General features: G+C 38.7%; 1 protein-coding gene, 1 non-coding gene and 1 pseudogene across 8 annotated transcripts; all 3 read right to left on the reverse strand.

Moving 5' to 3' along the window:
- Window positions 1-8052: 8052 nt before the first annotated feature.
- Window positions 8053-47416, reverse strand: Blvra (biliverdin reductase A). 7 transcript variants are annotated; one of them, XM_078039827.1, is made up of 10 exons: window positions 47174-47263; window positions 38282-38358; window positions 38067-38133; window positions 36812-36844; window positions 25339-25460; window positions 21951-22070; window positions 20209-20306; window positions 14515-14622; window positions 12429-12600; window positions 8053-8706 (listed from the first exon to the last, which is right to left on the reverse strand). In XM_078039827.1, the coding sequence occupies exons 4-10, from the start codon at window positions 36821-36823 to the stop codon at window positions 8448-8450; spliced, it is 891 nt and encodes a 296-aa protein (XP_077895953.1). In that variant the 5' UTR covers window positions 36824-36844; window positions 38067-38133; window positions 38282-38358; window positions 47174-47263; the 3' UTR covers window positions 8053-8447. The 7 variants fall into 7 exon arrangements, with proteins under 7 accessions (XP_077895953.1, XP_021577976.2, XP_005319281.3 ...); XM_021722301.3 differs by lacking the exon at window positions 38067-38133; XM_005319224.5 differs by lacking the exons at window positions 38067-38133; window positions 38282-38358 and having other exon boundaries at window positions 47174-47416.
- A 36945-nt stretch (window positions 47417-84361) lies between these two features.
- Window positions 84362-84436, reverse strand: LOC120892090 (small nucleolar RNA SNORD28). The gene has a single exon (XR_005736752.2). It is a non-coding gene; the product is annotated as a small nucleolar RNA SNORD28 (small nucleolar RNA).
- Window positions 84437-105302: 20866 nt separating this feature from the next.
- Window positions 105303-105833, reverse strand: LOC101957201 (protein mono-ADP-ribosyltransferase PARP11 pseudogene; annotated as a pseudogene).
- Between the last annotated feature and the right edge of the window lie 38346 nt (window positions 105834-144179).

A 144179-nucleotide genomic window follows, 5' to 3' on the forward strand; every position in this document is an offset into this window, starting at 1 on the left:
CAATGGCATTCTTCACAGAACAAGAAGAAACAGCCCTAAAATTTATATGGAAGAATAAAAGATTCAGAATAACAAAAAGCAATTCAGAGCAGTAAGAGCAATGCTGGAGATGTCACAATTCAAATACAATGATATTGGCCATAAAAACAACATGGAAACAAATGGAACACAATAGAAGATAGAGAGACAAACCCATATAAATGCTTGACAAAGTTGCTCAAACATATCATAGGGAAAAGATAAGTCTTTTCAAAAACTAATCTTGGGCCAAGCACAGTGGTACACATCTGTAATCCCAGAGGCTCAGAAGGCTTAGGCAGGAGGATCGTGAGTTCAAAGCCAGCCTCAGCAAAAGCAGGGCACTAAGCAACTCGGTGAGACCCTATCTCTAAATTAAATACAAAATAGGGGATGTGGCTCAGTTGTCGTGTGCCCTGAGTTCAATCCATGGTACCCCCCTCCCCCCAAAAAAAAGGATGCTAGGAAAACTGGTTATCCATATGTAGAAGAATGAAAGTTGATCCCTATCTCTTAACCTGCACAAAAGTCAAACAGAAGATCAAAGGCCAGAATCACTGCAACTGCTACAAGAAAATGTGTTGGAGTGTTAACACTCCAATATATGTGTGTAGGCACCAACTTCCTCAAAAGACACCTAAAGTTCAAGAAATAAAGCCAAGAATCAATAAGTTTGATAGCATCAAACTAAAAAGCCTCTGTATAGCAAAGGAAACAAAAGAGTGTGAAGAGAGAGCCTCCCATAGATTGGGAGGAAATCTTTTTTAGCTACAATTCTGACAGTTGATTAATATCCAGAATATATAATGAACTCAAAAAACGTCAACAAAACACAATAACCCAGTTTTAAAAAATGGGCAAATGAACTAAACAAACAATTCTCTTGGAAATACAAAAGGTCAACGAATATAAGAAAAAATGTTCAACACCCTTACTAATCAGGGAAATGCATCTCACTCCAATTACAGTGCAATCATCAAGAATATGAAGAACAATAAATACTGGTAAGGATTCAGGGGAAAACAAACTGTTACATTGTTGGTGGGACTGAAAATTAGTACAATCACTATGGAAATCGGTATGGATTCCTCAAATGTCTAAGAATGGAACCACCATCTGACCCGGATATTCCACTACTTGGTATTTATTCAAAAGAACTAAAATAGAGATGGGCAAGGTGACACACGCTTGTAATCCCAGCAGCTCTGGAAGCTGTAGCAGGAGTATAGCACGTTCAATGTTAGCCTCAGCAATTTATCAAGGCCCTTAGCAACTCAATGAGACCTTGTCTATAAATAAAATCCGAAAAAGGACTGGGGATGTGACTTAGTGTTTAAGTGCCCCCTGGATTCAATCCCCTGTATCAAAAAATAGATAAAGAAATAAGCTTACCATATTGATACGTACACACCTATGTTTATAGCAGCACAACTTACAATAACCAAGTTATGGAACCAGTGTAGGTGATGATGAACAGATGAATGCATACACATATATACATTGTGGTACACACACATATACACACACACAATACATACTATAAAGTTTCATTAAGCCATAGAGAACAATGAATCATGTCATTTTCTCGTGAAATAAGCTAGCTTCAGAAAGTCAAAAGTCAAATGTCAAATATTTTCTCTCATATATGGAAGCTAGAGGGGAAAAAAGGAATAAAAAAGGTCACTACAAAAATAGAAGGGAGACCAATAGAGTAGAGGAAGGACATCAAGGGGGAAGGCAATGAAAGATATGGGGGTAATTATATCAAATTATGTGTATGTATGAATATATAACAATAAATGGAACAAATTATGCTATGTCCATATGAATCCCACTTTCATGTATACTTGTACTAATTTTTAAAATTATAAAAAGAAAAGTGGTAGAATAGAGGAAGGAAATCATGGGGACGGAGAAGGAGAGGGAAAGGGCAGGTGCTGGGTAATGAGATAGATCAAATTATGTGCATATATGAATATGTAACAATCCCACAATTGAGTATTATAATGTACCAATAAAAAGATAAAGAAGACTGTTTTTAGAAAAATAAAATGAACAAAGATATGCCAGTATGTCAGATAATTCACACGAATGGACCAATTACTAGAAACAAACTACCAAAACTAACTCAAGAAAATAATCTGAACACACTTGGGAATTGATGCGAGTGCAAGAATAATAAAACAACTGCACAGCAAGAAAAACTCTCATCCAGAAATGTTACTGGTGAATTCTACTAAACATTTGGAGGACAGTTCATATCAGTTTTCCCCAAATTCTTCCATGACATAGAAGTCTTATTTGCCACTGAAGGACCCTGTTACTTTCCCACATGACCTCACTCTTTCAGGTGAGAGTATGAGGAATACCAGCGAAATGACCCCAATCCAAGAGAAATAGTTGTGACGTCTGTGCAGACCAAGTCTTGCTATGTGGCAATAGTATACATTGGTGTTATAGTGTGGGTCTGGAATATCCACTAGAGGCTCATGTGTTGAAAGCTTGGTCCCTAGCTGGTGGCACTATTTGGAGGTGGTAGAAACTTTAGGAGGTGAGACTTGGTTGAAAGTGGTGTTCATTGGGGGAGTGCCTTTGAGGGGTTTATTTTGTCTCCAGTCCCTTTCTGTATGTCTCTGCTTCCAGATTTCTATGAGGTGAACATCTTTGTTCAGCTCTGGCTTCTGCCATGGTGTTCTGCCTCATCTCAGGCTCATACCATTCATGCCACCTGCCTATGGACTAAAACCTCTGAAACCGTGAGCCAAAATAAATCTTCCCTCCTTTAAGTTGTTCTTCTCATGTATTATGTCACAGTGACCAACAGTGAATTGGTTACATTTCGTCACTGAATCTGTGGGCCCCATCAATCTTTGGTCCTAGGCCTCCTGATTACCTGGGACTATAGATGTGCCCCAATGCACCCAACTTCTTGTTAATCTCTCTCACAGAGTCTCTGATGCTTTCACTTTTTCCTTCATTATTTTACTTTCTTCTGTCCCATACCACAGTTTATCCAAATGTCCCATTTGTGGCCCTGGCTGTCCTTGAGCAATTTGGCTCTGGTTTTGCACTTCTATTTATTTCAGGATTGGATCTGTACCCCAAAATTGACCATAGGTTCAGTTCCCTGTTGAATGTTTCTTCTTAGCTATCCAAAAGATACCTTATGGGCTGGGGTTGTGGCTCAGTGGTAGAGTGCTCACCTAACATGTGTGAGGCACTGGGTTTAATCCTCAGCACCACATAAAAATAAATAAAAGGTATTGTGTCCAAACTTTTTTTTTTGAAGGTACAGTTTTATTTTTTTTCCAGCTTTTATTCCTTTAACATCTTAACAAAAGAAGATTTCCCAAAGTTTAAAAAAAAATCTTTGAAAAATATACAGTTTCATATTATTTACACAATATATGAGTACAGATTCCAATATCATACAAATATTGTAATGTTAGAAACACAGTTGGAAGGCATGATGTAATGTACTGCTTTTAGATGAAAGACTAATGGACAAGTTCTCTTATTTCAACTATCTTTGTTACTTGTTATACTGATGTATGAACTATTAGGCACCTGAGAGGCTGGAAGACTACTGAACATGAGATGAGCTTCAATACCTTCTATTTTGTCTGATTTTTATTTATTTTTAAAACTTACCACACTTATCTCTTTACAACTTTGCTTCATTCACAGCTAACTTTATTATCACTACCCTAAATGACCAAATAATAACCACATGAACTGTTAATGTATACATGAATCTAAAAATCAAACATAAAAATGAATAGCCAAGTTATATAAGATATATATTTAATCCCAGGCAAGTCCCTATGGCTTCATGAGCAACTTAGATTCTAGAGACAGGGGTCAACACTTCAGTTTCCATGCTCTGAACTATATTTTTAAAAAACATAAAAAAGGACTGACAATAATTGGAATAATTCATCTCTTTATATTCAAGAAACCTAAAAATTCTAAATTATAGTTTTATTTATACTTAAAAATACATTGGAAATTCTGCATATGCCCATGATCAAGCTTATTTTCAATGCACATTACTTCAATTTTGATGACATGGTTTGTTCTGACAAGTCCTTTTACAAGCTAAACACCAAAATAGGGAAACTCCTGTAATCCCAGCCACTCAGAAGGCTGAGGTAGGAGAAATGCAAATTTAAGACCAACCTCAGCAATTTAGCAAGGCCCTAAGGACAGCAATTTAGTGAGAACTTGTCTCAAAATAAAACATAAAAGGGGGCCTGGAGATGTGGCTCAGTGGTTAAGTGACCCTGGGTTTAATTCCCCAGTACCAAAAAATAAAAATAGTCAACTAGAATCCATCAAAGGAATTGAGTTTCTGTGTTACCTCCAGGGGTAGTTGCTGGCCTTGTATCTGGCCATTAAAAGGGCTTGGTATAGACTGTTCCTTCTGCCAGGAATGTTTACTCAGTACCTTGTCCATCTCTATGTGCTGAGACAACTCCTCAACCTTCAAGTTTCAGCATATTTCACATTCTTTAGGGAATCCTTCCTGACTCCTTGTCCAACTTATCCTCTCCCTAGGGTAAGGTGTGTTTTTGTTGTTGTTCTTGTTTGTTTGTTTGTTTTTAAATACTGGGAATGGGAATTGAACCAAGGGTGCTCTAACCACTGAGATACACCCCTAGTTTTTCCAATTTTTTGTTCTGAGACCATCTCACTGAGTTGCTGAGGCTGGCCTCCAACATGCAATCCTCCTGCCTCAGCCTACTAAGTAGCTTGAAATGCCATACATGTTTAAAATCTTTATAGCCCTATTCCCCACTATGCTTGGGTATTTATTATTTAATAAGTATCATTATTTATTTATTTATTTATTTATTTTTTTTTTTTAAAGAGAGAGTGACAGAGGGGAGAGAGAGAGAGAGAGAGAGAGAGAGAGAGAGAGAGAGAGAGAGAGAGAGAGAGAGTTTTTAATATTTATTTTTTAGTTCTCGGCGGACACAACATCTTTGTTGGTATGTGGTGCTGAGGATCGAACCCGGGTCGCACGCATGGCAGGCGAGCGCGCTACCGCTTGAGCCACATCCCCAGCCCAGTATCATTATTTATTTAATAAAAATTCCTTACTAGTCTATAAGCTTCAAGAGACTTTGATGTGCACACAGTCACCATAAGATCTATTAAAATGCAGATTCTGATTAAGTATGTCTGAGATAGGCCTGAGAATTTCCATTGCTGATAGCATCCTTACCTCACCAATGCCAAATTAAAGTGTAGTCAGCATCCCACACTTCCAGAATCAAAGGTTCAGCTCTCTTGGGCCTCTTGTTCCCTACCCTTCTCCAGTGTCACAACCATTGGGCAAGTTTATCAAAGGGTTTTCCAAAAATCAGCCTTATGATGTGCTCTAGTGTCACTAGCTAATGTATCTTCTCTCTTTCCTTTAATCTGATTTTTTAAAAATACTTCTTTTAGTTGTATATGGACACAATACCTTTATTTTGTTTATTTATATTTTTTATGTGGTGCTGGGATTGAACCCAGTGCCCCATGCTTGGCAAGTGCTCTACCACTGAGCCACAACCCTGGCCCCTTAATCTGATTTCTTATCAGGATTCTCAGGGTCCCACAAAGAATTCCCTCCAATTCTGGGGAACAATTAAGGTAAAAAGAAAGAGGTAAAATCTTAAAGATTTAGTTTTAATATAAAGCTGACTGAGGAATGCTTAATACGTTTGCTAATCTGCCCTGCCTTTGAGGAATCAGCAACTTTATTCTTTTTTTTTTTTTTTTAGTTGTAGATGGACACAATACCTTTATTGTATTTATTTATTTTTATGTGGTGCTGAGGATGGAACCCAGTGCCTCAAACAGGTGAGAGGGGCGCTCTATCACTGAGCCACAACCCCAGCTCAGCAACTTTATTGCAGCTGTCAGTTACACTCCTGGTCAATATGTCCTGGTCACAAACCACATAAACAAGTGGAGAACTCTCATGTATCTTAAAGATGTCAGTTCAGAGAGAGAGGGTGCTGGGTTTCATGGGATAACTTCTTTTCTTATCTTTACAAGAAGGACCCTCATAGAGAGAGGGTCCAAGGGACAGAGGGAGTCAAGGGCACTATTGCAGTGACTCTCACCTGGAGACATCAGGCCCTCCTAGAGAGCCCCCAGTACTTATGGGTAGTATAAAGTAAGACAAAAGGTTTTTTCTTTACATTGAATTGAGAAAATGGGTACTTGTAGATTTTTTCTTGACACTCTGGGAGAGAAATTATGATGGGGATGGGGTGCCACCTTCCGAAGAAAGAGTACTTGGGAAATACTGCAGTAGCATGGAGCCAGGTGTGGTTACTAGGCAGAACTGGCCCAGCAACCTCACAGAATACTTAGGGAATTGTAAAGAGCAAAGTAAGGCTGTTTCTCCATCATTTTGGTTGTTTTCTTCCATTTCTTCTTTCTTCTGCCTCTGCAGTTCTCATCAATGAGTAAAATAAATGGATGTTTTACTTTGAATCTTCTGACCAAAGCAATGATGAGTAGTCATCAATACCAATTAGTATTCACGTGGCCCATGACAGACTCTCTGCTACCAGACTTTAGTCAGGCTCCTCTGAACTCTCTTTTCAGGTATCCTGAGCCTTGGGACTTCTCTATCTTGCCATGGCCCAGGTTCAGCAAAGTTCCTACTAAATTTACTTGGTAAGAGTCCCCACTCTTGGTGTCTGACCACTCAACACCTGATCAAATTTCTCCTCTACCACCACTGGAATCAAGTCACCCCAGTCACCCAGCCTGCCTTCAGTTACAATTCTGTCAATTTGGCTTAGCTAGAATTCCTCTTAGTCATGATCATTTTTAAAAAATTTTCTACCCAATGGCCCCTATCCTGCTTATGGGCTATGAAAACAGCACTGACCCATGCTGTATGTGAAATTGAGCCGAGTTTTAGACTTGAGTTCACATTCCCTATTGTAATAATGCCTGTATTAAATCTGTTTTCACTATGTTAATCTCTGTCTAGCTCTTGTTTTGACATCTACTCCCAAAATCATAAAAGGTCACTATTTTTTTTTTTGAGATAGCAGAATTACCAAAGTCAAATGGGAAAGGTGGATTCATTACATTTTAATCATCAAATATGTTTGATATTTACCGCATGCTAGATGCTACACAGGGTATCAGACACACACTATCCCTCCCCTCTTGGGACATTTGATGTAGGCAATAAAACAAAAGAACCAACTGATCAATGTTTATTACAAACCTTTTGCATATGATAATAACTTTAAGGACCTTTAAAATCACAAATTAATACATTTGACTGCTTTACCTTGAGGGACTATGGTGATGGAATAAAAGCAGAGTAGCAAATAGAGGTGGACTCCATCACTGCCCTCATAGCTCCTTAAACGTCATGTTTAACGTCATGTTGGCCAGTGGGGAGTGGATATGAGTTTCAGAGAAAATGGAACAGGATCAACAATGAAATGGAAAGAGCAGCTTCCTGACACAGGGCAGCAGAGCCTGACCTGGCATGAGCAGCCAAGGCTGTACACAAGTTGTGGATGCAACTTGATGCCTCTTCTTTATCTTAATCTTACCTCCTCCAGACCGCCATCTCACTTCAACTGAAACCAGTGATTCCACTCCTCTATTAAATGACATCTTCAGTGCATTTGTGCTAACAAATGAAACCCCAGGTTTCATTTACAGGTTCCCTCCAATCAGATTTCCCTCTTCAAGACCCTTATGTTCCAGCAACACTGTTCCTGGGGGCTCTCCAGGCTGCTTCTTGCTCCCATTCCTTCGCTTAGGCCAACCCTCCACCAGGAATGTCCTTTCCCCTAGCTGAGCCATTTGTCAGCAAGAACATTTTTGGAAGTCTGAATGCTTCTCCAGGTCCACTGTGCATATCTTTTACTGACACCACTATGTCATAATGACCTGTTTGTGTGGCTGGTTCCCTTTTGACACTGTGAGTTGATGAATGCAATGGCTACATTTTATTAATTTTAGAATTCCCAAGCACCCAACAGAGAGTCACCCAGTGAATACTTATGGAGGACAATAAAAATCTTTAATGCAGGAAAGAGTTTAAGGCAGCATTTGGTAGTGGTTCAGATCACAGGTAGGCTTAAAAGTCCAGTTCTGCTATTTACTATCTGGTCGACTTCAAACAAGGTTTTCTGGTTCATTAATGAGAGGCATGCCCACGCCCTTCTCATAGGGCTGTGGGGAGGAGTAAATGAAAACAGCATACAGAGCATTTGGCTGAGCTCAACCAAGGTAAGTTCTTTCCTCATCCAAACTGCATAGTCCCAATCCAAAATATCACCCCAAAGCAACTACTACAGTAAGATAATCCTGTTTTTAGCTAATGTTTAATTATAAGAATAAAGGTCAATTCTTGATAAACATCAAACTCTGATCCGATCTGGGTCACTTCCTCCTCACTTCTTTGGAAGGCAATATTTCTGGATTTCTTCTGCAAGAGACAGGCAGTGCAGGATGCGCTTCTTTTCAGCCGCCAGTTCCTTCTCAGAGAACTGGCCTAAGAGTTTCTGGACAAATATATTTTGATCTTTTAGGAAAATGTTCTTATTGACACCTACATTTGGCACATTCTCCAGGGACCCAGATTTGAAATGGAAGCTTAAATATCTGTTTCGTTTTAGACCAGGTCCTTTCTCTTCAATCCATGACAGTGGACTGCAAAGACAAGAGAATCTTATTGTTAAAGGTTACACGGGAATGGAAATAGGTGTTTTTTGGCACCTGACCTCCTGGTATGGGTCTGCATTTGGTACCCACCTTCCCTGCTGCTGTGGCTCAGTATGGTGGCTCAGTGGCATCCTGATCTCCACCACTTCTCTTGGGTGGCTGTTTTTCCAACTTTACTGCCAAATAGTTATTTATGCATGTTTGCTACTGGGCAGGTGGATTTTTTGAAAGACTTTTGTGTAAATGTCAATTTGTTCTTATAGATCCTTTAAGGGGATCCTGATATGGACCAGATGACAGCTACCTGGATTGTGTGCAAAGTGTTTGTTTCCTTGGTATATGTATTATTGATAAGGACAAATTCTTAGACTTCTGTCATCAGAAACTCAAAAGAAGTCTCTGAACTCAAACGTATGCCAAACAATACCCACCACTAGTTAACAAAGAACCTCCATTTCTGTTTCATATTTCTGGTTGGGGTTCACATCAACACTCATAAAAATCTACAATCAAGTAGGATAAACTTGCCCAGTCTCTCTCCTTTCCCTGAGTTGTTTCTCTCTTTAGGGAAGATAAGAATTATGCTTATAGAACACTGAGCTATCTCTTAAGTAGAATTGACTTATAAGTAAATAGCTTCATTGAATATTATGATAGAAATCTACTTTTGTAATTTTTTTTTGTTTTTACAGTGCTGGGGATTGAACCTAGGGCCTTGCACATACCACTGACTTCTACTCTCAGCCCTGCTCTTTCAAATATACTATAAAAAACTATAAAACAATAATTTAAGTATTTTTAAAATGGAAAAAGATTTTCACAAATTCTTGTACCTAAGTAAACACATCTTCAGTTTAACAATATTTTCAAATATTTATCAATATACATAAGGTGTGTATATGGCACATAAACCCTAAAACAATAAGATTCCCCCTCTTTGGTACTGGGGATTGAACCCAGGGCCTTGGGCATGCGAGGTAAGCACTCTAATACAAAATTACACCCCCAGCCCCTTTTAAAATTTTATTTTGAGACAAGGTCTCATTAAATTGCCCTAGGCTGGCTTCAAATTTCATGATCTGCTTCATCCTCCCAAGTAGCTAAGATGACAGGCATGGGCCACTGTACCTGGTAACAATGTTTGATCATTTCTTTTGCTTATTTAAAAATAATTTAATGATCATGTATATTCTGCCATTGTTTTTTTCTACATATATGATTGATTATATAATTTTTTACTATTGCTAAATATATGCACCCTTTCCAATTTTAAATTTTGGATACCCAAATTCAACATCTTCACATATGTCAATGTGTGGGTACATTTATATGTCAATTTGGTACACATATATATCTTTCCCTTCTCTTTTTTTGTTAACAAAGTCCCAAGAGTGAAATGAAAGGTGTTGGTCATTGTTAACACTCTTTGCTTTCTCTTTTCTTTCACTCCTGGGATGAGCCAGGGTCAAGGACAAGGTAATTTTGTTGGACTGTTGAATTCATTGATAGAGCTGGCAGTGTGAACAGGAATGGTGTTAATCCTAAACATACATCACATGGGGCCTGGGATTTCTACTCCTTCCTATTTGTCTGCAGGATGTCAAGCCTGGGGTGAGCAGGTGGATGAGCCATGGTAAAGAATACAGGGAAATCACCATCATCCTTTTTTTGTTATTTGCTTCCAGAATGGTGTGCCATAATAATGCAGCAGGATTTAGCAAAAGGATTGCAAAATTGCAAAATTGAAGATTGTTTTGGGTGTTGTAGGAAGCACAAGGCTGCCTCCAACTTGAGTGGATAATTCCCTTTTGTGTTGACCTGATTAAAGAACAGCTAAAAACCTGGAAAAGCATTACTTTCGAGTGTGTCTGTGAGGGTGTTTCCAGAGGAAGTTAGCATGTGAGTTTGGGTGGACTCATTGGGAAAGATCTGCTCTCAATGTGGGTGGGTAACATTCAATCAGTCAGGACCCTGGAGTGCACACAAAAGGCTAATTGGATTCTTCCCCTGAGAGCGGGGGCATGCTTATCTCCTGCTTTGTACTTTCTAAGTCCACGTTCTCTGGTCATTGAACATAACACCAATGGACCCTTCCTAGTTTCTCAGGCTTTCAGCCCTGAACCAAGAGTTACACTCTGGGGTTCCCTGATTCTGAGGCCTTTGGACTTGTACTGAGCCATGGTTACCAGATCCTGGGATCTCCAATCTGTAGACAGTTTATCATGGGACTTCTTTACATGAGCCAATTATTTAATAAATACCCTCTAATCTATTTATATACAAATCATATTGGTTTTGTCTTTGGAGAACCTTGATATACTGGGGGAAGGTTAGCCCTCTCCTGGGTTAACCTTACCAAGACCAACACTGGAGTGTAGGACAATGCTTAAGAGGAAGAGATCTGAAGTGCATAAAATGGGGGCCACAGTGTAGCCACACATGCAGGAAGATACCAGGAGAGAAGATTATAGAACAACTTCCACATTTTGTGGCCCTGTCTTCTAAAAATCTGGAAAGTTTTACTCTTTTCTACTTGAAGGTTTAAGTGAGGACCCTGGCTATGGGCACTTCCACTTGGTGGAGTGGAGCTAACGAGAGGGCCTGCTCCATGCACATGCTGGGCTGGGACAGCAACTGATTCCAGGCATTCCAACAAAAACACAGGCCTAAGTTCACAGGCAGTTTCTCTGGAACTCCCCTCTCTCTCTGATAACCTTCATTTGCAAATATTTGCAGGATAAGATGGTTTCTTTCCCACCAGAAACAACATGCTGTATCAAGAGAACATAAACCCAGCAGGGTCCAACCTGCTCTGAAGAACTAAGTTCAGCTAGTTTTCTGTGCTGAAAGTGATTAAATGTTTCCTGTGTGCTTAGTACTAGCCCACAAATCAAAAATTCCTATTCAGGTCTGACAAAGATTCCAGGAAACAGCCATTATATTGATCAAGTAAGTAAAACTATAGGGATCAAGCCATCATAAAAATTAATGACAGTTACAAACTCCACCAAAAAGTTGGTCTCACTTCATCTAAAATTAACTCTCCTGGCTAGTTTTGAAAGTTCACAGTGCAGCCTTGCAAATGTTCCAGAATGTGATAACAAAGATTAACTTTAATATAACTTATTCCTTTATTTTGACAGTGGATAAAAATAAATCTGGTGTATTCCAAACTGCTTTATCTTCCTAAGAAAATTTTTCATGTCTTTCCAAATAACATGGAGTCTTGAGGTTTGAGTGATAGAATATGTCAAGATGTTTCTGTTCCTCTATTCCCGTCTCAGTAAAAATGAAGTAATCTTAGATGGGTACAGTAGCGCACACCTGTTGTCCCAGTACTTGGGAGGCTGAAGGAGGAGGATCACTTGAACCCAGAAGTTCAGGGCCAGCCTGGGCAACAAAGTCGGACTCAATCTCTTAAGTAAATTAATAAATAATAAAGCTGGTATTAATTACATGAGTGTCTTAAGACAATCTGCTTGAATTTTGAAAGCTGCTCTTCACTTACTGGCAAATGAGTTTTTGTTGGTCTTTGCCTCAATTGCTGCTGTGAGGATGAAAAGAGGTAACATGAGTGAAATCACAGTTTGTTACCTGCAGTAGCAGACAGATCTGGAGTTGAAAGACAGTGAGAGTTCTCAGGGCTCCCTCTCTTTTGGACAACTGAGGAGATCCTGAAGTTTGCTTCTCCTCAGTTTCTCAGGACTTACCATTTGTTTTCAGTCTCCAAGTGCACAGTCATTTTCATATACTGATCTTCTTTTCTCTCTTCCAAAGTGGCAGACACAAGGGAGAGCTCCCCAAAGAGAGAGACCAGCCAGGTCAGGCGAGAGATGCCACTGAATGCAGGGAAGCCAAACCGTTCTTTTTCCAAAGGGCCAGCTGTAGGGAATCACAGACACCATGGGAACTGGGAATAAAGGGCTGCTAGATGAAAAACAAAACCCAGAACACAGCGGGGAGTAAAAAAAAACAGGGCCAGGTGATCAGGACAAGAGACCAGGCCTTATGGGGTGGGCGTGCACAAAGATCAACAGGTGGGTAAATGTAAACTCTTTCACAAAAGGATCTCCTTTTTTTTTTTTTTTAAATGAAATTCAGTCTTGTTAGTAAAGTAAGAAATTCTACTGACAACAGCAGTCACTCCAGACAAAGAGAACAATAAAAAAGTTTTGGGTTTCTAATATATTCAATGCACTTACATACATATACATAGATATGTATATGTATATAAGTGCATTGTATGTATATGTATATAATTGCATATCCATACCTACATTTCCTCTTCTATTAGTGATTACAAGTCATCTGGTAAAAGTTGAAGAACAGGGGTATTCTATCCCTGAAATCCAGGTTCATATCAATACCATATATGTAAATGGCAATGGGGCAAAGGTCACGATAGCTTGAAAGGCTGAGAGAATAGTAACTTTAATAACTTTAAGCTAGTTTAACATCAATAAAGTTGGTCTAGTGTGAAATATTTTCTTGGTCTTTATAATCTTTAAAAAGCACACCTAATATCTGTGTGTAAATTGTTTGGTCACAAACAATACTGCTTCACTCTGCCCAAGCCCAAATATTAAAACATGACCTAAATTTAAAAGTCTTCATATCTGAGTCCTTATATATTATAAACCAACATGTCTTGAGACTTTGAAATTCACCTAACATAATGGGTATGTTTTAAAAATAGTATAAATAAAAGCAAACAAACATTAGTGAAATCTTTAGGATTGAAGTATCAGTTTTAGAAAGGAAAAAAGCTTCCTCTGTACAGATCACCAATTTCTCTAGTCCTGAGTCCTGAGCAGCCGCTAGAAGCTTGAGCCACACAAAGTCCACCTGTCTCTATCAAATGACCGGTGTCTGAACATGGTGAAGCTATTCCTCTCTGAGCTAACATTTCTTCACCTATATTATGAGGATAATAAATACCCACTTTATGGGACTCTCACGAATTAAGAATGCTTGTCACATTCTTAGCATAGTTCCATATACAAGTCAATGGTTATCCCTGGTTGCCACAACTTTCATGTCATTTTCAAGAAGGAAGATAGATTTCAAAAAGAGGTTCCATTGTACAGTCTGGAAATTCATGCAGGGATAATTGGTCTTACAATTAAACAATACCTGGCCATGAAGGGGTCTGCTTTTTCTAATGAAAGCCCTCAGGCAAGATGGCCCTGATATCCCAGAGTATAGCCAGATAAGGAGTCCATCCAAAGTGCCACAAGAGCAGGTGGCTACATTATACTCACTTCCTATTGCTAACAGCTGCTCAAAGAATGACCAACATAAAGTCAATATTCCAATATATAGTAGACAAAATGCTGTGGTTGCAGGCCAATGTACCTGTAACTTGCTGGAGGAAGAAAGGGGCCATGCATATTCTCTTTTCTCTGCAAGGAGAAGTATAAAAATATTCTTCATTCCAAGCACCCATCTCCCAGTCTTTTTTAAAAGAGTTTTCATGTACAACCTCCTCTAGAAACATAATCTCCAACCAAAGACTTCTGAAGGGAAAATTTTGCTAAATAAATTGAAATGAAAGTATAAATTTGCATAAGATTTCTAATATACTTTTTGAAGCCCATGAAGCAATGAAATCTTTATAAGAAAATGAATAAAAATAGGTATTTTATTGCTCATGGAAGCATAGGGAAATTATATTAAATTGGCCTATGGTCAGAAAGTCTTTAGCAGAAATCAATCCTAGCTCACATCCTAGAGAGATAGTAAGGAACCCAGCTGGCCTTCTGACCTCTTTGACCTGTGATCCTTCCAAAAACTGACCTGTGAAGAGGAGAGACCCTTTCAGCAGTTCTTTTCCCACCACTTCTTTTTTCAGGAAAGCAAATTCCTCCATCAACAGTTCAATATGCTCCTCATGCAAAACTTTTCCTGTTTTGACAAAAATAGAATATGAAAGGCTGTCACTAACAGTTCTGTATAATCCTGGGATTATGTCTATTTTTCTTCAGAGGACACACAGAATTTAAAATAACTCCCTGGGCATATGGATGGCTACACCACGTACTACACACTTACACACCCTAGATGAAGTAGGTTCTAAGCGAAAGCTTACAGCAGAAATGAAAATTAAGGGAGCAGAATTGTATCCACCTGTCCTCAAAGGCAAAATAAGACCAGGGAAGTGTTTGAGAGCCAGCAGGGTGCTAGCTCATGTTCTAGACAGTAGGGGGCAGTGCAGCATAAAAAGCTAAGGCAGAAGAAAATGAACTATGAAGATTGAAGGGCGTTAACATGACTGTTCAAAGAATTGGAAGAACTAGATGATTTTTAAAAAATGATCCTTCCTCCAAGGAAGGAGAAAGTCTTACTTAATTAAAATAAAGCCATTAAATTTTTTTTTGCCCTGGTGGACTTTTTGTATCTGGGTCAGAAGTTTTGTAAAATATTAAAACTATTTTGTGATTAAGGGCAAAGTATAGTTGTGATCGACAATTTCACTGAAGCAGAATCTGGGCCACTAGAAGTTGCTCCTGGGACACCTGTCTTTGCCCAACCCAGCATCACAGGAAACACTACCAATGTTCTCAGCTTATCTGTACCCCAGGAGTGAGCAGGTATGAATCCCTCTCAGTTGGCCTCCTAGCACATTTCCATGGCAACATGAGTATTTCAGATACGCAGAGGCTTTCTAGCACAAAATGGCTTAGTTTGTAGAAACTAAATGGCACAACCCTGTCTGCAATAAATAGAAGCTTCTCTACTTGTGGGTAGTTCTGTCTATACTCTGAGGGGTCCCTGGGCAGCAGGGAAATTGGACTGTATTTGGAAGCATGCTGTGTTTCCATATCTGTGGCTATTAAAGAAGCTTTACATCTTCTTTTTTTTTATTTTTTAGAGAGAGAGAGAGAGAGAGAGAGAGAGAGAGAATTTTTTAATATTTATTTTTAGTTATTGGCGGACACAACATCTTTGTTTGTATGTGGTGCCGAGGATTGAACCTGGGCCCTCACGCATGCCAGGTAAGCGCGCTACCACTTGAGCCACATCCCCAGCCCCAAGCTTTACAACTTCTAACTGCATCTTTTTTTTCCCCATTCACTCCATGCTTTATTGTGATAAAACACAGTAACCATAGGGTGTATGTGTGTATGCACACGCACATACTCATTTACATATACTCTACATTTTAAAACTGAAAGGGCCTAAAAGCAGAGACATCTGAAAACAATAAACATACTTAGCATCTAAATTTTAGCATCTATATATCATTGGCCATTGGAGAAACAGCTAATTCCAGGGCTGAGGCAGAGTACAAGAGTAGCCTAAATCATTTTGTGCGGAAAGCAGGAAAATACTCAAAGAATAATGGAAACATAACAACCTTCACCAAGCAGCATCATCAGTAATGGAACATATTGAATTGGGTGCCACCTGATAGAATGCAATGTGAAAAGCACATTACTATTACTATGCAAGAAAGAAGTAGAGAGTAGAATGATGATTACCAGAGGTGGAAAGGGTAGGGGGAGTAGAGATGGGGAGAGGTTGGTCAAAAGGTAAAAAGTTACAGTAAGATATGAGGAATAAGTCCATGACACAGTAGGGCAACTATAGTCAATAAAAATGTATTATACATTTCAAGATAGCTAGAAGAAAGGATTTTAAAATATTTTAACACAAAAAAACATGTTTGAGGGCTGGGGATGTGACTCAAGTGGTAGCGCGCTCGCCTGGCATGTGTGCGGCCCGGGGTTCGATCCTCAGCACCACATACAAACAAAGATGTTGTGTCCGCCGAAAAACCGAAAAATAAATATTGAAATTCTCTCACTCTCTCGCTAAATAAATAAATAAATAAATAAATAAAAGGAAATGCTAGTAAATTATCTTTAAAAAAAAAAAAACATGTTTGAGGTGATGGGTATACTAATTACCCTTATTTGATCACTGTACAATATATAAATGTATCAAAATAACCCTGTTCCCATAACTTTGTAAATTATCAATTAAAAATAAAATAAAACCACTTCCTCAAATTAAATAAAGGTCAAACTTTATTCAGATTTTTAGTTTTTACCTAACATGCCTCTTCTGTTTCAGAATCCCACATTACATTTAGTTGTCATGTCTCCTGGTACTCTTCTTGGGTTGCCAAGTTTCTCAGGCTTTCCTTGTTTCTTAATGACCTTGACAGTTCTGAAGAGGATTGATCAATATTTTGTAAAATTTCCCTCAACTGAGAGTTGTCTGGTATTTTTCTCATGATTAGATTGGGTTATGTGTTTTAGGGAGGAAGACTACAGAGGCGAAAGGCCATTTTCATCTTTCACATCAAGCGTACATGCTATTCATATGACTCATGTTGACACTGACCTTGCTCATCTGGTGAGGTAGTGTTTGGCTTCTTCAGTGTAAAAATACTCCTATCCCCTCCTTTCTATACTGTAGTCTTTGGAAGAACACTACTATATACAAGGCATTATCTTTTTTGAAGAAAATTTAACCTATTATACTGTCTAGTGTTGGCTATACTTTGGCTCTGAAATGCCTGCCAAAGCCCTGTGTTAAAGGCTGCATTGCAGCCATAGTGCTACTAAGAGGTGATGGGATCATGGAGGTGGGGTAGTGGAAGGAAGGTAGGTCATTGTGTAAAGGGGATAGAGAGACCTTCTCCATTTCCCATCTGTCTTTGCTTCCTGGCTGGTAAAGGGAACAGGCTTCCTCTGTCATGCATTCCTGCCACGATGTACCACCACACACCCAAAGCAATACAGCCAAGTGACCATGGACTTGAAACCTCTGAAACTGTGAGCTAAAATAAAGCTTTCCTCCTTGTAAGTTGATTGCCTCAGGTATTCTGCCATGCTAACATACTATTGTTCCACATTCTACTTTGCTCATATTTTTTTAATGTTTAACTTGTTCCTCTATCCCTATATTTTCTGTTAACTAAAAGTTTGATTTAAATGTCATTATGTCTAGATAAACATTTTGCAAGAATACCAGATGGCTGGTGATGTCAGATTGATTCATACTGGCTATCATTTTGGTTAATATAAAGCTCCTTATAATAATAGTACACTTTCTTCCCTTTGCAATTAGCAAGAAACCTGTGAGACATATTGTGGCACCTTGTACTTTCTCTATAGACATCTGTATCCTAAGAAATCACACAAGATGCGATGACCATAAAGCTCCCCCTACTTTCATTCACCTCTGTATTCATTCATCTGTTTGTTCATTCCACAGACACCTACTAAAGGCCTACTGAGTTCCAGGCACTGTTTAGCTGCTGGGGCTATAGAAGTTGAAGATGGGCCCTGGCCTAGAGGAGTATATCCCAGTGTTTGAAAATGACAATCAAAAGTTTCAATAGGGCTGGGGCTGTAGCTCAGTGGCAGAGTGCTTGCGTAGCATGCATGAAGCACTGGGTGCACTTCTTAGCAACACATAAAAATCAACAAATAAAATAAAGGCATTCTGTCCCATCTACAACTATAAAAACATTTTAAAAAATTTCAGTAAAGTATGGTCTGTCTACAATGGTGTAAGCAAATACTTGTTGCTACATAGGTTTGAATATGGTTTGTCCTAACCAAACTCATGTTGAGGCTTGGGTCCCAATGTAGCAGTGTTGAGAGGAGGGACCTATAGCAAGGCATCTGCACCTCTGTGAATGGATGAATGCTTTTCTCATGTGTGTTCTTGCTCTTTTGGGAAATGAACTGGCTAAATGAAGAAGCCCCATTCTTTCTTTGTACATGCCAGTTTGTCTTTCTACTTTCCCCCATGTATGCAGCTGCAGGAGAGCCTCACCAGAAGCCAAACAGATGCAAACACCTGATGTTGGACTTCTGGCCTCCACCACTATAAAGTAAAAACAAAGTTCTCTTCTTTATAAATTATCTAGTCTCAAGTGTTCTATTATAGCAACAGAAAGTAGATTAAAACACCTATCTCCAAGGGTTTCTAGGAGAATTAAGCATATGAAATACTTCAAAGTTTCCAAGCTCCTGGCATGTAACATTACAGTTGCTCCTTTTGTGAAACAATAAAGACAAGTATACAAATAAAATATTTTCGTATTTTCCATTAACAATGTAAGTATCACGTACGTAAGACGAAAATAATGTCATGATACTAGCATAGTAGGAGCCAATTTATCTTTCTTCATTAGAGTAAAAGTTTGCAAATACCCTTCCCTCTGGCCTCCGAGTACTGCCCTCTGTGTGCCTACAGTGTGGGAGTAGGAAGGATCTTGGGAGCCCATAATACCAATATGGCCTGGAAAATATATCTGAGCTGGGCACGATGGTGCATACCTGTAATCCCAGCAAGTTGGGAGGCTGAGGCAAAAGGACCACAAGTTGAAGACCAGCCTCAGCAATTTAGCAAGGCCTTAAGCAACTTAATGAGCTCCTCAAAATAAAAAATAAAAAGGGTCAGGGCTGCTGAGCACAGTGGCACACGTCTGTAATCCAGCAGCTTCAGAGGCTGAGGCAGAAGGATCGCAAGTTCAAAGCCAGCTTCAGCAAAAACGAGGTGCTAAGCAACTCAATGAGACCCTGTCTCTAAATAAAAATATAAAATAGGCCTGGGGATATAGCTTAGTGGCCAAGTACCCCTAAATTCAATCCCCAATACTAAAAAAGAAAGGGTGAGGGCTATGTGCCGTCGTGCATACCTGTAATCCCAACAGCTCTGGAGATTGAGGCAGAAGGATCAAGAGTTCAAAGCCAGCCTCAGTAACAATGGGGCCCCAAGTAACTCAGTGAGGCCCTGTCTCTAAATAAATACAAAATAGGGCTGGGGATGTGGCTCAGTGGTTAAGTGTTCCTGGTATGCAAAAAAAAAAAAAAAAAAGGTTAGGGACATAGGGATATGGATTGGTGGTAGAGTACCCTTGGGCTCAATCCCCAGTATCAAAAGAAATATATATATCTGAGATTGATTAAATTTGAAAGGAGTAATGATTGACGATGGAACGATTTTGGTTTGGATCTCAAATGTCCTTCAAAGGCTGTGTCCTTCAAAGGTTTGATGTACAATGTAGCAATGTGCAGAAATGGGGCTTTTGAGAAGTGATTGGATCATGAGGGCTGTGACCTCATCAATGGATCACTCCATTGATGGGTTAATGAATGACTGGACTATTGAGAGGTGGCTAAAAACTGTAGGAGGTAGGCCCTGCTAGAGGAGGATCACTGGAGATGTGCCCTGAAAAGATATATCTTGTCCCCAGCCCCACCTCACTTGCTCTTTTTGCTTCCCAGATCCCAGGAGGTAAGCAGATGCTCCCTACTATGATGCTGTTTAATAGTCTCAGAAACAACAGAGCCTAGTGACTATGGATTGAAACCTCTGAAACTGTGAGCCACAGTAAACCTTTCCTTCCTTGAGTTCATTTTTTAAGATATTTTGTCACAACCATGGAATACTGACTAACACAGGTACCACAGGTATTCTGGAGGCAGAAGCTCTTACTAAGTGTATTCAAGACAACGCATACATCACCTTTCTGCTCGGCCAGCTCCCACAATTCCTGAGCTGTTGCTAAAGACAGCGTCATGGGATATTCCACAAGGACATGCTTGCCAGCATTCAGGAACTTCCTTTGGGAAAGGAGAAATAACGGGGGAAAAAACATTCAAATAAGCTTCACTGAAATGCTCTGCATGAGAGAGAACAGAATGCTGTAAATGCAAGAGAGTCTCTGTAACTATATCATGATGGGGCCAAGAGTCAGTGTCAGAGAATATGGAGGAAGAATTATATCTAATATATGGTTTTTTCCTAGTACTGAAGATTCAACCCAGATTCTTGCACATGCTAGGGAAGCATTCTACCACTGAGGTACATCCCCAGCCCTTTTTAAAAATTTTATTTTGAGACAAAGTCTTACTAAGTTACAAAGTTATCCAGGCTGGCCTAGAACGAGTTGAATCCTTCTGCCTCAGTCTATGGTGTATCTGGGATTATAGGTGTATACTACCACACCTGGCTGGATATTATTATCTTGATAGTAGGGTATAAGTATTTACAAGCACAAAGTTATATGATCACTTTTTAAAGAAAATAAACTCTGGTGCCAGGGAACTTTAAGGGAACCCATGGAACGGCACAGTAGTAGCAGCTGGAGTTCTGTGTAAGAATCTACTCAGGAATTCAGCTGGACTTTCCTGTTGGCTGCCAAGTTCTTTCTGGGATTCCTTCTTCTGCATTGGGTCACACCAAATGCTTAAAATGCTCTAGGCTAAGCATTCACACATTTCATTTCTCTCCTTCCCTACAAACAATGCATTTCCCCTATTCAATGACACTACTATCTCCTTACTCATTTGTCTTATAGCAAAAACATTTCATGGTAAAGGAACTTAGGAGATATTTCACAACACTGAAAATGCGAAGGATAAAATGTTGAAAGTTGGCTGGGTGTGGTGGCACATGCTTGTACTCCCAGTGATTTAGGAAGTTGAGGCAGGAGGATTGCAAGTTCAAGGGCAGCCTCAGCAAGTGAGGCCCTGTCTAAAACTAAAATAAAAAGGCCTGGGGGGCTGGGGTAGTACCTCAGTTGTAGAGCTCTTGCCTAGCAAATGAGAGGCACTGGGTTCAATCCCCAGAACCACATAAAAATAAATAAAAAATAAAGGTACTGTGTCTACAACTAAAAAGAATACTAGGGGAAAAAAAAAAGGCTTGGGGCTGTAGCTCAGTGATAAAGCAACCCTGGGTTCAATCCCCTGTACCTAAATAAATAAATAAATAAATAAATAAAAGTTGAAAGCTGATCTGAACTTAGAAAGGAGTATAACAATTTACCAAGGATGTTGGCTCTGTATCCTAACCTGTGTAATAAGGAGGCAAGCTCTGTTCAAACCACTTTCAATGGGGTTTCTCACAAAGAAATAAACACTTGAATTCTTAATGTTTCAAATTACATGTACTAAGTTAATATTAGTTTTACTATTTTTTCATTTCTTATACATTTATAACTGAAAACAAGAATTTTTTTTTAACATTTTCACAATTATTTTTAAAGATTACAGACAATTTCCCCCATTGATTATTAAGACTCATGTGCAGGGCTTTATTTTTTCCACATTTTTAATGTAAAGCAAAGACTACCTGCATTAAAAAAAAAAACCTACCTGAAGCTGGGGTACAGCTCAGTGGTAGAGCACTTGCTAGCACATATGAGGTTCTGGGTTCCAGCCTCGGCACTGCAAACAAGCAGACAATAACAACCAAACCCCTACCTGATGTAGTCCTCATGACTGGTGTTTTCGCTGCAGATGTAGGCAACCTCCACTTCTTGGCTGGAAAGAGCATCTTCCAAAGATATCTGCTGCACTTCATCAATGCTCCCAAGGTCCCGTCTATTTCAGAACAACCAAGAAATAGAACTCAAAAGTAGGCAGGATGTCAGCTTAAAATAAATGAGTGCCATCCTTCTTTCCTCTTCTCAACAAAGTCCCAGTGATTGGCTTTTGGAAAAGAAGAGGCTAATCTCCATCCCTCCCATTTCCGTTGTGGAGCCTCAGGGTTGAAGTCAGGGGTCTTGGCACAGAGTGCCAATACTACCAGTAACAGTGTGCAAGACCTGGAAAAGTCTGAATTACTTCTCTGAAGTTTAAAGGAGGAGAGAAATCCCTGAAAGGTTGCTGTCACAGAGCAATATGGGGCAGCCAGCAGGAAGCTCCAACCAATAGCCACCGCAGCAGACAGAGGGAATTCAGGCAAATTCCACTCCCAAGGGATAGTCTGCTAGATTTCTCCCACAGGGTCACCCAACCTACACTGCTCCATCCGATCAATATTTATTGTTTGTCTACTGTGTGCTGGGCACTGTAGGAGAGATCATGGAAAATAAAGCAAAATTCTCATCTTCCAATTAGCTAATAATTCTAGTAGAGGGAAGAAAACAAACACACATACACACTCACCACACACCACCACTACCACCACTAACATGAGAAATGCTCTCGGGAGCAGGGGTGGTAAACTCAGGGAAGGCAAGGAACACTGCTAATTTAGGGTTTCAGAACAGGCTTTCTGGATAGGCAGTAGAGCTTAGCAAGTAGGTGATGGGGAGCAGTAAGTAGGTGATGGGGAACAGCAGGGGTACAGTATAGCACAGGTGTGAGCTAGCTATCTTCCTACATGACTTGGATAGTTGAGGAGTTTCCACTCTCTCCCTCATAACAACCAAGTGGTAAGGAATTAAGGGGAAAGGAGAATTTCCATTTCTGTCTTGAGCCCAAGTGTCATGTTCAAATCCCAGCTTCAGGTAGGAGTGTAGTAGAGTGTGCTATAACTTTGATCTCCCCACTGTGTGCAGCTCCCTTGGACTCTGAGAGGAAAAGCTTGGTTAAGAGCAGATTCAAGAACTTCTAGGGCTCCCTTGTGTCTTAAAGTCCACTCTAAATCCTTAGTATAGTTTTTAAAAAATTTATATATAACAGTGGAATGCATTACATTTCTTATTACACATATAGAGCACAATATTTCATATCTCTGGTTGGATACAAAGTATATTCACACCAATTCGTGTCTTCATACCTGTTCTTTGAATAATAATGATCATCACATTCCACCATCATTTCTAACCCCATGCCCCCTCCCTTCCCCTCCAACCCCTCTGCCCTATCTAGAATTCCTTTATTCCCCCCATGCTCCCTCTCCCTACCCTGTTACAAATCAGCCTCCTTATATTAAAGAAAACATTTGGTATTTGGTTTTTTGGGATTGGCTAACTTCACTTAGCATTATCGTCTCTTACTCCATTCATTTACCTGCAAATGTCATGATTTTATTCTCTTTTATTGATGAATAATATTTCATTGTGTATATATGCCATATTTTTTATCCATTCATCCACTGAAGGGCATCTAGGTTGGTTCCACAGTTTAGCTATTGTGAATTGTGCTGCTATAAACATTGATGTGGGTGTGTCCCTGTAGTATGCTGTTTTTAAGTCATTTGGTATAGACTGAGGAAAGGGATAGCTAGGCAAATAGTGATTCTATTCCCAATTTTCCAAGAAATCTCCATACTGCTTTCCATATTGGTTGCACCAATTTGCAGTCCCACCAGCAGGGTATGAGTGTATCCTTTTACCCCACATCCTCGGAGACCCTGCGTCTAACAAAAGAAAAAGTAGGCCCTAATCTCCTTCATGTGGGATTAGGCCCCAACTTCCTTAATAAGACTTCTTTGGCACAATAATTAAAATCAAGAATCAATAAATGGGGTGGACTCAAACTAAAAAGTTTCTTCTCAGCAAAAGAAACAATCCATGAGATGAATAGAGAGCCTACATCTTGGGAGCAAATCTTTACCTCTCACACATCAGATAGAGCACTAATTTCTAGGGTATATAAAGAACTCAAAAAGCTAAGCACCAGGGCTGGGATTGTGGCTTAGTGGTAGAGTGCTTGTCTAGCATGTGCGAGGCACGAAAATGGGTTCAATTCTAGAACCTCAAACCAATAAATAAATAAAATTTAAAACTTCATCAACAACTAATATATATATATAAAGCTAAGCACCAAAAAACAAATAATCCAATCAATAAATGGGCCAAGGACCTGAACAGACACTTCTCAGAAGATCATATACAATCAATTAACAAATATATGAAAAAATGTTCATCATCGCTAGCAATTAGAGAAATGCAAATCAAAACCACTCTAAAACTTCATCTCACTCCAGTCAGAATGGCAGCTATTTTAATATAGTTTTAAGACAGGCAGACTGGAAGAAAATGGTCCCATGAATTAAAATGAGAAAATCTCTGCATGGACCCACCCCCCACCACAATAATTACTTATGCTTCTAAAGCACTAGAAATAGAGATTTGCATAAATTGTTGCCATGTCTCCTTGCTTAGCCCAGTGCCTGGATCTAATTTAAAATTGTATTGATAAATGATGTTACACAGGATTATCTTGCTGAGTAGTATGTGTGTAGGGGGAAGATTTGAGAAGAAACTTCCCCGACCCACACTCAAAACGTGATAAATGTTAAGTATGCTTTCCACTGTGTTATAGGAAATAAATGAATCCTTAAGAAAAGTGGGCCTCCAAATTATCCATGGGAAAAGAACACACAGTGTTTAGAAGATGGGCTTTGGAATCAATCAGACTTGCATTCAAATCTAGATCTTAAGATTTTCTAGCTGTGATCTCAGGCAAATTACTCAGACTTTCTGGGACTCAGTTTCCTTATCTGTAAACTGAGATTGAATTGTACTTAGAATAAAATAATGTAAGAAAAGCTCAGGGCCACCATCTGATGACTGATGTAATGATCAATTAGCAAACACCTAAAGCCTTTTTGGGACAAACCTACCATGTGTTCACTGTGCCCCTTCAGTAATGGAGACCTGTGCTCATATTCTCTGTCTTTGCAGTCCTCCATGAGGCACCTACTCACCGCATGTCCCAACTGCAAACCCAGCACTCTTCGGTTCTCTACCCACCCAAACTCTAGACCCTGTGGAGCTGACATGGTTCTCTTGGTTGGGGGTGGGGGCTGGCTCTCCCTTCCCTTCTTTTCCTTCTGGGAAATCTGCAGCACATGCTGTGGCCTCATCTCTCACTGTGCTTTCTACAAATTATGAGGCACAGAGCAAGCGTGAGTCACCTGGACACGAAACCGATCAAGTTCAGAAACGCTGAGGAAGGATGTGGATTCCGCAAGTCCCTCATCCTGACAGAGCCAGCTCTGCCAACACCAACCACCACCACGCCAAATTTCTTCTCGGGCTGAAACACAAGGGATCGAGGTAGAGTTTGAAGACATTCCAGGCATCTATCAGAGAACAGCAAAATAAAGGACCAGTCAGGGTCCTGACAAGCAAGTAAAGCTGCCAACCCCGGAAACCTAAGAAGCCACCACTCTCAGGGTGGGATAAGACACTCCTGGAAATGTGGGTTCGGTGATAAGTCAGCTCCACCCAAAACATTTTTTCTGAGGTGGCTTCAACTATGTGTTGAAAACTTTGTGAACACCCAACAGAAAGGCTTCCATTTGGCTCTGCCTTCTTACTGCCACCTCTTCAACGAGGAGGCAGTTTTCCACTTTAAGTCACTAAGTCTCTGTCCTCCCTGAATATGAGAACCTGATTATCTGGAAGTCACTCAGAGGCTGCAGATGCTTAGTAAGACACTGGGAGATGGGGGCAAAAGGGCAAGACGTGACTTGTCACCTGACTTAGATTCAGGTCCCATAGGGTTTAACCCCTCATCGTCCCCTGAGTTCCAACCAACTCTACTGTAGATTTTTAAGACCTACTTTAAGATCTCTTAGGTATACTGCTGGAAGCTGTATGTAGATATATTATTGAAAAGTGTCAAGTCCACTTTTTAATATTATAGAGCAAATTAATATAATACAAACTGATTAAAAAGGATCTCTAATAAAAATACACATTCCTAGAACCCATTTCTTGAATGTCTGAGCATGGACCACATGGATGTCACTTCAGACCGGCCCCTTTCCTCACCTTTGAGATCCACAGGTCACCACTCTCCACTCCTTCTTCTCCTCTTCCTGTGCCTACTGCTTTAGTCTTAGTTCAAGAGTCCTTCTGAATGTCTGGAGTTTTTCTAGATGTTGTCCTATTGTTTTTTATTTAATTCCATTGTGGTCAGAGACCATTCTTTAAATGATTTGAATCCTTTTAAATTTACTGAGATATTTTTTAGGATCCAGGAGATGGTCTTTCTTGGTGCTGGAGTGTGGCTCTAGAATGTCTCTCAAAAGGCCATGTGTTAAACTCTTAGTTCCCAGTTTGGTCTTCACTACTGGGAGGTGCTGAAAACTGTAAGTGACGGGGCCTAGCGGGAGCTCTTCCCTGGGGGTGGTCCCTTAAGGGACCCTTGTCTCTTCCTCTCTCTCTCTTCACATCCTGGCTGGGAAGTGAAGAGCTCTGCTCTGCCCTGTGCTCCCTGCCGTGGTGTGAGGCCTTGCCACAGACCCAGAGGCAACAGGGCCAACTGATCATGGACTGAAGCTCCAACACTGCGAACCCAAATAACCCTTTTCTCTTTGTTGTAGTTTGAATCTGGAACGTGCCCCAAAGGCTTATATGTTGAAGAATTGGTCCCCAGCTGGTGACATTATTGAGAAGTGGTGGAAACTTTAGGAAGTGGGGCCTGGTTGGAGAAAGGAGGTCACTGAAGGTATACCTTTGAAGGGTATAGCTTGTCCCTGGCCCATTGCTTTCCCTTTTTTTCTTTCTGATTCCTGGCCACCATAGGTAAGGATCTTTGCTCTGCCACATGCTCCCCATGGGATGTTCTGCCTTGCCACAGGCTCAGAAACAATGGAGCCAAGGGAACATGGATTGAACTCTCTGAAACCATGAGCTAAAATAAACCTTTCCTCCTTTGTTTTTCTAAGGTACTGTGTCACAGTGATGGAGAGCTGACTAACTCTATGAGATGATTTCTTTATTCTGGGTATATTATAGTAACGGAAAGCTTAACTAACACACTTGGTAATGTTTAGGGCACACTTGAAAAGAACATTCTTTTTCTGCTAATGTTTGGAGGAGTGTTCTGTAAGCCTGTTGGATCAAGCTGGCTAACTGCATTGTTCAGGTCTTCTATATTCCTGATTCTCTACTTGTTCTATCAATGATTGAGGGGCAGCAAAACCTATGAAAATAATTGTCTTGTAGATCTGTGTAGTTATTCTTTCAGTTCTATCAGTTTTCACCCACATATTTTGAAGCTCTATTATTAGATATTTATTTGTTTAGGATGGTTGCTATATCTCTTGATTAACTGACTCTATCATTCTATAATGACTATTTTTATTCTTGATAATTTTTATATTATCATATCCTGATAATTTTTTGTCTGATATTAACAATCATTCCCATGTTAATCATTAACATGGTACATTTCCCCCATCCTTTTACTTTTAAAATGTATTTTTACATCTAAAGTGGGTTTATTATAGGTAGCATATATTCAGGTCTTGCATTTTAATTCACTATAACAATCTCCACCTTTTAGCTAAGGTGTTTTGACAATTAAATTTGGATCATTGATATGGTTGGGTTTCAATCTAAATCCAATCCAAATCTTGCTAATTTGTCAAATTGCCAATCTGTTCCTTCCTCCCCCTTCTTCCTTTTTTAGATTAACAGAGTACTTCTTATGATTCTATTATATCTCATTTTTTGGTTACTTACAAAAAAAGAACTGTAATTTTTTTAAGAGGCCACTTAAAGGATTTTTTATTGTATAAACTTTACTCTTTACTTATCACAGTCCTCCTTAAAGTAATATTACAACACAACATACGTAAGAACCTTGCAATAGTATTCTTGGATTTCCTCTTTCATGAACTTTGTATTGTTATTACACAATTAACTTTGACATTTGTTATAAACCCCACAAGATACCAGACAGGGTTTTATCTGGAAAAGAGAAAAGATTTTATATGTAGTCATGTGTCACTAATAATAGGGATCTGCTGAGCAATGCACTGATGGGTGATTTCATCGTGGTACAAATACCAGAGTGCACCTAAACACACCTAGATGGTATTGCCTATCGCACACTTAGGCTCTATGACATAGGCACCATCATATATGCAGCCCATGGTGAAAGTGAATGCCATTATGCAGTACATGAATGTATTCCAAGCTAAAGATTAAAGGCTTACATAACCCTTGCATTTCCTGGGATGTTAAAGCTAGAGAAGCCAACACTATCTTCCTGCCATATGGAAACAAACCAAGTGAAACTCCAGAGTCTACCCAGAAGCAAAGATATCTGGAAGGCACATGTAGCCTCTCTGGGCCTATAGCTTGGGAGAGAATGATTCCTGAGCTTGAGGGCCAGTGGACACTAAGCCACATGCTGGCTTTGGCTCACACACTGACTGGCACTGATCCTGGCTGTGAGTAATAGTGTCTCTGTTTTCAGTTTTCCAAGTCTTCCGGGGAAGGCTTCCACCTGGTCAACTTCACATATAAAAAGGGGACTCTGGGAAACATAAGTCCAGGCTTGTCTTCTGTCATAATACCCAAATGACAATAGGCAATTTAACCCAGTAAATCCCTTTTGAGTTCAGTCTAGTTGTTTTTTGATAGTTTCATTACCAAAAAAACAGTGAGACAGTCTCCGAGAAACATGTCAGCCAAAATACATTTCCCTGATTAAACATTTATTTCCTTTTCAACAAAGAAAAGGAGACAAACAATTCTCTTTATAGGTTAAATATTTATGGCATTCCTAAGATTAACTACTGAATTACTATATTCCAGGATAATGAGTTTCTGCTAGCTAAAAACAAAACAAAACAACAACAACAAAAAAAAACAAAAAAAAAACCTACAAGGTTAATAAACAGTTTCATTATCAATGAGTAAACTAAACTGCTTTCTTCATCTTATTAACTAACTTGTACACAGAACCTGGCTTGTATAGTGTGCCAGATTGCACTATGAACTGCTTCTGGGTTTGGTTTAGGTATTGTTCTCCAAGACAAGATATGAGAACAAGATGTGGAAAATATTGGTTTCTTAACAGTTGAGTTCTTCATGGGGCTGGGGATGTGGCTCAAGCGGTAGGGAGCTCGCCTGGCATGCGAGCAGCCCGGGTTCGATCCTCAGCACCACATACAAACAAGGATGTTGTGTCCACCGATAACTAAAAAAATAAAATATTAAAAATTCTCTCTCTCTCTCCTTCTCACTCTCTCTTAAAAAAAAAAAACAGTTGAGTTCTTCTTAAGGAAAGAACTTTATTTTTGAGGAAAATCACTGCCAGAGCCTCTTCATCTTATGTAAGGCCTCTTTAAAGCAAAGGAAACTGCAAATCAAAGACCTGGGAAGGACTGGAGGTGTAGCTCTGTAGCAGTCACTAAAACTTTGAGGCTAGAAACCAGAGGCAAAGAAAAGGGGAGGAGAGACAAGTGTCAGGAGGGGAAATGCACACAAGTTGTCAGGAGGCTAAAGTTTGTAGAGAAAGGAACCAGTAAAAATGCCCCACAGAGGAGAGAGCAATGGACTTCCAGAGAGCAGAATGTCTAAAATTCCATTTGTAGTTGTCTTCTGCTGTCTTAATCATCTTGTAAAACACCACTATGGAGGTGGTATTTTAAGAAATAAAGAAACAGGGGTAGTTTTGAGATAGGGACACATCTAAGGGTCAGTAAAGTGACTAAAAAAAAAAAAATGAATTCAGGATCAAATCATATTCACAGAGTGAACTTGTTCCCTTATCCTAGGACAGAGAAACTGGTGTTTGGCACTTCCAGACCTGAAAATAGAATTCACAGAAAAGTTAGGATTCAGAGAGTGCATTCTGCCAACTTAGAAAGATTTTTGAGGTGAAAAGTTTAGAAGAAAATAAAAAATCATGTAGAAGAAATTTTAAGGTGTGAGACATGAAGGCCGGTACTAGACCACTATTCTGGGAAGGGGAAAGGCAATTTGAAACAAGGAAAGAAAAAAAAAAAAAGCTAGTAGTTTTTCATCCATTGTTTTCAAAGATGAAAAAGCATCTGGTTGGGCGAGGGGAAACAAGCACAGTCACAGGTTGCAGAAGGGAGAGTGCTACGCTTTGGATCTGAAACATCATCCAAATGCCCATGTGCTAAAGGTGTGGTCCAGCCTCTGGTGCTATTAGCAAGAGGTGGAACTTTTAAAGGTGGTACCTAGTTGAAGGAAGCTAGGGCCCTGGGGAAATACCCTTGAAATGATTATTGGGCCCTCTGCCCCTTTGGGTCTCTCTGATTCCTGGCTACCATGAGGTGAATAGGCTTCCTCTGCCACATGTTCCTGCAATGGTGTACTATGCTGCCATAGGCCCCAAACAATAAGGCCAAGCAAACATGGACCGAAACTTCTAAAACTGTGAGCCAGAATAAACCTTTTCCTTTAATTAGCTTGCTTTTTTTTTCAGGTATTTAGTCATAGCAACTAAAACTAGAAGAGAGAGAGAAACAAGCAACCGAATTTATAGAGACCAACTTGGGAAAATTCATCACAGCCTAAAATGCAAATACCGTTCACTCTGGTAAGTCCATCTGTGAGAATGTAGCCTATAGAACTTATTGCAGCCTTGCTTATAACAAGCAAATGATCAAAACAACTTATCTGTCATTACAGGAGGCTGGTTGCATAAGTTGTGGTATACCTGTAAAATGAAATATTACACAGCTATAAAAAAGAAAATGAAAGTTCTTTAAGTATGGAAAAGGATTGCTCTCAGCTGCCTAATACACCAAAGAATAAAGAGTTTGCTTGACATGCTGCAGCAGCTAGGAAGACTTGATTTTTTAAATCCAGTTCCACCCTTAACTATCTGTGTGGCCTTTAATCTGCAGAGACTCAGGTTCTTCCCCTACTATCTCTCTCTTCTTATAATGTTTATTTGGGAGATAAACATCTGGTTGGGCTCAAGAATCATGGGATCACTCTAGCCAATGGTTACTTACACCTTTAAGCTCAGCTAAGACCCACATCTGTTAATGCTCCAGCAAGCAACTGGTAGGTAAGGACTGTTAAGGAATTATAAGCCCTTCAGAGCATCTGTTCGTGGAGCTGTTAAAATCATGTTTAGATTTTCTACCATGTGTAATGCTAAACAGAGATCCTCTATTTTGAACTTAATACCATACAGAGTGTTTTTGAAAAGAAATAACAAGAACTGCCCACCAAGATTTATTGCCAGGTATAAAAGCGAAGAATAGTTTTGTACTATAATTGTTGTTTTTTAAAAAGGGGAGAAGTTAAAGGAAAAAAAAATGTGTGTTGTATTTGTTTAGAATCTCTCTTAAAGGACAGTCAAGAAAACAGTAACACTGCAAGTGGTGACACGTTCTCACTGGGAGCATAAGACCCAGGGCACCTGGGCAGTGGGTAGGCGGGATGAGGATTTCTCATAGTTTTTTTCTTTATCCTCTAAAATTTTGAAGTATGTGATCATATTGTTTACCAAAAATATAAGCAACCACTTAAAATAAATACAAACACCAAAGGTATGTTCTCTGCAGCTGGCAGCACCTTCGGCTCACTCTCCTCTGTCTTCCTGAAGCTCCCTCAATAGTGCTTGATGTCCTCTGCTGTCCCAGCTCTGGGGCTCTCTGCCCCTGACCAGGGACCCCAGATCACCTTCCTCACACCTGTGGGCTACAACTGCCTCTCATCCCTCCTGGCTCCACCGCAATCTGAGTTTCACTCCCACACCTCTGTTTCACCAGGACACGATCCACACACAGGTCATCTAAAACCTTCTCGCTGCTACGTTCAAGAGCTTCTCAGCCACACTCTCCTGGACCTCACACACACTGGTCCTTTTTTAAACTTACTCCTTCTTCATCTTCTGTTTCACAGTCCTGGAGTTTTCGTTTATACTTCACCACTTTCCTTCTTCATCCTGCCCCCTAGGTACACATATCTTCCAAAGCTCAAGCCTCATTCCTCTCTCCTTTTCTTTCCTCCATATTCCCAGAGTAAGGGCTCCCTCATTTTTAAAGCCCCTGAGCATCTCTATGATGAAAGACTCCAACACCTTGAGCTGTAGGCCAACCTCCTCTACCAGCTCCAGTTCTCTTCCTGGCTGTCTCATCCTGACCTGGCCTCTCCCTGCTCTGATGAACTCCCATCATCCAGCCCCTCTGACTGCCTGTCCTCTGAACTTGTGTACAAAGGCCAGAGGCCCCATGATCCTATCAGGCACCCGGCCTGAAATGTTTGTGATTCCTGCCATAGACAGGAATCTGAGCTCACAGGGTGGACTGGGGCTGAGGATCTTCCTGTCCTTGCCCCCTCCAGCTAGCCTCTGAATCACAGCAAGTCTTCCCTGGAAATTCTGCTGTATGATTTCCTTCCTCTACATTTTCACTGACCACCCAACCTCTGGACTGCGTTATAAGATTACTCCACCGCTTCTGAATCATCCTGCTGTTTAGTCAACTAACATTCAATGATGATATATGACAATACTAAGATGAATCAGGCATGCAGACAGGTATATCTGAAGTCAAGAGAACAGAAAGAAATTTGAGAAGAGATAAAGGGCAATGGGAGTTCATGAGATGGAGGTGTCCCTCCCAGAGAGCGGGCTTCAAGAAAATTTTTCATGCAGCAGAAATGACGTGAGAACTGGATAGACAGGATTAGCCGAATCTAGACATGAATAAAGGTATTCATAGAGTCATATCAGGACTTAATTGCCGTCCTGCCTCTTAATACCCTGTTTCTTAGACCAATTTACATGATGCTTATTTTCCTCAATCATAAAACATAGGTAATAATATATTTTGCTCAAAAGCTTTCTGTTAGGCTTAAATGGATGTGTAATGTTGTATCTCGGAATACAATATGGAGTGGGAAAATAAGAAAGGAGGATGAGATATAAACTGTAACAATATACAATGATAAATTAAAGGTATATCACACAATGGTTGCCACGGGTTTCGAAGAGGGGGAGTTGTGACCACAAAGCGGCAACAGAAAGGAAACTCTGGAGTGAGCTTCTGCGCTCTGACTGTAATGCTTACACAAATTTAAGCATGAATTTTAACTGATGGACCAGTGTGACCCGAAAAAAGTCAGTTTTACCATATATAAATTTATAAGGTATTTACACAAAAACAAAAATGTTTTCATGAACACACACAAACACAAAGCTGTCTTTGGCAGGGTGAAAACTGGGATGGATTAAAAACAATGCAGTGAGGGCCTCGCACAGATTAGTAAAGACAATGTGCCATGCACAGGGGAGGAGGACTGTCCTTTGTGTCTGGGACAGGAGAGAGAAAGACCCACAGGAGGGTAAGTAAGTGAGGAAGTGATGACGAGGCAGAAAAAAAGAGACAGTTTTGAAAAATGTTATCAGCAAGTCCCATGACTTTTTTCTTTTTTTTTTTTTTTTAACCATTATAGCCATCAAGCCAAGTTTGGCACAGTGTGCTGTGACATAATTTGGGGACTGACTTAATTAAGGAAAGAATTTACAGCATTTGGAAACTGGCTGTTGGAGTGCAGTCCCCAGAGGGACCCCACAAGGAGAAGTAGATTTGGGATGGAAGAAAGGCAGCAAGCACAGCTTGGGCTAAAACGAGTTTGGGGTCCCTGTGGAACTTATAAATCAAGATGAGTAACTGGCTGCTGGCTGTGTCGATCTGGAGTTGAGGCAAAAGACCTGCTTGAACAGTTCCACTTGGACTTTCCTAACCATACAACTGAAAAGGAAAGCTGTGGGAACTGATGAGTATCTCCCCACCCCTGGGGCCACAGGTAGGGTGAGAAGTACTCTGGGAATCACAGACTCTTAAAGAGTACGCAAAAGAGGAGCCTAGGAAAGAGTGTGAGAATAAGTAACCAGAGATACAGGCAGAAACTCTGGAGTATCAAGGGGACATCTGAAGAAGAATGTGGTCAATAGTTGTACTAGGTAGCTTTCTGGCACTATAACAAACACCTGAGATAATCATCTTCTAAAGAGAAAACGTGTATTTGGCTCATGACTTGGGGGTCTCTCTACTCTATGATCAGTTGGCCTCATTGCTTTGGGTCTGTGGCAAGGCAGCATCATGGAAGGAATAAGTAGTGAAGCAAAACCACCCACCTCATGGCTAGAAAGCAAAAGAGAGAGAGAAAGAGACGAGGGTCTCACTCTCCTCTCTAAGGGCATGCCCCCAGTGACCTGAAGACCTCCTACTATACCCTATCTACCAACAGTGCCTTGCTGGGGTGCTACTGGGGGACAAAGCTTTCAACACATAGGCCTTCGGAGGACATTTAAGATTGAAACTATAGCACTAATGCCAAATGCTTTCAGAAAGGTTGCCACCAAATTTGGTGATATGGAGCCCAGGGGCAACCTTACTTACCCTCAGACCCAGAGCTGTGAGAACAAAGTTAGACGATGGAAGGATTGTATATAAAAGGGAAGCAAGAAGCTCCTTTTTACTTAGAGGAGGACCCAAGCCTAGGGATGTTTTAAAAAGTTTTAAGAGGTTTAAAAAAGTTATTAAAGAAGAAAAAGTTGTAATTTAGGACAGAAGAGATGAGTGACAGAACCAATACTAGGCTAGGGTATATGAGCTTAATAATGCAGAATTTTTGCTGTTTCTTCAGAACTTTAAAGACCATGATAATCAGAGTCAGTCCCATGGAGAACCATAGGAACCTTCAGAGAAGGTCAGGGGCATAAGAGTATGGTCAACAGAAGTCAGCCCCAGCCAGAGGAGGGCTGGTCAGGATAAGGTAGTGGTAGGACTTACTTCTGACTTTTGAGTTCTGCACTAGATATATGTACTTAAATTATTATAAAAGTAAATTTTTATACAACTTAAAGAGATCATCAGTGACCCTGACAAGCCTCATTCAGCCTAACAGTAGGAAAAGAAGCCAAACTATAATATGAGAATGACTCAAGGATGAGAAACTAGGGACATTATCTATGGTGATCTTGTTCAAGAAGCCTGCCTCCAAGGGGAGAAAAGCAGAGTGACAGATGTTTGTTTTGCTTTGAAGACAGCAAAAACTAAAGCATTTTGAATTACTGATGAGAAAGACCTAGTAGAGGAGAGGTGAACAATGCAACAAGATACAGGAAATGATTAGGAGGCAGTGGAAGGTCTGCAGTCTCAGAGGAACGGAGAAGGGTGTTCCTTTGTCAGAAATGTCGTAGATGCTGATGGAGGCTACTCAACATTCAGTCACTCTTCTTAGACCCTCTGGCCTAGGTGAAGCTGCTCTAGGGTAGACCTGTCCAGTCTAAGCCAATCAGTAAAATCCCTAGTCCTCAGATACAGTAATTGTTCCCAGAATGGACATGTGGCCTTGATGCTGGCCAACAAGACTTAAGGAGGCATTTGGTGGGGATAACAACTTAAAAAAAAAAAAAAATGTGGTTTCCTCTTTTCTGAAAGAGCTGCAGGAAGCCACTTCTTTCTTTTGCTGAAAGGGAATGAGAACGTGTGTAGCCCCAATTGCAGCGGGCAGCCATCCGATAACCACAAGGGGGAAATGCCTCTAGGATGAAGACAACACTTGGAGGGAAAGCAGAAAGCTGAAAAGATCCTGTATCCTTCCTAATGAGCCACTGGATCAATGGGCCCTAGAGCCTGACCTTCAACTGGACTTCTAGGAAAAGAGCCACATTGGTTGGGGTGTCCAGTATTCACACACTCTCTCTCTGATAAACATCTTTTCCTCTGTGACTAAAGAACAAGACACTTAGCTGGGGTTGTAACTCAGTGGAAGAGTGCTTGCCTCGCATGTGTGAGGCACCGGGTTTGATTCTCGGCATGCATATAAATAAATAAAAAGATAGAGGTCCATTGAGAACTAAAAAATATTAAAAGAAAAAAAAAGAATAAGACACTTGAAGAGGCAGGAATGAAGAGAGATGATGTCACATGGAATGTTTACATTTTTGTTTGTATGTAAGGTAAAAAGTGATGTAAATGCCAAGAATGGGAGGGATCTGTAAGGAGTATAGAGCTTAGGGGGAAAGATGAAAACCAGACCAAATTGCCCGGAGAAATAGATCACCACTCCATGGAGACAATCTCTGGGCTTGCCTAAGTAGATGAGCAGGACAGGGGGGAAAAAAAGTTGGGGGCATCAGTGAAATAGTAGGGATGAACTGCAGGCTAGACTAGGGTGGGAGTGAAAGCAGGAAGGAGCAAGAATGAGTAGAAGAATAAAACAAAGGGGTAAAGATGTCAGATACCTTCTTGGATCAAAGAACAGGAAATGAGAGCACCAAGAAGACAATGCAAAGACAGGTCCTAGTAAGCAAAATCAAGAGTCCCCAGAATAACATAAAGCAGGACTGTGAGTGCAGCACCCTCCCCACCCCACTGCCACCCTGGCTCCTGAGTACTATTCCAGAATTAGATGTAGTGAAAAATTTAACTCTAACTGAAGGTGGATGGACATGGATAAGAACTCCAGAGGGGCCTCGTTCTTCCTACATCACCCAGAACCAGGTGCACATCAGTAGGCTGGAGGAGAAATGTTTGCAAGTTTGTGTTTCTGAAAGCTCTGTGGGGGAGAAAGGATATCCTGCGGAGGAAAAATAAGGAACATTGCAATAAAAAGCATCTCTTAAAATGGTTTTGGTAAAGGACTCACCTCTGCATTCATCTTGGTCTCTTCCTTCAGTGGCTGTGAAAACAAAAGCAGAGGTTCAGGACCCTAATGGTATCACCCGAACTCCATTCTCCTTCATGCTAGCCCACGTCCTCCTCCACTACTTCTTCCTGTCCCAACAGTCCCATCTTCCCCTCCTTGTGCCCACCCACTGGGTATCCAGGTCAGTGTCTTCTGTACTGAGGCTGGTGGTGGCCAACTTCCCTGGGACATCATAACAGCGATGTTTCTTACAGAAGGGCATTTCCAAACACCAGGTCCCTCTCGTACACTGGAAGAACAGCTGGAAACATGATGCCTCCATGAAAACCATGCATTTCCCAAAGTTGATGCTTGGAGAAGACAGTTTTTTATTTGGCTTTCTTTTATGAATACAAGCAAGGTAATAAAATGTACTTCTTTTTTTCTGTCCTAGTGAGTTTCCATAGGACTTAAATATATTATGTTAAAAGAACAGCTTGGAGGCTACTCTGAACCCTTAGCATTAAGAAGGAACAAGGGAGCAAACAGGTGAGCAGGAATCAGAGGTGCAAGGAAAGAAAAGGGACAATAAAGGGAGATAGAAGAGAGAAAGAAAAGAAATAAAAGAGGAAATGTTGGGCTGGGTTGTGGTTCAGTGGTAGAGCACTTGCCTAGTATGTGTAAAGCCCTGGGTGTGATTCTCAGCATGACAGAAAAGTAAACAAACAAACAAACAAGCAAATAAATAAATAAAGTCCATCAACAACTAAAAAAATACTTTAAAAATAATGTGACGGGCTGGGGTTGTAGCTCAGTGGCAGAGTGCTCGCCTAGCACGTGCGAGGCCTTGGGTTCAATCCTCAGCACCACATAAAAATAAATAAATAAAGGTGTATATATGTATATATGTATATATATATATAAAACAATGTGACATGGCATAACAGTGGTAGCAAATTTCAATGTATTTCTGGGACTGTTTATTGAAAATGTCTATTTTGGGCTCCACCCCAGGTCTGGCCCAGAAAGCCTGGAGGAGAGGGGAGGCTGACAATTTGCATTTTCATCAGGCATCCAGAAGACCATGTACAGAAAGTCAAAAGTCACTCTTGAATAAACACTAGAATTTTAAGTATAACAGAGACAGATAAAAAATTAACTTCTCATTCATTTTTTTCAGAGCTGCTAGGTTTGCTACTTTATTTTAACTAAGACTTGGCAGGTAAGGGCAGGGCAAGTGGATAACCAGAGGTGATGGAGAAAGGACTAAACATACCTCTCTGGCCCCTCCACCTGGGTGTGATTTCCAGGAGGTCAATGGGGAGAAAAGGGACTTCTATGGCCTGTGCAAAAGGAAGGCTGAGGTAACCCTATCCTTGGCCTAGCCCTGCATGTGATCTTGCTTTGGTTTGGTTTGGCTAAGCACAGGGATGATAATAATCAAATAACAGTGAAATGGGATAGATAGCATCCATAAAACCACACTACCACCTTGTTGGAGTTGGGGATGCAATCAGTGGTGAAGCGCTTGCCTAGCTAGTCCTGGGCTCTGGGTTTGATCTCCAGCACTACAAGAAAAGAAAAAAACAAAACAAAACAACCTTGACTCTGGGAAACTCACCCTAAGACCACCTGGGGAAGGCTTTATGTTGAGAGGAACATGTTTCTAGCCTTCTCCTCTCTTCTCTTTTCCCACTTCTCCTTCCTGCTTTGAGAGTAGGTCTCATGACCTGGTCAGCACACGTGCTGTCTTTTCTTCTGCAGCCTGGTGCCTTTTCCTATCTCCTAGCAAATATTTAACACGGGATCTTGCTAGAAGAAAACCTCAAAAAGCAGAATGTGACAAAACGAGCAGATTTTCTTCTCAGATCCCAGGAAGTCAGAGTAAATGTGTTGTCTTCTTATGCATAAAATACCTCAGAATGATGACTAACACTGAGAGCTGGGGGCATGGGAGGAGCCAGGACTACATGAAGGGTGTATGTGGGACAACAGTCTGGACCATTGAGGCCCTTGGAAAGCATGCTGTTTGCCCTCCCAACACTCTGCTATGCTTCACTTCAAGAACTTAAAAGTTCCACTGGGCATGGGGATGCATGCCTGGAATCCCAGAGATCAGGAAGGCTGAGGCAGGAGGATAGAAAGTTCCAGACCAGCCTCAACAACTTAGTGAGGGCATAAGGACTTAGTTAAGACCTTATCTCAGAATAAAAAATAAAAAGGGCTGAAAACGTAGCCCAAAGCAATCCCCAGAACTGGAAAAAAAAAAAAAAAAAAAAAAAAAAAGAACTTTAAGTTCCCTTGAAGCTTATATGTGAGTGAGGTGTCAGATAAGAAAATACACAAAATATGTAGAGGCTGATAACAGCTGTGTGCCTATTCATGTCAGCTGCTTTATATCTAATCCTCACAGCCTTGGCAAAAAAAAAAAAAAAGGAAAGAAAAGAAAAAAGAAACTAATTCCATTTTACAAAAGAGGTACCTGAAGTTCACAGAAAGTAAAAGCACTAGTAATTCCACTGCTTCCCATTCTGTCTCCAGCCCACAAACCATACTTGAGAGGAAATGACTAAATTACCAGGCATCCTCTGTCCTCCTGAAAATATGAATACCATTTGCTTTCCCTTTTTAATAAGAACTTATAAGTAAAGCTTCTCCTTTACTTATGAACTTTACTGTTCTCCATAGAACCCGAGGAAAACAAAACAAAAGGAAAAAAAGATAGAGGTTTAGAGAAATGCAGATGCATGAGAAAGAATCCTACCTAGAAATTCTACCACATTTAGGCATCGAGGGGTGCCACCTGAGATGAACTGCACTACTAGGGCATCCTCTCTGGTGCTCAGAGAGCCTTGAGTGACTGGAGACCTGCCAGGGTCACATAACTACAAAGACCAGCCAGATCTTTCCTATGTCCTTTCCTCTCCAGTTTTCAGCTCCCGCTATGATAACACAACACTTTCAGGACGGACAGCAACCCCAGGCCAGGCTCCACCCTTCAACATCAGCTGTATTGGGATGTGAAAAGTCCCCAGAGGCCCATGTGTAAATGGTGTGGTCCCAGTCTGTGGTGCTCTGGGGAGGTGATGGGACCTTGAGGAGGTGGGGCCTAATGGTAGAAGTTAGGTCAGTGGAAGGGGATACTGGGACCCTGGCTCTTCTGTTCTCCCTTTGCTTCCCAGGTCTGCCATGTGCTCCCACCAAGATATACTGCTTGCCACAGGCCCAAAAGCAACAGGCCAATCAACCATGGACTGAAACCTCTGAAACTGTGAGCTTTGTAAGTTGCTTATCTCAGGTATTTTGAACAATGGGAAAACTGACTTGAACACCATACTCTACCTGCCCATCACACACCTCTCTTTCCTTTCTTCCCCAGTGTCCTTCTGAGACCCATTCAAGTTAAACAGAATCCAGGAAAATTTTTATTCTATATTTTAATAGATCCTAAATCATTTAAGACCTAATCCTATAACAAGAAGTTTTAGGCTTGTATAGGTCTTTTTTAATTTCAATGGTTTAATATTTATATGGTCAAACATGAAAACATTTTAAGTTGTCTGACTTTTAATATTTTTTTAAGAATGATTTTCCCAAGAGACTGTGTAAACAACTTCTTTATTTTCCCTTAGATTTTTAACTTTCCTTTTTCAGGGTAACAGGAATGCATTTATTAAAAAGGATAGGAAAGGAGAAACGGGACACTCACGGTGGAGAGAGGGATGTCCTTTCATAGAGGATAGGAATCTAGCTTTAATTCTTTTTTGAATTTCTTTTTTTTTTTTTTAAAGAGAGAGTGAGAGAGGAGAGAGAGAGAGAGAAAGAGAAATTTCTTTTTTTTTTTTAATATTTATTTTTTAGTTCTCGGCGGATACAACATCTTTGTTGGTATGTGGTGCTGAGGATCGAACCCGGGCCGCACGCATGCCAGGCGAGCGCGCTACCGCTTGAGCCACATCCCCAGCCCTAATTCTTTTTTAAATTTCATCATCATCATCATCATTTTATTATTTTCAGACAGGGTCTCACAGTTGCTCAGGCTGGCCTCAAATTTAAGATACTCCTGCCTCAACCTCCCTAGTAATTGAATTACAGGCCAGTCCAGTTTGTGTGTTTATGTGTGTGTGTGTGTGTGTGTGTGTGTGTGTGTGTGTGTGTGCACGCACGCCACTATGGATTGAATCCAGGGCCTTAGGTGAGTGTTCTACTACTAGCTATATCCTCAGATCACATTTTAAATTTTTAAATCAATCTGAATTGTATTTTGACTTTTGGCATGAGACTCTACTCTTACCAAATACTGTTAATTGAATTATTAATGGAATATTCCATTTTTTCTCCCAGTGACTCTATACTTAAATTCTTATTAGTAGTTATTCTTTCTTTCACTGCATCTGCTATGCCATGAGGTATATTCCCATGCCTATAATTCATAAATTAATCCCTAAGACTGTGGCTATACAATGTGTTATACCTGGTCATTCAAGTTCTCTCATTAGTCTTATTCAGTATTCTTATCTCTTTTTGCTTGCTTAGATCTCTGGATGAATTTTACAACATCTCTGTCAAATTAAAAAAAAATCCATTGGGACAATAACTATAATTACACCAAAACTATAAATTATATTAGGGTGAAATAAGCCTTCCCATCCAGAAACATGATATAACTTTATTAATTAAGAAAACTGGGGCTGGGATTATGGTTCAGTGGTTAAAGTGCTCGCCTGGCATGCATGAGGCATTGGGTTCAAACCTCAGCACCACATAAATGTAAAGTAAAGATATTGTGTCCACTAAAACTAAAAAAAAAAAAAAAATTGAAAAAAAAGAAAATTAATAAAAAGGGAGGAGGAGAAGGCAGAGGAAAAGGAAAAGGAGAAAGAGAAAGGGGGAGGAGGGGAAGGAGCAAGGGAAGGAGGGGGAAGGAGCAAGGGAAGGAGGGGGAAGGGGCAAAGTGGGAGGAGAAGGAGGAAAAGGAGAAGAATAATCTTGAGTTAGTTCCTGAATTATTACATAGTGACACATGACAGCTGAGGCTACACTAGTTCACTTGAAAGTTAAAAGAAAAGCAATGTAAAGCAGGCTTCTCCCCCTGCCCCACATTCTGCCATCTTCTGCACCATGTCTGTTAAACAACCTTAGAGTTTGAGCCTTTATTTGCTCTGACCCCAAAACAAAACACACTCAGGTACAGAAAGTCCAGCTGTATCTCTGGGGAATGAAGAGCCTGCCTGTGACTCGGGAGACCAGAATTCTAGGCCTGGTCTAGTCACCCACCAACTGTGCAATCAAGGCTTGGGTATGTGGTCTCCTGTTGGAGACCTGTACCTAAAAAAAGGAGAGGGCAGAGGAACTTAGATGAGCTTACATGACCCTATACTCTCTTTCAGTGCTGACATATTATTTTGTGGTTGTTCTCTTTTGGTTTAATTTTCTTGGGTGTTTAGCTTGGTTAACTGAAGGGTCTTTGCCTCTCTCTGATTCCAAGGGACGGACAGACACAAGGAAACTAGGTCAAGCTCAGAATATCAGAATTATGAAACTGCTGCCATCCAGGCTCCAGGTGGAAAAGAGCTTGGAACTTGTCCTCGGCTTTACCTGCCACTCATCCAAACAAAAGCCACCCCTTCCCCAGTCCTTCCTAGCCGCCCCCTCCAATCTATTCCACAATCTCCTATTCTTTCCCCTCACCATTTCAAAAGCTTCTACCTTTAGTAAAAGTGATCTTGATATAATTGGAGGGAAATAAGGTAACATGTGGCAAAGTACTCTTATTAAGGAATAAATTGACATAATAATGAAACAAAGCCAGAGGCCTTAAGCAGTACTGGATGACTATATGTATATTTGCATAAGAAGGGGAGCCAGAGAAGACTCAGAGTAGAGGAAGGGGATCAAGAGAGAGAGGGAAGATAGAAGGGGTGTTACTGGGGAAGGACATCTACCAAATTATGCTGTGTCCATATATGAATATAGTACAAAGAATCCTGTCTATATACATATAATTATGATGCAGTAATTGATATAATAATAATAACAATCATAAAAGAGATAAAAATAATTTAAAAAAGAGAGTAAAGAAGAATAAGTGATCAAGGTGAGGGAGAAATGGAGAGAAATAGAGGAAGGGGGAATGACACTGATCAGATTATGTTGTATCATGTACAAATATGGCAAAATTAATCCCACTACTATGTGTAATTATAATGCACCAATTTAAAAACAGAGAGAGAAGTGGAGTTTGAGAACCTTCATTCTGCAGAGGCACAAAGACCCTGGGGTGTTAAGGCTAGATGATAGTTCTGCTGGCCCCTGTGCTGTCCCGTGCTCTAGGAAGCTGGCTGTCTGCCATCCTTCACCCTTCAGTTTCCAGTTGGGTTTGGCCAATGAAGAAACAGAGGGTGGGGAACAGAAAGAGAAAGACTTGTATCCCACGTGTCTGGCCCCACAGGGGGCTGCTCTGGCAGTGGCTGCATTCTCTCATGGCCACTGCAGCCCTGGAGAAGGCAGTTTCTTTTCTAGTGCTTCAGTTTCCTCCACCCCATCCCAGCTCAGTACCACAGCCCTCCCTGTCCCTTTAGACAAGAGTAGGGAGCATGGTCCACTGAGGGTGGTCTACCCTCTTCCCTGGGTACCTCACCATCATGTGTTGGTTCCCCTCATCCTGCCCATTTTTTTTGTGAAGAAGAGACCTCTAAAAAGTTGCTTTCATTTTATGCTTTTTCCTGTTAGGATCCTAACTGATACACTTTCCCACCAAAATCTCACAGCAAATTAATAGTACATCCAGGACAAAATAGCTTCCTTAATTTCTGATTTGTCTTTTGATGCCAGACTCTCTCACATGTACAAATAAGAATTTGAAACTCTTTAGAGCATGTCAGCAATAATTTAGTGCTTTCCATTTGACCCAGTGGTTCTCACTGACATTTCTGATTGTCAGGCTAGGGGTGGCGGGTGTAAGTGTGCTACTGGCATCTAGTAGTTAGAAGCCACTAAACATTTCCCACCCCCAACACACACACAACCAACAAAGAGTTATCTAGCTGCAAATGTCAGTAATGTCAAGGATGGGTAGCTTATCATGGAGAACTGACTACAGTTGTAATATTTCTCCTCTTTCCCCTGGAAAGACCCTCTCAAGCACTTATAGTCATTGTCCCAAAGCCAGGCCACTGGCAGGAGCTATAATGAAACATCAAGGAGAGGGTGACCTTAGGTGATGCCAGGTGCTTGCCTGAGAGTTCAAGGTGAGTGACTCTCACATTCCAAATGAAGGTCTCTTTCATGGAGGAAACTGGATATTTCAAGACCTATCAAGGAAAATATGGGACAAAGACTGGAAATGCACAGATGAAATATTAGTAGTAATTATGTCTTTGAGTGGTACAGTTTTTATGATGCTGCTTCTTTTCTTTTTTTTTTAATTGTAGATGGACACAATATCTTTATTTTATTTATTTATTGTATGTGGTGCTGAAGATTGAACCCAGCGCCTCACATTTGCTAGGCAAATGCTCTACCACTGAGCCACAACCCCAGCCCCTATGATGTAGTTGCTTAATTGCTTACCTATATACTTTAAATTTTTCTATAAAGTTTAGTATAATTACTCAAAATTCTGAAAAGAGAAAGGATGCCATATTCACTGACTCTATCTCTTGCAGCCCTAATTCCTTAATTGAATAGAGTTTGGCAGGGCAATATATCAAGGTACCCTGATAATAAAGTCCCCAGCAAATTATCATACAGCTAAGTATCAGGAAATGCTCTGCTTCCTTTCAATGTCATTTATATTTGGGTAATAAATGAATGAATGACTTAAGTTGCTAAGCATAGTCTACTTCTAAATGACAAGAACCATATTACATACTAAGTTTACTTTTCCAGAGACAAATTTGAGATGTAATTACAAAAACCAATTTAGACCTGCACTGTCCTGTGTGGTAGCCACCAGATAGACACAGATGTCTATTTAAATGTAAATTAATTAAATATAGTACATTTCTTTTTTAATATTTAATTTTTAGTTGTAGTTGGACAAGATACCTTTATTTTATTTATTTTTATGTGGTGCCGAGGCATTTCTATCATCACAGAAAGTGCTATTGGATAGCACTGGCACACTTTGCTCTTTTTTCCCCCATATACTCATTTCCTGTTTTTACATTTTTTCTCTGCTTCCAATTTCTGGTTATATTTATAGTTATCCGTTACCAACTTTGTTGTAAACTGCCTTAATTCACTTGTGAAATAATTCAGGGTATTAATACTTTTGAAATATCTACGTGTATATAACCCTATTGCTGGGAGGTCACCCTCAATTTTCACCATAAGGCAGAGCCAATAACTCATAATTTGAAGAAGTTTTCAGGAATGTAGTTCCTTGTCACAGAAACAATCTTCAGGATTTTTATGCTTGTTTTTGTTTTTGTTTGTTTGTTTTCAGTTTTTTCATAAATGAAAAAGTATACACTGTGCATTAATGAAAAGTTTTCAAACAGACACTATTGTTAAGACCTAATTTGAAGGAACAATAAGACATTTTCTTTGCAGAAAAATGTCTTTTTCAAATTCCAGAATATATGTCTAAAGATGAGCTTTTTTTTTTTTTTTTTTTTTTTAGAATCCTAAATATACTACTATGGTACATACAAATGGCCCCACATGGTATTAGTGATGTATATGATCATGTAAACGGACTCCTGGATATGCCAGTGAGAATCAGGAATGAAAGTTCTGCCACAGTTTCTGCACAAGTCCCCTATCAGCCCCCAGTTCTGGTGTAGTGCTGCCTCTAGACAGAAGACCATTACAATTTGAGTATTTTATCAGATTTTACCCTTATTTTATTTAAAAAAAAAGATTAGGAGTGATAGTAAATATAGATGAAAAACTAAATACAATTAAAATAAAGTGATTATTAGATTTGACTCAGCTGGTCATGGTGGTACATACCTGTAATCCTATCTATTTGGGAGACTGGAGCAGGAGGATGGAAAGTTCAAGGACAGCCTAGGTAATTTATTGAGATCTTGTCTCAGAGAATAAGAGAGGGGAGTGGGGGGGGGGCGGGAGACATGTGGCCAAGTGTGACAAATCTTTGTTAAGCAAATGCTAATTGCATGGGCAAGGGAGTAAAAAGAATTTTTTAAAAAAGAAAATAAATAAAGAACATGTATGAAAAACTGGAAAAACATTGACAATTACTCCTAAAAGTTCAAGTACAGTTAGAGAACCTTTCATGCCAAACATCTCTTATAATACTTTGACTACCATTTCACATCAGTGTTTTTTTTTTTTTCTGGAATGCATAATGTAAGGAAAAGATTTATATATTATCAATATAATCTTTTGGGAAAAATGAGTTATATCAATAACCTCTATTTCAGTATTTTCAAAAAAATCTTGGAAATAATGCCACAGAAATTATAGTAATGATGGGGAGGGAGTTCCTTCAGGACTGTATTGCTTGCTTTATAGATAATGATGAGCTAATATTTGTTGAATCTTTACCACGATGAAAGTCCTGCTGTAAGTTACTTAGGTTTACTAAGTCATTTATTCTGCATAACCATCCAACCAAGCATTACGATTACCCATAATATTTCTGATAAGTAAACTGAGGCACCAAGAGATTACCTTAATATGCCCAAGATCTCACAGTAGTGTATGATGGAAAATTCATATGACATAATGTTAAGTGAAAAAATATCAGGGTCCAGAACAGTATATAAAGGATGCCTCAAATTTTTAAAAGTAGGATATGAACTCATTAGCAATATTCCTGAGCACTTCATGTCTAGAATGCATTTTGCAGAATATTAATTCATTTACCCCCTCACAACAATGCCTATGAAACACACTTCACAGTTTCCAAAGAGGAAAGTGTGGCTAGTAGAGGCTAAGACGCTTTCCGGGAGCGGACACCCTCCTGGCATTTCAGAGTCCCGGGGTCGAGTCCCAAGTCCCCACGCTGGAGGCCCCCAGTAGAACCACTCGCTCAACCCAGCCGCCTAGACCGCAGGGAACACATACACTGCACCGGCCCCGCCTAAGGTCTACCTAAAAACCGAAACCATAACATTTAAAAATGAAATACAGATTTTTTAAAGTGTCTTGTTTATTTGAAAGAGCCCCTCGTAGGCCCGCGGAGACTCTGGGCAGGGCAGGGCAGGGCAGGGCTGGGTAGGCGGCGCCACTGCATCCCGCTCCAGCAGCCCTGGCCCAGGCCGGCGATTGGTGCTGGGCCTCCTCTAGTCTTTAAGGCCCTTTAAGCGCCTGCCCGAACGCTTTAGGAAAGTCGTGTCGTTCCCCGTTCTCCGTCACGCACCCTGGTTCCCCCACGCGTGCCCGCCTGCTGTCCCCCGGTGCGCACCTTACCTGATGCCAGTGGCACCGAGCTCGAGCCTCCGCGTAGCCTCCCGGCGCCGCCGCCGCTGCAGCCAGGTCTGCGGAGCGGAAGGTTGCCCGGCTCCGATTGGCTGCCCCGCCGCGGGGGCGGGAGCGCCCGGGGAGGAGGTAAAGGGAGGGGTCTCCGCCGGGCTTGTTCCTCTGGCTGTGCTGGATCAGCTGCTGAGCTATCTCCGTGCCCTGGCCTGCTCCCTGCATCATCCACTTGGGCCACGAGAGATTAGGGTCGCCTGACCCCTAACGGTGTGTCTTACCCTAGTGTGGAGGGCTTCGCAGCCTTTTTGTCCACCCCGATTCCACCAGTGGAGCCGGCTGGGACTTTTCTGGGTTAGTGACCCAGGCTCAACGGAACAGGCTTATTTTTGCCCTTTGTGTAAATGTGAGAAGTGTGGATTCTGGAGGCTAGCGATTCCCTGTCTGTGGGCGACTAGGAAATGAACACTTTCCTAGGGAACGTCCTGTCTTTTATCCAACAGGTAATGGCCTAAGAATAGGGACCTGGAGGGGAAGAAGCAGAGAGCAACTGGGCAGAATGTGGGGTCTAGCCTAAAGGGACTGGGGGAGACCAGGGAGAAACCAGAGAGTGGGTAAGATGAAGGAATGAAGTCTCTTTGATCTCAAAGACAGGAGTCTGACTGGTAAAGTGGACTGGCGTTTTCCCCCACAAAAAGTTCTCTTCCTTTATCCTGTTAAACCCCAGGTGAAGCTTTGTTGGTTGCAGAGAGAGAAGGCAAGTCTTTGTATCTTGGCTTTTATCCCCAGGTTGGATCTGTCTCATGAACCCCTACTCCTCTGCTCAGCTGCATCCTTGAGAATATATTTCAGTCTTACCATGTCCAAACCTGTGTCCCTAATCTTACTTTTCTCATTCCTTCACATTCTCAGTGACAATTCTCTCCTTCCAGTTGTTCAGGCCTAAAACCTTTCAGTTATCCTTGACTCATGGTTGCTTTCCAGCGGCCAGGAAATTGTCTTGGCTGGACTCTCCTCACATACCCATAGTCTGACCATTTCTTACATATGCTTCCACCATCTCCCACCTGGGTCATTACAGCAATGTCCTCCATGGTTTCCCTACTGTTTCATCGAAAGTGATCTTGAAAAATATCAAGTCAGATCAAATCCATTTTCTGCTTAAAACTTTCCTGGCAGTTTCCCACTTGGAGTAAAAACCAAAGCCCAACATGAGCTGATCTTCCATTACCCTTATAACCTCACCTACTGCTACCTCTGGTATGACTCCCTTTGCTCCATTCACTTTGGCCTCCTTGCTATTCCTTATTTATTTATTTCACTTACTGATTATGATCCATCTCTTCTATCTACCCTCCCTTGCTCTGGCCTCTTGGGCCATGATATGTCTTTTCTTGCCACAAGAAGCATGTCATAGTTTCACTGGCAAGGCCTAGGTCATAAACCAAAATTTGTGTTCTGAATGTACCATCATTTTTAAATAAACCAAAAGGGGAAGGAGTGATTCCACAAAATGAAATACTGAATTCTGTTACTAGAAGACATGCTGGGTAGATAAAAAAAGAAAAGAAAAAAAAAATAACTTGCTGAGTGAGATTGACTCAAAGGAGTTTTCTGAAAGCCTGTGAAAGAGAATCTACACATCCTTGAAGGCACTTTAAAAGATGTGAACTCCAAAACTTTCTTGTAATATCATGTTATCAAGGTATTAGCACATTTTATGTTCAGTTTCAGTCCCTTTTTTGAATAGAAATTTCCCATTGAAACTGTCTAACTTTCTCCAACTCAGTAGGACAGAGAGAGAGTAATAGGCTGTCTTAGTCCACAATAACAGAAAATACTCACTTAAACAGGAAATATAATAGGGCTCCAGCTCCACTTCTGTCATTCTCTTTGCTCTTTCCCCACTTTGTGAAATAGGATATTATTGACTCCTTTTATTGACCCACATATTATTATAAATATTCACCACTTTTATATGGCACCCCTGCTTTTTTTTTCCCCTACCATCTGGGCAACAAAAAGTCAGTGTAGTAGGTGGTTGAATTCTGACCCTGAGAAAGATATACTGTGATCCTAACCTTTAGGTCTTCAGAATGTGATCTTCTTTGGAGATAAAATCTTTATAGAGGCAATCAAGTTAAAATGAAGTTATTAGTGTGGGCTCTAATCCAGTATGACTGGTGTTCTTAATGAAAAGGGGAAATTTGGACACAGACCTAGAAGATGGCTAGGTTAAGATAGAGAACTGGAGGGATACATCTGCAAGCCAAGGAATGCCAAAGATTGTCAGGAAAACTACCTGAAGCTAAAAAGAGGCATGGAACAAGCCATCTCTTAATAGATAGCATGACCCTACTGATACCTTTATTTCAGACTTTAAGACTCCAAAACTATGAGACAATGAATTTGTCTCATTTTAAACCACCCGTTTCTGACAATTGGTTATGGCAGTCCTATAAAACTAATAGAGTCTTATGTATGCCAATGCCAGTTATACCTTTTATTGTAATTATGCAATTTAAGTAAATGTAGAAACCCATGAATTAATGCAAAAATAAGTTGTTTATAAGAAAATTAAGTAAGACATTTTAGAAAGACTTAATAGAAGTGGGTCATTGAAGAATTTGCTTTTGGATTAGATGTGGACAAGCAATTGTGACCTGTTGGAAGAAAAAAATGTACGGTTCTGCACTCAAAATTACTCAGAAAGTAAAATATCTTAAAGTTCTCCAATAAAGAAATAAAAACTACAAATCTTTGATGAACCTTGGTATAGTTCCTGCAAGGAAGATTATATGAAACTGTAATCCATAGTTACAGTCTCAAATTCATCCATTGATGAACACCTATGTTGATTCCATGTCTTGACTATTGTGAATAGTGTTACAATAAATTTGTAAGTACAGATGTCTCATCATCATACTGTTTTAATTTTCTTTGGATGTACACCCATGAGTGGGATTGCTGGATCATATGGTAATTCTATTTTTAGTTTTCTGAGAAATAGCCATACTGTTTTTTAACATGGTTGTACATGCCCAAGAGGGCATAAAAATTCTCCTTTCTCCACATCTTCTCCAACATATGTTATTGTTTGTCTTTTTGATGACAGCCATTATAACTGGACTAAGATGATATCTCATTATGATTTTGATTTGCATTTCCTGGATGATTAGTGGATGTTGAGCATTTTTTTCATGTATCCATTTGCCATTCATATATCCATCTTTGAGAGATGTCTATGCAGATAATTTGCTCATTTATAACAAAGATACTAAATTTTAAATTTGAGTTACTTCATGTGTACAAAATAGTAATAATACCCATGTCACACAAGTGTTATGAAATTAAATGACATGAGTATTTAAAGGGTCTACTAGTATTATATCTTTTTCTGTTGAAAGTGAGAGAAAACTCAATCTACCAAAGCTTATGCAAGAAGAGAATGTATTGACTTGTGACAGTAACAAAATTCTAAGGGTAGCATTTACTCCAGGCACAGTTGGACTCAATTTTGCAGCAAGGTCCTAGAGCCCCCCACTCCCTTTTTTTGTCTATCAGTTACTTCTTGTTGTTGCAATCCTTTGACAGAATATCTCTGGGAAAACGGGAAAAGCAAATAGTTTTATATTCTCTTAAATTTAAGACCAGTGGCAAGAAGAACCTGCCTTATTCTCAGAGCCCCATAAAATAATTTATTGCACCTCCTTGACTGCAATTAAGCTACATAACTATCCCTTTGGGGTTGATCACTGTCCCAATGGAAAGCAATGATTTTCTTTGGAAGGAATAGGTCCAATGTGCCACATGAGGCAGGTTCACTGAATAGCAGGAGGGAGTTCTATTGAGAGAACCTGGTACAGTATCAAGAGCAGGGGACATGGATTTGGGGCAACTAAAAACACTAAACATTCATACACTGGCTCTAAGGGTAAGGCCCAGTAAGAAATCAGCATTAGCTATCTCCTTTTAGTGTCTTGCACACTTCCCTTCTGGCCCCTGTAAGAATGCTGACTTTCTCAGTGCAGATGTTCCTGGCATTCCCCCCACTCTGCTCTTCCCTCTGCTTTCAAATATTCAGCTATTAACCCAACCAATCTGCCAGATCAGGAAGTGGCAAATGTCCTCAGGCCCAGTTCTGCTTTTCCAACTGCCTAGAATATGCTTAGTAGTCATTAGGGCCAATATCAGACCATCATTCCCACCTATCACCGCAATTCAGGCTAGTGCCTCCTTAGTAATAGTGCATCATGTTGTGGCAAAATATTAACTTCTTCATAACTTTCGTGACTTCATACATTTAACTCGTATCCTTAATCTTTGTCTTTCCAAACTTAAATCTTAGTTTTTATTTAAGACTCCTGAGTAATTTATCCATCTTCTATCACTTGCATTGAAAAATTGAACTTTGTTCACTTCTTTTACTCTGAGAGTTTGGAGTAGATATCCATTTACTAATCCACAGTTGGCCATTAAACACAGAAGAATTAGTGATAGAAACTGCAAATCAGCTCCAATGTGCATTCTCTTGCTTTTGGTCCGGCACATTTTAGCTGGACACATACTGCCCAGAATAAACAACATTACCTAGCCTCTTATGTAGCAAAGTGTGGTCATGAGCTTAAGTTCTAACTGGGAGTATGTCAACTGATATGATTTGTACATTTTCAAGTCATTGTCCTTTAGAGGACAAGAGTGTGGCCTAAACTGCTCATTTCCCCCTCCTTTTTGACTAAAATTCAAATCCAGTGAATATACTGACTTGCTCATTTGACTACATGGAAGACAGTAACATTTTAGAATAGGAAATGGCACATTTCTTCCATAAACAGCTATATAGGAAACGTTTTCATTTATCTCTGTTATTACTACTCAACTCTGCCATTGCAGAAGGTATACAACCATGAACAATATGTAAACCAATGGGCTGGGTTGTGTTTTAATAAAATTTTATTTCTAATCAGTGGTGAGTTGAATTTGGTCTGCAGGCCATAGTTTATGACTCCTAATCTAGGACTTAGTGAAGCAGCAATATAAAAAAAATCCCTGTGTCCTTAACACGGTTAAGGTACAAGAGGTAGTGGACCATGAACTGGACTTCTACAAAGAGTTTTTTTTTTTAAGCCATTGTATTTTGGGAAATTGTTTTTCAGGAACTATATCTTAATAATTTTTATTTTTAATCTATAAAACCAGTATCTTTTAATTTTTTGGAACACACATCTTAATCTTTCTCTTTCATTCTGTTTCTCTCTCTCCTCAAAGACTTCTTCATCTCTGGTTATAGACTGGGTTAAACCCTAAAAATTCTTATGGAATCAGATAACTCTCAGACCACTCTCCCATTTTTACCAGCAAACTTCCTTCTTACTTACACATATTTCTTAATGTACAGAAGTTTGGCTCCTATTTCTGTCCTCCATTGCAACTGAAGATCCCTGTTGCCAATAAAAATGTTTCTCATGCTTCACTCCACTTATCCTTTCTACTGCATTTACTATGTTGGCCAGACTCTGCAGCCCTTCCTCTAAGACGTTTCCTTCTCTCTCATGCTTTCATAAAATTGTCACCCTACAGATTTCTGCAACACTACTTCATTCTTGAATGTTTCCCCTCACACGTCTCTGACTGATTCAGCTTAGCGACTCTCGTTAGTTATTCCTTCTTCGCCTGTTGCTTATGTTGATAATATGGCCAGTTGCATCCCTTGTTCTCTTTCAATCCCTTCCTGGGTTCCCACAAATTCCCAAGGCCTCTATAATGCATTGTTGAGAGCCACAGCCAAAGGGGCCCCAGCAAACTTCCAGCTGCCAGCAAACTTCCAGCTGCTGGCTGATGATTGGCTCACAGCGGCCCCAGCAACATCTAGCTGATTGGCTCCTCTGCGGTGATGCTCACTGGGCTGTTTCCTTGCCCTTTCAGACCACGGAGCTGCTCATTGGGGGACTTCTTTGGCTCCGCCCACGCGACCCAGCTAATCGGCCTCAAGAGCAGGAGGATTGGGGGAGGTGGTGAGGCTTGTGTGGGTGAGAGGCTTGTGGAAGCCCGTGGTGGCAGTTGGGCTCTGAAGGTTTTTTCCCTGAGGAGCTGTTTTGTTTGGCGTTTGTAGTTCTAAAAATAAAGTTAGTTTTTTTTGACAAGTGGCTCCTGAATTGTGCCCAGCCAGACTGCGGCATCGGCTTCTATAATGCATCATATTTTAAAGACTTACAAATATACACCTCCAGGCCAGATTGCTCTCTGAAGCTCCAAATCTATATGCCTAACTACATATCTTACTCCAGATGATTTCTGAATCTGTCACTCTCTTTGTGTTTATTAGTTGGGAGTTATATTCTGTGAATTTTTTCTCATCAGCTCTTTGGTTACCCTGAAATAGAATATATTCAGAAAAGGCAGGTAAATGCTTATTTATTTATTCCTTATTTAACTGTTTTCAGAAAACTTTATCAGTGCTCTCACAACCACCAAAAGGAATCATGAAATTTGTTTTCTTTATGCATCACTATAAACTCATAGATTTTCATATATTTAATGAATTTTGATTCAACATATTAATTATTTCTTTTGTTGTTCAAATTTAACCAGGTCATATTGATGTTGGTGTCTATTAACATGACTCTGCTAGTGTTTGATATTTCCTTGCTTTCAAATACAATAAGATATCCCAGGTACATTTTTCATGTTTCCTACCACATATCTGGAGTCAGCCATTTTTTTTAAAAGTCCTCTTATCTTTGTTTTGTGTTGCTATGAAAAAATACCTGAAGCTGGGTACTTCACAAAGAAAGGAGATTTTCATATTTCTGGAGATTCAAGAGCGAGGTACAGGCCTCAACTCAGCTTTGGTTAATGCCACAGGATAGACAGCATCACAATGGTAGGAGCATATACAGAAGACCAATTTGGGGAAGGATCCAGGCTCACTTACAACAATCCATTCTTCTGGAAACTAATCCAGTTCCATAAGGCATAACTTACTCCTGTGAGCATTAATCCACTTATAGATTAATGACCTTATTACCTTCCACTAGGCCCCACCTCTTAAAAGTTCCAATTCAATACTGCTGCACTAGGAATCTAGGTTCTGGCATATACACCCTTTGGGGGCACAAATCGTAGCCACACCATATTAGTTTGCAATAGGCTCAGGCTGCTCTGCAAGCTTGCTGTGCCACTTGGGCCATGTGATCCAGAAGATCCAAAAGTATTCAAGGTCTCAATGGCGGATGGAGATATTGTTTGGAGCCTCATGATGTGCCTAAGAGAGGTTTGCTAAGTCCTTGGGGGATCATAATCATCATCACTGTCACCATCACCATCATTATCATTATCTGTAGGTTATTATTTTAGTCAGTTTTGCATTGCTGTGACCAAAAGACCTGGCAAGAACAGCTTAGAGGAAGAAAGGCTTGTTTTGCCTCATTATCTCAGAGGCTCAGTCCATGGTCAGCCAGCTTCATAGCTCTGGGCTTGAGATGAATCAGAACATCACGACAGAAGGACACAGCGGAGGAAAGCAATTCGGAACCGTTATTATTGCTATTTTACATCAAAATTAGAAAGCTTTTGGCTGATACTTCATTTGGGGGTTTATTTTTAAATATAAAGTTATTATTTCTCTTTCTTTGGGCATTATCATTGTCTAGTGATGTTACTCTGCTCCTGACTCTTTTTTTCTCACAGTATCTTTATAGGAAATTCAACTGTGTGACCTGTTTTTTTGCTCTTGTTTAGGTGAGATGAGGCGTGTGCTTGAGTGTATGTGTGTGTATGAGTACACGTGTTTTGCTGGGGTGGAACCTAGGGCTTTGTGCATGCTAAACCCTCGCTGTACTACCTAGCTATGTTCCAACCCTGAGATAAATATTTCTGTACTAGTGGAGGAGGGAGGGCAAAGACAGCTTGCCTCACTGCATAGCTCTAGTGCTCCCCCTTCTGTTGTTTTTATGAAATGTTCCCCCTTCCCTTTGGATTGCCCCTGGTTTCCTTTGCCCTTTCTGTTCCTGACCGGCTCAGTTAGGATTCTACTATTAGCAGCTTCTCCTTAATGTGGGGCTTTATCGTCTATGAAAATTTTGGTCACAAAAATTGGGTTCATAGGGCTTAGACCGCTCCGGTCCTTCTACTCTTAATTAGGACTTGGAGTCTTGAAAGCTCTTTCCAAACTCGGTGGCTGTTGTCACATGGGCCTTGTGAGCATTTCTGAGGGGATCTGTGGTAACTGGAGGGTTATGCATCTCTCTCCACCCCTCCTTGCATAAATGTTGAGTTTTGTTGCTGTTGGAGGTTGCTTCCTATCTTTGAGAGTTTGAGAGAATAAATTTTCACCTAGATCATTGAGGTTGTCTGATATTATTTGGCTTTGTTGCCCTATTTCTTCTTTTCGTTGGGGGTGGGGGTGGGCTTCAAGGAATTAGAAAACATGATATCACACGAAGAAGGATAAAAGTTTTCCCTTAAAGTTCTTTTCATACTTGAAAGGTAGCTGAAAGAGTGATTCAGAGTATATATAAGTTTCAGTGTTACTCTGTTTTGGACTGAAATCCGAGTTCTGGTGTTTATTATGTGATTTTGTGCAGGTGATTTGGTCTCAGTTTTCTTACCTGTCAGGGAGCTGCTCAAACAATTTAACAACTGGTGTAACCCAGGTGCTAAGGGATCAGAACAAACAATGTGACCAAACAAAATAAAAGGCTTTGAATTAGCTGATACAGCTAAACCAAACAGCTTTGGTTTAGCTGTGTCAGTGTGCATTAATTGAAGACTAACACTGCTTTTTTGTAAAAAAATGGAATTGTAATTATGTGTCCTAATGTTTGGGAGAAATAAATATAGAAATGTCTGTCTCTAAAAGGCATCTGTTATAGAACCTATGGCAGAGCAAGCACTGGATAAATGGTCTTTATTATGACTGTTATTTATTGAAAGTCTGGGAAACACTATTATACTCAGTAAGCTTCTCCCAGATGCTCTCTTGTCTCTCTGAGTTCCATTCCATCTGATGTTGCCAGTGAGAACTCCATTCTCTGAATGTCTATCACACTTTTAAAAGTCACCAAGATAACATTTCTCACATTTTGTTGTATTTAATGGTAGAAGGAGCGATCTTCAAAATGTCATTAACAGAAGCTGTCTTTAGTGCCAGGCCTTTGCTTGCTGGGTCTTGAGGGTATCTGGTGAGTCTCAGAGAGACTTAACACCCTTTTTTTTTCCAGGTGGGACACACAGGGTCTTATAGCATTGACTGTTTATCAAGTGGTACAGACTTATTTTTATATTTGGCAACCTTTGGGGTCCCACTGGTGGGCTGTGGTAGAATTCAAGCTCTTAGTATGATTTATGTCTCCCTCGCTTTGTGTTGTCAACTTTGTGTGGTGTGGATTCTCAGTCAATGTTCATTTGAGAAGGGTTACAAGCTCTCATACTCACAAAAGACATTGTTGAGGGAGAGGATAACACTTTTAAAGGAGGGAAAGCTTGAAAAGAAAGTGTCTACAAAAATAATAAAGAATGAGACTATTTGAGCCTTAGGACAGGAGGAAACAATCGGTGAAGATATGCTGACAGTAAGCTTTTAAAGCAAAGGTTAAAAAGTAAGCTAAGCTATGAAACCCAACCTAGATGCCCTTCAATAGATGAATGAATAAAGAAAATATGGTGTTATCTGTACACACGGGAATATTACTCAGCCATCAAAAATGACTATGACTTTTGCTGGTAAATGGATCTGGAGACTATCGCGCTAAGTGAAATAAGCCAATCCCCCCAAAAAACAAAAGGCCAAATGTTCTCTCTGATATGTCGCCAAGGCAAGTTTAGAGTGGAAAGTAGGAGGCTTTATTAAAGGACACCAGAAAAGACTTCTCCCTGGAGGAAGAAGGGGACCTGAAAGGTGGACTCCGTGAAAGGGGGAGGTCTTCCTTTTTTTTTTTTGCCTGTTATTATTTTTTTTTATTGTTGGTCGTTCAAAACATTACATAATTCTTGATATGTCATATTTCACAGTTTGATTCAAGTGGGTTATGAACTAAGGTCTTCTTTCAGCTTTCCCACATTCATGTCTTTTGTTTCTCTTTCACTTTCAGTGATAAAATGCAGATGGGAAGGCCCAAAAGGTGGGAGATAGGTGGGCTGGAGGAGTAATCTGGGCAGGAAGGGCCTGGGGCGGCTTTTGGATTAGCATCTCCCTGTTAGCTGGTAGCTGCTTCATTAACAGTTCCTTAGGATGGGTTCCCGGGCTTGGAGACATTAACATTTCAATTTCCCCAAGTGCTGCTCTGGTTTCTTGGACTGGATTCTCTATAATGGCCTCCATTTTATTTATCTTACTTGATATTAGATCCAATTTACCTAACTACACTAACTACCTATCTGTAAATCTGGCTTCACTAACAAACAATGGGGGCGGGGGGGGGGGGGAAATAGAAATTCAGTGGATTAGACAAAGAGGAATGAAGGGAAGGGAGAGGGGATTAAAAAAATGTAACAAAAACAATAAAAATGAGATAAAACTGTAAAGGTAAAATTTCTAAGCTGATTCTAAGCTGCAAAGCCTGAGTTAAAGTGTAAAAGACCAGGCATTGTAAAGTTTCCAAGCTGCAGGGCCTGAGTTAAAAAGTGAAGGACCAGGTATTGTTAAAATCCTCTGTTAGGACAATACCCGAACTGTCCAGTAAATATTCCCACTGACTCCCTGGTTGTCTAATAACCTGGGACTCTGTGTAGTTTGTCATGTAGTCCTTTAGGCCCTAAAACCGATCAGTTTGAATGTGTACCCCGCTTAGGAGTGACCAATCACCCCCGTCCAATCTGTTCCTGCCAATGAATGTACTAATCATGTCTCAGAGTTGTTCAATTTTCCCGCGCCTCATGATGATTTGTTCTGATGTACGCAAAGCCCCCCCCCTCTCCAAAAAGTGTACTTAAGCTCTGCTTGACCTCTGCTCTGGGCTCTGGGCCGCTATCCCTTCCTGAGTGAGCCTTGAGCCTCAGCATGCTGAATCAATAAATCCCCTTCTGCCAATTGCATGAAGCCAGTCTCTTGTGGTCTCTTCCTCCGATGTTTCGTGGGTCCCTTACAAAGCAAGTATAACTCACACCTCTGTGGTCACAGTTGGTTTGTAAAGCATTTGACACAATCATCTTCTAGAGTTATAGGGAAGAAGAACTAGAGAATAAAAATTCAGACAGTAAGTATGTAGTGTTTTGAAGAATCTTAACTAAAACATGAAAGGATTTATGAGATATTTTGAAAGTCTAAGGTGATGCTAATAATTTCCTCATAATGTAATATGGACTGTGATGCAAGTAATATTTTAACTGAAGAAAATATACATGCCACGAAATTATAGAGATGGAGAAAGATTAATGGTTTGCAGAGGTTACAGAGTAGACTGGAGATCGAAAGATAGGGATTGACTGTGGCTATAAATGGTAAAATCTGAATAAGTTCTATAGATTTTTCCAATGTCAATTTCTTATTTTACTGAACTTATTAAAATGTTACCATTGGAGAATATGGATTAAAGGACCCACAGGACCAGTTCTTACATTTTTTTTTCAAATTTCCTGCCAATTTATAATTATTTCAAGGTAAAAAAAGAGAAAGTTTTAAAAATATTACATACTTGGGGCTGGAGTTGTAGCTCAGCGGTAGAATGCTTGCTGAGCACATGTGAGGCACTGGGTTTGATTCTCAGCACCACATATAAATGAGTAAATAAAATAAAGGTCTATCAACAACTAATTTTAAAAAAAAATACTGCCTACTTGCAAATCCACATAAAGTTTGTATAACTTTAGAAATTAGGTATTCATCTTCATAACTCTGTGCTCTGTCTCATAGCATTTCCTCTGCTGGAAATACTCCGATATGTAAATTCTACCTGTCTTTTTTTTTTTTTTAAAGAGAGAGTGAGAGAGGGAGAGAGAGAGAATATTTTTAATATTTATTTTTTAGTATTTGGCGGACACAACATCTTTGTTTGTATGTGGTGCTGAGGATCGAACCCGGGCCGCACGCATGCCAGGCGAGTGTGCTACCGCTTGAGCCACATCCCCAGCCCCTCTACCTGTCTTTTTAAGACATCTTCCAGGCAGCTTGACCTAATTTATTGTTTCCTTGTTCTTTTATTGAGCAACTTGATATAACTTCAGTCCAACCAGAAAATTACTAAACGTGTTTCTCTTCCTCTCCTCCTTGGAAGGTTGTGTGGCTCACAACCTGTAATAAGAGCTCATTATTGGTGCAGGAGCTCCCTTCAGGAATTGCTTCATTTGAAATCTATAGCCATGTCCCTTTCCTGGAGTGGCCAAAATCCAACAACTAATTAGCATGGGACATATAAGTCCCTCCTATTGTGTCATCTCAGGACATCTTAGTAAGGTCATCTCATCTTTAAATGTTTGTGGGGTCTGTGACGATTAACTCTTCTTTTATTCCTAATGTTGTTAATGTGTGTTTCCTCTAATTCTTGACTAGTCTAGGTAGTAGTTCATGGATTTTGTTGATTCAAAGATCCAATCTTTGGTCTTATAAATTTTGCTTACTATTTCATTGATTTCTGCTTTTATTGTTGTTATGTTCTTCCTTGTATTTTCTTTGGTCTTTCTTGTTCTCCCTTTCCTAACTTCCTTAGGTAGAAATATGGGGCATGATTTACACCCTTTCTTCTTCTATTTTTTAAATTTTTTTTGTAGTTGTAGATGTACAGAATGCCTTTATTTTATTTGTTTATTTTTATGTGGTGCTAAGGATCAAACCCAGTGCCTCACACATGCTAGGCAAGTGCTCTACCACTGAGCTACAGCCCCAGCCCTTCTTTTGCAATACAAGCATGTGAAACTATAATTAAATCCTATCTGGATTTTCCAAATATTTTATTTATTTTTAATTTAATCCCATTATTGTTAGAGAATGTACTCTGCATGATTTCAATCTTCTAAAGTTTATTGAGCGGGACATGGTGGCACATACTTGTAATCTCAGTGGTTTAGGAGGCTGAGGCAGGAGGATCATCTCAAATTCAAAGCCAGCCTCAGCAACTTAGCAAGGTCCTAAGCAACTCAGTGAAACTCTGTCTCTAAATAAAATGCACAAAAGGTCTGAAGATGTGGCTCAGTGGTTAAATGCTCCCAAGTTTAATCCCTGGTACAATAAATAAATAAATTGAAAAGTTTATTGAGACGTGTTCATTGTCTGGCATATAGTCTTTCTTGGTGAACAAATTATGTACATTTGAAAAGAACACATATTCTATAGTTGAGAGCAGTGTTCTATAAGATATCAACTAGCCCAAAGAGGTTGATAAGGCAAATTAGATCTTTTACATTGTTAGTATATTTTTTATCAAGTGTTCTTGCTATTTATTGAAAAAGGAGTGTTGAAGGCTCCAACCATAATGATAGATTTGTTTATCTCTCTTTGTGTTACTCTCACCTACTGATATCTCTCTTCAGTTTTTAAGTTTTAGATGGCTTAAAAGTCTGCTTGATACATGTGTCTCAGGTGTCAGCCAGAAATGTGGGCAGCTTATACACAGAATTTCCTTCTCTCTGACTTCTATCTTTTTAGGATTTTAGGGATTTCTTTTCACAAATTTCCCTCTACTCTCTAGGTGCTCTAGTTGTCTAACTCTGTCTTCTGATTTTTCAAGCAAGTAAGATTAAGGTTAACAGCTGAAACCTGCTCTCAAGCAAAAACCAAACAAAAACACAAAGAGCACAACTTTTCATGTCTCTGGCTGTATACACAGTATATTCACACCAATTTGTGTCTTCATACCTGTACTTTGGATAATAATGATCATTTCATTCCACCATCATTAATAACCCCATGCTCCCTCCCTCCCCCTCCAACCCCTCTGCCCTATCTAGTGTGTAGAGTCTATTCCTCCCATGCTCCCTCTTCCTATCCCACTATGAATCAGCCTCCTTATATCAAAGAAAACATTTGGCATTTGTTTTTTTGGGATTGGCTAACTTCACTTTACATTATCTTCTCTAACTCCATCCATTTACCTGAAAATGCCATGATTTTATTCTCTTTTATTGCTGAGTAATATTTCATTGTGTATATTTGCCACATTTTTTTTTTATCCATTCATCTATTAAAGGGTATCTAGGTTGGTTCCACAGTTTAGCTATTGTGAATTGTGCTGCTATAAACTTTGATGTGGCTGTGTCCCTGTAGTATGCTGTTTTTAAGTCCTTTCGGTATACAACCAAAGATATAAAAAATTGTGCTCTATATGTGTAATAAGAATTGTAATGTATTCCACTGTCATAAATAAATAAATAAATAAATATCAAAACAAAACAAACTCTTTCGACTAAAAGGCTCAGGGGTCACTCCAGTTAAACTGGGCTAACTGGGCTGCATGAAATAACCACACCAGAGACACAAATAACTTTTTCTTTGGGGTCGCTGTGACGGCTCCTCTGACCTTAAGGGTCCGCTGAAAGAGAGAGAGCGAGAGCACGTGCTGACCCCTTTTATTGAGGGAAGCTAGTCAAATGAGGCAAGGGTCAGGTTTCAGGGGGCTGAGTATCTTCATGATGTCCACTATGAGCAGGTTGACTGACACCTGGGTAGGCCACACCCAAGGGCACAGTAAGAGAAGGAGACACACACAAGGCACTTCCATGGAAGAGTCTATCCTAAACAGGGCAAGGGGTTAGATTACAAGTCACACCCATGCAGGAGACATCGACCCTTGCACCCAAGAAGGGTGGGAAAGCTCTGCCACATTTCCGTGACTGAGCGCCTCAGCACCCAGCCAGGGAGTGTAACCCAGTCATGTGTAATGTTGGTGTCCCACAACAAAAAACAAACAAAAAACCCAGCTACATTGCTATTCTATATAGTCTTACCTAAAATGTAGGTTTTTCACCAGTAATACCAAGATAATTTTTCATGCTTTTGTTGGTGCATGTCAAAATGTGCTGATACTGGCTTCTGCTTCATAAGCCCATCTGAAAAATTAAAGAATACTTTAGTCCTTGATTATGAAATCATAGTCTTTATCTACAGTTAAAGAGAAGGATACACTGCATAAAATGGAAAACTCCCTGAGCCCCTTTCTTTTTTTCAGTCATCAACTTACCTCCAGTATTTGCCTTTTAATTTTTTTTTCCCCAGTAACTGTCAGATCAGGCGGGGCAGGCAGTGGCCAAAGGAGGCAGATTTAAAAGGGCCACTGAACAGGCTTTATTGAGATATCACTCCCGGGCAGACCCACAGAGGGGACAGGGGAAGGGTCTGAGGAGAAACCGCGTGGAAGTGTTAGACCAGGACACAAGAAAAGACCACTGACTCCAATTAAAATCAAATTAAAGCAAGCTTATTATTTCGACCGGCTGGGCTGCCTTTCCCTCCCAAAACGATGGGAACAAACAGCCGCCCCACCTTTCCTACAGCCTAGCTTTATAGCCCAGAAAGTTACACAAAGGGGGGTTACAGATAACAGAACTCTGACAAGCATCACACTAATGGTAGTTTACATTTTTTTGCTGGCCCCAACATCAGAATTTATGAAGACCATTAGAGCCTCAGAGAGGGTCGTTGTCTGGCCAAGGAAGGCCAATATTTATGAGGTGTCACTAAAGTTTCAGAGAGGGCTGCTATCTGGTCAGAGAGCCAGGCATGGGTGAGTTCAAGGCACGGGCAGGCATTCCAAGCAGGTTCAGAATTTGCAGTAATTTATAGTAAAGCTGAAATTGGCTTTTCATGGCTTTGTGGCAAGATGGCTCCCAATTTTAATAAAAGATCAGGTTGGGTCTATCAGAAGCTCAACCAGACTGGACTTTTATGGGGCTTATAGCAGGAAGGGAGGGGCTTGGGACAGGAAAAGGTGTTTCTAGGGTCCCTTACCCCATTGGAGTTGGTCAGGGGAGTTGGCTGAACTCCAGGATTGGCCAGGGGGTCCTGCTGATTGACATGCTTTAGTTAGGAGATCTGGCTGATTGACAGGTGTTTCCGTCCGCCGCATCTGATTGATGTTTTTTTTCCAGAGTGGGCTGCTTTGTTCTAAGTTGCCACTAAGTCACCACTAAGTCGCCACCGACCTAACAGTAACTACTTAAATGACCACTGCTTAGGTAGTTATTTTTTGTGCTTGGCCCAGAGTTTGCAGTTTTTAGTGTAATAGGAAGTACTCCACTGTTAACAGGAGCAGAATGCCTTAATTTTCTTCTATTGTATGAAGAAGCTCTACTTACTTCTCTTCTGTCATTCCTGGTATTGGTAATTGGTGTTCTTTGTCTCTCTTTTCCATTGATCAATTTTATTGATCATTTAAAAGAACCAGCTTTTCTACTCAATTTAATTTCCTTCCCCCTTAATTTCCTTTTTAAATTTCTTTTTTTGTAGTTGTAGATGGACAGAATGCCTTTTTAAAAAAATGTTTTTTATTTTTATGTGGTGCTGAGGATCGAACCCAGTGCCTCACATATGCTAGGCAAGCGCTCTGCCATTGAGCTACAGCCCCAGCCCCTGCCTAATTTCTCAGAGTGGGAATTTACATAATTTAACTGAGACTTTTCTTCTTTTGTTGTAGAAACCTGTAAATCTATAATTTTTCTTGCTGAGCACTACTTTAACTGCATTCTATTCCCCTCCCTTTTTTTTTTGGTACTGGGGATTGAACCCATGCATGCTTAACCACTGAGCCATGTCCCCAGCCCTTTTTTATTTTTATTTTTATTTTTATTTTTTTTATTGGTTGTTCAAAACATTACAAAGCTCTTGACATATCATATTTCATACATTGGATTCAAGTGGGTTATGAACTCCCATTTTTACCCCGTATACAGATTGCAGTATCACTTCAGTTACACATCCACGTTTTTACATATTGCCATACTAGTGACTGTTGTATTCTGCTACCTTTCCTATCCTCTACTATCCCCCCTCCCCTCCCCTCCCCTCCCATCTTCTCTCTCTACCCCCAGTACTGTAATTCATTTCTCTCCCTTGTTTTGTTTTGTTTTTTTCCTTTCCCCTCACATCCTCTTATATGTGATTTTGTATAACAATGAGGGTCTCCTTCCATTTCCATGCAATTTCCCTTCTCTCTCCCTTTCCCTCCCACCTCTCGTCCCTGTTTAATGTTAATCTTTTCCTCCTGCTCTTCCTCTCTGCTCTGTTCTTAGTTGCTCTCATTATATCAAAGAAGACATTTGACATTTGTGTTTTAGGGATTGGCTAGCTTCACTTAGCATAATCTGCTCTAGTGCCATCCATTTCCCTGCAAATGCCATGATTTTGTAATACTCCATTATGTATAAATGCCACATTTTTTAATCCATTCATCTATTGAAGGGCATCTAGGTTGGTTCCACAGTCTAGCTATTATGAATTGTGCTGCTATGAACACTGATGTAGCAGTATCCCTATAGTACGCTCTTTTAAGGTCTTCAGGGAATAGTCCAAGAAGGGCAATAGCTGGGTCAAATGGTGGTTTCATTCCCAGCTTTCCTAGGAATCTCCATACTGCTTTCAAAATTGGTCGCACCAATTTGCAGTCCGACCAGCAGTGTATGAGTGTACATTTTTCCTCGAATCCTCACCAGCACTTCTTGTTGTTTGTCTTCATAATGGCTGCCACTCTTACTGGAATTCTATTTTAGGGGCTTTACAGCCTCATACAAATCTATGAGGTACCTGCATTATCCATATGATGACTAACTTTCTTACAACAAAGAAAACATGTTTCTCTCCCTCTCTTTCTTTTTTTGGTGGGGGATGTAGGATCTCACTATATTGCCCAGGCTGGCCTCAAACTTACAATCCTCCTTCCTCAGTCTACCCAGTGGGGGATTACAGGTGTGTCGAATTCAACATTTCTTTTTCTGGTATAGAATAGGAGCTAGTTGATCTGAAGTTTTTATGAATTGACACATAAAAATAGATCTAAATAAATAAATCTAAAATAGACACATAAAAACTTCATAAGCTTTTCTTTTTTTATTGGTTGTTCAAAACATTACAAAGCTCTTGACATATCATATTTCATACATTTGTTGATTTCTTCTGTGAAATATCAAGTTTAGAGCTGTGTGATACTTTACCAAGATGGCATCCCTGAAGCAAGTTGATTCCTTTAGTTCCTCTTGGCAGGATTAGCTTCAATTTATACTGGGAGACCTCTTGCCAACAAGCTAGCAAATTAGCATTGGGCAAATGTTGGGGCCGCAGCAGGAGATGACAAGGACCAACAGAACCTTTGATTCTGCATCCTCAGCAAGGTCTCTCCCCACTCACGTGCTTAGTTCCCAGCAGGGGAGAATAAATGTGCTGCTGCTGGGTAAAGATGGAGCTGGAAAACCAAGCTTAATAAGAAAAAAATTCAGGGAATAGGGATGTAAAATAAAGGAGGAGGATTGAAATATTCATACTTCAATGTGCACAATGAAGACAGAAATGTTCAAACAAGATGCAATAGATAGATCTTAGATGGAGACCTATATAGATCTTAGATGGAGCCTCATATTTTCATTGAATGCCATTTCTCTGAAGGACACTCTAGTTATATGTGTTAAATTCTTGAACTGCTTTTGAATCTTTACAGAAATAAGGAAAAATAATATGAAAAATTTCAAACATTAAAAATAGAGGATAATTTTGAAGATACCACCTGTTAGAGAAAGTTTATGCATGAGAAGGTTATTATGGCAGAAGATGACTAAGGCTGCTGTCTTTCTTTGCAATTTCTTTTCAATACTGGGGATTGAACCTAGGGCTTTGTGCATGCTAGGCAAGTGCTCTATCACTGAGCTACATCCCCAGACCCTTTAATATTTTTAATTTTGAGACAGGATCTAATTTCCCAGGTTAACTCTGAACTTGTGATCTTCTAGCCCTGGCTTCCTGAGTATCTGGAACCACAAGTGTGTACCCGCCCCTCTCCCCTCAACAAGTGTTCTTGTGAAGCTATAGTCTCTTTTAGCAAAGCAGCCAGCAACTGCAGTTGGAAGGCCTACGGATGCCTCATCAAAAGACCAAGGAAGCTCTGCTAAAACACCAAACAGATCTGTGTCATCCAATGGTACATATTATTATGTGCTGGGTCAGAAAAGAATCCAAACATGAAAGCTGGGACTACAAGTGAAGCCACACTGTCAAAACTCTTTTCAACAGTTGAGCAAAAAGAGTGGTTCTCCAGGCACCCCTGAAGGTGGGGCTGGAGGTAGAAGCAATGGTTTACTATCCCCCACCAAAAAATCAGATCAGAAGTTTGTCTTACAGATATCCATGTGAAAATAGAATTACATGATAGTTCTTCCCACAACACTTACATCTCCTATTGAAGTGGAAGCTTCTTGAACACATCCAATAAAGCCATTTATTCAATTTTCTGAATAGCATAAATTTGCCTCTGCCTTCTTCTTCAAAAGTGGAATTAAGGAGCTGGAGTACTTTTTCAGACCAACTAAATTAATGACTTTCTTTTTGTGGATTTCCATTTTTACAAAAGAAGCTATACAGATAAAATTCTGATTTGCTATTTTCATACTATATATATAATTGCTGTTTTTTTCATGACCATTTTGAATAAGGAAGTAATTTTGGATTTTGAAAATCTCAAGCTCATAGATCTGAAATACATCTATGTGATAACATTTTAAAGGCTATTTAAGACATAGGGAGGTTTAGGGAAGGACAGAAAATATGCAATTTGGGCATTTGACTGACATGATAGTTATGATGAAAATTGTTAGTTTTATTGAAAAGGAGAAAATGTTCAATTGTCAGATTTTGCATACTAACAGATCTACCACCACACCTAAAATATGCTAAGAAAACTATTAGACAACATTTATTACACTAGTAACTGTCTTGATCAGTCATCTGTAAGATGACATCAAAATATGAAGTAGAAATACTGATCAAAATGTTTTTGAGAAGAAAATATTCCGCCAAAATGCGTAAAACAAGAATAAGGAGGTTATTAAAATGTAAAGGGGTGATGGTCTTTTTATTTGTGTTTTTATATATATAGGTACACACATATATAGTAATATATATATATGCCATTATATACTGGTCTTTTGTGACTTTCAACTCTATTCAGTCAGTCTTTACAAAAGAAAGAGAAAGAAAGAAGGAAGAAAGGATCAAGCTTGGTAAAAGGCACTGTAATCTTAATCTCTGAAAGTTTAAGTAGTCAATAATCAAAGTTGAGTCAATGAACATTCAATGAATGCCTATGTATTATTTATTTTGATTATTTATTTACTTTTAGATGCCTATTTTATTTCATTTCCTGTGATCTAAGAACCAAATAGTCCAAACATATCAGCATCTGATAGTTCCCACTATTTTTTCCACAAAATAATCATTTGGGGGATTCAATTTAATGGCAGGCCTCTTTATAGTGTACTCACTTAGCTAGTGGACTCCAGAATGATGGAATGCATGTATGACAACCTAAGTGTTGTGTAGGAGGAAAATAGCTTCTGTTAATATTTGTTTACCTTTTAAAAATTCTATGTCTTGTGAAAATCTTATAGTATGTGTAATATATCAATACAGAATAGTATATAAATATAATCAAGCTTTTTTTTTTTTTCCTGATAGTAATCCTGGATCAAGTTTGACCACTGCTTTAGAGGAAACTTGATTATTCTTGTAGTAACTGGAGGAAATGTACTTGGATTTCAAGCGTGACATTAAGAAAAGTAAATGATAGTGTGAATTATCACAAAGGAAAGATCAAGATGAAAACAATACCTAACATTTATTGTGAACTATTCTAAGGGTTTTACAGCCTCATACAAATCTGAGGTATCTGCATTATCCATTTCATGACTAACTCCACAAGACTATGACAGCTTTCCCCCACCTGTACTTCCTGGTGCACAGCAGGTAAATATAACAAAATTTAGTGCTATCAAATTCCCCCAAAGAACGGGACTGAACGGATTGCAGTGTCAGCCTGAGGCTCAGGTGGCCCAGGGTCCTTAGAGGCCAGCAGAAGCACCAGGTCCCTGCCACAAGCAAGATGAGCCGGTGGCTTAGATTTCCTAGGCTAGGGCGGCGGGATTAAATATATGTTGGGGACTAACGAGATACAGGAAACAAACAAACACACAAACAACAAAAGACAAATAACAAAACAAACAACGCCCCCCGCCCCCACGCAGATGGGAGGCGGATGAACCCTTCCCCCAGAGCCCAGTGTTAATGTTTAGACCCAGGGCGCAGGTGCGAGTTCGACAGCGGCCGCCGGGTCGACGCTCTAGTTCCGCGAGGCGGAGACGCCGGAAGTCTCCACTGCTCCTCGTCGGGGCGCGCGGCTTTTTCTCTGCCGACTGCCCACAGGTGGAAGGGCTTTTCAAGCCCTGTGGGATATGGTACTTGTGTTGCTGACCGGTTAGGTTTTCCGGGCGGTCGGGTTTGTGGTCTTTCCGGCACTCAGCTGCATTTGTGCCCTCAGTCCTGGCGGCCGCTTTTGGGTACGGGGTGGCAGGTGCGAAGGGGGAGTTCCTTCAGGTCACCTCAGACGACTTGCACCCCAGCCAGCTCGTGACGTTCTGGCCCTGGCTCTGCGCCTTTGGATGCCACGGATGTCCCTTCCACTTAGGAGTTACGTGTGTGCGTGAAGCCAGCCTAGCCGTGTTCTGCAGTTTTGGCTGAGCATCCACAGCAGCACATGCATGAAGAGTTGAGGTCCTCTCTCAGAGATGGGACTGGGCACTTTTGTTGGTAGTCCTCAATTACACCTCGAGGAGATTTTTCCAGATGACTGTGGGAAAGAATTTTGTAGTTCAGTGGTTGTGAAATATCTGCCCCCATCACCTTTGAGAAATAAGACATCCAACAAGAGTGTGTGTGGGGTAGAGTACTGGGTGTAATTTTTAATAAATAATAGAGATTCTGGTTATTTGATAATGTTCTTCCTCAGCTGATTTAACTCCTTACCATTCTCACCTGAGATATTGCTCTACTTCTAAGGTAGCAGATCTTTGGCTACAAGTCACAACTCTGCTTACACTTTGCACATTTAACACAGATCTGATTGTTATTTCTGTGCACAGAATCTGTCTGGCCTTCTCAAAAGTCTTTTAGATTATGTGATGGTTCCTTTAAATGAAAAGCACATGAAGTTATTTTTTACACTCCGTAGAGACCTCATTATAGGTGTGTGAGGATAATTCAGAGTGATCTGTTTCCCAAGAACTTCTATATGGAAGGCTAGCCCAGGAAAAAATGTGAAAAATCGTCGAGGGAATCTGCTGTTCATATAATTTGTCCATTCTTTATTATCTTTTCTTTATTGATTTTTAGGAATTTTTTGTGGGGATATTAACCCATTGATATAATGTGGCAGATATTTTCAGCATATTTACCTAATGCCTTTGTTTCTATCTTTTACTATACTGATGGTTTATATTTTTATGTAGTCAGGAGTGTTAGTTTTTCCTTTAAAGGGCTTCTGGTTAATAGTTTGGGATATTGTTTTTGAGTTAGAGGCATTTTTGGAAACCGCTATAGCAGTTCTCAGATTAGAATGACATTTGAGTTACGAGATATTATATTTAACCCATTAGTGTTCATCGCTTGAAACATTGGTTCCTCCTTATCTTTCTACCTTGAAAAATAGGCTGTAATCTGCTTCAACTAGTGCATTTGTTTTTCTTTTTGGGGTGCTGGGGATCAAACCCAGGACTCATGCATACTACACATCTGCTCTGCCACTGAGTCACATTCCAGCCCTCCACTGACACATCTTTCATAAGCTTCCAGTTGACTATTCTCTCATTGTTGTTACAACCTCTATCATATTATAAATAGCAAGCGTATTATCAGAGAGATGGGAGGAATAAATGTGTTAATGTGACTCTTGTTTTCAGTTTGAGTCTTTTTGTGGTCTGAACTATTACCTGTTTTCTTGTGATCCTGTAGGCTCTTGTCACCTTATGTCATTTGGCATCTAAAATGCAATGACAAGATTCCCAGATGTATTTGGATGCTCTGGATCTCTTGGAACTCTGGTACAGATAGATTCTTATATGATTTCCTCCACGCCCAGCGAATAACCAAGATTACATAGATGCTAAGCTTCCTGTTTTGCCTGTTTATGTCCCAGCTTTTTGAAGGAGACAAAAACACAAGTAGAAAAAGCCTTTATAAGACCCAGAGGTTAACAGAATAAAAGGTAGACACTGATTCCTAGATTTTGGTTATGGATTGTTTTCTGTCATCAGACCTTCCTGTGCTATAAACTGTGTTTGAGTTCTAGTGTACATTGGTAGCCTTTAAAAGACCTCCCATGTTCATATTTACATATTTCAACATTCTGTATGACATCAGGATCTTTGTAATTGTGTTTGGGTCTCTGGTCTTTGAGATATAAGGGGCAAAAATGTTTAATTTTATGTGAATACTTCTATGTTCTTTTTAAAAAATCCCTCTTCCTTTCTTTCTATCTTTTTTTTTTTTTTTGGTGATACTAGGGATTGAACCCAATGTCTTGCATATGCTGGCAAGTGCTGTACTACTGAGCTACACCCCCAGGCTGTTGTGTATTTTATTTTCAGACAGCATCTTGCTAATTTGCCCAGACTGGAACTTGCAATCTTCCTGCATCAGCCCCCTGAATAGCTGGAATTACAGGCAAATGTCAGTGTTTCAGACTGGCACTAAGCATTTTAATTGTCTTAACTGTGTCTGTCTTTTTAAAAATTGTTGTATAGTAAAATTAACTCTTTCCTTTGGCATAATGTATTATGAATTATAACCCATGTATAGATCTGTGTGTAACCACCACTGTTAATAGGACACAAAATAGTTACTCCCTAGTGCTTTCTCTTCATGTTCACACCTTCCCCTCATCTAGGTAAACAAAACTAAAAAGTAAATATCATTTTGTGCTTTTTATTGTGGAAAACAGAAAAGTTTCACTCCTGTATTTCCTCTTTACTAGGGGTTTATCTAAAATGAACATAGTCCTTTTTAATTTTTTTTTTAGAGGAGTGAAGACATTTTGCTAGTGATGCCTTCCAACAGGGGGCAGTGTTGTGCTGTTTCAGAACACTAGATTATGTGGCTTTCTGTCACCTGGAAAATAATTTATCAGTTTTTATGATGTCAGAAAAATAAGAAAGTTAATTAAGAACTGAAATTTAACTCTGGGATCTGTTTTTTTTTAACCTATTTCAAAATATGTCTTAGCCTTGTAGTGTTAATAGTAAAGCATTCTATGGATAAAAGTATTCTTTAATGTATTTACTTTCTAAGAGTGTTACATATTTGCAGTTAATGCTTTCCTTAAATTAAACTTTGTGGCAGAAATAACTCTTGTGTTATAGATAAATCTGAGTCATAGAATGTGATCAGTGAGACTTCAAATGTATATTCTAGTCTTTTCTACCACATGGGGGAGCTGCCTCATCTTTAACATCATGATCTAATCAGTCTTGCTTGTTGCTCTATAAATGTGTTTTCATGATCTATCTGCTGCTAATAGTGAATTGTTCTTAGAAATAAAATAAATATTGAGAAATTCATATGTATGTTATACTTCATATAAATTTTGTGAGCGGTGTTCCAAGAAATAACAAGTTTCAAAGCAAAATAAATCCTAAAATTGGCAATACAACATCTTTTTTTATTTTTAATTGTATATGGACATAATACATTTATTTTATTTTTATGTGGTACTTGAGGATTGAACCCAGTGCCTTCCACATGCAAGGTTTGCACACTACCACTTAGCTACAACCCCAGCCTGGCAATACAGCATCTTATTCTGTATAGTACTATTACCCTTAGTTATGAGATTCGAATGTGTGCATGAATACTACCCAACAATGTTTGCTAGTGTTTCTGATTTTAGAATGTTCACTGTAGACTGTAGTTCTTTATAAATAAGAGAGGAATTGCAAGAGAAAAAATATGTTTTTGTGAAATATGCCAACGCGAAATATGCCAAATAAGAACTTGATCTAAAATCTGAATTAGTAAAAGCAATATCGATTTCAAAGGCAAAATCAAAATCAAAGTAAGCACAAAAATTTGTTTATTGTTAAGAAAATAAATAAGCTTATAGGAAGCAACAAGTACTCCTAGCAATCAACTTGAAGGTGCTTTTTTTGAGGCACTCTTATTAATCAGTGTCAACATAAAATGAATGAATTTTTTCCTACATTTGGAATGTTTGTTTTTAATGGAATATCAATCTTATTAGAAAAGGCAAGCAATGCTTGGTGTGTTTTAAAATTTCATTTTAAGGATGGTAGCTTTTAAATATAATAGTATATTTTTATTTTATATTTATTATATTTATATTTATTACATTTATTTTATTATGGTTTTTATTTGACATTTATTTTGTACTAATTTTTAATGTATTCTGTTATTCCATATTTATACCAGATAGAGATCATTTTACTTGTTTTTTCAATAAATAATATTGAGAGTATATTGAGTGTATTGGTTTACAAAACCATGGGTTTATTATTACATCTTTATTTTTTAATATAAAATCCTTGAAACTCTTAGTGTAACTCTATCACAGGAAAATTATTCTCTATTTATTGTTTTTATCCCTCATTATTTAAAAATACCTAAGCAAAGTCTTTTTTAAAAAAATGGTTTTAGTTATAGATGGACACAGTACCTTTATTTTATTTGTTTATTTTTTAATGTGGTGCTGAGGATTGAACCCTCACGCGTGCTAGGCAAGTGCTGTACCACTGAGCCACAACTCCAGCCCCTTAAGTGAAGGCTTATGAATACAGAATAGCTTGTGATACGGGGGGAGTCCAGTTTTTTTATTCTCAAATTCTTAAGATTAATATCTGCTCAGAATTTGTAAAGAGCATACTCATTATCAAACTGAAAATAGAGGAGGACATGATTATATACATACTGAATCAGAGACCAGAGTCACTCTTGCAAACACTCTCCTCTCTTCCACAATTTCTCTAGGCTCACAGAATGCTAGTAGATTGAAATATTATTGTTGGATTTCTGGGTAGATCTAAAGAAAAGAACTAAGAGGGAATTTCTTGAAGCTCCAAGTCACCTAGCTGCATCCATAAGTTCAGTTATAAGTTTTCTAGGCCCTGTTCTTAATCATAAGCAAATACCCAAGGATTATCAGTTATTATCAGAAAGCATCCAATATTACAAACGGAAAATGGGAACTAAAACAAACAAAACAAAGAAACTCAGAAAAAGAGACTTTTCAGGGAGAAGAAAACTAACAACCTCACACACCAATTTTTAATATATTCAGAGAGACAGGAGATGAAGATGAAATAAAAATAGCATGCTACATAAAAGACTGGTCAGGGAAAAAAAAAGATTAAATTTGGTAGCAGGAATGGAAAGCTTTGGAGGATTTTAAGATAATGACCAGGAAATCTCCCAAAAAGTAGAATAAAATGGTAGAAAATAGAAGAGAAAGATGACATTTAGCTGACGACTCGTTATCTTCAGTAGTTGTAAAATTGTGTTCCAAAAGATAGAGAAAATAGGGGGAAATGAAAAAAAAATAATTCAATAAAATACTAATAATTGAAGGTTGGTGTTAGCAGATTGAATATGTCCACTGAGTGTCTAACCTAATAAATAGGCCATTTCATTAGGAAATTTCAGAACACTGGGAGGGACAAAGAGATGATTCTAGTGTGAAAAAAAATCAAATGATGTATAAATTATCAGGAATCAGAATGACTCTGGATTTCTCTGCAACAATGTGGAAGTGAGAAAATGGTAGAGCAAATACCTTCAAAATCTTGAAGGAAAATAATTTTCAATTCTTTATGTAACCAAATTATGGCCAGTTAGAATAAAGATATTCTCAGACATGCAAGGTCTTAGAACATTTACTTCCCCTGCCCCTTTTTATTAGAAGCCATTGGAAGGCGAGAAACACCAATCTAAAACAGAGGAGGACATGGGATACAGGGAACAGGAGATCCAACATAGGAGAGAGATGAGGGGAATCCCTAGAGCAATGCCAAGAGATGCCACGTTACCGCCAGTTTATCCAATGTGGTTGACAGCCACTCCATGTTGTAATAAGTGAACAATAGGGAATCCATTTTAATCCCCGATGCCATCTTACATGAGAATGTCAGTTTCTATTTCTGAGAAATGGAAAGTAACTTGGAAAGTCCCTATCTTCCCCTGCCAACTTGGAAAAACGGGATATGATCTCTCTAAACTGGGCCAAGCTAACCACAGAAATTTGCTTCTGTACCATGGGTTGCTTGCATTGGCTGAAAAATTGTAACTGACTACTCCACCTGCTTGTGGTTTTTTTCTTTATAAGTCCTACCCAAACTCCCTCCCGTGGGACATCTTAGCACACTGCCTTGAGTGTCCAGGTTGGTTGCCTCTGGCCAGCTAAATAAAAGGCTTCTTTGGCTTTACATGAATGGCTTGGATGAGAGTTTGATTTCTCGCTGGGTACAACAATATTGGAGGTCTGTACTTTCTGTTATGGCTTAGATATTAGGTGCTCCCTAACACAAGGAAGGCTTAGGGGTAAAATGGTTGGATTATAGGAGGGGGGATTATCTGGATGGTAACTGAAGGCAGGTGGGGTATGGCTGTGGGAGGTGGGTCTTTGGGAACATGCCTTTGGGGTATATATTTTGTCTTTACTAAGTGAAGCTCTTTCTCTGTTTCATGGCACAATGTTTGAACCACTTTCCTCTACCACACTCTTCCTGCATGGTGTTCTGCCTCACCTTGTGTCCCAAGGAATGAAGTCAGTCTTATATGGACTGAGACCTCTGAAATCATGAGCCCCCAAATAAACTTTTCCCCCTCTTATTGTTCTTGTCAGGTCGTTAAGTCACAGCAGTGAAAAAGCTGACTAAAACATTCACCAAGATGCTTGTTGTCACTTCTGTCTTCTTAAATGGAGGACAGAATTCCCTGGTGAGCTTGATCTGGATTTTAAACTTTTCTTAGTTTTTGTGAGTATGTACCGTAGCAGTTTTTGCTCTTGCCTTTTGCTCTGCTGAGGATTCTTGCTTTACCTCTTAGATATATCCTGCTTTGATCTACTCTTGTGGGGGGTAGCCATGGTGAATTTAGAAACAAAAAATTAGAGCAGCTTGCTCTCTCTCCTATCATCCTACTGTAAGTTCCATAATAACAGTCTGCACTACCCTGCTAGAAGTCCTGACTGTGGACAATATGTTTTCCAGAGTTCATGTCTTTGCTAACTTTTGCAGAGAAGAAATCTGTCAATTCTCTGGGATGCTGAAACTGGAATGACACAGATACTGTTTTTTTTTTTTTTTTCTCCTGTTCTTCACCCTTCCTTCATTTAAAAGGATGACATTGTCCTTTTGTTTCTAGGTTTATGATTTATAATCACATTTTCAAAACCAAAAATGTATTATTTAGGAATACATATGTTGTTATGCACTAGAAGTAAAACGAATGAGAAAAGCAAGGAAATGATTAATAAAAATCAGGATAATAGTTACCTCAGCTGAATTAAGAGGATGGAATTAGGAAGCTTCTAAGGTTCTGGTAAAGATCTATGTTTCATCTAGAGTGGATACAGGGGAGTTTATTATATTAGTTTCTCTTCATAGTCATATATGCATTTTATATGTTCTTGTGTGTGTTTGATGCATGTAAAAATGGAAACTTTTAAAAAAGTTTTCTAAGCCACACCTTCAGATCTAACGAATCAAATTTTGTAAATAGTATCCAGGAATCCACATTACAAATCTTACTCTTGGGTAAAATCATCACTCTTGTTTGATCTATTTGTTCTCATTAAATGTGTTTCCCAGTATTACTGATGTGGTTTGATGAGTACATAATAAGGTGGGAACATTTCTTCCCTGTATCTAGTTAACCATACCCTCTGTAAATAAATAAATTATTCTTTTTTGCTTAGTTACACCAAGTGATCCTTTATCTTTTCACAAGCCTGTACTGTTAAGGTCTGTAAACAAGTCAAAATAACACCTGGTATTTTGCCAGGGGAATGTTAGAGTTTGTAAACAAGTCTGGATGGTGCCTGGCAAAATGCCAGAGGGAGTGATTTGAGAAGTAACAAAAGCGAGCCATTAAGTGTGGAGATTCCTTATTGGTTGACTGATGTATCTGGTTTTTGCTAAAGCTGTGCAAAATGTATAAATAGCTCTGTTACCCTACCATAAAAGGCTCCTATTCCTGCTGTATCAATCTACACAAGTTATTCGTCCACCCCCGGTTATTCTGCCCAGCCAGCCAGGCTGCAGCAGATGGTGGCCTGTACGGGGAGCGCCAGGACACTCGGGGATAAGTGACGAAAAAAAGCTGCCCGTCCATAGATAGGACGGGAGCAATCTGCTCGTCCCTAGGCAGATAGGGCGAGAGGGAAAATGGCCATTTCGAGAAAATGGAGAAGATTGATGCAGTATGTTTGTGTCTTGTTTTGTCTCAGTGTATTGTATTGTCTTTATGATGAGAATATGGAAGGGGTGGGAAGTAAATTGATAAGGGAAAGAGGCACCCCAGTGGAACCAAGAATAATTAGGGCATGTGTTGATAAGAGCTCAGGAACTCTTGTCAGAAAGAAGAAAAAAGTTCAGAAGAAGAAGAATTATCAGAAAAAAAGTTGCAGCAAAAGGGTATTACTGAAAACTTTTCGTTACCGGAGGGTGCATAAGTCGGAGGGGCAGCTGCCACGAGCACGAGCCGGTCATGACGCAGCAAGGGCTTTTCAAGCAGCGGCAGCAGGCTCTTCCTTGCCCCCTGCCCAGGGAGTGGGACGCCACTTCGAGAGCCCAAATCCAAATCTGACCTGGAGGCACAGTCTTGCAAGCTTTTGCTCCCTGTGCCCAGTAGCAGTTTGAGTCTGGACACTCCCCGGACTCTCCCCGGGGCCATCCGGGGATGCCTGGGACACTACAGCTGGCAGAAGACGCTACCAGCATCCCTGATGTTTGGTCATTTTCAATGCCAATAACTAAACTACAATGGTTCTCCCACACCTGGAAGCTAATGAGTAATGAGCACTATTAAGGCTTATTTCAAATGTAAAAACCCTTGAGATAATGTACTAAATTGTTCAGAAGGTTGTTTTCTTAGTGGAATGCTACAGGATTTTCTTTAGCCAGCATTGCAGAGTTCCTGCCTTCCTCCCAGTGCCGGCGAAAACAAGGGTGGAAGAATTTCCAGTGTTGCTGAGAACCTGACGAAACTTTGGATCAAGCTAGCTGCCTGCAGAACTTACTTGGACTGTGATTTAAGCTAGCTGCCTGCAGAACTTACCTGGACTGTGATTTATCTGGACTGTGAGTTAATCTATTGAGACATTGCTTTACCTGGACTGAAACAACAAACTGTAATCTACAACAAATTGTAACTCGGTATCTTTGTAACGGTGTCATTGCTGGTATAATTTTTCCAAGGGCTTCTTGCATGGAGCCATCAATTGGCTTGGTATTGTGGCATTTTGTATCCTCCCTTTCTGTTTGTAGCAGGTTATTTATGGTGTTTCTGTAAAAACCACTATGGTCGTTATTTAAATTAAACAAAAGGGGGAAATGTTAGAGTTTGTAAACAAGTCAAAATAACACCTGGTATTTTGCCAGGGGAATGTTAGAGTTTGTAAACAAGTCTGGATGGTGCCTGGCAAAATGCCAGAGGGAGTGGTTTGAGAAGTAACAAAAGCGAGCCATTAAGTGTGGAGATTCCTTATTGATTGACTGATGTATCTGGTTTATGCTAATTAATATAAGCTGTGCAAAATGTATAAATAGCTCTGTTGCCCTACAATAAATGGCTCCTTCTCCTGCTGTATCAATCTACACAAGTTATTCATCACCCCCCAGGTTATTCTGCTGCAGCTGGACTGTGGCACTGTACTACTGTTATAGTTTGAGTCTAGTCAATGTAGATTATAGATTATAGGTATAAGATATTGATAAGCAGAATAAGTAAGATAAGATAAAATAAAATGATAAAAATAAGTACTAGGAGATGAGTAATGTTAAACTGCCCTAGTAATAAGTTAGAAGTAAGCATAGAATATAAGTTCATCAGGAGTAAGCATAAGTAATAGAAGGATAATCATGTAACTGTAAGACAGAGGATTTAAACTACAGGAAATAAGATATAGAACAGTTTAAGGGGGTAAGTGTAAGTCAGTAGGCCAGTAGAGTTATAGATAAATATAGACTATTAGGTTAACATAGATATAGAAAAGGTTAAATCAATAAGTTGTAGTGACTCCATTTTTATAACCCCTCTATGAACTTGTCATATAAGCTATTAAAATTTTTTTGGTTTTTCTATAGTTGAACCCAGGATGTAGACCCATGAATGTTCTTTTTTAAAAAATATTTTTTAGTTGTAGATGGACACAATATCTATATTTATTTACTTTTTATGTGGTGCTGTGGATCGAACCCAGCGCCTCACATGTATGAGGCAAGTGCCCCCTGCGAATGTTCTTGAACCTTGGATGTTGTCTGTTTTTGCTCTGCTAACTGCTTTCTCAGCCCCTGTATTTTGCTTGCTTGCGACTTGCAGATTGTATAGGTTTTGGTTTTCTTCCTTAAATACTCTGGCCACAGATAGTTTGAGGCTGTTCTTCCATACGGTCACTTGGATTCTGTGAGGCACAGTCTCTGGCTAGATAATAAAGACTCAAATTGGCTTTAAATTTAGACTTAAAGAGTATTTTCTGAGCAGTTGCCCCATAACATTTGGAGGCCCCAACAAGATCGATTTTTCCTCAAAGCCAGAAGTTCGCTCAGTGACACCCAGGAGATATGGTGAGCTGGAGAGAACCTAGGGGAAAGCCTCTGAGAGACGTTCCTTAGCCCCAGGTTCTCTCCATTGGCTCTTACCAACCTGAAAATCGCTTCCCTGAGAGTCCTTTGTCCTTCCCGGGAAGGTAAGTCTGATCTGAGTGGATCCATGTTGGGAGACTCAGGGAAAGCTGAACGCAGCATTACTTCCTGAGTCCAGGGCTGTGGTGAGATGTTGCCTACCAGCCCACCAGTTTACGTCTGATTTTTTGTCAGTTAGTTTGTCTGTGGTGCCTTACCTGTTGTGTGTTTTATTGTTAGTCTTTGTCTCATCTTGGGTCAGAGTCAGTCCCCTTCCTGCTCGGCTTGTGCATATCCTTGAATGTCTCACTTCCAGAAGAAAACTGCTGACTATGGTGCCTCATGTGATACATGTTCTCTTAAAATGTTTTGTGAATTGGAATGGCCTCCAGAGGGCATCACCGACCTCCCAACCAACCACCTTTTGCATTCAAAAGATTATTTTGGGGCGGCTTGGCTATCCAGATCCGGTGTCTTAGATTCAGGTTTGGGTTGATATTCTTTTGGATGATCCAAAATGGTTACATTCATGTCTTCAAGATAAAAGCAAAAATAAAACCAAGATTATATTACTAACAAAATCTTCTCCCAAGAAAACCACAGGTTCTACCAGAGATTCCTGAAGATCAGGACCTTTCTCTCCATACTCATCGGCTCCATCCCCACCATCAGCTCCTGTTTCTCCCCCCTTGCCTGAAACTGCCCCATCTGCTCCTATAAGTACCCCCTACACCAGAAGTGGTTCCAGCTATTACCCCTCATCCCTGTTCCTGATTCTTCTATGTCCTCAGTTCCACTGTTTCCTCTCCAACAGGCTCTCGGCACCCCAGGGGTGCCAGAGCGGAGCCCCTTTATGGTGTATGTTCCCTTTTCCACCAGTGATCTTTATAACTGGACGAACCAGAACCCCTTGTTCTCTGAGAAACCCCAAGATCTTATTTCCCTCTCGGAGTCTGTTTTCTGTTACCCAACCTGGGATGACTGTCAACAACTTCTCCAGACCCTTTTCACTTCAGAGGAACATGAACCGATCAGGAGGGAGACTGGAAAACTGTCCTGGGCACTGATGGCCAATCCTCTGAGGATCCAGTTCAAGTAGAATTTGTTTTCCCTTCAACCCATCCTGATTGGGACCCTAATTCTGATGCAGGTAAGGGGGCACTCAATCAGTATTGCCAGACTCTACTGAGAGGGTTAAGAGCAGCCGCCAAGAAACCTACTCACTTGTCTAAGGTAAGTGACACAGTTCAAAGACCTGACGAGTCCCCGGCTGCTTTCCTGGAGTGACTCCTTGAGGCACATGGTGTGTATACAGTGATAGACCCAGAGGCTCCAGAGAACAGGAGGTCTCTTAATATATAGCTTTTGTCACCCAGTCGGCCCCAGATATTAAAAGGAAATTACAGAGACAGGATTTGAAGGGAAGTTGCTGTCAGAACTGGTGGAGATTGCCTAGAAGGTTTTCAACAACAGAGGTACTCCCGAGGAAAAACAGGCTAAAAAAATGGCAAAACTCATGGTGGCTGCTCTATCTGAACCTCAGACCACCAAGTATAGGGCTCCTTTCAAGCCAAAGAACCCAACTGGTAAACAGGGCCTGAAGACCCCACTGTCCAGGGACCAACGTGCCTATTGTAAGGAGAAGAGACACTGGAAAAACGAGTGCCTAAACCAGAGACAGAGGTTTCCCACTGTCCTCAACTTGGAAAATGCTGATGACTGACAATCCCCTGGCTCCATCCAGATGAGCCCCCAGGAGCCAAGGGTAACTTCAATTGTTGGGGGCAAGCCTGTCCATTTCCTGGTGGACAATGGAGCAGCCATTTCAGTTTTAACAGAAACAGAGGGGCCAGTATCCAACAAAAAGACTGCTACTCGGGGGGCTACCAGAAAAACAAAATCCTACCCCTGGATTAGAGCCCTGATAACTGCTTTGGGAAAGGGAGCGGATTACTCAGTTTTTCCTTGTTATGCCTGATTGCCCGTATCCTCTACTGGGAAGGGACTTATTATAGAAACTACAGGCCACTACTACTTTCCAAGAAGGTTCAGCTGAAGGGAGGGGAGGGAGAAAGGATGTAGAAGTAGAACAAAACAGACATTATTGCTTTATGTATTTATGTGACTGCATGACCAATGTGATTCTATAATATGTACACTCAGAAAAGTGAGAAATTATATCCCACCTATATATATCAAAGTGCATAAATGCAATCTACTGTCATGTATATCTCACTAAAATAAATTTTAAAAAATTAAAAAAAATAGATCTGATATCTAATACTTTCTGACCCTGGGTAAGAGACTTAGTTTTTCCCAATCCTACTTTTTAAATTCATAACTTAGGTCAGCAATACCTGCTGAAAAGGTGAGGATAAAATTAGATAGATTATGTTAAGTGCTTACCACACTACCTAAGTAGTTAAAGTTCCCTTTTATAAGTATCTTTTGCTCAAGTCAGATATTTAGCAAGTATCAATGAATCTTTTTTCTTCTTCACCTGTCAAAGTCTGTCCATTTCATCAACTTAATAGCTCCAGTATAGAATGAGATATGACCCACATTTTATAACACTTGGATTTTTAAGCAGACAGTAACTAAATCCTTTAGGACACTAAGTTCTCTTGTATCTTTACTAGTAGTTACTGTTAATTTCTAGAACTCTAAAAGGATTGTAATAATTTTCACTTTTACTGGTACTTCGTACTGATTCATGATAAATTTGCCATCATTGGTGCTATTTTTTAAGCCTGTCTCCCAAGGTTCATGTACTGAAACTTAATCCAATGGTACTGAGAGTTGGGACATTTAAGAGGCAATTAGGTTGACAGGGTTCTGCTTTCATCAGGAGAATGAATTTTTTATGGTGAGAGTTTGTTATAGAAGCAAGTTTGATCCTCTCTTTTCTCTCTCATGTTTTATTACCCTTCTGCCTTTAGACATGGGATGATGCAGCTTTTACTAGATGTGGGCCCCTCAATCTTATACTTCCTGACCTCCAATACTGTGAGAAATAAACCACTGTTCTTTATAAATTACCTGGTTTCAAGTATTCTGGTATAGCTAGCACAAGGTAGACTAAGACAATCAGTAATGCTAATTATCTTAAGAATTACTCATAATAAGTTGAATGGGTATTAAAATAATATTTCATTGCTGTTTTTATTTTCTCTATTTTTGTTTTTAGTCCTAACCTTTTCACAGATATGAGTTAAGCATGGAAGATGTGTAGTGAAAAAAGGGCACCTTGTACAGTGACTCTCTTCAGATCTAAGCCCTGGTCTTATGACCTCAGGCAAGTAATGTACTCTTGCTAGGCCTGTATTGTTAATGTTTTTTAAATGGGTTAGACAATTTAGTTAGGGTTGTTGCCATCATTATAAGATTAATTTATATGAAAATTCAGACTGCTAAGAAGAACCAAGACGCTCTTGAAGGGTAATGTAGAATAATTTGTTTTGTCAAATATCAAAATTTTTAAAATAAAGCTAGATTAATAAAGACATGTGGAGACAAGTGCATGGAGTACTGCATACATGGCATACGTTAAAGGTGTCTGAGTGGCAGGCCATTCCCCTTGTGTTAGGCACATGAGTGCAGGCCACTTACCCCGTAGGCATAGCCCTGGGCATGAGGCCATGTGTTTGCAGTCCTTGCGCTTGCTCCACGGCCCACTCCTCCATTGGTCGCAGTAAGGGCAGTTAGCAGAAATTGCATTAGTGGCTGCCTGTAATCTGCTTAGCTACTGCCTGAGTATGTGTGTGTGTGTGTGTGTGTGTGTGTGTGTGTGTGTGTGTGTGTGTGTGTATATAGTCACTGTGCAATAAAATCAGTCCTGCCTCCTGCTTGGTCTCCAGAGGTCTTGATTAGTGACTCCACAGCCACACTCTCCTCTACCCTGTTCCATGGACCTCCTCGATGGACGAGAGAGAGCCCACGCAAAGACAGTGTTGTATTGGTGCAAAGATATACAACATTCATTTTCAGTAGATCAGTAGAACAGAATGAGGAGTATAGATACAGTCATATACTTTTATAGATACTTGATTTATGCTATAGGCAGCATGCAGAACAGTAGACATATGGTATTTCAGTAAATGGTGCTGGAACATCATGTATATTCATACAGAAGAGAGTAAATCAGAACTTCTATCTTATACCACACCTAAATTCAATTCCTGAGGAATTGTGGATCTATTTGTGAAAGGCAAAACAATAAATATTTGGGGAGATCATACAGGGGAATATCTATATGAATTTACAGTAAGAAAAGTTTTCTTATATAAACACAAAAAGCATTAGCCATGAAAAAAAATAAATTCACTTGAATTTATTAAAATTGAGATCTTCTATTCATCAAAAATCACCTTAAAGAAAATGAAAGGCAAGCCAAAGAGTGGCATTTGCAACACTGTGACAAAGGTTTTATATATAGGGTTTTAGGAAGGACTAAGAATCAGAAGGAAAATAACAAAGCAATAGAAAAATGGTTAAGAATCTTAACAGATACTTCAGGTGCTCAAGATTTTAAGTCATTAGAGAAATACAAATCAAAACCACACAACCACTGAATATCCATCAGAGTACTAAAATTGGAAGGATTAACATAATACAGAAGGTTTGCTGGAATATGGAGCAGGACATTTTCATTACATGGTTGATACGGGTGTACATGGTATACATGAGCAGAACCTCTTTGGTAAATTGGTTGGCAGTATAGAAACTGAATAAATACCTACTCTGTGACCTTGTCCTCCTCCTCCCCTCAGAAATGGCATGCATGTGTGCAACAGAGTAATATGTGTAGGAATACTTGTAGTAGTGTGATTTATATCAGTTCCACATCAGAGAAAATGGATGAATTTCCATCAACAGTATAGAAAATAAGTCTATTATGCTATGTTTCTACCTTGGACTACTATGCTATCGTGAAAATGAATAAACTTAGTTCACACACAGCCTGGACGAATTTCAGAAACATAATCTTGAACAAAATAACCCCAACATGGAGGCTGGGGTTGTGGCTCAGTGGTAGAGCACTTGCCTAGCATGTGTGAGGCCCTGGGTTCTACTCTCAGCACCACATATAAATAAAATAAAGGTCCATTTACAACTAAAATGAATATATATTTTAAAAAAGCCCTCACACAAAGAATACTATGTAATCCCACTTGAACAGGCTTCAAATTCACATGCTATTAAACTCAAATATTGAAAATCAAGATGATATTTATGCTCGATAAGGAGAAAGAGGAGTTAATTGGGGAGAATGGGAATAATCTGCTAGGGAGCTTGGCTATGTTCTACTTCTAGACCTCCCTGCTGGTCACATGGGTGCTTGCTTTGTTATAGTTTATTTTATTATAATTGTTATTTTTTCATCAGAACTCTTACATGCTATTAACTGTTATACCTTACAGAGCATCAGCTCATCAATTCAAATCATTTAACAATTTTATTATTATTATTTTGAGATGAGGTCTTGCTGTATTGCCCAGGCTAATCTTTTTTTTTTAAAATATTCTAAGTTTTAGGTAGACACAATATCTTTTTTTTGACACAATATCTTTATTTTACATTTATGTGGTGCTGAGGATGGACCATACCCAGTGCCTCCTGCATGCTAGGCAAGCCCTCTACCACTGAGCCACAAACCCAGCTCCCCCAGGCTAATCTTGTATTCCTGGGCTCCAGTGTTCCTCCTGCTTGAGCCTTTCAAGAGCTGCAACTACAAAACTCATGCCACTGTGCCCAGCTCCAATTTATTGAGCTGAACATTTATGTTTTGCACATTTTGTGTAACACTTCAATAGAAAAAGTAAAAAAAAAAAAAAAAAAAAAAAAACCAAAAAACTCACCCTGTTTTTACTCAGTAAATATTCTATTCAAGATTTTTCTTTTTACCCTTTCATCTAATTCATGAACATATACACGTGTTCTTTGCTCATTAATCTGTTTTGGTCTTGATGTTGCCCTTATGAATTTGATTGAATTCTTTAAAGATTAGTAGGAAAAGTTCTAGCTGGGACACATGCAGAAAGTGACTTGCCCTTGAAAATTCACATGATCCAACCGATTGTGTAATCCACAAAGTGTATAATTTTTCAAAAGTTGACAGCTGTAATGAGACTATCTTATGGTTCATTTATTGTTTCTTTAATTTTTTTAACTGTGGATGATATTGACTAAATTATATTGTTATATCATGTGCATGTACAAATATGTAACCAGGAATCCCACTATTATGTATAATACACCAATAAAAACATGGAAACTTTTTTTCTAATTTTCATTCTAGAAACATTTTAATTGTAATAGTTGAAGCCATCATTTTTTGGGGTACTTTTATCCTGTTGTTTCAAACTTTGAAACAGGAGATTTGAGATTATATAAATGTTGCATACATTTCTTGTAAGAATTTTTCTTTTTTTAAGTATTTTTTAGATGTTGATGGACCTTTATTTATTCATTTATTTATATGTGGTGCTGAGAATTGAACCCAGTGTCTCACACATGCTAGACAAGTGCTCTGCCACTGAGCCACAACTCCAGCTCAAGAATTTTTCTAATGTACAATTTTTTCTATTTGCAAATGGATACTCTTTTGAAATTTATATTCTCCATATAGTTGATCAATCAGCATTTTTAATTTTTATAATAATCATTTGTTTCATACTTGATTAAACTCACTAATTTCAATAGTTTTGAGTAAATTCTATGTATTCTTGGTCATCTGTATCAAGCTGATTTATTTATTTTTCTTTCTTTTTTTTATTGGTTGTTCACAACATTACAAAGCTCTTGACATATCATATTTCATACATTAGATTCAAGTGGGTTATGAACTCCCAATTTTTACCCCAAATGCAGATTGTAGAATCACGTCGGTTACACATCCACATTTTTACATAATGCCATATTAGTGACTGTTGTAGTCTGCTACCTTTCCTATCCCCTACTATCCTTCCTCCCCTCCCCTCCCATCTTCTCTCTCTACCCCATCTACTGTAATTCATTTCTCTCCTTGTTTATTTTCCCATTCCCCTCACAACCTCTTATATGTAATTTTGTATAGCAATGATTTTCCATGCAATTTCCCTTTTCTCTCCCTTTCCCTCCTATCTCATGTCTCTGTTTAATGTTAATCTTTTCTTCCTGCTCTTCCTCCCTGCTCTGTTCATAGTTGCTCTCATTATATCAAAGAAGACATTTGGTATTTGTTTTTTAGGGATTGGCTAGCTTCACTAAGCATAATCTGCTCTAGTGCCATCCATTTCCCTGCAAATTCCATGATTTTGTCATTTTTTAGTGCTGTGTAATACTCCATGGTGTATAAATGCCACATTTTTTTATCCATTCATCTATTAAAGGGCATCTGGGTTGGTTCCACAGTCTAGCTATTGTGAATTGTGCTGCTATGAACATCGATGTGGCAGTATCCCTGTAGTACGCTCTTTTAAGGTCTTCAGGGAATAGTCCAAGAAGGGCAATAGCTGGGTCAAATGGTGGTTCCATTCCCAGCTTTCCCAGGAATCTCCATACTGCTTTCCAAATTGGCCGCACCAATTTGCAGTCCCACCAGCAATGTACAAGTGTACCCTTTTCCCCACATCCTCGCCAGCACTTGTTGTTGTTTGACTTCATAGTGGCTGCAAATCTTACTGGAGTGAGATAGTATCTTAGGGTGGTTTTGATCTGCATTTCTCTGACTGAGATGGTGAGCATTTTTTCATGTACTTGTTGATTGATTGTATGTCCTCCTCGGAGAAGTGTCTGTTCAGGTCCTTGTTCCATTTGTTGATTGGGTTATTTGTTATCTTATTGTCTAATTTTTTGAGTTCTTTGTATACTCTGGAAATTAGGGCTCTATCTGAAGTGTGAGGAGTAAAAATTTGTTTCCATGTTGTAGGCTCCCTATTTACCTCTCTTATTGTTTCTCTTGCTGAGAAAAAACTTTTTAGTGTAAGTAAGTCCTATTTGTTGATTCTTGTTATTAACTCTTTTTTTTTTTTTAAAGAGAGATAGGGGGAGAGAGAGAGAGAATTTTTTAATATTTATTTCTTAGTTCTCGGTGGACACAACATCTTTGTTGGTATGTGGTGCTGAGGATCGAACCTGGGCCACACGCATGCCAGGCGAGCGCACTACTGCTTGAGCCACATCCCCAGCCCCTTGTTATTAACTCTTGAGCTATGGGTGTCCTATTAAGGAATTTGGAGCCCGACCCCACAATATGTAGATTGGAGCCAACTTTTTCTTCTATCATATGTAGAGTCTCTGATTGATTTCAAGCTCCTTTGTCTATTTTGAGTTAACTTTTGTGCATGGCGAGAGAAAGGGATTCAGTTTCATTTTGTTGCATATGGATTTCCAGTTTTCCCAACACCATTTGTTGAAGATGCTATCCTTCCTCCATTGCATGCTTTTAGCCCCTTTATCAAGTATAAGATAGTTGTAGTTTTGTGGATTGGTTTCTGTGTCCTCTATTCTGTACCATTGGTCCACCCACCTGTTTTGGTACCAGTACCATGCTGTTTTTGTTACTATTGCTCTGTAGTATAGTTTGAAGTCTGGTATCGCTATACCGCCTGATTCACACTTCCTGCTTAGAATTGCTTTTGCTATTCTGGTTCTTTTATTTTTCCATATGAATTTCATGATTGCTTTATCTATTTCTACAAGAAATGCCATTGGGATTTTGATTGGCATTGCATTAAACCTATAGAGAACTTTTGGTAATATTGCTATTTTGATGATGTTAGTTCTGCCTATCCATGAACAGGGTATATTTTTCCATCTTCTAAGATCTTCTTCTACTTCTCTCTTTAGGGTTCTGTAGTTTTCATTGTGTAAATCTTTCACTTCTTTTGTTAGGTTGATTCCCAAGTATTTTATTTTTTTTAGGATATTGTGAATGGAGTGTTTTTCCTCATTTCCGTTTCAGAAGTTTTGTCGCTGATATACAGAAATGCCTCATGATTTATGCGTGTTGATTTTATATCCTGCCACTTTGCTGAATTCATTTATTAGTTCTAGTAGTTTTTTTGTAGACCCTTTTGGGTCTTCTAGGTATAGAATCATGTCATCCGCAAATAGTGATAATTTAAGTTCTTCTTTTCCTATTTTTATGCCTTTAATTTCTTTCATCTGTCTAATTGCTCTGGCCAGTGTTTCAAGAACTATATTGAATAGAAGTGGTGATAGAGGGCATCCCTGTCTTGTTCCAGATTTTAGAGGGAATGTCTTCAATTTTTCTCCATTCAGAATGATGGTAGCCTGAGGCTTAGCATAGATAGCTTTTACAATGTCGAGGTAAGTTCCTGTTATCCCTAGTTTTTCTAATGTCTTGAATATAAAGGGATGCTGTACTTTGTCGAATGCTTTTTCTGCGTCTATTGAGATGATCATATGGTTCTTATCTTTGAGTCTATTGATGTGGTGAATAACATTTATTGATTTCCGTATATTGAACCATCCTTGCATCCCAGGGATGAATCCCACTTGATCATGGTGCACAATTTTTTTGATGTGCCTTTGTATCCAATTCGCCAGAATTTTATTGAGGATTTTTGCATCTAGGTTCATCAGAGATATTGGTCTGTAGTTTTCTTTCTTTGAGGTGTCTTTGTCTGGTTTCGGAATCAGGGTGATGTTGGCCTCATAGAATGAATTTGGAAGAGCTCCCTCTTTTTCTATTTCATGAAATAACTTGAAAAGTATTGGTATTAATTCTTCTTTAAAGGTTTTGTAAAACTCTGCTGTATGCCCATCCGGTCCTGGGCTTTTCTTGGTTGGTAGTCTTTTGATTGCTTCTTCTATTTCATCCATTGATATTGGTCTGTTCAAATTGTGTGTATCCTCCTGACTCAGTCTGGGCAAATCATATGACTTAAGAAATTTATTGATGTCTTCACTATCTTCTATTTTATTGGAATATAGGTTTTCAAAATAATTTCTAATTGTCTTCTGTATTTCTGTAGCATCTGTTGTGATATTGCATTTTTCATCCCATATGTTAGTAATTTGAGTTCTCTCTCCTCTTCATTAGCATGGCTGAGGGTCTGTCAATCTTATTTATTTTTTCAAAGAACCAACTTTTAGTTTTGTTAATTTTTTCAATAGTTTCTTTTGTTTCAATTTCGTTGATTTCCGCTCTGATTTTAATTATTTCTTGCCTTCTGCTACATTTGCTGTTGTTCTGCTCTTCATTTTCTAGGGCTTTGAGATGAAGTGTGAGCTCATTTATTTGTTGGTTTTTCCTTTTTTTGAGGAATGACCTCCAGGTGATGAATTTCCCTCTTAAAACTGCTTTCATTGTGTCCCATAGATTCCTATATGTTGTGTCTGTATTTTCATTTATCTCTTAAAATTTTTTGATTTCCTCCTTTATGTCTTCTCTAACCCATTGATCATTCAGTAACATATTGTTCATTTTGCATGTGATGTAGGATTTCTCTTTTCTTCTTTTATCATTGATTTCCAATTTCATTCCATTATGATCAGATAAAATGCATGATATTATCTCCACCCCTTTATATTTACTGAGGGTTGCCCTATGGCATAATATATGTTCTATTTTTGAGAAGGATCCATGTGCTGCTGAGAAAAAAGTATATCCACTTGATGATGGTTGATATATTCTATATAAGTCAGTTAAGTCTAAGTTATTGATTGTGATATTGAGTTCTATAGTTTCTTTATTCAACTTTTGTTTGGAGGATCTGTCCAATGGTGAGAGAGGTGTGTTGAAGTCACCCATAATTATTGTGTTGTGGTCTATTTGATTCTTGAACTTGAAGAGAATTTGTTTTATGAACATTGCAGCACCATTATTTGGTGCATAAATATTGATAATTGTTATGTCTTGTTGGTGAATGGTTCCTTTTAACAGTATATAATGTCCTTCCTTATCCCTTTTGATTAACTTAGTCTTGAAGTCGATTTTATTTGATATGAGGATGGCCACCCCTGCTTGCTTACGAGGGACTGTGTGCGTGGTATATTTTTTCCCAACCTTTCACCTTGAGCCTGTGTATGTCTTTTCAAATCAGATGTGTCTCCTGGAGGCAGCACATTGTTGGATTTGTTTTTTTAATCCATGTTACCAGCCTATGTCGCTTTATTGGAGAATTTAAGCCATTAACGTTTAGATTACTATTGATATATGGTTTGTACTTCCTGCCATGTTTGATTATTTATCTTTTTTTTTTTTAATTTAGTTTGTTTCTCCATGATTAGCTTTCCCCCTGTCCTCTGTCTTTACCGAGGCACTTCCCACTGATGGTTTTGGTTATTGTTTTTCATTTCTTCCTCGTGTAGTGTTTTGCTCAAGACGTTTTGCAATGCTGGTTTTCTGGCTGCAAATTCTTTTAGCTTTTGTTTATCATGAAAGATTTTTATTTTGTTGTCATACCTGAAGCTTAATTTTGCTGGATACAGAATTCTTGGTTGGCATCCATTGTCTTTCAGTGTTTGAAATACGTTGTTCCAGGATCTTCTTGCTTTCAGTGTCTGTGATGAAAAATCCGTTGTTAACCTTATTGGTTTACCCCTGAGTGTAATCTGCCTCCTTTCTCTTGTAGCTTTTAATATTTTCTCTTTGTTCTGTATATTGGCTATCTTCATAACAATGTGTCTTGGCGTTGGTCTACTGTGATTTTGTATGCTCGCTGTCCTGTATGCATCTACAATTTGTATATTTGTTTCCTTTATTACTTCTGGAAAGTTTTCTGTAATTATTTCATTCAACAGGTTATTCATTCCCTTGGTTTGAATCTCTGTGCCTTCCTCTATCCTGATGACTCTTAAATTTGTTTTTTTTTGTTATCCCATATCTCTTGGATGTTTCTCTCGTGATTTTTAACCAGCCTTTCTGAGTTGGCTAGACTCTTTTCAAGATGAAATATTTTGTCTTCATTATCTGACATTCTGACTTCTACTTGCTCCACTCTGTTAGTGATACTCTCATTTGAGTTTTTAATTTGGTTTATAGTTTCTTTCATTTCTAGAATTATTGTTTGATTTTTTTAATAATCTCTGTCTCCTGATAAAGATGCTTAACTTCTTCTTTTATCTGTTTATGTAATTCATTTTCAATGTATTCTTTTACTGTTTTTATTTGCTGTCTTGTATCCTCTTTAAGGTTCCATTCCATCTGTCTAAGGTATTCCTTGAGTTCCTTATATGACCATTTTTCTGATGGCTCTAGGTCCTCCTGAATATTTAGGCAGTCCTGCATTGTTTGTACTCCTTTTCTTCCTTGCTTTTTCATGCTGCTCATGTTACTTCTTGTTCTATTTGACTGCTGAGTTACTGTTTACTCTTAGAAATTTATTTGATGCTGTTGCCGCTGGTTTCAATGAAGTTATCTCCTCCGCCACCTTTTGGTGACGTCAATTCTCCGCCATGGTGGTATCCCATGCAAATGGTGACAGTTCGTTCCCTTTGCCGGGTGACCAATGCAATGGGTGGGTCCTGATACTCTCTCCCAAGCCCTGTTTCAATCCTGTGGCCACTGCCTATGAAGGCTCGGTTGGCATTTACTTCCGTAAGATTGGAAGGGCTGACCAGTTGTTTCGACGGGATCGTTAGTGCTGAGTCATAGCGGTTTGGCTGCGAGAAGCAGGCGAATGAGAGCTTGAATGCAGCTGATCCCGGCTCGGTGTGTGTTCTGAGAGGCCCAGACTGTTTGCCCCAGATCCACGTCAGCTCTGCATTGCCTAGTGATCCTGAGCAAACAGCATTTAGACAGTTTACGACTCCCTATGCCCGCACAGCTGAAGAGGTCAGAGATTTGATCTCTCCACGCCCTCCGCCATGTTGGATCTCCTCAACTTGATTTAGTAATGGTAGTTTAAAAAAATCTTTCAAAAATGTCTTATTTCAGTTATTCATAAAATGATTAAAAAGTAATAAAAGTATATTTAGTCCTATCCTTCCCCTTTCCTTAAAATAGATAAAATTATCTGCATTTTCTCCAATAAATTGGTAGTATTCCTTTCTAGACCTTGCAATAACTCCAGAATACTTAAGAAGGCTCAGAGAGTAAATGCAGGGCTCTCAAACCAGAAACTAGAAAAGTGGATCACTGAGGATTATAATAATACATACCATTTTAGCTTTTGAATCAAAGTACTCTAAGCATTTGGGTAAAGAGTTTTTTTTTTCCCTAGCAATGTGAGATGAAAACTTGAGTCATGTTATTTGTGAAAATTGCATTCATTCTTTATTCTTTTTAAAAATTAATTAATTTATTTTTTTTCTCTAATTTGTTATACATGATATCAGAATGCATTTCAATTCATAATACACAAATGGAACACAATTTTTTATTTCTCTGATTGTACTCAAAGTAGAATTGCACCATTCATATCTTCATACATGTACCTAGAGTAATGATGTCCATCTCATTCCCCCATCTTTCCTACTCCCCTACCTCCTCCCCTTTCCCTTCCCTCTCCTTCTTCTTTCCAAAGTTTCTCCATTCCTCCCATGCTCCTCCCCATCCTCAATATGTATTGGCACCCACTTATCAGAGAAAACATTTGGCTTTACTTCTCTTAGCATGATATCCTCCAACTCCATTCATTTACCTGTAAATGCTATGATTTTATTCTCTTTTAATGCTGAGTAATATTCCATTGTGACATACATTATTCTTTAAAATTAATTAGAAAGTGCTGAAGTCTGGCTGGGCACAAAATCACGAGCCACTCAAGCAGGAACAAAGTTTATTTTTGAAACTGCCGCCAATATCCCGTACACATCCAGGAAGAAAACCCATCCACCACGCGGCCTTCTCCCAGAACCCCAGAACAAGTTCCTCCCCCGGAATTCCCTCCTACTGTACTTCCCCAACCAATGGGAACTCTCCAGGAGTCCCGTAGCAGGCTGAGGTGAACAGCAGGAGTCCAATATCCATATGAATGCAAATCTTAACATAATCATATCAACTCAATGGCTAGCTGGCGTCACCTTTCAACCAAAAGTGCCATGCATCATATCACTTGGCTGTGGCTCTTAGCAAGAAAGTATTTTAATTATATTATGAAAAGTATTCTTTAATATAGTGGTGTAAGACTGCATATACTTTTTTGGTTTTATTTGTAGCTTACTTTCTTTTATAGGAGCAAAAAATGGGCAGGATTTATCAATATGAAGTCATCATCATTATTCACAAAATCATATGCTAGTCTATGTCATAATTTGTGTGAGTCAGGGACCCCTTCTCAGCCACACCTGAAAGCCCAGAAAGTATCTATTTCTTCTCAGAGTACCTAGTAAGGAGGTGTTTGTTCTGGGCGCAATCCAGTGTTGTTTTGACTTTATTTTCTTAACTTACTACATTTATAGCATATAAAAAAAACCCTTTTTTAAAAAAATTATTTTTAGTTATACATGACAGTAGAATGTATTTTGGCAAATTATACCTACATATAGTATAACTTATTCTATTTAGGATCCCACTCTTGTGGTTGTACATGATATAGAGTTACCCTGGTTGTATATTCAAATACAAGGCTGGGAAAGTTATATCCAATTAATTCTACTGTCCTTCCTGTTCCCCTTCCTTTCCCTTTTTCTAATACAGTGGATTTCTCTTTTTCCCTTACCCACCCTCCCTTGTTTGGGTTAGCATCCACATGTCAGAAAGAATATCTGGCCTTTGGTTTTTTGGGATTGGCTTATTTCATTTACCATGGTATTCTCTAGTCCTAATCCATTTACTGGCAAATGCCATTATTTTATTTTCTTTATGGCTGAGTAATATTCCATTTTGTATATATACCACACATTTATCCATTCATCTGTTGAAGAGCACGTAGGTTGTATCCATAGCTTGGCTATTGTGAGTTGAGCTGCTATAAACATTGATGTGACTATGTCACTGTAGTATGCTGATTTTATGTAGACTGAGGAGTGGGATAACTGGATCAAATGGTGGTTCTAGTCCAAGTTTTCTATGGAATCTCCATACTGCTTTCCATAGGGGTTGCACCACTTTGTAGTCCTACCAGCAGCAATGTATGAGAGTACCTTTCTCCCCACATCCTCACAAACATTTATTTTACTTGCATTCTTGATAATTGTCATTCTGACTGGAGTAAGATGAAATCTCAGTGTAGTTTTAATTTGCATTTCTCTAATTGCTAGAGTGTTGAACATTTTTTCATATATATTTTGACCATTCATATTTCTTCTTCTGTGAAGTGTTTGCTCAGTTCCTTTGCCCATTTATTGATGGGGTTATTTATTTTTCTGGTGTTAAGCTTTTTGAGTTCTTTGTATAACCTTGAGATTAATGCTCTATCTGAGATACAGGTGGTAAAGATTTTTCCCATTCTGTAGGATCTCTGTTCACACTCTTGATTGTTTCCCTTGCTGTGAAGAAGCTGTTCAGTTTGGTGCAATTCCATTTATTGATTCTTGAATTTACTTCTTATGTTTAGTAATCTTATTGAGGGAGTTCGTTCCTAAGCCAACATGGGTCTAAGCCAACAGGGTCTACTTTTTCTTCTAGTAAGCACAAGGTCTCTAGTCTAATGCCCAGGTCCTTGATCCACTTAGAGTTGAATTTTGTGCAGAGTGAGAGAGAGGGGTTCAATTTCATTCTATTATGTATGGACTTTCAGTTTCCCCAGCACCATTTGTTGAAGAGGCTATCTTTTCTCCAATGTATGTTTTTGGTGCTTTTGTCTAGGATGAGATAACTGTATTTATATGGATGTGTCTGTGTCTGCTATTCTGTTCCATTGGTCTTCAGTTCTGTTTTAAAATACCAGTCCATTTTTGTTACTGTCGCTCTGTAGTATAATTTAAAGTCTGGTATTGTGGTGCCTCCTACATCACTTTTCTCACTAAAGGTTGCTATGGCTATTCTGGGCCTCTTATTTTTACAAATTTAATTTCATGATTGTTTTTTCTGTTTCTATGAAGAACATCATTGGGATCTGTGTAGCACTTTTGGCAGTATGGCCATTTTGATAATATTAATTCTGCCTATCCAGGAACATGGGAGATTTTTTCCATTTTCTGAGGTCTTCAATTTCTTTCTTTAGTGTTCTGTAGCTTTCATTATAGAGGTCAGTCATGGTTCTCACAGCCCCTCCCCCTTTAAAGGGAACTGTTGTAATAAAATGCTGCAAGTTCTGTGTGAGCATTGAGCATTAAACTATAAATTTAGGTCTTTCCCCCTCCAATGTATAGAGATCTTTTTACATTTTTATAAAGCTGATCAGAGCTACTGGGCCAGATTCTTTTTGTGATGTTATCAGAAGTTATTTTGGAAACCTTAGGCTAGAATAAGTTAGGATATGGGTGTGACGATTTTTCGGTAAGACAAATCAGGCTGCTTTTCAGAAACTTCTTTTTTCCTTCTTTTATTGTGGAAAATTTCATACATAAATTTGGAGAGCATAGAATAATGGATACTTGATATCTATTACTCATATGCAATATATGTCAAAAGTGTTGATCTGTACTCATATTGTAATGTTATTACTGATTTGAGGTTTTACATTACTTATTATAATCCATATTTTTTCTCCAGCATAAAATTAATTTGCCACTAGATGGTGCTCAAAGTTTAGAGCCTAACTTGGATAAGATCCATCAAAGTCATAGAGCATTCCAGATTTGCTGGCACAGTTATGATTTTTGTTTTACTACCATAAGTGTCCTTGAACTTCATATCTTAATATTTTAGTGAGAAACATTAAAGAGGTAGAAATTAAAGTACTTACAACGTTATATTAAACTTGCTCATATAAATATATACTTAATATAGATATACTAGATGCAAAATCATAAGGAAAAACCAAAAATATACCTAACATACTCCCAAGCCCTGGCATTTGTGTATTTGAAAAGTAAGGCTAATTAATCAAGCCCAAGAATTCTCCACCTCCTCTCTAGTTTCTCTTTCTGAGATGCCTATGGCTATAGCTTCTACAATAGCTATAATTCTGAAATGATAGTATTTATAATCTGCTAGTTAGACATTGGGATGTTAACAGCATTCGAAATAAAATTCTATGTAGGACATATTGAATCAAAACATTCTCCAACACAATTGTTTAACATTTGCACTTTTGTGGTCATGCAACAGTGGTTGTGTCTGTGGAAATCTATGTAATCTTTCAAGACTGGAAACTGTATTAGGAACAAATATAAAACACACCCATGCTAATTAATAGTTAGAGAAAAATGTCTTCACTTTAAAAAAAACAAATAACAGGTTGGATTTGCAAATCCCACGGTCCACTTTAAACAGATATAATTAACTCTAATTAATAAAGTGAATAAGAACTTTTAATTAAATCAGAATAACTGCCTTGGTTACAGTCAGAGAGATGCAGGAACATCTGCTCTCAAGGAGAGATGAACTATGCATTCCTTGTCCCTCTGCTCCAGAAAATTTACCAAGTAAGGGGTACATGTGACATTTCTGTATTTGATCCTCATGTATCAGAGTAGGTGTCATCTTTAATAGTGCATTCTTTTATGAGTGTCTCAATTAGTGTCTTTACCTCCTACTCCTATAATTTGATGAAGGCAGTCAAGATATAATTGTAGCTTTCCTAACTCACCCTGTTCAGAGTTTTCCCAAGACCTAGATGTTGCTTCAGTGCTAAAATAAAGCCTTAGGGAATTCCAACTTTCTTGTGGACAATTGCAAGAATGTTTATGCTAATATAAGGTGGTAATGGTGAGAGCTTGTGACTTTCAGTTGTGCAGATACTTTTCAGAATGAATATAGCAACCCTTATGCAGACAGATCACTTGTGGTAGAAAAGTATGTCGTTTGGTGTGTCCTCCAAATAGTGTCTAATTGTGAAAATTAGTTATTTAAACAGTACTAACTGATGATGACCTTTTAAAGCACATTCTAGTATAGATTAGTGCCCTTGGAAACCAAGTATCCAAAATCATATGCCAATGTGGCAAGCTGTTTATGATTCACATCTCACAACCACTAACAGTTTATACAAATAACAAGAAATAATAGAGTTGTAGAGCTAGTTGGCAGGCATCAGTTTTTGGCTTATGGCTGCTTAATGCAACAATTTGAAATCTTCACTATGATTATGTTCAACAGGTTTTGCATTGCCTTTTGCACTAATGATTTCCCCCCGCCTGCCCAGTACTGAGGATTGAACCCAGGGGCACTCTATTACTGAAGTACATCCCCAGCCCTATTTATTTTGAGACAGAATCTCACTAAATTGCCCAGGCTGGCCTTGAACCTGTGATCCTTTTGCTTCAGCCTTCCCAGTAACTGGGATTACAGGTGATCACCATGGCGTCTGGTCATTGTCCTTGGATTCTTAAAGGTACTTTGTAAATATTGGTGTGTGACAAATATTCAATATCTATAGTGTGTTATAACAAGGAAACCATGGTATCAAGAAATTTGTCCTTTATACCAGTGAGTTAAATATATGCCTCTGGGTCTTTAAATTAGTTATTAGTTCTCATGTATTATTAGTTCTCATTGAGATTTTAAAAATGGTCTTGTCTATGAGGTCAAATTGGCTGTATTGAAATCACTGAAATTAGTCCAAACTTTCTGATTGATCTGTTTATTGACTAAACATTTGCTTTTCATATTGTATACAATCCCCTAACTTTGACCTTCCAAAGTAATTTTTGCTATAGATAATGATTTATTAATGTGTTACCTAATTTGTAAACCATCTTGAGTATTCTTCTACTGATTTGACTTCACATAAGCACTTTCTGGTTTTGGTAAGATGTCTGAGAACACAGAGATATCCTTCTCCTGCTGTGATTGAGAAACCCAGGTCTCTAAATGAAAGAGCTGCTGTCTGCCTTTACATTAGTCATCAGTACCAACTGGTGATTTTAGAAGCTCATGTGAGTTCTGCTGTGTCTGTTTTGAGTTGCATTTCTATTTCTTAGACCTTGCTTCGGGCAGTGCATTTTGTTATGATGATGTTTACAGATGATTAATATTTAAATAGAAATGTCTCTCTTGGAGGTCTTGGAAAGGAAACTAAGGTGGAAAGAAAAGTGAGTGTTTGGACAGCCAACCCTCTGTGGAATTCCAGAATTTTCAGAAAAGCTGTGACAGCTTCACCACTTTTAAAATTAGAAGAACCTGGCCATTTTAGTTATGAAGTTTGGAAAATATAAATTTTTAATCAAACAAGTTTCCATAGAATATACTTATGCTTTATTAAAATTATGAATATTTTAAATATGCAGAAGAATTTAGAGAATAGTATAAGTACCCCTGTACCTATCATTTGCTTCTATTGATCCTGATATTTTCTCAGCTGTTTTTTAAAGAAATAAAGTGGAAATAGCTGAAGCAATTGTGTAATCTTTTGTGAACCCTTTTCTCCCTTTCTTCCTGCTCAGGGGTAACCACTCTTCTGATATATATAATTATGAAAGGATGTAGCCACATACAAGATAGCTTTATTTTCCATGTTTCCAATTATTTTAATATATGGATATATGAATGTATGTGCACATTATATATAAATATGAGATATCATAATATACATATCATTCTATAACTTTACAAAAATTAGTTTATCATTATGGTTTTAGACTACAGTCATGTTGATATTTGTAAATTGGTCATTCATTCTAACTATTGTGTAGTATTTTATAGTTAGGTTATATGATGATAGGTAATCTAGGTTTCTGGTTGATGTGTTTTTATGAACAGTGTGGTAATGAAGTTTGGAAAATATTAAAAAAGTATTCTTAGTTGTAGATGGACATAATACCTTTATTTTATTTATATGTGGTGCTGAGGATAGAATCCAGTGCCTTACACACGCTAGGCAAGTACTGTACCACTGAATTATAACCCCAGCCACTGGTAGTGAATATGCTTGCAGGGATCTCCTTTTGTACTTGTGAGAGAGTTCTTGTAAGCCCTAGAGTCTAGGATATTTTCACAGAAATGCAATTGCCAGGGTGAATGTTGTATGCATCTTCAGCTTTCCTAGTCATTACCAAGTTGTTCTCTAAAGTATTTGTATTAATTTATACTCTCAAGGGTGGTATATAAAACTTCCTGTTTCACATTCTGGTCCCTCTTGACTTTGGCAGACTTAAATTCTTGGCATATGGTGTAGATCTCCTTTATCTGTGTTTTCACTTTCCTCAGTCTCAGTTACCCATGATCACCTATGTTCCAAAAATATTAGAGAGAAAATTCTAGAAATACACTACTTGTAAGTTTTAAATAACTCTCATTATAGCATATTGTTGTAATTATTCTGTTTTATTATTAGTTATTGTTAATTTCTTATTTTCCTAACTTATAAATTAAACTTTAACATAGGTAGGTACATATAGGGAGAAAAAAAACCAGTACATACAGGGTTTAGTACTACCTGTACTTTAGGGCTTCTACTAAGGGTCTTTGAACATGTTCCCCATGGAGAAGGGGAGATACTGTGATGAATTCTCATATTGTCTCATTTACATTTTTCTAATAATTACTGAGTGTAGGCATCATTCATTCATTCATTCAACAGGTGGATTGAGGACTGCTAAGTGACAAGCAGAGTTCCATATGTTGCCAGTCTAGTAAAGGGAAATGGGAAATGAATAAACAAGAAAATGAATAGTATTTTATATGATAATAATCCTGTGGATAGAGAGGGAAGTGAGCAAGTACCATATGATTTACTGGAGGAGGAGCATTCCAGGCAGAGGGAATAGCAAAAGACTAGATGCTTCTGTGTGACATGCTCATAGAACCGCAAGGAGTCCAGTGTGATTGGAATAGAGTAAGGGGACAAGAAGGAGATAAAGTGAGAGTATTAATAGGGAGTCTTGTAAGCCATTGTAAAGACTTTGCTATTTAGCTTGAGTGTGACCATCATCTGAAAATTGAGGGTTTTGAAGAGGGACATGGCATTATCTTACTTAGGTTTTACAAGGATCATACTAGTTACTATGTTGAGGGGAGATTATAAGGGAGTCTAAGGGAGGAAGGAGAGGAGGCTAGTTATAGTTAGAAGGCTGTAATAATCCAGGCAAGAGCTGATGGTAACAGTCTAAGGTTGTAGAAAATGAAGGCAGTGAAAAGCGGTCAGCTTCTGGATACATTTTGAAAGTAGAGCCTACAAAATATGTTGTTGGGAGTGTAAAGGGAAAAGTAGGTTTTTGGCCCAGCAGCTGGATAACTTGAGTTGCCATTCATTTACAGTAATCTGATGCAGAAGCAGGCTTGGGGTGGAGGGAAAAAGCCAGTTTGATTCTGAAGTTCCAGATGCTTGCTCAGCATTGAGGTTGAGGAGGTGATGACAGGAGCCTGGAATACAAAGAGGTGTGAACTAGAGGTATTAATGTCAACATATGGGAGTGGCTTAAAGCCACTTATGAGATTGATGAAAGAATTAGTATAGAGAGGTACAAGTTCAAGGTGAACTCTAGGCTACTGCAGTGTTTAGAGGTTGGGAGGATGAGGCTTACCAACACCAGAGACTGAAAAAAATTCCTCAGTAAAGAGGAGAACCAAGAGTGAGTGCTATCCAGAAAGCCTAGTGCATAAACTGTTTCAAAAAAGAACTAGTCAGCAATTTGTCAAATGTTCTGATAAATGCAGTGAGATGAATATTGAAACTTGACCATTGGTTTCAACAATATGGATGTCATTAAAGCCTTTCCCAGGAGCTGGTTCTGGTGGAGTAGTGAAGAGCTAAGGCTAGGTCGATGTACCCTCAAGAGAGAGTGGGAAAACCAGAATTGGAGACAGCAAAAATAGACATCATTTTTAAGCTGGGCACGGTGGTGCATGCTTGTAATCCCAGCAGTTCTGGACACTGGGGCAGGAGGGTTGTGAGTTCAAAGCCAGCCTCAGCAACCATGAGGAGGCACCAAGCAACTCAGTGAGACTCTGCCTCTAATAAAATACTAAAAAGGGCTAGAGATGTGGCTCAGTGGTTGAGTGCCTCTGAGTTCATTCCCTGGTAAACCCTCCCATACACACACAAAAAAAATTGAAATAATTTTTAGGAGTCTTTTTTCAAAGGGGACCTTTGGAGAAAGATGTGGGATTAAGAGTTTTTTTAAATGATGGGAGCTATTATGATGTGGTTGATGCTAATATAAACGATGTAATAGAGAAGAGGAAATTGATGATACACAAGAGGGGAGAATCGTGAAGGGAAGCTGAGTAGAAAGGTAATGGGTTTGTGCACAGTGAAGGGTTTGACTGTAGAAGCACAGACCCTTCATCTACAGTGGCAGAGGGAAGTAAGAGTACTTTGGCACAAATGCAGGTAAGCTGAGAGATTCTGATTGCCTTTATTTTCTCCTAGAATTGGGAAGCAAGATCATCTGCTGAGTGTGAGGGGTGGGAGGATTTATGGAAATGGGAACAGAGGAGAAGATGTGATCCAGTCATCCAGGAGACTAGTGAACCTGTATGTGGTTATAAGACCACACCAAGGGCCTAGTTGGAGTCAGTAGATCATAATTGTACAGTGAGGTCAGCAAGTAGAGTTATGTTTGTTTTATTCTCTAGCCAAATTCACCTGGGTAGATTAGGTAAAGAGTAGGTTTTATCTAGGATTGAGGTTTGCCTGGTGATGATGGAGGAAGAGGAGGCAAAATAATTGAGGGTGTATTTAAAATAGGAGTATTGAAATTATTCATGGATTCTAAACTAGTTGAAGGATAGTGCAAGGGTAGTAGGGTCAATGGTAGACCGGGAATTTTAAAATATTGGAATAAAGATATTAGGTGGAGGGAATTTAAAAAATAGCGAAGTGGCTAGAGAGTGGGATTCTAGAAGTTGAGATTATGGAGAGAGTCATCTTAAGGGCAATGATGAGCTCTGTGGTATGACTGTGGGAATGAAAAACTGAAGCCAAGTGGAGTAATGGGTTATAGGAAAGCATGTGTCAAAGGTCATCTATATAGATAGTAAAAATAAAATATGTGTTTTGACAAGAGCAGTATTAGAGAGAGTGTCATTGCCAGGAGCTGAAGTCTTTAAGGTTTAAAGTGGGAGATGTCATGTTGACCTCTGCAACAGGAGGATTGACGGAGCTGTCTGATAATGTGAAACTCACATCTGGAATTTTAGAGAGGCAGGTGAGATAATTTAAAGTGGCAACAAGAAAAAACACCTATACTGTCTCTAGCCTATTGGAAAGAAAGTTGTAAAAGGGAAGACAGCCACAGCAAAAGAGGTCAGAAGGAGAGGGCCAGGTTTCAGCTGGGAGTGGCTCCCAGACATGACTGTACATTAAAATTACCTGGAGGACTTGTACACATCCCATTTCCTGGTTCCAAACCCTGGAGATCGTGATGTGGAGTCTAGGTTTAGGGATTGCAAAATAGCCACCAGCCAGGTTTGAGTTAGGGCAGAGCTTAGGGAATGGTCACCATGATTTTTTCTTAAATTTAAAATATATTGAATAAATGTACATTGGGCAACTATCAATTTCCAGTATTTTGACCATTGCTGTTTAAAAAAAAAGAACCCCCCAAAATAAAAAAACTCAACACTATGAACTTCAATTTTTTTACTTTTTCTTAAAGAAATCTGGGAAACACAAGTTATTAGACATTATAATGAGCTTTTTATTGCTATTGGGAGCAGGAAATACTGGTCTGTTTATTTTAGGTGTATCTTTAGAATCTGTTGAAAAATAAAGATAATGTAAAGTAGCATTACAAATATTAAAGAACATTAGAAAAGGGTGAAAATACTGTTCGATTGCTTTCAGTGTAGTTACATTGTACCATATTCTCTAAAATTCTTCAAAGTTTAGATAAGTACAGCATTAGAATGTTATAAGTAAATATGTCAGAAACATATTAAGTTTCTTGAATGAAGTGTGTTCAACCACATTTCAGTTTCCTTCAAATGTACTGCCTCTTGTAAAAGTGACATAGTTCAGATGCAGTGATATGTGACACACTGAGTGATCCCTAATGTAAACTGTGGACCCTGGGTGATAATGATGTGTCATTGTGGGTTTATCAGTTGAAATAAATGTACTACTCTGGTGTAGGATGTTAAGGGAGGGGAGACTGGGTGTGTAAGGGAAGGTAATTCATGAGAGCTCTGTACTTTCTGTTCAGTTTTGCTGTGAACATATTGCTACTCTAACAATAAAGTCAATTACAGGAATAGAAAAGTAATTTGCAAGCTTTCTTGATGACATGTTTCAGTATTTAATAATATGTTCTAACATAAAATAATTTCCTCATTCATTTCAAGTCTTTCCTTTGACAGTATATGCTTATTTCCTAATAGTTGCTATCAGTGAAAAATATTAAAATAACTGGTTATTATCCTCTCAAATATTGAAATATTATCATTGTACAGATGAACAAACCTGGACTTTAGAGGTTGTGAGGGCATGGTTCAGGTTTCCAAATTTTTAATTCATTGTCACCAAAACCACCATACTTTGATTCCATGGTCCTTCTGTAAATACTCTGTTTCTTAATCCAGGTATTATGTCCTTAAAGTGTTGACTCAACATAATTGTATTTTAAATATTCACTCTTCAGAATGGAATTCCTCTCTCTTTCTCTGTATTTTGATATCTGTATATTCATCTATCTATATTGGTCTATAAAAAACACTGTAGCACCTTTCTTTTACTCAGTAAACTACCCAGATAAATTTATTTTTGAATTCTCAAAAATAGTTTTACAAATTTTTATGTAAATGATAATTGGGACCAAAAAAGAAAGCTCTTAATTATAATATTGAATGAAGTTTCCCTGTATTTTTAGGTAGACTGTGATTCTTTATGCTTTTTAATATCAAATATATTCCTCTGATAAAGTCATTTAAGATGTTAATAATTTTTTTCTAGGAAAAAAATCTAGGTTTTGTTTCTAGGAATATGGTTATATGAAATACTGGAGAATTGCTACAATTTACATTGCTTCTTTTTTTCCTTCTTTTTTTAAAAATAAAAATTGTGTATAATTAAAGTATACAACTTGGTGACATGATGTTTCAATCAGTATTCATATCTCATGGACAATATTGTTGTTTGATAGAAATAGTTCATAAATTATCTTGAGTGATATTTTCTGTTTCATAGGAACTGGTTCCTTCGCTTTTCCCAATCCCTTCTCTCCAACAACAAGGACTGGGCAACCTTCTTTCTTTTCCTGGTATAAGGTTACTTTATATGTTGTTAGAATCAAAATATGTGACTTATTGTTTCTTTTTACTTAAATGGATTAAGTTGAAAATTTAAGTGATGCAGATGCTATGAAGAGTCTGATTTTTCCATGTACTTACTGTTTTCAAGGTATCATTTATCTGACTTCAAAATGGAAACATCTATTCTTCTATTCTCCATTCCCTTGGGAAGATGAAGCCCTGGTTTCAGATTTAAGAAGACTAAACTTCTGGTCTCTCTTTCCTCTACACTTTTCTCTCCTGTTACATTACTTCCTAGCTTTTTAAAAAAATTATAATTAGTTACATATGACAGTAGAATAATGCATTTTGATGGGTTGTATACAAATGGAGCACAACTTCTCCTTCCTTTAGATGAACATGGTGCAGAGTCACACTGGTAGTGTAATCATACATGTACATAGGGTAATAATGTCTGTCTCATTCCATCATCCTTCTCATTCCCCACACCCCCTCCTCTCTCCTGACTCTCCTCTGTACAATCCAAAGTTTGGTCATTCCCCCATCCCCCGATTATGGATTTATATCGCTTATCAGAGAAAACATTCAGCTTTTGCTTCTTGGGGTTGACTTCATAGCATTTTGACTTGGAAGGGACTTTAGAGGATCATTTATTTATTTATTTGTCTTCTGTAATGGGCGTTAGGTTAAGTGCACATTGAGCAACCTAACAGGTCATTTCTAACCCAAGTCTAGTATTGAATTGAGATTTTAAACCTTGCATAAACTCTAAGCTAAGCAGGAAATTTGAAGATATGTTTTAAAGTGTTCTTTAAATCAAAATAAGCAAATGATTCTAGGCAAGGTAGTGCAATTATTTTTTAAAAAGTGAAAATGTTTCCAGAGATTTCTAATTCAACATAAATTTGAAAAGTTAAACAGTTCCTGAGACTTGTAGTATCTATTTCTGTCAAGATGCACAGCTTTCCTGGGAGTGGTGGTGCATGCCTATAATCCCAATGGCTCAGGAGTCTAAGGCAGGAGGATTGTGAGTTCAAAGCCAGCCTCAGCAATTTAGCAAGGTCCTAAGCAACTCAGCGAGACCCTCTCTCTAAATAAAATATAAAAAAGGGCTGGGGATGTGACTCAGTGGTTAAGCACCTCTGGGTTCAATCCCTGTACCAGAAAAAATAAAATAAAAGGACAGCTTTAAATCCTGCAAAAGAACTCCCATAGGTCTAAATTTTGGATTCTCTGAATTCTAATTCATTTACAATTCATTGTTTTCTCAAAGAGACTGACAACTTCGTTATATTCATGTGTTTGAGTGTGCAGAGAAATAAGTTGATTTGGTGCTTTAGTATTCACATTCTGCCAGTCGGGTGGCATAGGGATAGCCTTATTTTCACAGATATAACTGCAAGTACTGATAGAAAAAGGAGCCCTTGTTATTAAGCACTGTTTTCCAATGGTGAGTTTCATTTACTTCCTTTCAGCAAAGTCTATCTTGTAGCTGACTTTGGAAATAGTAAAAAAAATGGAGCCACAAGGATTTGTTCTGAAGCTCTTTTTGATGTCTTTACTACCAACTGAACATGGAATGTTGGTATCTGGCCGAAACATATGCTACTTCCCACATTCTTCCAGGTAAAACCAGTCCTATTGGGTTTCTGATGTGCCCATGGCAAGCATTTCACTATTTGTCATGTTGGGTAAGACTTTGTCTGCTTTGTGAAACATCTCCTGAGCTTAGTGAAGGGGGCTTGTTAGTTTTGATTTTTCTCTCATGTTTGGAAACTCTCTCCAAGGAGTTCTTTGTGATTATTGCCTGGTTTTTATTTCTTCATGTTTTAAAGTTGACTGGCTGTGGATTTGCTTTCCATATAGCAGTGGTAAAATCCGGCCAGAGAGATCCTGAGGGAAGGAGCTAACTCTGCAGGGCTGGGGTGTTGTGTTTTTTCCTAGGAGTCCCCAGAAGCCAGGCACTGTTTACGTAGGCCTTTCTTTTTCCCTTCCCTGTCACAAGCTAGCCTTGAGGATGATTTATATCAACCTTCTCATTTTACTGATGAGGAAAGATAGAATCCCCTAAGTGAATCACCTAAGATCTGGTACATTGAGCTGGTACTCAACCTTAGTCTCTGGTATCTAACTCAAGCCACATCCCCTCCTTGTTTTATATATATAGTTTGGTACTAATGATGCCCAGCCACTTTATTCTGAACCAGTCTAGTTCATATTTCTGTTGATGCCTCTATGGTAGCCTTGTTTACGCTCCTTGAAAATTTACAAAGCATAGTCTTGATAACAGTAGTTACCCTTATTTCCTCCAGTTTGTGCTATTTTTCTCCTAACCAACTCTGCTTTATCCATGCAAACCAGTGAAGAAATTTGTAGGGTAGGAACCCTGTGATTGGCAGAATAAACCCCCTAAACATGTTTGCATCCTAATCCCTGGAACCTCTGAATATGTTAGATTACTTGGCAAAAGGGACTTTTGATCAGCTAATCTAGGATCAAGATGTTATGACAGATTCATGGGACTCCAATAGACCTCCAGGAGCCGAATCCGATGCAATCACACAAGAGTCTGTATTGCAAGGTTGAGCCTGGACTCTCAACCGTTCCCGCCGCAGCCGTCCCAGGGAGTGAGTCCCAGTCCTTTGTTCAGTGAGATTTTATAGGTTTTGGGGGGATACTCTATGTGTCACAACATCACACAGCAAATCATTCCATACCGCGGGAAAATCAAACAACAACTCTTAACATTGATTAGCACATTCAATGGCGGGAACAAGTTGGGTAGGGGTGATTGGCTAGTACAAGAGGCGGATACATTTGAACTGATTGGTTTAGGCCACAAAGGGTGTACGTGCTGAACTACATGGTTTCCCAACATGTTATCAACCACCATAAACTACTCGGGGGGTCATCTGGCATCTCAGATATTTTCCCTGTCTCATGCTGATTGGTGGTTGCTAGGGGGTTGCTATGGGTCTTCACCTAGCCTAACTGAGTCAAGGATACCTGGCGCCTCAGACCTCTCCTGTTACTTACAGACAAACAACTCAGTAGGGTGGGTATGTGCTTAGGAGTGCTCTGAGGGTTTTTCCAAGGACAAGGGTCACGACCCCTTCCTTGGACAGGCTTTGCTCTGAGGTAGAGGCTGGTTTCTCAAAAATGGAGTCACATTAGTTTCTCAAAGCCAATGGTCCCAATGTAATCTAGGATTCCTAAAAGCAGAGCGGGAAAGTGGGAGAAAGAACCAGAAAGAGTGTTGCGTAAGTACTAGGTTTGTTGTTGCTAGCATTCAAGATGGAGGAAGTTAAGGAAAGTGGAATGCCTCTACAGCTGGAAGAGGTAAAACCCTGTAGTTTTCCATAGAGCCCCCAGAAAAGAATGTATCCTGTTGACATTCTGATCTCAAAGCAAGATCAGCGTTGGACTTCTAAATAACAGAATTCTAAGATAACAAATGCATGTGTTTTTCGTTGTTGTTTTTTTTTTTTTTTTGCAGGGGGTTCTAGGGATTGAACCCAGGGCCTTGTGCGTGCCAGGCAAGCTGTCTACCAACTGAGCTACATCCCCAGCCCAACAAGTACATTTTGTTTTAAGCCACTGAATTTGTGGCAATTGTTAAGTAGCCATAGAAAATTAATAACAAACATTTATATGCCTCCTCAGAAGTTACTATGTTAGTAACCTTTGAGAAAAACAATTTAAGAGGAAAAAAGGTTATTTTGGCTCATGTTTTCAGAGATTTCATTCCATGGTGGGCTAGTTTTATTGCTTTTAGATCTCTGACAAGGCAGAACACACGGTTGGGAGCACATAGTGGAGCAAAGCTGGTTACTTCATGGCAGCTGAGAAGCAAAGAGAGAACTTGCTTTTATAACAAAACTCCTCTCCCCAACCCATTAAGCTATGAATCCATAAATGGATTAACCCATTCCCGAGGTCAGAGCCTCTATGATCCAATTATCTTCCAAAGGCTCCACTTCTGAACACTGCTGCATTGTGGACCAGCTTTAACACAGAAACCTTTAGGGGGCACTTAAGAGCTTGAATGTTATGGCGTGGCGCCTCCCACTGAGATGCTGCTTTCCACACTTGGGCAAACGTGCATGACTGTGGAGTTTCTATGTCTGAATGAAACCTTTAATTAACATCTGGGTCAAGGTGATGAGTTAGGATGCTATTGTCCACATTCAGGTGATGATGACATGAATTATAATCCTTCTGACTGGGTTGACTTGACTAAATAGTGATAAAGAACTGAGAGGACTTAAAGCGTGTGGTGTAAAAGGGAAATAACCTGGAGATTGAGACAATGCCAATTTCATCATCCATTTTCTTCTTCTTCTTCTTCTTCTTCTTCTTCTTCTTCTTCTTCTTCTTCTTCTTCTTCTTCTTCTTCTTCTTCTTTTGTTGTTGTTGTATGATGGAATCCTATTTTTTTTTTTAAGCTGGGCACATTTTTGTTCAATGAAAAAAAAAAGATTGCATTTTCAGGTTCCTTTTGTAGCTAGAGCAGCCATATCTATGTCAGACTAGTAAAATGAAAGTGGAAGCCTTGTGTTTAAATTCTAGAAAGTGTTATTAAAAGGCTTGAGCCCTGCTTTACTGAACTTTCCTTTAGCAAGAGCTAAAGCAGCCATCTTAAATTGGAAGGCACATATTGAGATGGCAGGTCATCAAAATGAAAAGAACCTCACTATGAGCTATTAAAAACTGGCCTGACTACATCTGGGCTTCATTTTTGTGAGAACACAATCAATTTCTAGTTTGTGTGGGCTCTTGGGTTTGTCTGTTAATCTTTTTGTTTTTGTTGTATGTGCAGTTGAACCTAATCCTAATGAATGAAGGCAATGTGGTAGAAGAGGTTTTTATTCTAGAAGACTGAACAAGTGATGATGTACTTGAAAAAGTTATGGAACACAGAAGAAACAAACATTTTAGGGACTTATGGAAGTAAATAATTTTAAAAAGTCTTAGGGACTTATGGAAGTAGATAATCAACTATCTACTGACATGGAAACCCTCTTCAATTAAAAGTTTTTTAAAAATCATAAAAATATTCAAGCTGTATTTGAATTATTACCTTTTGTGTTCGTAGGTATGAACATTGACCTCATCCAGTAATTACTTTAGGAATTTGATGACTCAGTCTTACATCATAGTAGAGTTTTGAAATATCAAGTCTCTGCCTCATTTTCCTATTTGCTGATAGAGGTACAGGTCTCAGCCACATTCTTGAATTATAGGGAGATTTTTAGGTTTTGGTATCCTCAAAAGATAAATTGTATTAAAATATACAGATATACATGATATGTTGGAACTATTTATGAAGTGCTATTTTCTCTTTGGAGTAGATCTTTAGCCTCAGTCACTAAAGGACTTTTATCATGTGTTTTGAACTTTGATGACAAAATTATTGTTGAGGGAAAATTAAATTCAATTTACTTCTTTTTTCTTAAAACTTTGAAATGTCAGTAATTTTGGAATGTAAATTTTACTGTTTTCTTTCTTTCCTTCTTTCTTTCTTTCTTTCTTTCTTTCTTTCTTTCTTTCTTTCTTTCTTTCTTTCTTTCTGGTCTTTCTTTCTTTCTTTCTTTCTTTCTTTCTTTCTTTCTTTTTAATTCTTCAAGCTTTTCAAAGAATATTTAGAATGCAGGGATGTTTCAAACTTATTTTTCCCCACCAAACTTTCTTCTCTTAGGACAAATTTGATGAATTTGTGGTTGTAGTTTTAAGCTCAGAACCACCCAGGAATCACTCTAGAATGGTTTAGACAAGCTTATTTTCTTTCTTTGTCGATATGATGACACTGTTTTATGCCTTTAAAAAAATATACGTCTTCTATAGATGCTAGCAAACAAATTGGCGTTTGAATGAACATTGCCGTCTTTGGTAGTGGTGGCCGGGGGTGGAAAAGGAAACTCTAGGACAGATTCCCAACTAGAGCTGATGTAAGGCATTTTAGGGAAGCAATGGTCAGAACTCGGTAGCTTTGAGGAGGTAAGTTAATAGTAGAGGAGACTGCCAGAAACAAGCCATGTATAAAAGAAGAAAAGAAATGAAAACAGTAAGACCATTGATAACAAGAAATGGGAGGGAATAGGATTTGGGGCCTCTGTGGAAATTCTGAGAAACCAAAGGTTCCAAAAGCTGAGACTGTTTCACTTTTTCTTTGATATAACATCTTTAAAAAATAACAGTAAGACACAGGCTAGCGTCAACATGGAAACTCATGATACTGTATGTAGTTTTTTAAACTTGTATTATTGTATAGGACAGAGTCATATACAACAAAGCCTTTTTACTCCAAAACTCTGTTTCATTGAAAGCAAAGGCTATGAATACTTGGAAACGAATTGATAGCTTTGTGGCTGTAAAGATAAATGTAGCACTTTTCAGGTAGTTAATTCATGAATAATCAATGAACCAGCAAAGGACAAAAAGTGACATATGGCAGCCTGGTGTGGATTAAATGTAATTGTCACCTTCTCCTCCTCATCTTTTCCCCTTCTCTAATTTATTGAAAGATACAAAGCCTGACTCAGTAGTCAGATCACAGTACATCTGGAAAAATTTACTTAGGCAATGTGTTAGTAGGGAAGATTATTCATTAAATGTTTATTGGGTTGTTTCAGCCCAAGTTGTTTGTGTTCATTGAAATTTTATTCAAAATGAAAATTTGACTTGAATTATTGAAATAAAGTACTTAAAATTAGTACTGCACCAATATTTCCAAATAATATTTAACCAGTTATGCCAATTTTACTAGAAAATTTCTCTGTAAATAAATTGCAAATGCATAAAAAATGCATCTCTGTAAATAAAGTGCAAATGTATAAAACTGACTGTTTTATACATTTACCTAGTGCACAAAAATCAAAGAGAAAGCATTCTTGATTCTTCCTTTTGTATCAATCAAGTATTTGTCAAAGATATAGTATTGATTTTATCATTTTTAACAAATGGAAATTCTTAATGGAAATTCTCTGGCAATTTTTAGGCTTTTAGAGCAGTGTTCTCTTGGGAAGGTGTTTGTTCAAAGGCCCTGTAATAATTGTACCACTTTAAAACATCATTATCTTTTGGTAGCTAATGTAGGTTGAGGTGTTTAGTCCAGTGAGACTATCCCTCTGACTTGTCTCTGGATTCTGATTCTGACAGGTTTAACATTGCAAATGCTTTTCATAGTCTGATTTTTCCAGCTTAGTTCCACTGTAGTTTCTCTAAACCCTCTGAAATTGGCAGAATTAGAAGTAAGTCTGATTAAGTACACATGACACAGAATTAATATTTGTTCTGAATGGCACCCCAACATTCATCATCCCAGTTATATTCTCCCCAAATTCTGTAAACTTGTTCTCAGACTTGCAGCTTTCCCATCTGAATGTAAAAAATGTGTAGGTTTACTTGTAAATTATGTAAATCATGTGCTGTGAACATTTTAATAAGACCTCAGAAAACCAAGGTCTGATTTGGGTTGGGTCTATAATATTGGACAACCGAGGGGGGTGAAGACTACTGAAAGTCCATGAGAATAGGATGATACCCTGTGGGCAACCTTTCCTTTTTTTCCAGAACCATCCATTGTGATGTTTATGATGGAATTTGCCACCATTGGAAGCAGCCATGTGGAGAATTTAGGACACACACATTATTATTATTATTATTGCTATTATCTATAGAATGGAGAATCCTACCTGATGGTTTCCAGAAGATGAATGTAAATAAAGGAAATATAGCCTAAAAAGGTTTTGTTCCTTTGCCCATTCCAGATTCTGAATGGTATTGCAAACTACCTCAGACCTTTCAGATCCAGTTAAGAGCATGGTCGTTACGCATTATAAAAAGTGCTACTTTGGGGCTGGGGTTGTGGCTCCGTGGCAGAGTGCTTGCCTAGCATGTGTGAGTCACTGGGTTCAACTCTTAGCACTGCATATAAATAAATGAACATCTTAAAACAAAAACAAAAACAAAAAATGCTGGGCACGGTGGTGCATGCCTATAATCCCAGTGGCTTGGGAGGCTGAGACAGGAGGATTGCAAATTCAAAGCCAGCCTCAGCAATTTAGCGAGGCTCTAAATAACTCACTGTAGACCCTGTCTCCAAATAAAATACAAAAAATAGGGCTAGGGATGTAGCTCAGTGGTTGAGTGCCCTTGAGTTCAATCTCTGGTACAAAAAAAAAAAAAAATGCCACCTTCAGCTGGGTATGGTAGTGTACACTTATAATCCCAGCCATTGGAGAGGTTGAGTCAAGAGGACTGCAAGTTCAAGGCCAGCCTCAGCAAATTAGCAAGGCCCTACTCAACTTAGTGAGACCCTGTTTTAAAAAGGGATAGGGATGTTGCTCAGTGTTTAAACCCTCTGGGTTCAATTCCTAGAACCAAAAAAAAAAAAAAGGAGTCCCACTCTTTAAAAGCACTTCCAATTCCCTGCTTATACTCTGTAACCTTGATACTCCTCCACTGAGAAGAGGGATCTCTATCTCTTGAGCCTACACAGGCTCATGACTAGCTTATGGACAATGGAATGTGGCAAAAGTACTGCATGAGAACTGAGCTAGGTCAGAAAAGGCAATGCAACCATTAAGTGATCCCTAGTTGTTGAGTTGTCTTAGTACTTGTAGCCTGAGAATTGTATATTCCTTTGTGTTCTCTCTAACAATGCTGACCCACAGAATTCATGATTACTATAAAACATTTTTTCAAGCCACTACATATTGCTATAATTTGTTATGCAGCAGTAGTAACTTTTTTCTGGAGAAATGTCTATTTAGGTTCTTTCCCTTTTTTTTTTTTTTTGAGAAATGTCTATTTAGGTCTCCCCCCCCCCCTTTTTTTGTTGAACTCTAGGAGTTCTTGATATATTCCATATATTAATCCACTATCAGATATGTAATTTGCAAATATTTTCTCCAGTTCTGTGGGTTGCCTTTACTTATTTATTTATTTTTGTCATGCTGGGGATCAAACCCAGGGCTTTGTTCATGATAGCAAGTGCTCTACCACTGAACTGCAACTCCCAGCCCTGTATGGATTACTTTTTTACTATGTCAATGATATTCTTATATAAAAGTTTTTAATTTTGATGTAATCAAATTGATCTATTTTCATTTGTTGCCTGTGTTCTTGGTGTTATATCCAAGTAATTATTGCTGAATCCAATGTCATGGAGCTTTCCCTCTTATGTTTTTAAAAATATTTTTATAGTTTTAGCTCTTACGTTTCGGTTTTTGATCTTACATACACATAATTTTTGTGCATGTTGTAAGATAAGGGCCCAACTTTATTCTTTTGTATGTTGTTAGGTTGCCCAGCACCTCCTTTGGTGAATTTTTCCTTTATTTTTGAGTAGGCAATTTCTTACTATTTTATAATTTTTTTCAACACTATTGAAAACTATTTTAAATACTGTATACAGATTGTTGTTTTTGGTAAGAGTGGCGATCTCCAAAACTTAGTTCACTATTATTGTAATAAGGAATTTCATTAATGTTTTAATTCAACTTGATGAGAACAAAAGTAGTGCCTTAAATCATATAAGATGTGCAGGGAAGTAGCTTTAATTACATGCTAGTGTTTTTTTTTTTTTTTTTTTTTCTTTTGTAGCAGGGATTGAACCTCAGGGATGCTTAACCACTGAGCTACATTACATCCCCAGCCTGGGAAATAGTTTCAAGTCAGGATTCCTAGGTTTTAAGTACTGTTTGTTTGTATTTTTTTATGAGAATAAAGTATAACTTATCAGCATATTTTTTATATAACCAAATAATTCAGTAGTCTAAATTTCATCTTAGGTTATAAATCTTACTAGATTAGGTGACCAGTTTGAGAAACAAAAATTCAATTTTCTATCAAGGATGTGGGAATTATTAATTTTATTCAAATAGTACAAACGAGCCAGTGATTAACATCTAGCTTTGATGGACTTCAAAATAGGATTCCTTGATAAGATTTTTCATGTAAATTCTCTTGAACTATGTGCCAAAAGCACTTTTCCTTTGAAGATATAATCTATCTCTGTGCCATTATCCTCCTAGAATTCAGAATAGTGAATGAGTGGTTCTGAAGTGTTTAGCAGTTAACTTGTTGCATCCAAAAATAAATTAAAGTTTGTAATTAATTTACTTTCTCAGTACAAATTAAAATGGATTTACATTTTAATAGTTTTAACTTGTTTCATTGAGCAGGGGAGAAAGACATTGCTAAACTGAATGCATTTTTTATTCTGAAATCTGCACAATATTTGTGATTGTAAATGTTGTCTGTCATATGAAGGAGAAAAAAAAAAAAGAAAGAAAGAAAGACCATTCCAGAGTTGAGAGTTTCTAAGAAAAGCAAAGCCTATCTGTTGAGAATAAACTTGGATGATGCCCTTTAGCCCTTAAAATTACCTTCAAACAAGCAATTCTATCAGTTTTAGAGCTGATTTGAAAATACCTAATTCCCATACCATAGTTCAGCTGTGAAGAGCACAGACTTGGTTAGAATGAGGGTGTTCTTGGGAAGTCTGCCCTTAGAAATCCTGAAGATAAGCCCGGATAGTGAGTCCTCCATATTTGCTTCTTTGGCAACTAACTCAGTGAAGCCTATTCATCAAGGCAGTCTTGTCCTTGACTCAGACCCATTTGTCACAAATCACACCCTCCAACTTTACAATTACATCAGGCTGAAATTATGTACAAAGCAAATTGCTAGTTTAATTCTTTTAATGCACAAGGAGTGGTTTAGTAGCACACTGCCCACAATAATATCACCAGGAGTTTTATATGTCTAAGGTGATTTTTCTAACTCTTCTTCTTGAGTTTTGTAGAACACTTTTTTTTTTTTTTAAGTACCAGGGATTGAACTCAGGGGCACTAGACCACTGAGCCACATCCTAGCCCTATTTTGTATTTTATTTAGAGACAGGGTCTTGCTGAGTTGCTTAGAGCCTCGCTAAAATGCTGAGGCTAGTTTTGAACTCGAGATCCTCCTGTCTTAGCCTCCTACGCTGCTGGGATCACAGGTATGCACCACAGCGTCCAGCTAAACCCTTGTCACTTTTGAAGCAAGAAAGAAATAATCCTTGTATATTAAATGTTTACCATTTGCCTAATATTGTATCATATTGAATCCAAGACAAGTTAACACATGAAACAGGAAAAAAGTACCCAAGTAAATTTTAAGAACTGTTGTGAGTTTTGTTAGAGTCCATCTTAATCACTGATAACTGTTGAAAATTTATACTCTATAACACTGAAGTGGTAGAATTGTAATTGGGTGGGGAAAGAGGAAGACATTTAAAATTCTGTTTAGGAAGCCATTATTGAACCTCTTATTTCAAAAACTCTCATAGCCACTGGTGATACCAAACATTAATGACTTTGTTATGCCAAGATATCTAAAGCATAAGCTCGTAAGAACAATTAAAAATTTTCTTCCGGTTTATCAAGTGCAAAATGCTTTTATGGTTTTATCTCCATTGTTCTTTAAAATACTACCATTTGGATTTTCCAACTGGGGCAACAAAGGCCCAGATAGACTAAATGAAGAATGGGGTGGATACTCGGCTCATTTCTGTGTTTCTGCATTATCTTTTTGAAATTCCAACTAATTGTGAAAGAATTAGATAACTTATGTAACAAGCCATGTAATATATTACAAAGGACTGTGTGGGATCTTCAGAATAACCCTGTGTTTGTCTTTGGGTCACTGTTTCTGGATAAAATGGCTAAGCACAGCCATTTAGTGATTTTATGATATTGAAGAAATAAGATATTTACATTTTCTTATTATTTGGACAGATATTTATTGAGTACATAGTATGGATCAGGCATTGTAACTCATTGATACTTCTATTCACTTCTGCTTTTGTCCTTTAATAACTTATCATGCTTATTGCAAAAGACCTGGAAGTACAGATAAATATAAGGATCCAAGAAAACAAATGATGCTGAGATCTGCCTTCACCTCCCCTAGGATATAAGTCTTTTCCCCTCACAATAAAAGTAGGATATCAATTACTACATTTTTTGATCTCATAAGATATCTGATGTAGGGCTGGGGTTGTGGCTCAGAGATAGAGTGCTCACCTGGCAGGTGCGAGGCCCTGAGTTTGATCCTCAGCACCACATAAAAATAAGCAAATAAAATAAATGTTTTGTGTCCACTTACAACTAAAAAAAATAAATATTAGAAAAAAGATATCTGATGTAGATTAGGAGATCAAATATATTTGGGGAAAGGTCTCAGTTTTTTCCCCATTCCACTGACGCTGTAGCTCACAGTGATAATAATGGTAATAAAGTAAATAAAGTGATTTACTTAAGTGATTAATATGTAAATACCTGTTGCAGGGCAATGGATAGGAGTGCTTAATAAAAGTGGATTATGGAGTAATTTTGTATCCAAATGCAATAAATTTCATAGTCACCTCATAGAAGAATGTTTCCAAATAAGCAGTTCTCATATTTGACTATAGATTTCTAACATGCTTCCATAAAAGGAGAAGCCACATGAAAACTTATGAATATAGAAATTCTTGAAAGTAAAAAGAAACAAAGATTGAGAACATGAAGAAAATGCTAGCAGAATGATAAATGTCCGTTGATTTAAGCTGTCAGGAGCTCAGTTCTCCTTTGTGATATATTATAGGGAGAGCTGGTCCCAGCTGATGGCCAGTTATGGAAGAAGGCATTTGAAACTGTTTATAAATTTAGGACAATATTTAGTGTCAAGTCTGATTTTATTAAGGGTAGAAGAGGGAGGAGGGGTTTAAAACTATCCTAAGTCATGAACCTAAATCTAAGATCTTATACATATCCTTGCCTTAACAATGAATTCATCTGTTTTATATTTGTAAGACCTGTTTGTTTCATGTGATATATCCTTTTAAAAGAGACAGGGGCTGGGGTTGTAGCTCAGAGGTAGAGCACTTGCCTCACTTGTGTGAGGCACTGGGTTCAATACTCAACACCACATAAAGATAAATAAATAAATAAAAATATTGTGTCCATCTACAACTAGAAAGAAAGAAAGAAAGAGAGAGAGAACTCAGAAGAAAAATTTGCCCCCTAACTTTAATTATCTGTGTTATTTTTTAAAGACTGTATACTAGTCCTTGGTTGACTATAATTAAGACCAGAAACACAAATGGAAGGTACCATTTTTTTCCTCTTGTCATCTAAACATCAGACTCTGCAAAGTAGCAAATCCACAATGAAGAAAACTCAGATGCAGTAATTCTCCATAAAATTACTTAGAGAAAAAAAAAGTGGGACTTTTTCTCACATTGTATGCTTTAAGCAAAATACACTTTACTTATTTAAATACAGATCACTGATTTATTGGCTTAATAATCTTTGGACCAAGCTTTAATTGAAGATACTGATAATTGTTATTCTTTAGTTGTTAAATATCTTACCCTCCAGGTATTTTCCCAAGCTGTTTGCAGAACATTTAAAGGGTCATGCATATGAGTTTCTTTATTGGACAATATAATTTAATTATCTTTAACTCTCATTTGAGATTCTCACAGCAATTGCTCTTCTTATTACTCTTCTCAGATTAGTTTTAAGAGGGAGAAACTGCTATAATTAAGAAAATGCAATAGGAAGGCTAGAAACGAGCCCTCATTAGATTTAAGAAGAGGCCCTGTAGATCATGAGGTGGGTAGCTCAGTGGTAGAGCACTTGCCTCACATGTGTGAGGCACTGGGTTTGATACTCAACATGAGAGAATGAGAGAGGCGTGCTTTCTGAGGTTCTTGCTCTTAGGAACATTGACTCTTTTTAAAAATATTTTATTTTTTAGTTTTAGGTGGACACAATATCTTTATTTTTTATTTTTATGGGGTGCTGAGGATCAAACCCAGGGCCTCACGCATGCCAGGAGAGCACGTTACCACTTGAGCCACATCCCCAGCCCAGGAGAATTGACTCTTGAACACATCTGTGATACTGATGTGGAGTCAGGAATGTAGGGCAGCATCAAGAGGTTATGCTTCATCGTACCACTTCTCTTCTTTGATCCTCTTGATGGTTTCAGAGCCACAACACCCAGCTTTATGTATGCTTTTCTGTTAAACATATATTAAACGAAATTGCTAGATGATTGTATGTATATCATAGTTTTACAAGCTTGTCCACTTTAATTCAAGAATGAACTACTTCACCCTGAGAGATTTACATGTGGTGGTTAAGAGCCAGTTAAAGATATAGGTGGATCCTGAGGTGTTTGTTAAACATTCAGACTCCCATTATGAAGCTTCATCTTCTAAAGCTAGACCATCTAGTTTTAAAGAATGGGTATCTGAATGCTTGACCCTCAGTGGGTACCACATATTAGCCCCCTGCAAGTACTCATAGTAGCAGTGACTACGGGAGGCTTAGGAGGACTTTCCTTAGGCAAAATCTCTTGCTCTTCGTCCATATCCTCTTTTCATTGACTAATTTCTTCATTGCCTCAAATTATAAGACATTTCCTTGTGGACTTGATCACTCTTGGGAACTAAATTCTTTATAGCAGAAGTATCATTTTTAACCAGTTAACTTTCTTTTTTGCTGGAATATAGAATAAAAATCTTAAATCTAAGACTGAATTAGGGCTGGGGTATCGCTCATTGGTGGTGCCTAGCATGCAAGAGGCCCTGGGTTCCATCCCTTGTATCTCCTTTCCCCCCAAAAAGCAACAGGGACTGAATTAATCTTTAAAAAAAAAACCCATAAACACTGCTATGTTAAGATCCAAGGTATTGGATTCTGGGAATGTGGAAACATCAAGCAACCACTTAAAAATTAAAATATGGAATATTGTAGTCAAGTTTTATATTGATATAAATACATTGCAAATATATGACTTGTCTTGGAATTTGTTGAATTATATTTAAAAGTACACGTATTATCTTTGTACTGTTTGATAAGTTATAACAAAGTGAACATGTTTCTGTAATCACCACGTGACTTAAGAAATAAGACAATATTATTCCAGAAGTTTATTTCATATTGTGCCCAGGCACTATCTTCATAGTAGTTAGTCCCCAAAGCAACTACTATCCTGACTTAAAACACCATAAATTTTACCTATTTAAAAATTTATGCATAGAATTTTAATTAGTCTTAAAAGGAAGGATATTCAATCACATGCTACAGTGTGAGTGAACCTTTAGGTTCACTATGCTATGTGAAATAATTATGTATCTTTTTATGAGGGCTAAGTAAAATAAGTAATTCCATTCTCTTGAGGTATCTAAATAAGACAAATTCATAGAAACAGAATGCAGACTCATGGTTGCCAGGAATGGGGTTGAGGAGGAAGTGGAGAATTGTTTAATGGGCATAGAGTTTTAATTTTGCAAGTTGAAAAGGTTTTGAAGATATGTTGCACAGCAATATGAATATACTAATTATCTGTACACTTAGAATGGTTAACAAAGTTTATGTTGATGTGTTTATTTTGCCACAATTAAAAAAATGCTTGGATAAGAAAAATATTGATACACAGAGAAACTGTTCAGTGTGCAGTATTTGGGGTTCAGGCTTTTCTTGCCCCCAATATTGTATTTCAAAGATTTATCCTCACTAGTTCATTTTCATTGTTGTATTTTATTGTATAAATACACAAAAGTTGTTTTTTTTTTGTTTTCTATTATTAACAGGTATTTTGATTTGAGTACTATTTTAAATAATATGGCCATGGACCTTCATGTATGTACCTTTTGAAGTATATATGTATGCCTTTTCCCTTGCTTCCTCTTTTGCTTGCTTGCATCCGTCTTCCTTTCTTCTTTCCTTCCTTCCTTCCTTCCACCTTCCTTCCTTCCTTCCTCCCCTCCCCTCCCCTCCCCTTCCCTCCCCTCCCCTTTTCTTTCTTTCTTTCTTTCTTTCTTTCTTTCTTTCTTTCTTTCTTTCTTTCTTTCTTTCTTTCTTTCTTTCTTTCTTTCTTTCTCTCTTTCCTTCTCTCCCTCCCTCCTTTCTTCCTTTCCCTTCTTTTCTTTTTCCCTCCCTTCCTCCAGCCCTTCTTCTTCCCTTCCCTTCCTCTCCTCTCCCCTCCCCTCCCCTGCCCTCCTCCCCTGTCCTCCCCTCCCTTCCTTCCCCTCCTTTTCCCTTTCTTTCCTTCTTTTCCTTCCCTTCCTTCCTTCCATTTCTTTCAATTGAACCAGGGCTTTGGGTATTCTAGGCAAGTGCTATGCTGCTGAGTTATATCCTCAACCTTTGCTTCTTCTTTGTTTTTTGGGGGGGGTGTGGGGGTTGGTGAGAGTGGGGACAAAGGTTTCAGTAGTTTTCCCAGACTGGCCTCAAACTTGTAATCCTCCTGTTCAGCCTCCTGAGTAGCTGTAGATATAGGTGTGAGCCACAACACCCAGGTGGATGTATACTTTTCTGTTAAATATATATTACATGGAATTGCTAGATGATTGTATGTATATGCATAGCTTAATTGATGCTGCCATTTTTTTGGTTAAAAATCAATAAATGGGCAAAGAAATGGAACCAACACTTCACAGAAGAAGAAATACAAATGTTCAAAAAACATATGAAGGGCTGGGGTTGTAGCTCAGTGGTAGAGCGCTTGCCTTGCATATGTGATGCACTGGGTTTGATCCTCAGCACCACATAAAAATAGACAAATATATTTTTTAAAATATATGAAAAATGTTCAACATCTCTAGTAGTTAGAGAAATGCAAATTAAAACTACACTGAGATTTCATTTCACTCCTGTCAGAATGGCAATTATCAAGAATACAGGTAACCATAAATGTTGGTGAGGATGTGGAGAGAAAGGTACTCTCATACATTGTTGGTAGGACTGCAAATTGGTGCAACCCCTATGGAAAGCAGTATGGAGATTCCTTAGGAAACTTGGATTGGAACCACCATTTGATCAAGTTATCTCACTCTTTGGTCTATACCCAAAGGACTTAAAATCAGCATACTATAGTGACACAGCCACATCAATGTTTATAGCAGCTCAGTTCACAACAGCCAAGCTATGGAAACAACCTAGGTGTCCTTCAACAGATGAAAAATGTGGTATATATACATAATGAAATATCACTGGGCCATAAAGAAGAATGAAAAATGATGGCATTTGCCAATAAGTGGATGGAACTAGAGAATATCATGATAAATGAAATAAGCCAATCTCCCCAAAACAAAGGCTGGATGTTCTCTCTGATATGTGGATGCTAACCCAAATAAGGAGTGGGGGGAATAGAAGACCATTGGATTAGACAAAAGGAAATGAAGGGAAGGGATAGAGGAGGGGAACAGGAAGGACAGTTAGAATTAAGGCATCATTGCTTTTGCACTTCAGTGCAAATATCAGTGCAGTGCAAAGACACCACATAGTTCAGTCAATAAAAGGTTATGAATAGTACAGTGAATATTTTAGTGAAAATAGGTTTGACCTTACAATTTCCCTGGAAGAGTCTCAGGAACCTCCAGAGGTACTTTTAAGAGTTGTTGAAGTACTATTCGGGAGTCTGAGGCAACTCAGCAACTTAGGCCCTGAACAACTTACTGAGACCTTGTTTCAAAACAAAAAGTGAAAGGGCTGGGGTTTAGCTCAGTGGTAAAGTGCCCCTGGATTCAGTTCTCAGTAACAAAACAAAAAACGAAAAAACAAACAACAATCACCCCCCCACACCAAAAACAAACAAATAAAAACAAACAAAAAACCCAACTTACTGAGAAGCCAAATTAAGGGCATTGGGGCGTGAGGAGGAGGAAGAAGTCAAAAGATATTTAGGAAGTAGATTGAATGGGTTTGAGGGGGGTTGATTAAATTGAGGGATAACTGAGATCAGGAGCCATAATCTCTGAAGTCAAACTGACCTGAATTCAAATTCTAGCTCTTTAACTTCTAGCTCTTTAAAGGAATGACTCCAGGCAATTACTTTATCCAAATTTTGTCTTCTTCAGCTATAAAATAGGGATATTAATTCCTGCTTTATGTGACTTTGTAAGGTTTGATGAGATGTGTGCAAAGCTCTTATGTGTTTAGTAAATATATACAGTAGCTACTAATTTTGTTTTTTAGGATAATGACTCCCAGGTGTCCGACTTAGGCACCTGGGTTGGTTCTATTCACTGCAGTGGGGAATGCAGAAAGGGGGAAGCTGGGGGAGATTGGAAGAGGGAGTGAGAAGGAGCTTACCTGGGGACTTTAGAGATAGAGATTTGGGAATCATCACAATAGACTCATTCAGGCCTTTGAATAAGATCATATTGGAGTGGAAATTGGTGTAGGAAAGTGAAAAGGGGATGTAGAGTTTTTCAGTTTGCCAAGTACCATAACCTGGGTGGATTTAACAAAATTAATTTCTCTGACTTGTAGATGATACCTTATCTCTTTACTTATAAATGATCTTTTTCCTGTTCATGGATTTACCTTTCTTCTTATAAGGACACTAGTCATATTGAAGTAGGACCCACCTTTAAAAAAGGTCTCATTTTAACTTACTTATCTTTTTAAAGACCCTTTCTCCACATATTGTTGCATTCTAAGGAACTGATGTGCTAGAAGCCACCTTATCCCTACCTTTGATGTACTGTTCCTTAAATAGAGGACTGGAGCCATTTTCTAGTTGTTCAGTTCCAGCTTCTTTGTGGACTGGAGGACCTATCAGATGCTCCCCTTAAAACCTATTTTCTGGCTCTGTTTCTTTCTTTCTTTCTTTCTTTCTTTCTTTCTTTCTTTCTTTCTTTCTTTCTTTCTTTCTTTCTTTCTTTCTTTCTATTTTTAAATAAAACTGTTTGTTTATTTTTCTAATGTGGTGCCAGGGATCTAACTTGGTGCCTCTTGCACGCTAGGCAAGCGCTTTACCACTGAGCTACAACCCTGGCCCGCCTCTTATCTCTTTACTAATTATTTCAGACTTTCTTTGGCTCAGGTGGCTCATCACCTTCTGAGCTGGAAACTACCCTGGTAGGGTGCTGGCCGCCCGGCAATACTGAGGCTAGCACTTAAAACATGCATGAATTTGGAAGGATACAATTCAGCCTACAGCATAGAGTGGGGGAGAATATAGAACAGAGGAAGAGAGATTTCGATAAGCCACTGAAGAGGTCTATCAAGAGAGGTAAAAGACAAATGTGAGTCAGTGAAAAAAAAAAAAAGGAAATGGTGGAATCAATTGGAAACCTCCCAAATTCCATTTCCAAACTCCGATGCCAAATTTTTTATTATAATAATTATTTTTTTAAAGTATGAGCTTTAAATAGAAATGCTGAACTAAATGTTTAATGTTAGCATGTTTTTACCTTATTCATATTCACTTGCAAAATGATTTGTGTCTATGGTACTGAAAATACTGAATAGTTAGCTCCTTGCTGTAGTTTGAAAGCTTCAGGAGAATGACCTTGAAATGTATGTTGTTCAAACAGAGGAAACATCATGACTAATCTGATTTGGAAATTATGATATGCTATTTAAAATTTTCTGTCAGGACTCTTTATTGTTACTTAATCTGAATTGTATAGTAGTTTTGAGTGCTCAAGGGGTCAAGGGTTTTTTTTTAATTTAATTTTGTTTTGTTTTTTGTTTTGTTTTGGTGCTGAGGATCAAACCCAGGGCCTTGTGCATGTTAGGTCAGAGTTCTTAAAGTGACAAACCCCAGCCCTTCCTCATTTACTACACTCTTTTCACTAGTCTGCTTCTGCTTCTTGAAGACAGTCATGGCCTGTCCCTGGTTTTCAAATGATTCCTTCTGTCTTGATTCAAATGTCACCTAGGCAGAGATGCCTTCCCTCATCATCATGTGGTAAATCACTCCTTTCCTGTGACAGGATTTATCTATCTATTTCTCAGAGAATATTCACATTCCTTACCTCCTCTTGAAATATTTCAAGGTTTTGGATGGTGAATATTGGCAGAGGTAGGAGTAAAATTAGAGCAGATTTTAAAGGAAAAGTGTTATCTGATCCAAAGAAAACGTAGTTGAGGCCAGGCATGGTGGCACACATCTGTAATCCCAACAACTCAGGAAGCTGAGGCAGGAGGATTGCAAGTTCAAGGCCAGCCTCAGTAATTTAGGGAGGCCCTAGGCAATTTAGTGAGACCCTTTCTCAAAATTAAAAAAAAAAGGCTGGGGATGGGCTTAATGGTTAAGCACCCCCGGCTTAAATCCCTAGTAACAAAGGAAAAAAAAAAAGTAGTTTAGAAAAAAAAAATTAGATTTCATTGCCAATTTAGATTTTATAATTCCTTGTGAATATTAGCATGTTTAATTTTTCACATGTTTAATTTTGTCCTATTATTAGTTTTAAGGCTTGATTCATTTTTAAAAAAATTTTTTAGGTGTTTATTCATTTTAAGATGACATGTTTATCTTTGAGTCTGTTTCTTTTCAGTGGTAACACCCTTTTTAAAAATGTAGATATAATAGACTTTATTTTTTAAAAGTTGTTTCAAGTTTATAGAAAGAGAATTCACACACATTGTCTCCCCCAGTTAACCCAGCCTACCCCACTATCAACATCAGGTTCCACAATGGTATATTTGTTACAGGCATTGAAGCTACATTGACATATCAAACCAAGTCCCTAGTTAATTGTCTGAGTTGTATATTCTGTGGGTTTTGACAAATATGTAAAGACATGTTTCCACCTGTCATGTCATGAAAGAACAGTTTCATTGCACTAAAATCCTGTTTTCCTGTTTATCCCTCCTCCTCAAACATCTTCTTACTGTTTATAGTTTTACCTTTTCCAAAATGTGATGCAGTTGGAATTACCCATTATGTAGCCTTTTCAGGTTGCTTCTTTCACATGGTAATGTGCACTTAGTGTTCCTCCCGCATCTTTTCTAGGCTTGATAGCTCATTTCTTTCTTTATTTTTCCTTCTTTGGTACTAGGGATTGAACCCAGGGGTGCTTTAGCTCCAAGCTATATCCCCAGTCTTTTTTTCTTTTTTTCATTTTGAGATAGAGTCTTGCTAAATTGCTAAGACTGGCCTTGCATTTACAATCCTCCTTCCTCAGCCTCCTGAGTTGCTAGGATTACAGGCATGTACCACCACATGTGACCTCATTTCTTCTTCTTTTTTTTTTTAAATATTTTTTTTTTTAGTTTTAGGTGGACACAGTATCTTTATTTTACATTTATGTGGTGCTGAGGATTGAACCCAGTGCTTCGAGAATGCTAGGCGAGCACTTCACCACTGAGCCACAACCTCAGCCCTCATATCTCATTTCTTTTAAAGCTGAATAATATTCTATTGTCTGGAAGTACCACAGTTTATCTGTTCCCCTATCGAAGACATCTTAGTTGCTTTCAAATTTTGCTAAGTATGAATAAAGCTGCTGTAAACATCTTTGTGCAGATTTTTGTGTGGTTATACATTTTCAACTCATTTTGGTAAATACCAAGCAGAGCAACTAATAGATCATATGGTAAAGCATTTTATAAGAAACCTTGAGACTGCTTTCTAAAGTGACTGTACCATTTTGTATTTCTACTAGCAATGTCCATGTTGCTGCACATCCTAGCCAGCTTTTAATGTTGGTGAGGCTTTGGATTCTAGCTATTCTGAAAGGTGTATAGTTGTTTGAAAGGTACCTTTTTAACATTTGCAATTTGCTAATATTATGTAACATTGATTATCTTTTCATATACATATTTGCCATCTGTATATCTTCTTTGGTGAAATGCTTATTCAGTTATTTAGTTTACTTTAAATCAAGTTTTTTATTCACTTATTGTAGAGGTTTTTTGTTGGGAGGGTGGGTAGATACTGGGGATTATACCTGGGATATTTAAGCCTTGAGGATCTCAGCATCCCTCCCCTTTAATTTTTTTTTTTTTTAATTTTGAGACAGGGTCTTGCTAAAGTTGCTTAGGGCCTCACCAAGTTGCTGAGGCTGGCCTTGAACTTGGGATCCTCCCATCTCAGCCCAAGTCACTGGAATTACAGTTGTGTCCTACTGTACCCAGATCTTACTATTGAGTTTTATGAGTTCTTTGTAGTTTTGGATAATAGTCCTTTATCAAATATGTCTTTTGCAAATATTTTTTCCAGTCTATGGAGTTGTTATATCATTGTCTTAACACCCTATTTTTTCCATAATATTTATCACTAAATAAAATGACTTTATTATTTGTCCCCTCACATTTATAGTGTAAGGTCTTGAAACAACCTGTTTTGTTCAGTGCTGTATTTTTAGGGTCCAGCATTGTGCCTGTCTTTTTGGATGTAATGACAAATAGTTTTTTGATTGAATGGATAACAAGGTTTCACATTTTTAGCTTGCTTTATTCTTATTGAAAATGATATTGAACTAATTTGAGTTTTTCCATCTTCTAATTTAAAAGCTCAATTTTAGACTTTTTGGCCATATTAATTTTTTTTATTTGTTCTAATTAGTTACACATGAGAGTAGAATGATTTTGACACATTGTATACAAGTGGAGCAAACTTCTTCCTCTGGCTGAATGTGATGCAGAGTCACACTGGTAGTATAAACATACATATATCTAGGGTAATAATGTCCATCTCATTCCACTGTCCTTCCCATCTCCACACACTCTCCCTTCCCCGCACTCTCCTTTGCACAATCCAAAGTTTCTTCATCACTCCCCAGCCCCATTATGGATTAATATCTGCTTACCAGAGGAAACATTTAGCCTTTGGTTTTTGGGGTTTGGCTTATGTCACTTAGCATGATATTCTCCAGCTCTATCCATTTACCTACAAATGCCATAATTTCATTCTTCTTTAATTTCCATATTAATTTTCAAAATTAAGGAGAATGGCCACTTACAATGGTGTAAGAGGAATTTCCATGCAGTTCAGATGAAATTGGTTTATGATATATAATTGCTGTTCTACACTTGGTCTGCCCTCTCAAGGAGTAGCACAGATTTATTTTAGAGAAAATAGTCACAGGACTGGACAGTGATAAAGGAGAAAGTTTGGGTCAATCTCACAAAGCTCACAAAGGGATGAATACTACCTGTTAGACACTGGAAGTTCTCAATATCTACAAATGTGTATTCATACATACATACAACACACACAGAGTTTTCAAGGTAAAACAACTATTCACATTTCTCTTCTCGATTACTTTTTATTAACTGAATTTGTTAAAGATGGAAGTAACATGTTGGTTTCCCTTTAGATTTGTTTTCTCTTTTTCTTTATTGCTGAGATTGAACCCAGGGCTTTGCTTATGCTAAGCATGCACTCTACTGCTGAACTACAACCCAGTTCCATTTTCTTTGTATCTTTAGTAGTTTTTTACTATATGTCTATGTTTATATAATGCTATTATTGTTCATATTGTGATATACTTTTCTTTGTCCCAATTAAATGCTTTTGCCTTCAGTTCTACCCTTTGAACACTTCCACCTTACTTTGCATTTGTTTGAATATGCCAAAGCTTCTATTTTTTAGCCTTTCTTTGCATTTTAATTAATCCTCTTAAAAGTAACATATAAGGATATCATTACCCTAGTACATGTATGACTGCACATATGCTGTGACACTACATCATGTACAACCAGAGAAGTGAAAAGTTGTGCTGCAGTTGTGTACAATGAATCAAAATACATTCTGCTGTCATATGTACCTAATTAAAATAAATACATAAATAAACCAGAAAAAAAGTAACATATAATCCCACTCATACTTTAAGACCCAATTTAGAAGTCATTAGTGAAATCTTTCTTTCCCAGAGTAACAAATAGTACTTGATTGGAAAAAAATGGATGAATATTAAAATTAATATGTAACCAGAAAGTTTTTCTGTCATAAGATAGTGGAAAATAATATCAGGTTGCTCGGTGCAGTAGTGTGCACCTGTAATCACAGTGACTCAGGAGGCTAAGGAGGACTGAAAGTTTGAGGCCAGCTTGAGCAATTTAGCAACAACAACAAAAATCTCCACATAATTTGAAATAAATTCTCTCAAAAGTTCTTTAATTTTTTAAAAAATATATATAACTTTTTTGTTTGGTTTTGGCGGTGCTGGGGATTGAACCTAGAGCCTTGTGCATGCTACCAAGTGACCTATATCCTCAATCCTCCCAAGTAGCTGGAATTACAAACATTTGCCACCATGCTAACTCAAAAGAACTTTTAAAAGGTGTTTTGTTTTCTATTGTTGCATAGCAATCATCTCAAAATTTAGTGGTCTAAAACCAGAATCATTTTATCATATCTCAAGATTCTAGATATGATAGATTTATTTAGTGGGATTACGTGGCACAATCCTATAATACCACAGATCTGAGAGGCAGAGGAAGGATGATTACAAGTCTGAGGGCAACCTCAGCAGCTCAGTGAGGCCTTATGCAATTTAGTAGATTCTGCCTCAAAACAAAAATTAGAAAGGGCTGGGATATAACCCAGTGGTAAGGTGACCCTGGATTCAATCTCCAGTACAAAAAAATAACAACAAAAAAAGATTCTCTAGGTTGTCTTGGCTCATCTGGATGGTTCTTTTGTCCACAGATATTTTGCCGGTACTACAGTCCTCTGGTAGCTCACCTAAATTAGGATGCCCATGAATGCTCATTAGCATGGCTATTGCCTTGGTAGGGATGACTGGGCTCAACTGGAAGGCCACTTCTCACCAATTTAGCTCTTCCATGGTCTCTTACTGTGGTCTGTCTAGCAGGATAACCAACCATACTTCTTATATGGCATCTAAGGACTTCCAAGAATGTTAAAGTGGAAACTAGCAGTCATCCTTAAAGCCAAGGCATGGAATTATCATAAGGTTAATTCTGCCTCATACTGTTGGTTGAAGTGTCATAGGGCCAGCCCAGAATCGTTGTGAGTGTATAATATCAGAAAGTGTGGCTCACTGAAGCCCTTTGGAGCTTGCCTAGCACAATATAAGTGTTTAAACCTTTGCATTTATTATTTCAGTTGGTATGATACTATTCTGTGGCCTAGATATGTTTGCATTTATTTCCTTTAGCGACTTTGTATCAGGCCTTTAATTCTGTGAATTTCTCTACTGACATTAAGACAAAAAAATGGAAACAATGGTATCTTTACCTCAGTTATAATAAATAATGTCTTCAGCATGATTTTATTTCCTTTTTTTAATTAGATTTTATATTTTATTAATATCTGAAATTTTAAGCTGTATTATAAATTTATTTTATATCTTCCTTTTAAAAAAAAATAAAAGTTTTACTAAAGCTGGTGTGGTGGTGCACACCTGTAATCCCAACAATTTGGGAGTGTGAATGAGGCAGGAACATTGTAAGCTTGAGGCCAGCCTGGGCAACTTAGGGAGACCCTGTCTCAAAATAAAAATAAATAGGGCTGAGGATGAAAGTCTATGGTAGAGCACCCCTGGGTATAGTCTCCAGTATCCCTCCTCCCCACTTCACTCACAAGTACATTTTCATTTATTTTGTAAGTAGTAAGTGTTTAGGTCTAATTAGTTTAGTTGGTTTTAGTTTATGCTGTAAGTCATAATATACCTTTATTTGTAGGGCATTTGGATTTTTTGAGTAGTTGTAATATGTCTTCAACCAATATTTTTAGGAAAGTTGTGTAGATTATGCATTATCTGAATTGTGCTAAGTTTTCAGTGCCTTCCTCTCGTTTTCACATCGTTTAGTTGGGTATAGAGTTCTTGGATCATACCCTTTGTTCCTCAGGAATTTATACTTATTATTCCATTGTTTTAAGGCTATTCAAATATATAATCCCTTGCAGGTATATCTTTTTGGAGAACTGGAAATGTAAATTTTTTTTTTTTTTAACCAGGAAGTGTTGGTGAATAGAACTGGAACACAGTCTGATATTTGTCTTTTTTTCTACTGTATCTAGTTTTTTTTGTAGTATAATTTTTATTTTTTAATCATCTTCCATTCATATATTTCTTTAAAAGCAATTAAAAAGTTCTGTTAGAGAAGATAATGTTAAGTGAAGTTAGCCAATCCCAAAAAAACAAATGCCAAATGGTTTTCTCTGATATAAGGAGGCTGATTCACAGTGGGATAGGGAGCGGGAGCATGGGAGGAATAGATGAACTCCAGATAGGGCAGAGGAGCTGGAGGGGAAGGGAGGGGGCATAGGGTAATTAATGATGGTGGAATGTGATGATCCAAAATACATGTATAAAGACACAAATTGGTGTGAACATACTTTGTATACAACCAGAGATATGAAAAATTGTGTTCTATATGTGTCATAAGAATTGTAATGCATTCTGTTGTCATACATAAATAAATAAATAATAAAAATAAATTAAAAAAAAAAAGATCTGTTGGTTAGATCTTAGTTCCTAAATCTGTACTTGTCATTTTTCTCATGCTGCATTTCATATTTTTGTTTTTTCATTCTACATTGTGGGAAAACTTTTTGAATGTGACTTCCTCATTATGAATTCAGCTTTTGCTTCTGTTTTTCATGTTTCTGTGAAATCACTCCTTATCTGAGTCACTCTCCTTAACAGTACGGTGCCTTTTTATTCCCACTGCATCTGATTCTTAGAGGCAGTATTTTTCTACAACCATGTAAGAATTCAAATTGATGTTTTTCTCCATTTTGTTGTCTTAGAGTGAATTGTTTTTAGTAAAAGGCCTGTCTCTGCTTACTGTAGGGTTGTACTTAGCATGTAGGATTGTAGTCTCTGAGGGGTAGAGAAAAAGGGCTCTGGACAGGGAAGAGAGCGTGGCTTTTTCAGGAAGCAGGGCTCACCCAGTGTTGGACTGGCCTGCCTGTGTCCTGATTACTGCAGACCCAGAAACTTTGAGCTGATGGTGGAGAGAAGTTAAGGGCTGAACACTTCCCCACATACTTCCTGATCAGCTATGCTTTCCCCCTTGAGAGGCAAGGGTTCAGTTGGCCAGAGGTGCATGACCATCAATAAATTTCAGAACCTTTTTTGAAACATTTAGTTCTTTTGAAATATTTTTGGAAACATTCTTCATTGATACTGTAGTTAATGGAAATCTCTTCCAGATTTTTGCAAGTGGATATTGTTCAAAGGGGATACTGCCTTCTAACTTTTCTTGTTATGTTCTTATAGATGTATTAAATGGAATTTGTGAGGCCATATCAGGAAGTGGTAGCTTGGTTATCTCTTAAACTAGATGGCAGCTTTCCTTATCTTACATTTTATTAATTTTTAAAAAAGTTGTTTCTTTTTTCTTTTTTTTGTGAAAGCAGGGGTGCTTAACTACTGAGCCACATATTTAGCCCTTTTTATTTTTTATTTTGAGACAGGGTCTCACTAAATCACTCAGGACCCACTAAGTGACTGAGACTGGCTTTGCACTTGTGATCCTCCTGCCTCAGTCTCCTGAGCTGCTGGAATTACAGGTGTGGGACACCACACCCAGCAAAAGTTAATCCTTTCTGTTGGTACGGAAACCTTCTTTCCCAGCATCAACATCTCCATGGTTCACTATCAGATACTTTTGTAGAAAGGTTACTCACTGGTCAGGCTTTTAGTAGCATTCTCAGCTTTACTTGACTAAGAATAAGGGGGAAGCCTCCCTCTCCAGGGATCTTGCCTCATCATTAACCTGAACCAAGAATGAAAGGCTACTAGAAGCTTTTCCTCTGGAAGCATATAAGTTATTCTAAGATTCCAGCGCCAAAACTAGGTTAGAAAGCTGGCACTAACATTTTTATGCTTGATTCTTATGTGCTTAACTTCTTATTTTTAAATTTTTAAAAAATTTTTTATCATGTTTACTTTCACGCTTTTATCTTTTTGGTTTTGGAGATTAGCCTTGTTTCCCTTGTCTGGAGTAAAAGGCATTACATTCTTTATAAAAATTTAGCCTTTTTTTTTTTGCCATTTATATTCTTCATTAAATTTTAATTTTTTTATCTCATGGTTTTGCTTCCTATTAAATTTTCACTTTCATTTCAATTACTTCCTTAATAATTTAAGTAAAAATCCTGCACCCTCCCCTCATGGTTTGATTTTAAAAGGCTGGTAGGATATGTAATCCCAGGGTGATAGTAGCAGTGGGCAGGGTCCATTCAACACAAAGGGAAGTGCCATCTCTCTTTTTCCTCCTAGTAGTCTCTAAATAGATTTTTATATCTCTTTGTTTCGCATTGTCCTCCAAAATTATAATTTAGAAATTTATTGATAAAACTATTTCCCAGAGGAGCCTTGATTTGCCTTTTGCAGATGGGACTGGCTTTTGGATAGTATGTACTGCCTGTATGAAAAGCTGATAGTTCTGGAATCCAGGATCTCTTTAACATGGGTTTAGTACTCAGTGGAAAGACTGTGGCCTCTGGGGTCAGCCACTTGCATGGGGTAGCTGCATGACCATCAATAAATTTTTGAAACATTTAGTTCTAGTTCAAATAAGTTGAAAATAGTATCTTCCTTTCATCAGTATTATAAAAAATAGGAGTAATCCATATAAAATATCCTCCCTGGTGCCTGCCCTTACTAGTCACTCAATTGTGGGACAATCCATGCTAGTCATATGTTACCCAAAGAAAAGAAGTGAAGCAGATAGGTCATAGCTGGGGAGAGTCTGCTTTGGCATAGCCTAGCTTTAAAGTCGAACCCTGGGGTGTTAATGTTACCTGTTGAGAAGGTCACATGGCCTATGCTCCACAGGCTTCTGGCCCAGCTCCTATTTTAGGTGTCTGTAGCACAGCTTCTAGTGAGTTAAGAAGCCAAACCATGATTTTGGCAATTTGAGGGTAATGATCTAGAGAAAGATTCACTTTAGTAAATAGGCTCAGTTTATGAGATATAGCCCGAATTCAGAAATATTGCAATGTAAGAAAATGCCTCCTAAAAATTAAGGATTTTGGGGGTAAGGATGAGAAGATGTTGTGGTCAAAGAATACAAAGTTTCAGTTTCAGTGGCAGGAAGACTAGGTTTCTGAGATCCATTGTACAGCAGTATCACTGTAGTTAATAAGGACGAATATTTCAGAATTGCTGAGGGTAAATTTCAAATGTTTCCACCACAAAAGGTTGTAAGTATGTGAAGTGATGAATATGCTAATTAGCTTGATTTAATCATTCCACAATGTATACATCTATCAAAACATCACATTGCATGCCACAAATGTATTTATTTTGTTATTTAAGCATTTTAAAGATTCAAGGATTTCTATCCATAGTTTGGTGTATCTTTGTTCTCATCTGGGGTTTGGGGTGATAGGAGGGTCTCCCGAGCTTTCCACTTATTAAATTTAGGAATTTTATCTTGGAAACTGATAAATCTCCTATCATCAGCTTCCTTAGAATAGCCTGATTTTTATCCAGTGCAAGAATCCCTGGAAAGAGGAATCTGTTCTGTTTATTGTCACAGGCTCCATATCCTTCAAAATGTGGAGGGGATGGGTATGTCTGTGACATGGGTAGAGGAATAACCTGTTTCTCTTCTCTAACTTTCCAGGACCTGATATGGAATTATCTGAGTAGCTTTCAAAACATAGGCCAGGGGCTTGCTTATGTGCTTTGTTCCTGTTATACCACTGGTTTCCAAGGTTGACTACAGTTTAGGATCACCTCAGGAAGTTAAAAAAAAAAATATACCAATGTCCTGATATCACCCCTGTGGATTCTATAGTAATTGGCCTTGGGTTAGACTGAACTCTTTTTTTCTCCTTTGGTGGTAGTGGTGGTGAATCTCCTTAGGGACTTTTCTGATGCACAACCAGGTTGAAGTTGCACCACCTGTCTGCTCCACCTTCCCTTTCTGTCATAGTCATTCTGTCTATGACTCCATTCATCCTCCTAGTGATGCTTCCTATAAATGTTCTCCATTTAGTCAGGGCTCAAGAGGAAGCTGGCAGGAAGAGCCTCCAATCTTGTGCCAGCTTGAGTAGCTGTTCACATGTTTAACACACTGTCTTTGGAAAGGGGCTCAATTCTTGGGAAAAGATTATAACCATTGTCTCTGAAAACAGAGATATACCAGAAAAGAGCTGGAGTTACTTTTTTTCTCTCTGAGGCTTGGGCATTCAACTGGGGATTGAACCCAGAAACTTTGAGCTACATCCCCAGCCCTTTTTAAAAATTTTATTTGGAGACTGTTGCAAGACTGACTCCTTAGTAGCTGAGATTAAAGGTGTGGGCCATCCCATCCTGCTGGGATTACTTTTTGGGAGACCTTGGACTGTATTTTGTTCTACCTTCCTGAGGCTAGGAAGTTCCTTAATTTTAAACATGGATGGAGCCCTTTCCTTTTGTCTAACCATAAAACAAAGAAATCTGTCCTTATTTGGCTAGTTAGTAGACTATTGAACTTGAATTTATTGCAGAAAATTTCATATCATGCCGTTTAGGTTTCAATTCTTAATCAGAAACAGTTTTAAGATGGAGCATTCCTGGAAGTAATCAATTCCACAATGTATACATATATCAAAACATCACAATGCATGCCACAAATATATATGATTTTATTTTGTCATTTAAGCATTTTTAAAGAAACAGTTAATCTTTGTTTCTCTACAGTGCCTTAATTTTTGTGCATATATGTGTGAATAGGGGCCTATTTACTCTTCAGGAGATAGCTATTGGGGCAGATAAACAGAAGCTGGTTAAAAAGGAGCAAGGGCTGAGCCTCCCTTCCTGCCCCTACTTGCACACACTCCCAATACTCTCCATCCAGAGGTCATACTTAGAACTTTAACTGGCTCCTTGCTCTTTGGGCCATTTGTGAAATGTGGTTTATGTTTTTTTCTGGGAGTATGATTGTGTCTTTCACTATTGGATGTTGTTTTAAAAAAAAAAGTCCTTTGAAAGTTGGGAACCTTTTTTGGTTTTAGTTCTCAGGATTGTTGCTTGCAACACCCCAGCTGCTTAGAGAATTGCTCTTTCTGAGCACTCGAGGGAGAGGTTTTTATGAGTCTTCATGTATTGTTAGGAACTGTTTCTCTTCCTCCTCAGCCACTAGTTTGCCTTACCCCCAACACTCTTTGTAGTTACTTAGGCTCCCCATTCTGCTTAGCAGATAAGACGCTCAGTGTCACAGATGTGCCCTCTTCAGGAAATGTCTCATGCCTGAGAGTACTTGTGTTTGTGCACTAAATTTGCCCCAGCTTTTCTTAAAATTATTTTCCATTTATCTTTATTTCCTCATGCAATTATTTTATTCTTTTCTAAAATATGTATCTCTGTAAGTTCCATCATCCTTTTGGGAATGAGCTACTGTACAAGTTATTAAATAAGAACTATCCTAAATATTTTAAGAAATCATCCTTTTGATCATGGTTTTGACTCTGGTCCTAGCTCTTGGTTTTGTCTGTCACTGAGACCTCCTGGCTGGTCCTGCTGCCTTGCCTCTTATCCCCTAGTCTGTGCATGTCTCTGATCCAGAGAGAATTTTCTGTAGCCTCTTACCTGCAGAGTTAAGTGCAGCAGCTCAGAGGAGAGTGTCTTAGTAGTAACCACACTCCCTGCTACCTATTGTTTCCAGACCCATTCTGTGGCTCCCCTCCTGTTCCTCATACTTCTTCAGCCCTTGTTTCTGCCTGCTCTGCCTTTGTCATTTCCGCTGATTTGAAGCCTGTCTATCTCTCCCTTTGCCTTTCTCTGCTCAGGACAAACTTCCCCTGTAAAAGCTTTGCTGATCCTCTCCAGTAAATCAACCACTTCCTGGGTGTTACTTCCTTTTGTGGTGCACATGTCTGCTTGCATGAACCTGACTGCTGCTAGCTCATAGGCACCTTTATATGAATTAGAAAAAGACACTCACCATCTTAATAAAGATAAATCTATGATGTTTACTGTGTGACAGGCATCTTGTTAGTTGTATCTGATGGCCCTATCTGTGTTGTAAATATTCGATTCTATGCCCTTTAGGATCAAGGAGAACATTCGTTTTTTGATATTATTGTATATTCTTATTGCCTCACCAGACCAGGCCCTCAGTATCCTTTTGCTAAGTAAAAAAATAAAATAAAATGAAATGAAATAATAATAATAATAATAACAATAAAGGTACAGACATGTTTCCACACTCTTGCCTGAAAAAATAACAGAAAAGGCATGCCAGGCCTTTTACACTGGCCATTAAGAATATATTTTGATGTCAGGAGCAGTGATACACGCCTGTAATCCCAGTGGCTGGGAAGGCTGAGACAGGAGGATCACGAGTTCAAAGCCAGCTTCAGCAATGGCGAGGTGCAAAGCAACTTAGTGAGACTCTGTCTCTAAATAAAACACACACACACACACACACACACACACACACACGAAAAAAAAGGATGGGAATGTGACTCATATTTTGAGGTTGGGCATGGTGGTGCATGCCTGTAATCCCACAAACTCAGGAGCCTAAGACAGGAATACTGCAAGTTCAAGGCTAGGCTGGGCAATTTAGCGAGACCCTGTCTCAAAATAAAAAATAAAAAAGACTGAGAAGGTAGCTCTGTGATAGAGCACCAGGGGTGGATTCAACACCTCCAGTTCGGGGTGGGGATGGGGTGTAATATATTTTGAACTCTGCTTCCTAACCACCAAGAATTAAGCAGTTTTGCTCTGCCATTCCTTTCTGCCATGATGTTATGCTTTACTACAGTGAACTTGGACTAAAAACTCTGAAATCAAGAAAGAATCTTCTAAATCCAGTGTTGAGAAAAAAAGTAATTGGGCTGGGGTTGTAACCAGTGGTAGAGCACTTGCCTAGCATGTGTGAGGCACTGGGTTTCATCCTTAGTACCACATATAAATGAATAAACAAATAAATAAATAGAACAAAGGAATTGTGTGTCCATCTACAACTAAAAAAAGGAAAAAAATTCACAGAAGAAGAAAATAATGATGAGAAATTTTAACATGAAGAAGAATACTATGTTTACTGATGAAGGTGAGTTGGCCACAGGTGCAGAAGATGACACTGGTGATATCAGCTTAGTTAAAGCAAAAGAAAGGCTTCAGGAAGAGAACAGATTTGACAAAGAAGAATACAGGAAGAAAATGAAGGCAAAACATCATGATGGAAAAATGGAGAAAAGATGAAAAAAAAAAAGGGGGGAAGTTAGAAGATAAGCCAGAGAGAGAGACAAATGCCAAAGGTGGTGGTGAAGCCTTTCTGGATGGGAGTGATGATGATGATGGTGGTGGATTTGATTGGAGCAAACTTCCAGATCCAGATGAATATAGACGCTATGAAGCATCAGTGTCAAAAACAAGGTTAGTGATATTAAGAAAAAGCAGAGGCTGAAGAAAAGAAAAAACAGCAAAATAGAAGATGGGGGACCAACAAGTCATAGAAAATCAAGTGGGAAATCTCTGGATGCAGACCTGTCTTTAATGGAGGATGAAGAGCTGGTGTTACAGCTGCTCAAGTCAGGGCTCTCTCTCTCTCTCTCTCTCTCACTCTCTCTCTCTCTTATATATATATATATATATATATATATATATATATATATATATATATATATATATTTATTTATTTATTTATTCATACCAGGCATTGAATCCAGGGGTGCTTAACTACTGAGCCACTTTCCCATTCCGTTAATTTTTTTTTTGTTTTTTGGACACAGGGTTCTACTAAGTTGCCCAAGGCCTTGCTAAGTTGTTGAGGCTGGCTTTGAACTTTCAATCCTCCTGCCTCACCTTCCCAGCCACTAGAATTACAGGTGTGTGCCACTATATCTGGCAGCAGAGCTAAACGTTGAGCTTGTCTGCTTGCCTGTTTGCTCCTTGATACCTCTGGACATCATTATATTGGCAAGAAGTTGAAAAACAGTTGGCTTTGGGAAATGATAGTGGCCGTATTATATTGTTTGCATGTATGAGTATGTAACAACAAATCCCACCAATATATACAAATATAAGGCACCAATAAAAAATATGGAAAAAAAAAACCCTAGTTGGCTTTGGGGCAGTTAGGTACCATGTATCCCATTCCTAAAGGACACATTCTCCAGACAAAAGCAATTATATCTCTGAGCCCTTATCACAAGCCCTCCTTGCATCATCATGGAACATACTCAGTAAGGGTAGGTTATACAGTTTCCTGATTTCATTTTTATCTGTGAGTTCCTACCCTACTCATGCTTCTTGTGCTTTGCTGGCAAGTTCTGAAGTCTTTTTCATTTTTGGAAATTCCTGTATCACTATACAGAAGTTTCAGTGTTACTGTTAAAATGGCTCATAAGAGATTGCATGATTGACAGCTCTGAGAAAGGAGTATTTTTGAATTGAAATGATCAATAATAAGCATATTCCTATAAATATTTTGAGGGGTTTAGGGAATAGCTCAGTTGTAGAGTTCTTCTTTAACATGTATGAGGACCTTGATTTGATCCCCAGCACGTATCCCATGCACACACACACACACACACAAAAAAAATCTAGATAATTTTTTTTCAATGTAACCATCTTTTTTTTTTGTTTTAGTGAAATCATTCTGTCCAACATCTCATTAAATTGGCTTTATACATACGATTACATTTTTTAAAAATAAATGACAGCAGAATGCAATACAATTCATATCATAGATAAATTCTAAATACCTTTTTCTCCCATATTCTAATACTTCTGTAATCAGACCAGACATCTTAACGTACCTTGGTGTTTCAGAGCAGAGACCCGGGAGCCAGACTACTTGAGTTCAAGTCTCAGTTATTTGTGTTTAGGTTTATTATTTAAATTCTATGCCTCAGTTTACTCATGTAAGATGGGGGTGATAATGATTTACACTTTATGAGGTGGTGGTGAGAATCAAATAAATTATTTTGTATAAAATGTTTAGGTATATCATAGTAAGAAATGTGTTTTCTGTTACTATCAATATTGTTAAAGTCCATGTATAGGTTTACTGTACTCTACTATTGTTTCATCTTAACCCCAAAAAGCAGATTTTTTTTTTTTTGTGGTGCTGGGGATCAAACCCAAGGCTTTACACATGCTAGGCAAGTGCTTTACCACTGAGCGCCTCCCTCCCCCAGCTCCTTAAAAGAAGGTAGTTTTTAATTTGCAGCCAATACTGCAAACCTCTAGTTTCTTCAGTTCTACCAACCACCTGCTGCTTGGCCCCACATTTGTGCTGTGGTCAAAGCACCTGCCACTGTGTACCCCTCGGCCGCCCACACTGATTTTTCTGGTTGCTGTAATAAAAGGTACAGAGTACACCAACAGGAAACCATCAGGCTTTGTTCTTTTCTTCCTAATTTGGCAGAAGAGAAATGGGACAAACCAGGGCCCTTTACAGGCAAGGTTTGTTTTAGGGTTTAAATTTAACTTCTTGTTCTAAGTCTGGGCTGGTAATAAATCTCTCTCTCTCTCTTTTTTTTTTTTTTTTTGTTGGTGCTGGGGTTTGAGCCCAGGGCTTCTCTCATGCTAGGCAAACACTACTGAGCTACACCCCAACCCCAATAATCTTGACTGTATGAAGCTAGAACCCACAGAGAATTTTGTTTGAAAACATGGTTTTAACATAAAATCTTTTTTCATTGCAGGGCGATGTTCCTTTGAGGATTTTCAAGAGAGTTGTGCTACAAAATAGCAAAAGGTAATGGGGTGTGCTGGGGCTGTAGCTCAGTGGTCCAATGCTAGCAGCTTCACAGGTGTGAGGCACTGGGTTCCATCCTCAGCACCACATAAAAATAAATACATAAAAAGATATTGTGTCCGGGCTGGGATTGTGGCTCAGTAGTAGAGTGCTCGCCTGGCACGTAGGAGGCCTTGGGTTCGATCCTCAGCACCACATAAAAAAATAAATAAATAAAATATATTGTGTCCAGTTACAACCAAAATATAAATATTAGAAAAAGATATCGTGTCCATTTACAACTAAAAAAAATTGAAAAAGAAAAAAGAAAGAAAAGAAAAGGTAATGGGATGTTCTGGGGGCAAAGTTCCCCATCAGAACCCACCAGGGCATTTTTCGTTAGACAGTAAACAAAAGTCACTCATCGAATAGCTGTGGGCTTCTTCTTGTCCTTAGTGTTCACTTGTGGCTGTAACTTCACATGAGTTGGGTGGAGGTTTTCTGCCTTGTTTCAGATATATTTTTCCCTGGTGTCTTAGCTAGCTTTCACAAACTGTGGCACAGTGGAAAGCTTGGTGGACTTCAATCCGGCTGCTCCACCCAGTTGAGTTCTCTTCAGATTAAGCAAAGTCTGACTAATACATTCTTTGGAGATGCTCTGACCGTTTTCATTATGAGAACTAAATGGCCTTTCCCAGATGACATTACTGTAATTGACTTTACACTCAAGTTCAGCAAATATTCTTACATACTATACAACACTCGGCCAAAGTTCAGCATATATATCTGTCTGGAGTTTCAATAGCCTTTTCTTGGTTGAACACGACAGCATACTAGTAAATAATACAAAGATGATCTAAAACTTTATCCTCTCTAATTTGTTAAATTTATGATTCTTTATAGAACTAGTCAATTCTAGCCCCATCCCAGGACATGTTTAATTATCAGTTCTCAGAAAGAATATCCTCATGAGGAATTTCTCCAACAGGATGTCTATGGATTCATTTACCTTTAGGGTTTCAGAAGTGATAGGTAGACAGTTATTACTCTCCCTATTCTGGAAGGTGGAAGAAATTGTGATAATGTGTTCAGCCTGCTTTACATATCTAGCCAGAGCCAGGTGCAGTGGTGCATGCCTATAATCCCAGTGACTCAGGAGGCTGAACCCAGGAGGACTGTAAGTTTGAGGCCAATCTGGGCAATTTAGTAAGATCCTTTCTCAAAGTAAAAAATAAAAGGGTCTGAGGATATAGATCAGTGGTAGAGTACCCCTGGGTTCAATCCCCAGTAGAATGGAGGTGGAGGGCGGGGACACAGATCTAGCATTATACCTTGTCCTGTGCTGCAGTGCTTCTAACCTCTTTAAGTCACATCAAAGACTTTGTTTCCTAAAGAAGAACAATTAATTTTAAGATTAAATCTTCCTATGGAGGCACACATACTTATGAGTTATCGTTTTCTTTATCTAAAGCTGACATTTCCTTCTCTATCTAAAATCACCTTTCTTTTTGAAGAAATGTCAGCAAAGACAAAGAGTGATTTCCCTTAATCTCACCTAGGGTTAGGGTGCCCTGGCAGCCAAAGAAAACCAAAAGCCCACAGAAAGATTTGACCCACAAGTGTATTTTGTTAGGTCTTTGTTGCTGTTGTTGTTGTTGGTGGTGGTGATTGTCAGGCAGTTTCACATAAAAGATCTGATTCCTGGCACCTTTTGAAAAATGTAGATTCATTGAGACTTGGCTCACGTAGCCACAGTCACGTAGAGCCAGGTAAAAGCTGTCTTCTTGGATGGGTTGGGTGGGCCTCAGTTTTGCAGTATCTGATCTTCTGAATGTCTGACCCTATAGGCTTTTGAATTGTCCTGTCCTGTTTCCTATAGTCATTGTCTCATTCTTTTTTTTTTTTTTAATTTTTTTAATTGTAGTTGGACACAATACCTTTGTTTTACTTATTTATTTTTATGTGGTGCTGAGGATGGAACTCAGGGCCTCACACGAGCTAGGCGAGCACTCTACAACTGAGCCACAACCCCAGCCCTCCTTCTGTTTTAATGCCAGGTATCCTATAGCTTTCCAGAAAGGCTCGGGCTGGGGTGATCAGTGATTAAATGGTTACCAAAAGGAAGAGAATTGGCTCCATCAGGGCCCACGTGCTGCTCCCAGCTCCACCCAGGCCTTCTGGGGATGGGAGTTAATGCCAGGGTGGATCTTGTGTCTGTATTTGCTGGGCTGGCACCACTCCATCCGTGTACTCAGCCCAAAAGTCAGAACCAAAGTTTCCTCATCCAGGGGGGAGGGGCATTTAAAAAAAGAAAAATGAAAGAAAGAAGCCAGTGACAGCTCTGGCCCATTTGAAGCTTCACAAGACCAGCTAGTGCCACAAAAGGATAAGCTTCCTGTTTACCAGTGGGCCTGAGACAAAGTGGTTGTACTTCCTGGCTGTGTGCTGGGGTTGGCACACAGGCCAGGTTCTGTCTGTCAGCACCCTGAGGCTGAATGCCCACTCTGTACTTGGCTGGGTGGGGATGGCAGGGTGCCCCTATGGCTGGGTTCTGGATGAGGGCCACCCTCCGGAGGGCACCCTCGGGAGGGCACTTAACTTTGGCTCCAGAACTGGCTCTGGCATTCAGAAGGAAGCCAAGGGGGGTGTGGGGGTGACCTTGCATCCTTGCTGGCTTCTCCTTTTAGCTCTCCCTTTTCCTGTGGGGCCCAATCCAGGCAGAGGCTCTTGGCACAGAACAGAATCTTATAATAAATTTGTATCTTTTGTTTTTAAGTCTCCAGGAAGCAGGATGCCCAAAGCCTCTGGGAAAAATGTTCCTTTACACCAGTGTGTTGAGGGCAGGGACCTGTCCTCTTTTTTATTACCTTATACAAAATAAGTATCCAGGGAGCTGCCGGAGGCATGGCTTCCTAGTTCTGGTGGTCCTGCTCCTCTATCAAAGGAAATACTTGAGATGCTTTCAGGCCGATTAGAGAAAGGAGGAGAGGACAATTTTAGAAGCCAGTCCACCATTACATTGGCTAAAGCTTGCTTCTTATCCTATAATCCTCCTTTTTCCAGGAGCCACAGTACAAATAAAAGGACTAGGATTCATTTGCATAAGAAGCCTTGCAAAGTAAGATAGGCTTTCACTCCAGTGCACACACAGGGCATCCATCAAGATTTCTGAGATTATATAAAGAAAGAACAGAGAGAAGAGGAAGACCAGATGGTTCACAGGTGGGGAAAACTGTGGCTACTTCTCCAGTGTGGCCAGGCTGCCTGTCCTGCCATTCTCTGCTGTTGACTGAGTGGAGGAGGAGATCTTGAGTAAGATATGCTGGCAGGAGCAGGAAATAAAAGCAGAGTCCAGGATGGCAAAATCCCAACAGAGGCAAAATCCTGACAGATGCAGCTTCCAGCCTCACTGCACCCAAATTTGAATTTGTAAAGATAGGCCACAATTATCCTCAGCAGCCAAGACATTTAAGGTCATTTCAATGCTACTCGTGGCAAAGCAGTAGCATTTTTGTCCTGGACTGACTGTTTTGAAGCTGCTTTATTCCTCCCAGCTTGGCTTCTCAATCTGACTCTGCAGCTTTTCACTTCTTTCCAGGGCGTGAGTGTGTCACCAGCAGACAAGCACACACGGCATAGTGTCCTCTCCTCCCATTCTTTACCTGTCTGCAAAGTTGGTCAAGTCCCTGAATCTGGAGGTAGCCCAAGATGAGCATTCCCAGGAGTGATTCAGACTGTAACATAACTTGGCCTCCTCTCCCCTCTGTCTAAAGAATGGGGGCAGGACTCAACAGGAATGGGTGCATTTTCCGGTCAGGTTTCAGCCTTCTGATGGGACAGTCTCTCCACCTTAGGAAGCTGGAGTTGGCTAATGGAGCCCAGCTGGGTAGGGAGCCCTGGGCTCGTAGCTACCCTGGTTGAATCCCAGATCCAGCTCTTGACTAGCTGTGCAGCTTTACAGGAGAAACTTCCCTAGGCTTAGTTACATTCTCTGTGCAATGAAGAGCAATATTAGTATGTATAAAATGGTTGTGAGAAGTAATTGAGTTGTAGAACCTGTGAGCAGAGATATAGAGGATTATGAAAATATGAAATGTTGAGAACAGTTTCTCACCATAGGAATCACTCAGTAAAGACTAGATGTCTGGGGCTGGGGTTGTGGCTCAGCATGTGTGAGGCTCTGGGTTCGATCCTCAGCACCACAATAAAAGTAAATAAAATAAAGATATTGTGTCCAAGTACACCTAAAAAATAAATATTAAAAAAAAAAGACTAGTTGTATGGATGAAGCCTCTGCTATTCCTTTTGCTATTATGGCTGGCGCCTTGGTCATGCTTGAAGCTCCATTCCCGGGAAGCAGCAGCAGGGGTATAATCTTTGGCCTCTCCATGCTCATGCCTCCTTCATTACTGTGGTTGGACTTACAGGAGGAAAGTTCTTTCTTGTTGCCAAACCAAACATCCTACTTAGGAAGCCTACAATTGCTCTCTTCCTTCTTCGTACTTTATTCCTTCAGGGAGATGCTTCTGAAGGTTCCCGGTAGCCTTCTGGCTAAGAAGGGTTCCTGAGTGTTAGAGCAGTTCTACTTGAAATGTTGGCTCAAGTCTGCAAACTTGACAAATGAGCATTTCCATGCCATATCTTGGCCCAAGGTTTTTGTTGTGAATATTGTGGTCTACTTTAT

This window comes from Ictidomys tridecemlineatus, chromosome 2, assembly GCF_052094955.1.
Source record: "Ictidomys tridecemlineatus isolate mIctTri1 chromosome 2, mIctTri1.hap1, whole genome shotgun sequence".
Lineage (NCBI taxonomy): Eukaryota > Metazoa > Chordata > Mammalia > Rodentia > Sciuridae > Ictidomys > Ictidomys tridecemlineatus.

Bases quoted from the DNA above. Each gene is read 5' to 3' on its own strand.
- Blvra (XM_005319224.5), bottom strand. From the start codon at position 47,404: ATGATGCAGGGAGCAGGCCAGGGCACGGAGATAGCTCAGCAGCTGATC. The intron at 36,845-47,173 runs GTAAGGTGCGCA...TTGTTTTCACAG, and splicing joins CTCGGTGCCACTGGCATCAG to CCACTGAAGGAAGAGACCAA. The intron at 12,601-14,514 runs GTCAGTTTTTGG...GATTCCCTACAG, and splicing joins AGGGTCTCTCCTCTTCACAG to CTGGCCCTTTGGAAAAAGAA.